We start from the raw sequence: 131,400 nt of genomic DNA, 5'->3' as shown, positions 1-131,400 counted from the left end.
CTCAAACATCACGGGGAAGTAACAATAGGTACACACAGTTTTGAGTTAAAGTAAGTAATTAAGTCATGTTAATTAAACATGTTGATATTAGTATATTTAAAATGATGTGCATTAAAGTGAAAAGCTTCAAACCATTTTTATCTATTTGTATTTTATTGGATCAGTGTCCTTGTCGGCACCATCAGAGAATCAAAAACTCAGTAAGCTATGTGGTCAGATAAAACTCTTGAGGACCCCTTCCCCGCATGTCCTGTCTGGTTCTGGTGAATTTTCTAATTGTCTTTATATTTCACATGTATGATATGGATGCTATGAGGGCTTTGACAAACTGTACCACTTTTATAATACTTTTGTTTTAGTCATCACTGTAAATGTACATGTGGAAATCATGGCTGTCTGTTATCCTTCACACTCCATGTCTGCAATGTCCCACATAGATACTGTTTGAGTGATGTAGCAGTAACAAAGACGATTACGGGCCATTACATCCCTTTAAAACAAATGTCTGAAATGAATCGATGCGCATTCTTTTAGAGATGAAACAATTACTTGATTAATCAATCGACTGAAAAATAAACTATTTTGATCATCGCTAAATAGTTTCAATCATTTTTCAAGCAAAAATAGTGAACAAATGCCAGACCTTCTCTAGTTCTGCCTTCACAAATGAGAGGATTCCCTGTTTTCTTTGTCTAAGGTCATTGTACACTGAATATCTTTGGGTTTTGGACGGTTGGTCGAATAAATAAGACATTTGAAGATGCCGCCTTGGCCTCTGGGAAGATGTGATGGGGATTTTTTGACATTTTGTAAACTAACGATAATTGATTTTATTGAAAATAAATTAATTGATTTATCTGAAAATCCTTTATCATAAAATGTCATAATTGGGACATTTTTCCTAAGTGTGGTTTGATAGCAAAAGTTTGGGAATTGAACTAGGTATCAAATTGAAAACCTGTTTTGTCCCACTCCTCAAGACTCAATGACTGCCACTCAGCCATGGTTAACATCATTTAAAATGAAATGAAAGTCTTATTTTTTTGGGACAAAACAAATATTCTTAGCATAAACATGTGTGCTGTTGTGAAAAGCAGCCAATTATTGAGGAGGAAACAGTGTTGACAAAGTATGAACCGTGGCGGGTGACGTGTGACAACAAAATGACAGCACTGTTACTGGGGGCTAAGTGCTAATCTTGGGTGGGGAAAAAACTGAATTCTCAGAGGATATTTAAGTAAAAAAGAGGCTTACTGGTGTGGTTCTGCCCTAGTTCTCACCAATACTTTGTCAGTGTGTGAATGTGAGATACGTGTATATGTAATTGTGTGTGTGTGTGTGTGTGTGTGTGCACACGTCTAAGCCGCAGACCGCGCATGCGCACTCACAAGCTGCTGCTGTGTGTGCGTGTACATTTGACTGTAATCCTGCCTGTGTGTGCGTGGATCAAAACCACATGTGTCATTTCTGCACAAAGAGTATGATCAATGCAACATTCTTCAGCAGCCAATGAGGAGCGAGCCCTTGTTACTGGGCAGTTATGTGTTTATTTTTCCCCCCCTGTTCTTTCGTGAGGTCGATGTCACGCGTCAAGCCTCATAGACTCTCAGATCAGCATGAGTCTTTACGACACACCAGGGTCCTGCGGTTGTGATGAACATCAGCACTCTCACTGGTTTTGTAGGTCAACCAGTATTGAGCTACGGGTGCAGCCCAGCTCACAACACACGTACTTGTGTGCACAGGTTTTATACACAGAGCAAAGGTCATATAGGAAATTCTGTTCTCAAAAGTCCCGGATATTGGCTTGGAGTTGGCGAAGGGAAATCTCCATTGATTTTTATAAGGACAACCTGCAAGTCAAATTTCTCTAATTTCATTGAAAGCAACGAAAAATAGCACCTTTACTTTGATGTTGCAGGCTGACACATATATCATAATCAAGTAAAAACTGACTCAGGTATTTAGTTTTTCACAGTTGACCCACATTTGTATTTTACATATATGCATTTACTACTGTAAATTCTGACATGATATTGGCTTCGATACACATTACCAGTAGTGGATGAGGTATTGAAATCTTTAAAAATAAGTATTAGCACAAACATGTACTATTGCTTAATGTGTAAGCAGATTTGAATGTAGCTTATTTGAACTACTTTATATACTGCTGGGGGGTTTAATCTATAACAGTGCATCATATTAAGCTGATCATATATTTTGTTGGGCTGGAACGATAAGTTAATTAATCCATTAGTCGATTCATAGAAAATTATGATCAAACTATTTTGATAATTGATTCATTATTTACATCAGTTATCGATCACAAAAGCCAAACATTAGCTAGCCCCAGCCTCTCTAATGTAAGAATGAACTGCCTTTCTCTATTTAGTCATTGTAAACTGAATGTATCTGTGTTTTGGCCTGTGGTCAGTTAAGCGGAAATACCCAAAATGTCCTATTTTATTTATTGATTTATAGGATTATGCAATCCTGATGGAGGATACTAAACAAAATGAGTCAGCCTTTAATGACCCGTCATGTGTAAAATGTATGCAATTGTAGAATGTAATGTCTTCTTATCTTTATAAACCCCCTACATTTAAAAACATATTACTGAGGACATGACCTCAGTGTCACCAGTGGAACTGTGTACTATTAATCAAACAAATCAGAGAGTGTTAGTTGCTATTAATGTTTTGTATGAAAAATATTGATGTTCAATGTAACTAGTTACTCCAACAAGGGTTAGGGTTAATTAATGACAAAATGTAGTTGAGTAAAATAAACAAATAAAACTATTTAAAAAAAGCACAAGATGGTATAATGACAGTGAGGTACAGTCCTTGAGCAGATGTTTCTTTTCACCACTGCACATTGCAGTCTGTGGGCAACACATAAATCAACAACATGCAGTTCAGTTAGTCATTTTAATTGTCAGTTCAGTTAGACAAAATGACAAAACTAAAGTAGCTAACAAATGACACTACTGCCTGCTTGCATCAGTAGCCCTGCATTTTGATAAAAGAAATTGTTGGGAAGAATCTAAAATATATGTTTTAATACCAAACATATTTTAAGTAGTGATTAAGTGTCTTTCATGGGGAAAAAAAAACAAAAAACAAAATATTTTTAAGAATACATTAATAGTTTTGTCTATTCCTGCAGAGGGTGTTGAACAGAAACTCCTAACAATATTGAAGTCAAATATAATAATACTACGAACTAGGGCTAACAACAACAACAACAACAACAAGCGTACAGCTTGATTACCACAATTGAATTTATATTGTGTTCCACCAGCAACACCAGCCCCTGACCACATGGTGGCATCAGTCCTCGCTGACTCAGGCCATGACTTCAGCACCACTGATGGGCTGAATGGAGAGAAATCCCCTTTACTGGAAGGGTTCAACTTTAATCTGAACAATCTCTTTTCACCCTTCACGTAAAAAGCATAGGTCAATAACAATAAGGCAAAAACATCTGTCTGAGCCCCTCAGGCCAGTAAACAGGAGGAACAACAACAAAGGGATTTACAAATAAGACAGCTAGTTATTGAAAACCTGATGTCCTTGTAACAGCATGTTCATCTTATTTACTGCAGAGGGATATGGATGTATTTTGTGTACACAGAGCATTAGCCTCATTTTGTGTACTGTTGTCGTTCTGTTCCACGGGGGTGAATTTGTCCTGGGAAACATTAAAATGGCCTTTGGAGATATGGATCCCCAGTTGAGGTATTTTAACTGATGCCGTCTTTGCAGAGTTAAATGTTTGTGTCCCCAGCGTTCTCCTTTGGTTGGTCAGTGTAGGATTTCTGTTGACAATTTTGTATTTAGGTCAGTGTGGCCCCCTCAGGGTCTGACAAACCACTTTCTCCCCGAGTCCCCGTGATTGACACATTTTCTTATAGCAAATGAAGTCCTGCTCCTCTGGTTTTAAATTCTTGATGAGTAACATGTTATAAAATACAACACTAAACGCTGCTGTTGGTGCATTCTCATTTAGATATCCCTGAATACCATTTAGTTATCCCCTCGATACCACGGACGATATTGCTGATAGTGACAATAACATTATAATTATTTAACAATCTGTTTATTCCCTAAATGTTAATCCCTTCACTCTGTCATATACTACAAACAGACATATGTCCCCTCTGGGTCTTGAAGATCTTGTTTTGCATAGACTGCAGAGTCACGTGACCCAGCCAGCGGAGATGGCTACCTGTTGTCCTCTGTGCTGCCTCTCATCCTCACCACTTCTAGACAGCGTGGTCATAATCAGCAGCCTGGCAAAAACCAGAATTACCAGGACATCCTCTAAGAACATAATGCCTGTCTTAGACACTGGGCATCTGTTGGCATTTCCTCGCGATATGCTGGATACAGGGGAGGGGGATGAGGTGAGGAGGCGGAGGGAGGAAGGGAGAGGGGAGGGGAGGGAGCTCTGGGCTGGGATTAAGGGGGAGCTATAAAGGGGGAGAAGAGAAGGAGAGGAGACGACCTGACCACATGCTCCATCCGTAAAGCGCTTTTCTTCTGTGCTGGCCCCGTGCCCTGGACAGCCAGTCCAGGTCAAACCCAGAGCCCCCGCTGAGCGATGCCCCATGATGTCAACAGCCATTGGGATCTGCAGGTCCGCCCAGTCGGCCACTCCAGTCTGATGATTCGGTTTGGGGGAGGGTCTTGGGAGGTCTGCAGCTTAATTCTTTACTCAGCGCTAAAATAATTGTCTTGAATCGGAAGGCAGACGCAAAAATACAGACATTGCATTAGATGCTACTATGACTACTACTACTAATAACACTAATAATAACCTTAAAGGATGTGAAATTAAGTTTGAACATCAACCTGCAACAATTTCAGGGTTCAACACTTTTCTCTCTTATTGGAACATGTTCAGATGGGTTGCTCATAACATTGACTTCCTATTGAGGTAGTACGGTATATTAGGGTACAATAAGTCCTTAATCCAATAAGTTTTTTCTGATTTCTTGCCATGGGATATTTTAAATCTTCTTTCACCGCATTTCAGTTGAACTCTAATGTTATATTTGGGGCTCCCGGGCCTTCTTTAATCGTTCAAAAACATCCTTTACGTGGTTTATCAGCTTAATATTTCAGGACTGTGACATGAGAGTGTGACAGGCTTTTAATGCAAGCAAAAGTGTCTTATATGAAATACAAACCAAATGAATATAAACTGTATTTATTCATGCAAAGCCCACAAGTTATTTGGTGTAAAAACTATGCTTTATGCTTTATGCTAATTTCTATATTTTGTCACCTGCATCAAATGTACAAACTCAGCTTGTGACAAAGGGAAGAGTTACCACTTCAATGCTTTTCTACATATTGGATTTTAAGATGGTCATGGTTACTTTAAAAAGGCGATAAATGCAGATTCAGTTTCTGTTGACGGACTAATCGTTTCAGTTCTACATACAGCATTGGGATCTGTGGGACCCCCACAAATGAGTAACTAAAGCCAATTTTAACAAAACAGAGTTAATTGGAGGGTGGATGTTTTAGTGCAACCACATAGGCAAGCGTGGAAAATGTCATGTCACAATGGAAATCAAGCCCCAGAGACATTTGACAGGAAAGCTGGTCAGTGTCCAATAACTCGAAGCAGATCATCTATATTAAAACGTCATTTTAATGCATTTCTTAAATACAGTTTAGGCACTGTGCTCTCTATATATCGTTTTCTAATACAGATTACTACATTTATTATATTTAGTGCTAAATATTTTCTTTGTCCTTTTTACCTGCTAATAATGGGAGACGACACCTTGCAGGAGTAACTTACTGCAGTAATCCATCTGGGGATGCCTTCATGTCAGTCAAGGAAAAGTACTTTTTTTTTGCAATAGACAATTGGACCATTTTCTGGAAGGCCGAGCACCATTTCATTAAGCACCGAGTATTTTCGGTACTCTGGCAGTTTCGAGATTTGGTGATATTTGGATGTTCACATATTTGTCACTGACTTGGCCCTTAGAATAATGATTTGGGAAAATCCTAAAAATTGTTATTTCAGTACAGTTAACACCTCTGTCACCTCTGTCACGCATGCCACAAAACTATGTTTGTTTCCTCTCTGTTTGTTGGGCAGAACAGATGGATTTTTATTCCCACTTTGTGTCCCAAGGAACCTCACAACAATTTACAGTAAAAAAGAGAATATACAGGAAAAGCAGGGGATCAAGAACAATAGTCCTTCTTTTGCACATACTGAACTGCATTCTCTTTATGTATTTATATCGAGAATAAAAGACACTTTCAACGACTAGATGTAATTATAGTTGCTCCTTAAATGTTAGCAATGTCAGCTTCACCTCACATGACACACCGCAACTTCTCTGGCTTCTGCTTGAGTAGAATATGACAAAACACAGCTAATTAGACGATGACTGTTGTGAGACTGCAACATATAACCTGACCAGAATCAGGCTAAAACTTGAGCAAGCTTTTCCATCGACTGTCTGGTCAAATTAGCAGATTACCCCCACCCCCCTCTCGCCACCAACCGCCCAGAGAGTACAACGTTTTGTGCAAGGTGACTTCCAACTCCTGACAGACTTTCTGTCGAGTAAACGTTGAAGACGCCCCGGGGCAGAGTGCCAGCACTGAGGCCAGATGGGAGCCCCACTCTATACCTGCCACCCCCCTCCACCCACTGCCAGTCCCCTGACACCCCCCCTCCTGCCATCTGTGCCGACCTGCCCCTAGCTGTCAACAGTTCAAGAGCGGGCTGCGGCGTTCACCGCCTGTGCGCGGCAGCAGACAACACAGCTGTGCAGATGTTGTCAGGGCATAAAGATGGCGACGGCGGCGACAGCAAGGCTAACATCTGTGCTCCCCGTGGGAACGGCAAAGCAGCACTTTGCGAGAAAGCCAGTCGCTGTGATACTGTGTCAATGAGCTGACAGACGTGGTGCTTAACGTCCTGTGTGGAATCATCAGCGCTGCTCCTGGAAAACCCCGCGCAGTCACACACACACACACACACACACACACACACACACACACACACACACACACACACACACACACACACAGTGCCACCGCTGCATAATACTTTGTCAGTCACATAAATATGTTCTGGGGCTTAAACGCAGATTAAGACACTGTAAACTAGACAGATTTATGTCAACTAAGTAGATCACAGTGATGTGATAACAGGAAACACCCCAGATCATAGGTTACACAACACGCAATCCAAGTGTGATTATGTTTCTTAAATCTGCGTGTTTTTGTCTTTAGCGGCCCGATGGAAATGTCTCAGCGAAGCTCCCCTCACACTTGTATCCTCTGCTGTTCTCCTGTGCGGCTGCGGAACTGTTGACAGCTAGGGGCAGGTCCTGTCGCTGGGTGCTCTTCCCCACCTCACTCCCTTCATGCTGCTTGATGCAGTCTGTGGCATGTGTCAGGTATAGCCCTTCATTACCACCCTGCTGCTCTCGCTCTCCCTCTCTCTCTTTCACACTCACGCGCGCACACACACACACACACACACACACACACACACACACACACACACACACACACACACACACACACACAAGAACAATGCATTAGGATGTGTTCATCTAAATTGTGGGTGTAGCTGTGTATATGTGTGTGTGTGTGTGTGTGTGTGTGACAGAGGGGGGGGGGGCACAGAAGGCAAAATGAATAAAAGGACTTCATACATTTTTATGACCGCACCGATAAGGTCAGTCATGTGCTGTGGTTACTAAGCAACACTGCCACCCCATGTTGGACAGTTACGGACCAGAAGAGTCAAACTCAAATATGTTTACTGTGGCTCTGTGAATGACGGTAGACCAGCCTCTTGCTTCCCAGATGTCTCTGGTCAGTGTAGTATCACAGCGACAAGATGAGCAGAAGCAGCACGGATGTACGTGAACTCACCTCAAAGCTGTATTGCACCAAATTATGGAAAACCTTGGCAGCTATATGTCTCCAGACAATTCACTGAGTTCATAGAGGAACGAAAAAGCCACAGCATACATGAGGCCTCAAAGCTGTTCTGAAATCTCTCTAAGTCGTCATTTAATGTGACAAATATAACACGAGGTTAGACCACCACATAGTTCTTCCAATTAAAATAAAATTACTTTGCGCTATCTTTGATGGAAACGATGAAATGTACACATTTGTGTGATAATAATAAGAAGTTGGTGACCAGTGTTCATTGTTGTTCATTGAGGCTTTCTGCGAAAGACATGATACTTTTTGATGTTGACCTTCTGATTATTCTGTTGTTGCTGGTGAAAAAATACAATTCCAATTAATAATTCATACAATCCACAATTGGATGTTCCAAGAGAAAATGTCCAGCATTATCAAAGCCCTAAAGGTATCATATAATAACATGCTAGCTCTGGGCCATAGAGTGGCCCTCTGTTATCTCATCTTTTTATTGTAATAGTCAGCTTTTCAATGTCTTCATTCTCAAAAAAAAAAGGGAGTCAGATAGATTTGGATCAAACTGCAAAATGCAATGTGTAGACTGAACGCACATTTCCCCGTAAACTGCCTGATTCCCAGATTCACAATCCAGAGATAGAAACTTGATAGAAATGTCCTTCACATACTAAATGGAATAACATTTCATGAACCTCGGTAATCAACTCAGAGCGCGCCAAAGTTATGAATTCTGCTACATCAATTCAAAAGCCCTACAATCCCAGAATTACCTCTGGATGACCCTGCTGTCCGCTCAATCACGACCGGAGAGCCTTGTAGCCGAGAGATGCAACGTAGTCAATGAAGGGAATCAATGTATAGATCCACTAAGGTGGGCCATCAAGCAGCTCTGCTCTGTCCACTCAGATGGTCGCTACCTGATGAGGCAAGGTGATTATGGAAACCAATAAGGGAAAATGAGTGTTTTTTCAGCCTTGTTAACTAGGGCTCTACCAGGCATTTAGTTAGTTCTCCGTTCCTGAAAGAACTATCATGCATATTAGAACGACTGCACTTAACATATTAGGAAAAATAAGTTCAAGTCCTTGCATGTGAGGGAGAGTAGAGTAATTTGTGAATGTCTCTCTGGATAGTTGCTCTAGTAGGCACTCTTGTAATCAATCAACATGCAAAAGAAGAAACAAATAGTAGCATAATTCAGGGTTTATTTTGTTTTGTTTAATGACATGATAACTGGCCAAACATAGAAAGCATGATGTCACATTACATGCCCAGCACATAGGGTTTTCTCATGGATTTTAAACTAAATGTACTGAACGCTCAGTCGGTTGCTCAGTCGGTTGCTCAGTCCTCCACTTCCAGGCTGAAATATCTCTACAACCACTGGATGGATTGCCATGGAATTTTGATGATGAAAACATTTTTATGTGACGTTTTGCATCAATTTTGCTGTAACATTTCCATCAAAGCAACCATGGAAGAGGCAGAAATACCTTTTCTCCCTCAGCAGTAACCTCAGTGGAATATAAGGCAGAAGAAGCGTCAGCTGTGACTTTTTCTTCATTGGAGGGTCATCAACAAATTGGTGATATCAGCCGTTTAAGATATCCAAGGCTGAATTTGTTTTTGAAAATCTTTCTTGCCTCGGCTTCGAGAGCAGACTATCAGTTGTGTGGAAAGCTTATGGCACATAGCTTATTTTCAAGCAGACACAGCACTTTCCACCCGCTAATGGCGAGGAATTACTCTCAGAGGAAACACGATTCCTCCATTTCTTCATTCTGGAGACATGTCGACTCATTAAACTTGAATTGCGACTTTGACTCACGTTCCTTTTGGAATGTATGGGTGCAGAGAAGGATTCAAAGATGATCTAATAAAGTCAGGGTCTCGGGACGTACGTTAGACTACTGTTCCTTCATTTCTACCTCATAACGCGGTGTGAATTATTCAGCAGTCTGACCCGGGCAGCAAAGGCTCCCTCAGTCGCAGATGGAGATGACCCCGCCACCATTGGTCATCTTGAAGACATTATCAGATATTTATTGTATTGCGTTGTTTGAATGTAACCAAAGTACTTGAGAGTAGTTTTGTTAATAAGAGGCATAAAAGTTTCCCTTGGGGAATCCGGCTCTTTGTAGTGAAGATTAATGGATACTGTTGTTCCCCCACTGTACACTGGCTTCTTGTTTAACTCAAATACAGACATTACATTGCAATTGATGCAAACCTGAACCACACAAAGGGATTGAGAGTAAACAGTAACATTGAACATACTTTTGAAAATCTAGAATAAAAAGCTTTACGTAAAGAATATAATCCCTCAGGACAAGCGGCTTCACAACGCCTCTATCTCTGCTCTCTTCTCATTGCAACCGCTCCGTAGTTACCGGTGGAAATGAGCTGTTGTGTTTTTGGTCGAGCCTGGATACCTACGACCTGCGTTTGTCACAATATGTGCTGTGTGGGATATTTATAGGCCTTGCTCTGGTCTCTGTGTTTAATAATGAGTACAGACTTGCTGTTGTACTCACATTTCACTCAAGAGTATTGCCGACCTCCAGTGAATTCTCTCCCTTTGCTTTTCACATCCACTGTTCTACATGTCTTTGGATAATTCAGCATAGACAGAGCTATGATTCATTTTGTACATACTGCTGATGAGCAGTGCAAGGCAAGATCTGTGCAACCCACTGATCGCATGGAGATGGCATGTTTTCACCACGCTAGCAGCTCTTTGGATGGCAATGTCGGCCGTTCGGTCCATCGCTTTGGTCCGGACAGAAATATCTCAACAATGATTGGATGGATTGGTGTGAAATTATGTCAAATTCATCGCTCCCTGATGATGAACCCGACCGACTTTGGTGATCCCGTGACATTTCTCGATAGCACCATTATGATGTTGACATTTGGGCTTTTGAGGGAAATGTCTCTGTGACTGTCTATGATGGCTTCCTATGAAACGTGGTGTCGACATTCATGCCGCCCTCAGGATGCATTGTAATCATTTCGGTACCCTCTGACTTTTCATCTGTCACCATCATCATGTCAAAATTTTGAATTGTCCAATAATTTGGTATGTGACCGAGTACCTGCAAATCATTCCCATCAGCCTCACCTCTGCTTTGTGTTTAGTGCTAATTAGCACATTACATTCACCATCGCCAGTTGTCATTTTTCTACTTTACCCCCCCCCCCCCCCCCCTTAAATACATTAAACTTTCTGTCTCTGATTTACAGCACAGTACAACCCTTTATCAGTGCGAAAAAGAAGTCGAAGAAATGTCTGTGAAGGTTTAACATTTAAATAACAGAAGGGTTTAAAGGGGATAATACCTTTTGATTTGATCATAACCTCACAACATATCATGGAGTTAAAGCGGGGATTAGAGAAATAGGGATTGAGCTCTTTATGACCATGCAGCCAGTGATTTTAATCCAATCTCTGTACCCAAACAGTCCACGGGATGAACAGTGAAGAGAATCATTTACCATATGGCTGAATGGTTGGACATAGAAAGACAAAAGCAAGACCAAAAAAAAAAAAGGCGACGAAGCAACGAGACTGGTGAGGAAATGGGTCAGTGCCAAGTTAACGGATACTCTGGGCTTTGTGTTTGTATTCTGTCGACAGCACAAACTATGTGTCTGTTGTAAATAGGTTACATGTACTTGTTTTGGATTTTTGCTCATCCAGTAGCTTTTAAATATGTCTGTCTGGGTGTTGCTGTTGTTTTGCATGAAATCCCAATTTCCTTGACATGCCTTTTTGCCAAAAAAATAGGCCAAGATGAGATAAAGAAAAAATGTGGTAAATCAATAGCAGCAGCAGCTAAATAGCAGTGGATGTCGATGAGTTCCCTCGTGTTTGCAGGCCGTCTCAGTAGGTACTGTAGTTGCCTGCAACTGGAGCAAAACACGTACAGTATGCTTTCTAATAATAATCCATTTAAAAAGGGGTAGTGTGGTGTTGAAAGTGCCAGGCTGCAGACCAGTGCTGTACAGCGGCACATAGAGGAAGAGGAGGCGTGCACATTAGGATGAACACAACACCAAAACTGGAGGCACAACAAACCCCTCACTGCTGGGAGCCAATGAGACTGACAGGGAGGGGGATTAGGCAAATTCAACACAAACAAAAAAAACCCAAAAAACTTTGTATTCGATGTGTGAGGAAAAGCGCACGTTTTCCTTCCTGCCATCTTGGTTCGGATGGTTGGAGTCGGTGATAATGATGTGTTTTATTTTGGGGATGCCTGGCTGGGAGCACATGCAGGGGCCAGACAGGCGGTGACAGGTCCTGTATTCCTGGTGCAGAGCATGTTCATGTGCAGGTCTGATGTGGATGCTGAGTCTAAGAGACAGACACTGTATCTGGGTGGAGGGCTGAAGCCTGGCTCGCCTGCTACAGTATTTGAGCATAAATGGGCCACGCTAAATTCAAACAGTCACATGGCAGCAGATGTCACTGCAGTTACCATTGTGTCAGCGCCTTCGAAATCCTTTCAAATTCAACGTATAATGCAAATGTGACTTTCTTATCACAACACCATGCCTGAGAAACATAACATGGATGTTTGCTTGCTGACGATTCAAAAGGAAACACTTATCTTCTGTCTGTTCCCCTCATGTCCCTTTAGATGGTCAACATAACCATTCAAAAAAATGGATGAATGAGGTCTACAGCTGACATTTTCAGGTCCATTATTATATATTGATATGGGGGTCACATCTTATCATTTCAAATCAAATGTATTTACACCGCAGACTCATAATCATAGAGCACTTTTGTTTTCACATATTAATCCACAGCCTCCTCCTCCTCCTCCTCCTCCTCCTCCTCCTGTGTGGCTTGAATGGAGGTGAACTCATGCAGGGGGGCTGTGGATGCCTGACATGGCCGCCGTTTGATGCCCCCTGGTGCATTGGGGGGGTCGCTGCTTATATTTGTCAAGGTCAATTAATGAATGCAGGGGTAAGGCTGGCAGGGTCCCCGAAATGCCCCCCGGGGCTCATAAATTATCCAGAACACACATTAAAAGACAGGATCTGATCTCCTCCAATTAAGATAATTTAGCATTCCCCCCCCCCCCCCCCTCACCAAATGCCTACATAGTATCCAGTCAGGTGTAGCCTACATCACTCCCTCCCTCCCTCAGCATCCATCCTCCAGCCTGCTACACCACAGCAGTGCCGGCAAACCATAGAAGGATGTCCTCCTGCATGGGCTAATTCTCTCCTGCTTATGTTAATGTGCAGCCCCCCCCCCCTCTCTCTGAGTGGGACACCGTGATCCGTCTTCTCTGTGATAAAACAAAAGAGTTTTTTTTGTTGTTGTTGTAATTCTTATTTCTTTTTATAACGCTGCTTCGGAGGAGGTTCAGCTGTGCGCCCCCTCACCCACCCCACCCCACCCCACTCACCCACCCCACCCCTGCACCTTTAAGGCGATGGAGAGGGAGAAAAGCGGCGGACTAGGAGGCGAGGGTTTATTGCACAGTGTTCTGAGGCAGGGCAGCTTGTAAGCGCAGGGACCAGTGTGCGCAGTTTGTGTGTGCGGCTGCGGGGGGAAGATGCGTGTGCTTGTTGCTCGCCGGACGGAGAGAGGCGGCGAAGAGAGAATGAGTTCTCAGCGCAGCTAACAATCAACTCCATGCGCTCTTTAATCCCCGACAAAAAGCCAACTTTTACGCATTTTTTTTTCTTCCATGTACCTGAGATGACATGTTTGGCTGTTTTCAGTGCATAGCCTTCTAATTTATTTATTTATTATTTATTGATTCTTTTCGTTGTTCGGATTTTTGGAGCCTTTTGCGGGTTTTTTTATTTTTTTTTTTTATTTTTTTGTTTGTTTTTGTTTTGCTGTTTTAATTGTTTAACCGTGGAGTTCGGTGTGCGCAGAGACAGCGTGTCCTATGCGTCTCCAGCCTCTGACTCAGCAGCAGCAGCAGCAGCAGCGGCGGCGGCGGCAGCAGCAGCGGCAGCGGCACAGCTCACCTGGACCGGAGCGCACCGAGCTGAGCTCCCTCATGTTCCACGCAGAGCAGCGCTCCGACACGGGGGGACGGCTGCACTGAGGCCCGGCGCGGTGCGGTGCGGTCAGTCCAAAACAACAACAACAACAACAAAAAAAAAAAGGGGGAGACGCACAGTTGTGGATCATACACCATCTCCCGCCGTACCAGCAGACAATCAGCAGCAAGAAGAAGCCCAAACCTCCTCCTCTTCATCTTCCTCCCGACGTGAAGGATTGAGAGAAAGAGAGGGAGACACAGAGAGAGAGAGAGAGAGAGAGGGAGAGGAAGAGAGAGAGAGAGAGAGGGAGGGAGAGAGAGATTTGCAAGCTCCCCTTTCTTTCGTTGCAATTGACTTGTTGAAGAAATAAAAGGAAGAAATAACAAGAAGAACGAGTGCGGGGAGAGAAGAAGAAAAAGCATAAGCTTGGATATTGAACGGAGCGGGGCATGTGGATATTGGCTCTCATCTTTTCCCAGTGCATCTTGAATGGTAGGTGATGCATTCGTGCACGTTAAACTTCAAGTTGATGTTAATTATTCCGCCGGACTGAGTGTACAAATAATAGCCTGAATAGTCTGCAAGCATTTCCACATTGAAGATATTGATTTTTTTTTTTTTTTTTTTTGTGTGTGTGTGCTGGTAAATTGAACGGAAGAACAGGCTGTTGCTATGTCCTGACACAGACAGAGGGGCTTTGATAGTTCAATCCGCATGAAGCTTTATAGAGATGGAGTGTAAGAACGTTTAACCAGTGCATTTTCAATATTTAACATTACCCTTTTATCAAATAGAGAGAGGGGGAGAGAGATACAGAGAGAGAGAGAGAGAGGTGGGGGGGGGGGGGGGGTGTAGGTTGAGTGATAGGTGCAGCCTGTACTGCATGAGAAACATTTATTTTAGTTTTTGTACAATTCATTTTGAGGAAATTCCAGGCCTAAAATCAACCCTCGTAATTATTTAGTTTCATTCTCAATTTGTCCCATATATGATCATTTATTGTCTGGAATCAAACTGCATTGGGCCTCGGTCTGGGTGTATTTTCCTACATCATTTTTAGATGCTTAATGTGCATACTGACAGTTTTCAATCACTTTTGCACATGTATTGCTCATGAAAAATTATCTCCCAGTAAATAATTTAGTTGTAACTCATCTGCACGTTTACGTGGTGCATTCACCATTTGTTTGTTTAAATCTCAAGCCTGCCTGTGAATTGCATTCAAACAGAACAATTATTCATTTAATGGAACTGAAATAATTTCTTTCATTTCCTCCCGATTAATTTTGAATGCAGAAATCCACTCCTAAACCAAGACGTTTGTTGATGAAAAATGCAGTATATTTACTTGCATACTATAATATAAGTAAATACATTTTATTATTTTAAGTGTTGAATTAAACAACATATGATTGCACGTTTGAACGCTTTCTGTACGATCTATCGAGTATCTTCTAGAAAAAGGATTAAATAGGTTGGCTGTGCTTTTTTCTGGCATTGCACCCGCCATATTAGAAGCACAGACATGGAGTCATTTTGGATTGGGAAAAAAAAAAGAGACAAGCCCTTATCACCCTTGCCCAAGTGCACGTCTTGCAGAATGCATCCAGATCCTATTTTGTCCACAGTGAATCCCTCAAAAGAAAGCTTTGACGAGTGCCAATTGTGTTTGCCTTTGGAGTAAAGGTGACTGATTTTTACAGCGAATACAAGAAGGGTGTGTGAGGAAGGGGGGGCGAATGAGGAGGACAAGGGGCTGTGGGGTAGAGGGTGGGATGTGCGTGTGTTGGGGGGCAGAAATCAGCTCGAAAGAAAATTGGGGTATTTAGAAGATGTTGTGAAAGGCAGATGGAGGGAGAGGGGTTAAAAAATCAAAAGTGGACACAATGTAAAGTGAGAGTAGAGGGCGATGCGTCAAGCAAAGATGACAGGAAAACCATTTTGTGGCCATGCTGAAGGGTTCAATGAAGGCAGTGGTTATTTATAGGAGGGAATGGAGTATAAGCAGTGACGGTGGTGTAGCAAAGACTCCTTTCTGTAACTGAGGCGAGACCCTTTCAGGAATCAGAGGACACTGATGTCCATTTCAAATCTCGGTCAGTGCTGTGCTGAAATCTCTGTTTGCTGGGCACAATCTATTGCTTTGCTTTTGAATGGCTTTTTCAGTCTCTTTGGTCCAGGCAACAGCGCTGCAAAATGGCTGCTGCTAGAGACATCTACATGGAAACTTTGAATGGCAGCAACAGCACTTGTGATTGTGATGAATGCTGCATTTGTGGTCGCTGCTGATGCAGTGCCATTCATATCGACAGACTCGGTTCATTTGACACTGACCTTTTCTATTGATTCAAAGATTCAAATGTTGTTTTTGTGGCAGAAATTAGAATGACCCAGGGTGCATTATGACAGTCCTCTCTTTGTATGTTGCTTCTTTCCGTACCATGCTAAATTGATAGCAGGCAGAATAGAAAGGGCTGTTAGTGTTGATCTTAGACGCTATTCTTTCTGCTGCACATTTGTTGTCCCTGAGCAGACCTGCAAAGATTAGATTTAATGAGCAGCTTCCATCAGAATCGTACATTTTGCACCTCTTCAGGACGGAGAGATGTAGCTTCCTGAAATAAAGGCTTTTAGGGCTCTGGTCCAGTACAGGCTGCTGAGGTTGTCTCTATGGAGACCTGGGTAATGAGTGTTGCTGCAGTGTGGGCTTTGGGCTCGAGCAACACTGCACTCTGTTCAGGTGACCCTGGCAATGCTTCCTGATAGGTTTCAGCGTGTCACTCTTTCCTGTTAATAGTTATGAGAGTTGCATTTCATTTCAACACATGAGCTAATTTAAATGTCTTGTCTGTTGAGCGCCTAAATAGATTTTTGTCTGTTTAGGTTATCCTTTTATGGCTGTGTGTATTGATATTTGCATTGCCGGTCAGTAGAATGTGTCTTTAAAAGATTACAGCCACAGCTCCAGCTTTTGCAGTGGTCATTTATGAATAGTATCGACTGCATAAACTCCATTTTGCTCTGAATTGCCGTTGAGGACACATTTGCAAGCTCATCCACAGAGGATATAAACAATTCAGCTCTGTAGAGAGTAAAATCTGCTGCAGAGTTCACTTCGGTGGTGCTTGAGCTTTTAAAGTGCTCTTGCAGAAGTGTCTATTAAAACCTAAATGGAATGGGAACAACATATTCCAGTTATGAAGAGATGAAATTGGGGAAATGGCATAATGTTGTTTTTGCTCGGCTACGCCAGGGGGGAAATCTGACACATGCTCAATTGGATACTAATAAGCTGTGTAAATATACAGCGAAGCTCCTCAATTGGCTCTTAGTATCACTCTGTGCAAGTGTATTTTTAGCTTTCAGTTTAGGATGGTGAGGGGGCTGCTGGAGGAAAGGCACCTCCTCTTATTAAAACATAAGCACTTTCAGTATGACTTACGCATGATTAATGTAGGAGAAGAATTCCGTTTCTTCCTACATTTTTCTTTCCGGGTTCGGATCATAATAGCAACAGACTGAACACAGAAAACTTTCTCCCAGCTGGATTTTAAAGGATTAAAGATACCAAACGCTCTGACATCAGCGGTTAGACTGCTCGTTTTGATCAGGAGTAACCAAGGCACAGTGGTAACCCTGATGACGACAGGGATTACAATCAATCAAGCACAGAGAGGGGAGGTGGGTTAACAATACAGACGTGACACATATGGACATGATCCAGTCTTGTGTATACATATAATTTTACCAATAAGATTAACGGACTGATTTTGATATCTGTGTGTAGTTTACCGAGTGATCTATTGCATTATCTGTTGTGATAGCTTCAGGACGTGTGTTACACAACCCTGTCCCATGGGCATTACGTTTACATACTACTAAATCTTTTTTAAAGAAAGTGTCTGTCAAGTTGCAGAATGTTCATACTGAATGTATCTGCAAAACCTTCCCTGACGAGGCATTTCATACGCTTTCCTACAATATTCACTCTTGCAAGACAATAAAAGCTTGTAGCGACAGAAGCATGATTAACATTTGTTTCCAGTTCGATTTAGGGACTTGGTGGAGGTTTGGAAAAGATGGTGGACTTTTAATGTTTAAATGTTAAAGCAAAAGTCAACTTAAAGCATGATGCAGGACAAGTTTGCTTTCTTAAAATTCAACCAAAAGCACAATCTTCCCTAACTACAACCAAAGTGTTTTTGTTGCCTAAATCTAACAATTCAGGATGCAAACCCTGGCCTCCAGTGTCTAAGTCCGCTTTGCACAGAAACATGAGCCTTTGCCAGTGAACATAAACCAGGCAACAATTGTATTATCAAAACGTATTTCGCTAAACAAATTAGTCGTTTACAGTATAATCATAATTTCTAAGAGACAGGGTTGGGGTTTCCAACAGCCTATTTTGTCTCAAACTTTCCCAGTAATTTCATGAAGACACAGCGTTGCATTTCTGTCCACACACCAGAGTCTTTGTTTTTATTCATCTTTCTTGGTGCTAAAAGGGAAGCATTTGTCCAGTCTTTAAGTTTGGTACTATTTTATTGTTTCGGCCAATAATCACCAGTCAACCAACAGCGTTTGCTTGGAGGTCACGTTAAGGCCAGTGGGAAACTAGGTCCATGCAGACTGGTGTCTTTTGGTATACATCTGTCACTTCACATCGAGCCAGGACGGGCTGACGGAGTCACAGCAACACACATCAGCAAACAACAACCGAGCTCAGCTCCTCAGTCGCACATTAATATCAGCACACCAGTCAACACGATGTAGGTCAGTGGAAATGCTGTGATTACTCTTTTTAAGGAAGTAGTATTTATGTCGTGGTGCGTTTCAGTTCTGACCGGAGCTGCTTTGTTTACTGATGCTGCAGTGTCTTCATCGCATGATGATTTCAGACTGTGGTGGAATATTCATGCATTTATTTAATTCACATTTTTAGAATTACATGTTATGATCATTTTTCGTTACCACAGGCTGTTATTATTATTATTATTATTATATTTCTTTTACAATTTTCAACCCTGAAATGATATTTCTGGTTGCATGTAGACTAAACTGGAAACACTAAATTCAACTTATTTTATACTAATAAAAAATGTGTAACACAGACATTCAGTAACGTGCACTCCGACTGTTTGAATTTAAGTCAGAGCTTTGAGTCTTTATTGACTTTGTATTTTCAGGCAGATTTAGTCAGGTTTTTTTTTTATTTCCTTGTTTTAATTTTGCACAAGGCGTAATATTACAGTGGAATGTGGGTGACGTGCTGTTTTCATGGACCCAGCAGTCACACCAGGATTTGTCTGAGCCACCGGGTCAAGATTTTTGTGTCGCCCCACTGTGTGTGCTCACGCCTTAGCTTGGCTGTTCAGACCAGAGTAGACTCAAGCATATGTTAATGGATGCACATTGAACTGTTAAAGGTTTCATTTAACCCAGGCCGGAATGCTTAAGGAGATGATAGTGTGTAGTGAGGCAGAAAAAGAGGAGGAAGAGAGGGGGAAGAGGGACACAGAGTCAGCTTGTGTTATGTGGTATCTAAAGCTCAAAGAATCATATCAAATCAGCCTGGTTTGATCATGCGGATCATGCTATTTTAAGCCCTTTCCAATAAATCAGACAGTTGCGTCGTTGGACGCTGATTAAGACTCCACAATCTTTTATCGTATATCCAACAGGAAAAAGACGAGGCTCGCACTTCATTATTCTGTCCAGTTCTAATTATACGCTGTGTTTAAATAATGTTAAAACAACACTTTCAACTGCTTTTGCTGGTGACACTCTGTGATGCAAGTGACTTGAGAACAGTGTGATGATTTATTAAATGTCAGGAAAATATGAAGTTGAATTTAATAAGGTCAAGGCAAATGGGGTAGAAAAACGCTCTGCAGTCGTTTGAAAGCCAGATGCTACAACAGCTATTAAGAGACGTCCAAGCTTGTGAAATTTTTTTATAGATAAAATGAACATTGTTATAGATGCTTACCAAAACCTGGCATTCATGTACATCTGCCACTTCACATGGATGTCACAGGCACTGGTCTTTAATTTGCTATCAACTCATCTCAACTGTGACTGAGTTTGCATCCAAAGCCGGAAAAGCACACTTTTCACACTTTCTGTTCCCAGTGTTCCATGAATGCATATTAACACAAGAAGACAGTGATGCAATATTGGTGAGTAAACTATGTAAAAACAAATGGACCCTAGTTCTTTGCATCTGTTAACCGGACGGGTGACTTAACAAGATGACAATTAGTTGCGTTGTTTGTGTCTGTAGGCTTTCGTTATAAAATAGGGCAGTAGGTTAATGCGGTGGCCACGCAGGTACGAGACTGCACTAAGTTGAGCTCAGGCGATTCTATAAAGGTCTCGGCCATCGCTCTTTGCTCGCTGTGTAGTTTATACTTGATGTGTAACATGGCAGGTAAAGATGTACCAGCAGGCTAATTATATTTTTTTGCATTTGGAAAAGAAACTGAAAAAACAGATGGTGACATTCTCTACTCAATGACATGTTTTTCGGGCTGGTTGGCAGCTGCAGCTCAGCCGAGATGACCCACCGCGGCTATCCAATAGCAGAGGAACCTGTGAGGTGCAGAGGTCATTGTGACTGACCTCGGTCCATAATGCACACATGTAATATCTGCTTCAATCAATATTATTTACATATTTCCCTCTTGTGGTCATGAGCCCTCGTGAGCTCTTGATAAATAATAAAAGTCATAATAAAGACAGACATGGACTGAAGTTTAGAACAGAGACGTGCTTAGCTGCTGTCGTCAGGTCTGAAACAAATCAGGTGGCTTTCTCTAAAGTTGTCTGCACATTATGCATTTTGTTCATACACAACCAATTTGCAATAATAATTATATTTACTGGCAGCGTTTAGTCAGAAGCAGGGTGACATTCATAAAGTGCTGCGCCTGGCCTTACTCCAGAGATCAGGGTTTGTGTTCATTCTTGCTTTGACATTTAAGTATTTAACCAGAGCGTATTTTTTTCCCCCTTAATCTCACCAAATGATTTTAGTCGCCCAAACCTTCACCATGCTTTAGTTGCCTCGAGCAGATTTCCTCGGAATCAAAAATTGAGTGGTTCATCGGCAAACGTTGATATTTGAACCTTTTGTGTTTCTTGATTGCTTTTACTTTGAACATACCTGCAAAATATGTCACCAGCGGACATTATGTTCAATGGGAATATTTTCATTTGTTGATGAATTGGCATTGCATTATGTTTTCTGTCGCAAAATACTGTAGTTGCATCATGAATGTTGTTCTTAATAGAAAAGGTTGGCCACTGGGGTGATGGAATTGTTGCCAAGCGACCCTGACAGAGACTCTGCCTTTTGGGGTTTCTTCATGTCCTTCTTGGATATAGACATACACAGAGAGAGTTTATTAGTATTTATGATATATATATATATATATATATATATATATATGAGACAAAGAGGGGGAAGTGAGTAAAGTACTGATACAGAGAAGCACATCCCTTTTCTTTATGTTCAAGTACACCCAAAACAGCTACACTCTACTGTAGAGTGAGCATGTGCTACTTCTCTATATAAAAACCTGTGTCAATTCCCACATTGCTGTGTTTCTCATCATCTTCTCTTCTCACTGTCTATGCTTTGTATCACTTAGGAGACACTGGTTCTCGTCTAACTAAAATAAGACGCAAATTCTTACTGGAGTCTAAAAGTTGTAGCCTTTAACAGAGGGTGTGGTATCCTTAAACAGCATTTCCTACACTTTTACATCAGTCTGACATTCCTCTGAGATGCAAAATAAAAGGCTGCCTTGCACTGCAATGTTTTATGATTTATTCATTATGATTTATTTATTTAGTTCTTTAGAGATTGGACATGCAAAAAGTATAAAAAATACAGTAGTCTTCAAGGAGCTCAAACAACACATGATTCATGTCAGTGACATTTTAAATTGTGTAATTTTAATACATAATACAGAATTGATATTGTTTATGAATTGATATTTGTTCCTCAACCACAAACGTGCAAGTCAACAAGGCCAATGATGACAAACACTACTATAAGAGCCCACCTGTTTCTTCGTATTCCCTGTTCATGAGACATTGGCCTCGACGACATAGAATGTGATTTGTTGAATGCTAAATGTGGATATCCATTTTGTACAAGCCCTCAAACTTAAGATATGAGGATGCAGACTATTTACGAAAATTTACGTAACATGGTGCCCTACAAGAGCAGGGTGTGGCTTCATCAGAGGGAGTGAAAAAATAAATAATAATCAAACATAAACATAGTAATAATGCATGTCATTTTCTTTTTTGTGAAGACAGACTGAATATTAAACTATAAAAGGCCTTACCAACGAGAAATTATGAAATCAGGACCTCACTGGCAACGTCTTCCCCTGTGGCTGACTGTTTGACGTATTCATTAGGCATAACCAAACCGCGCTGATTAGCATTCAAAAGCCAGCTCTGTTCCTGTAGCCCGAAATGTGTAACATTTTCAAACATTCTGGCAAATGTTTCATTAAAGTGTTGCTAGCCCCCAGCTCCATTCCGCTCCAGTCTCCACTCTATCAGGCCTTCCCCAGAAGTGATTATGCTAATTGCTGTTTGATCAGATGATTAAATTATAATTTGATTAATCCCAGGCACTAAACGCTCTGAATACGTTGATATGTATTTTGCTGCCTGGCAGTGTTTGCTGAGCCCCTTGTCTCCAGGCAGTCAGATACACACAATCCAGGTTTAGGACGGGGGGAGAGACGTATGTAAGGCTGCATTGGAAGGTAGTTATGAACATGAATGAAACACTGTTTCTTTTTGATGTACTGTGGTCTAGTAATCACTGAAAACATGAAGATTAATAAAGGATCGCTCATCTGTGTGCAGATTGAATGCGGCTCTAATACAGATCGCTGCCATTTTCTCAGCCATTGCCTGTCTCTGTTACTCTCAATTGACTGTGTATCCATCAGGGTGATTTATAATAGTGCTCTATAGACAGGCTCCTGTAGGACTAAATAATGACGGCCCTATATTTAGGATGACTATTCTGCCATTTCAGTCTTGTTACGCTCGATTGGAGGTAAATTGAAGAGTTAAAGTGATGTTAAAGAAGAAAACTTAGACACTATGTGTTTGCATCGCAGCAATAAGGGAGGACTCTCTCCTGCAGTGGGGTTGCTGAAGATGAAATGCTCTCGCCTTTGAGGCAAATGGAGGACTGTTGAGGGGAAGGGAGGCAGAGAGTGTTGGTGGGTGGGGGGTTGATATTTTTCTGAGGCACAAGAGGATGGCTGTGAGCGGAGAGGCAACCATGTCTAGTCATCTGACCCACAATCCCATTTAACCCCAGGACTTTGATTTGCCCTCCACTGTCAACTGCCAGCTTATTTAGCCTCTTTGTTTCTCTCCTGCAAAGGGCTTTTTGTTTTTACCACCCCGGGATGATGCAGAACAACATGGCAATGAAGCACAACGCCTGCCTGTTGTAGCTTATTACAGAGATACAGAAAGTAAAAGCATTCAAACGTCTCTCAGCTTTTTAATGTGATAAGTGATTCAGGCAAAACTATACTCTGTTCATCCACTGTGATGCAATTAAACCACGAGATGTTTTGTTGTAATTGTTTGCTAATACATTGCATATTAAACACCACCGTTATTAAGTTGTTAGCAAATGTATTCTCCGTTCACCTCCGTAAGGCCTGTAAATCACTTTAAGCGACGCACGCAAACAACTAAGGGCACTCGCGCGCTTTCATACAGAAATGTGTAACTCAGCGCTAATGTTTGGATGGACATCGCATGCTTCAGATGAAAGTCTTTTTCTTTTTGAGAATCATGTCTTGCATTTTTGCACTACTGAAAGGTTTTAGCCACCTGCCACCTTCTTATCTTTAGCCTGTTTTGAGAATGTATTGTAGAAAAGCACATTTTCCTCCAAATGGGCCATTTATACACCAATACAGCATCTCACTGCTTCCCCAGTGTGGATGACTGGTTCATAACCTCAAACAAGGCCCAAGGAAGCTGAGGAATGTGTGTTTGTTATATAAACAGGTTTCATATCCCACACACTTGTGTTAGTGGAGAGGTGCCTTGCATGGAGTATTTGGCAGGCCTAACGGTGCAGCTGCACTGATGGGACAGAAATATGAGTGAGAGTGTTGCTTTTCTCTTGGTTTGTTTTGGAGTTTGTCAGATGCACTGTGTGGCTAACTAGGTTTCCCAGTTCCATCCTCTCCAAAAGTTTCTATCTGTCTAAATGGACGCAGATCACCTGTTTGTTCATTGAAAAACAAGTCAAACCAGACGACGGCAGGCAGCCGCTGAACACATCAGGGCCGTCTGGACTTGGGTAAACATTTCCCTGTCAGAGTTTTGGCTGTCGCTTGCTCACCGCCCATGTTGCATTTCAGCTCTCAGTCATTCATGTCAACATGTTTAGTCACCACTTGCCTTCAGTCATACGTCAAATCAAGTCAAATTTATTTATAAAGGAACTATTTAAGGAAAAACAGGTTAGTCATTAAGAGTTTTTCCCATACGCACACATTAGAAGGAAGCTTTGGTGACACACCAAGCGTTTGTAAAGGCTAAGGCCATCCCTTAATGCTGAATTCAATAGGTTTCACTTCAGTTAGTGCCCTGCTACACAGACATAACGTGAAACTCTGCTCAGACTTCAGCACTGTAATTATTCTACTCAGATGCATATGGTATGTATATGTTGGCTGTAGGCTCATGTGCTGAGCTGTAGTATAATATGTGTATGATATTCAAGCTGCCAGCCTTCCTCCTTCAGCTAATCTCCTCGTTATCCCTCCCTGCTGGGTTTAATGTCCTCCCTCTCAGCTCACCTGAGATCCACCTCCCCTCTCCCGCTCTCTGTCTATCAGCTCAGTCAGAGTTGCACTTGACAGTATAGCAAGCAGAGGTGGGAGGAATTTCACTGAAATAGAAATAATGCCTCTCTTCCGCTCTCTAAAAGCCCGCACAGCGTATGCCGTGTGGCGATATATAACATACAAATTTGAGTCAAGTACAGTGGAACTGTTCAGACAAGAAAGTCAATAACTAACAGCTCTAACTAAAAGTCATCTCACTAAAAATATACTCTAGCTCTGTGTTGAATGACAAGAAGGCAAGAGCTAAAGTTACATCACCAAATTTCGACAGCACCTAATAAATCTACATTTTCCTCGTGTTCACATTCTTACCGTGTGCGAGACAGTTAATCCATCCATGACTGTGAGCGACTGATGCCATTGTCCTTTCATAAGTATAATCTTTAGTTACGTAAAAGCAGAAGGGAACATTGAAAATTGAAAATGCTCAAGCTAAAGGAACAGTTTAACATGTACTGGAAATACACTCATTCAATTTCTTGCCCAGAGTTATTGTAGATGAGAGGGTCGCTACGTCATCCTGCCTGAAGGGTAAATACGAAGTCAGCCTATCAGCACCTCTAAGGCTCACTAATTATCAGGTTATATCTCGCTTGTTTAAAACCAAAAAACTAAAAACAATACCATTAGCATTGTAACTCCCAGCAAGAAAGCAAAAGAAAAAAAAAAAAAAGCAATAAGACAAGAAAAAGGGTCTACAGTGGCTCTGTGAGTCTGTACTTAGGCACAGTAGTGCATTCTCACATTTGCAGTTAGCACTAACCACAAAGTACAGCTGAGGCTGATGGGAATGTCATTCAGTTTGCAGGTATTTGGTCATAAAAGCATTCAAATTCTAATTATGAGTCAGAGGATCAGCAAAGTGATTGCAGTTCACATGCATATCCATACCCTGTGTCATGATAGATGTTGAGATGTTTTCCTGGGTAAGTGAAACCCTGCTGGTGGTGCCCGATAAAGAGTCAGGGGATCACCACAAAATTTCATGGCAATCCGTCCGATAGTTGTTGAGGTGTTTCAGTCACGGCCATCCACAGAGCCATGCTGCTTGCATGCCTTTCAACCTGCTTGAGGAGAGCACAGGGATTATTTATCATTATTTTGTTGCCTCGGCCTATAGTAATTTAAGAAGATTTAAATCCCATTGTAACGTGTCACAGGACAGGCATATACAGTATGTCATGGCTTTTAATTGGTTGTGTAATGCAGTATGTGAGCTAACTGCCTCTTCCTTCAGAGCTCTGGAATGTAATCAGCGTTTACACCCAGCTCTGATTCACACTTTGATATTCATGTGGAATAATGTTAGAAGTTGCTACATCGGGTCCATCCTGTCATTTCAATGCTGTGTCACTTAGGAAGGGTAATGGAGCATTATGAATGTCTCATATGGATGTTTTTACCTCTTTCTTTCCTTTCTCTTAAAGTGCCTCTGCACATTAGCCTCAGTGGCGGCAGCTCGAGTTTGTTTGCTCACTCGCAGGAGTTCCTCCTCCTCGCTTCGCAGCCGTTGCTCTCTTTTATTTCTCTTGTCTCCCCCTGTCTCAGTCGATTTGCAGTATTTGTCCATTTCCACCTTGGTGATGTAACTGATTAAGGTCTTCAAAGTACCCAGTACGTGGGAACTCCCTCCTCTCCTGTTGGCGCTCATGTAAATCAGCGTTCATATGCATCAGCTAACCCACTCCATGGTGGCTCTCATCTCGCCCTCCAGAGAGTTGACATCAGAGGAGGGTATCATTGGTTTTACATAGCGGCTGCATGGCACTGAGCGCGCCCCTCAACATTATTCATGAAGGCAAAATGGGAGCCGGTGATTTGAGAGAGTGAGGGGACCCTGTTCTCCGATCTGTGCGTCTCGGATCAGCGCAGCACTTCTCTTTACCGCTTATTGTGTAAGCCCCTAGGGCAGGAGATGAGGGGGTGGAGGTTGTGGGGGTGGAGGGGGGCTTGGATGCTTACTCACTGTCATCATGAGGCCGTCCTGTCCTCCACCCCATCTCCACCCCTCCCTATCCCTCCCCCTTTTGCACTCTCCCAGCCCCCACTCTCCCCTCCCTAGGCGGTCTCTGCAGAGCTCTGCCTTAATTACCTGCATTGCCTGCCATGAGCTGTCAGTGCGGCTCAGTGCTCGTTTGCCCCAGTGGAGTTGCCCTAATGTCTTGATGCCCTGGTGCCCACTATAGCACCACAGAGATCTCTGACCTGGTGAGGGCCACACTGTGGCTGAGAGCCAATTGGACTGTAATGTTTAAATACATTAGCAGCCTTGGGCATCGCAGACATGTTGTGGCTAATAGCAAATTCAATGTGATAAAATCACAGGAGAAAGGGTGAATATCGGGCTGTTGTTGCAGTCAACCAGAACATTATGAAATAATGTGAAGCGTCAATGGGTTTTTTGTCATTCCAACAAGAAATCTAGAGGCTCCCGACCATAATAGTGTTTGGTTGAGGTAAACACAGGCCAAGCAAAAAGCCCCTGACACATCAGTGCGCTAATGCACAGACTAATGCATAGGCCTATTTATGTTGTGTGTTAGTGGGACCTGTATTGATCAGACATTTACTTAAATAAATTGCCTGGGTGATTTGGAAGCGACCACTGATGGACATCGTCAGAGCGGAGGTTCACGGGTCTTACTGAGCACACATTACAGGGAAAATAAAAGGCTTGTTTGTTCATTCTTTTTTTTTAAGTAGGAATATCGGCGAGGAGCTCTGCAACTGGTGCTTTTTCAAACTGGGAGATACTTCTGTCCTAACCAGTGTCCTGATGTTTAATTTGAACACATTTGAGACAGAAAGCTGTGTACATATAATGCTAGCAGGCTAAACCGGCAATGTTACTGGCTGCACTGACTCCCCCACCTGTCAACCAAGCCCATGTCCGCCTCTACGTTCGCGGGCTACTAGACATTAACTCTCATCCCCCCACATCCCTCTGACACGCCCGCGTGCACTCTCCTTGACCGAACCGTGTCTGGTGCCCTTGAGCTCCGAACGCAGTAGCAGAGGCTCCACTGTGAGAGGATTGCATTAGGAGTCAACTGCAATCCACGATTAGAGGGTTTCAGCAGGGCCTGCCACCAATAGGTGCTGACATCTGGGACTGTGCCAAGCATTATTTCACACAGCAAGAAGAAGAGACCCACCCCACTAACCAAACAAGACCCCCCACCCCCCCTTACTGCCCCTCCCCTGAGCTTTGCTAAGACAGAAAAAAAGAGAGAGTCCTCCATCTATTATACATGTGTGAGATTCATAATTGAACAATATCACTTTTTCCTCTTTGTGGTTTTGGCTCATGGATGTCGATTAAGACTCACACAGGCGGGCATGTGGTGATTGTTAGCGAGGGCATGTCTGTGTGTGTGTGTGTGTGTGGGGGGGGGGGGGGGGGGGGCATGATGGGCATGGGAGGGAACTGGTGTTCTGCATGATATTGCAATGGCGTGTGTAATATCAAAGAGTTTGACTTTAATGATTTTGTTCAGAAACGAAATACAGAAATGATACGAATGCAACAACTTGTTTTATCAACAAAATCTGTTCAGTGTGGACGCAAGAAGGAACTTTAAATAAAAGGGAGGAAAGACACGGCCGATCATAGTTTTTAGGTAGTAGTCGCAACATCCAAAGAAGATAATTCATTTTAAAGTAAGATTCAGACAACCAGCACTATCAACAGAGACAGAAATCCTTTGAGTTGTGCACCAAAGCGTTGCACAGACTGCAGCCTTAATCTGCCAGCCAGGCTGATGGCTGACCGACTATCGATAAGGTCCACATAAATCTTTCATCTCCCGTTTCAAGATGCGGCCCGCTCTTGTTTTGATCTTACTCCCGCGTTCCCCCATATTATCAATAGATCCTCAAAAGTGTGCCCCCTTCCCCCTGCGGAAACAATGCGTTATGTATCTCTGAGATGCGCATTTGTGTGTGTTACATCTTAGTATTTTATGACAGCCGTTAATGAGATTATTATTTAACGGTGCTGCACACAAACACACTTGATGACAGCCAACAGCCACCCACATACTGTCTCCTTTGCGTGCAAGCAGGCATTGTGATAAATGGGGCTGGTTTGTCTTGGGCTATTAATTTACAACTGAATATTCAAATAATATCCCCCAAAAATACAAATTATGTTTATGTAATGTCTGCTCTGTGAGGTGGTTCTCAGTGAAGAGTCAAAGGACATATACAGCAAGGAGTGTCTAAACTGATTTGAACGCATTATTGGAGGTCTAAGTAGGGTCATGTGTGATAAAAGGAGGATTTGAATGTATTTTCATGAAATCCTGTGACCCAGCAGTCCCGCTCACTCTTTAACCAGGACGCGCCAGAGTGTGTGTGTTGTTTTCCCAAACACTTCCTGCAGCACTTTGATTTTCGGCTGCACTGCTTTTCAGTCGCAGGGACTCGTGAAGGTCCAGTGGATGATAAATACAGATCAGCAGTGGGCAGCAGGCTTCCTCTCCCCTCTCGTGCATTCTTTTTTTTTTTTTTTTTGCACCTGCATCTTTGAGTAAAGGTGGAGCAAGTCGGAATGTGAGAGGCAGGGTCAGGGGAGCGTGAAGGAGAGATGGAGGTTAGAAAGGAATACAAACAGACAAAGCAGAGCTTGGAAAAGGAGGTATGCAGAGAGAGAATGAAGAGAAAATGGAATAGGGGAAAAAAGAAAGTGTTTATTTGAAGGAGGTTGCGGGATACAAATGAGATGGAGCATGCCTTTGACCTCTGTCATGGCATCTCCTCTATCCTTCTCCCTTTTCTTTACGTCCTCTTTCAGTCTCTCTCTGTTAATAGCAGCCTGCGTGTCACTGTCGGAGTGCTTTCCAGCTTTCCCGCCTCCCCACTCAACCCCCGCCCTCACTGTTTTCCTTGGCGCTGCACTGAAAAATAAATGCACTCCCACTGTATCTATCTGAACTATTGGGATCTGGCAGGGTTTCGCGTCCATCAGGCTTTCTCATCTTAAGGAATCAGCCACCCAGAAATGGGTGGTGGAGGTGGAGGTGGTGCTGGTGGTGGTGGTGGTGGTGGTGGTGTGGGGGGGGTCTCAATTTTTTATGAGTTGGTGCAAAGCGGATTGAGACAAAAGCAGTTATGAGGCAGCCTCCCTTCTTCGCTCAGTCACCTTTCAAACACACTCAGACCAGAGGCTGCATGATGGCTGTTTGTCCTCATTTAGAGAGTGTCGGCGACTGCAGCATGATGGATGATTACAGTAAAATACTGTATTAGGGGTGTCAGCGAACGTGAGTACAGTACTCTGATGTGAACATATAATGCATTGTGAACAAATACGAACAGCATCCAGATTTTTCCAGTAATATTTGTTGTCGTCCCCCCCCCCCCCCCCCACTGACCTGACTGAGTTTTCACAAGATGTATTGGTCAATGCAGGATAAAGCCTGGCTGATGTTGCATAGCTGTTATTTTTATATGATGATGATATTGAAGCGTGCCACCCGGGTGACTTGTCAAAACAACACTGACGAGCTGACGTTAGGGACCGTCTCAAAAGTGCATGCCAGAGGGCCAAGAGAGCCTTTTTATATCTTTGTCAAAAGTTTTCTCATTGTTTTTCATACAAACTTTATTTTAAGTTGGACCTCCTCCCACTGCATGCACAACCTTCTTTTTATTATGTAAAAATCACAAATGAGCTATAATGGCCCAGTTTCTGTCAATAGCTTCTCAGGTTTTATCATAGAAACTTCAGACTAACGTTACATTCATCTGAGCTTCCTCACGTTATACATACAACCTGCAGTCCTTAAAGAAACATCATGCAATGTGACCTATTGCAGTTCTGAGTGGTACTTTTCCACTGTTAAAGCCTTCTTATTATATTATTTTGGTACGTACATATTATTCCAACAGGTGTTTTTACTGTGACTTTAAACTTAAAGAAAAGACCTGTTTGTGGAACAAAACTGATTATGATGTTATAAGATGAACACCAATTATATTAATATGAAATGCTGCAACACTTGCTTAATTGTTTTTTTTTAGCATCCATCGATTTTAGCACTAACTATTCCATAAATTTGCATTATATTGGTATGAACTAAGAGCCTTTAGATTATACAGTTTGTGAAGTGGAGGTTTAAATTGTGCACCACTGTCCCTTTCTCCAAATAAATGGAAATCGTCTGCTGCATGTTACATATAACAGTATGGGTGATGCAGTGTGTTGGGAACTACCTGTCTGTGTGTGTGTGTGTGTGTGTGTGTGTGTGTGTGTGTGTGTTTTCAATAAGGACATCATCATTAGAAACTGATGCAGATGACGGGAGCCAACATGTCTGTTCCGGAGCCAAACGGGCTAAATAGTGGTGAAATCTACTGATCAGCCAGACAGTCGCAGTAGCTCCCTGCTATTCATAACAGATGCTGGGATTTTATGATCATCTTGACGGCAGATTTTCCTACTTGAATGTAACTACTGACAAGCTGTTACTCTGTGTGATTACATGGCCATAAATTAACAAAACGTTCTTCATGAAATATTATGGATGATGAGCCATTTAAAATTTAATTTTTAGCTTTTTATATATTGTATTGTATTAATGCAGCGATATAAAACCCCCCTTTTGAAGACAAACATGTTTGTCTTCAAATGTATCTCGTTTTATGAAGGTTAATGCTCAGTACGGACCCAGGCTTCGTCTTTGCAACACGTTTTTATCAACCTTCCAGACTGATTGATTGGTGAAAGAGTAGCCAAGTTAGTAGCCAAGTATTTTTACAAATTCAAGAGAAATTTGAGCACTACAAAACAGGATAGACTGTCGCGCAGTGCACTCGGAGATGAACACAAGCATGTGTGTGTTGTTTTTGAGGTCCACACTGTTGCCATGTTACTCATTTATTAGTGAAATGACACCCAAGCGAGGTAATTAATGTTCAGCTTTCAGCATGGTCAAACTGGCAATCAATAAAAAAAAAATCCCCCCAGAACTGACATGTGTCATGGCACCTCCGCCTTTTCTCCCCACCTCTTGGATAAGAAACTACAGTCTTGTAGCCGTCGACAACTGCGAGCTTTCACCTTTCAACACCTCCAGGCCGGGCCCTCAGAGTGCTGCATGTGTGAAGTGAGTGCAGCTAGAAATGTGCGGAAACATGTGTACGCCGCGGTGTTTGTTTGTCTTAACAGGTTGAACGACCGGTGGGTGGAAGTGGCCGGTGATTTGAGCGCGCTCATTAGGAATTTATGAAGCGCTAAAATGTTTGGTCTCCGGGGAGGGGGGATTGGCAGCTGTCGCACAGGCAGGCAGGCAGGCAGGCTGGCTGGCTGGCGACAGGAGGGGAGAGCCCACATTAGAGAGAGCAGAGACTGGAGAGATACAGTACAGATGCCTGAAATATTTACAGTAGGTGACTGACTGTGGAGATTTGCATCAGAGCTTCTTTTCCACTCATATCGTTGTTTGTTCACTGCAGAATTATCACCAACAGATTAGCATTTTGTATTTGTTTTGCCCTGCAGATGTAACTGATTTCAATATAGCAAACACACACTACTTTACTTTGTTTATCCATGACACATACAGTTTGAGCAAGAACTGAAGCTCATGAAGGGAGGATTCATCGCAGGACTGTCTGTTGTGTTAGACTGCATTAGTTTTAGCCTGATGTACCTAATAAACTGGCATCAGTGTATATTTATAGTGTATGCAGTGTGCCGGCTACCATGGGTCATGGAGTAAGTAATGCCATGAGCCACGAACCGTGATAACAACTTGCATGCTTGAGCGTGTTCAGCAGTTTCTCACTCTGTGCTACTTGCAGCGTTTATGCATCTGCTGGTGTTTTCTCTATTTGCAGCTCATTTTGTTATGCTGCATTGTCAAATAGGTGAAGATGTTTCTTCATTGGACAATCTTTTTGTTTATTTCGGGGGGGGGGGGGGGGGGGTTAAAGTTCTTCTTCTTCTTCTCTCACACAAACGGGCATAAATAGTGTCACTCCCACACCGCCGCACAACCCTGCGTTAATCGCAGCAACCGCAACTGAATGCAGCCCAAGGGTCACCATACAGCAGAGTGGTCTGTTCGCAAGTGGTCTGTTCGCCGTTGCATTCACTATCAAATCATTTGGTAGTAAATGCTGGGTTAAACTGGGCTTTTGTTTATAACATGTCTCTGTCCGAACGCTTGTGTTGCTCACCCTGCTGGTCTCTGGTCTGGTAATGTTGCTGCTGATCTCAGTAATTCAATTTACTGTTGTTGGATGTACCGGCACCTATCAGGATCGTGATTAATAAAAAGTGATTGATTCAGTTACTTACCTGTCAGAAAGAAACAACAATGGCATCGCTCATTTGTGCCGTGAGGAGGAATGCAGCTTGAAGGTTCTTTACTGTCTCAAGATTGCGCAGAAGGCCGATGCAGATATTAAGTGACAACAATGCTACAGAAAACTCTTTGGACGTGCAGATTTGTAGGCAGGTGCTGCAAACGGGGCTCCGCAGTTATCTCACATTATGACTCTTTATTTTCTCCACAGCTTAAACAACAGGAGAAAATATTAAAAAGGCAGGTGATGCATTAAACAAGGCCTCCACCCTCCTTGGGCTTCAGCCAGTATACATATCCTGGCTTCATGCCAACAGTGTGGGTTGTCCATTACAGCAAAGAGTTGCATTGTCAGTTTTTATCCAGCACAGTAACTTACTACAGGGGAAGTGCATCACATTACATTGACTTGCTTCATTAGTTAAGATGACTGGGAAGCATCCTCTGCTGCACACTGTGTGGATGAACATGACAAATTGACTGCGTACCAGCTTTTAGGGCTATTTTGTTGCCAATATCCAAATTATAATTATTGAAACGGATTCTCCGTGAGTGTTTGACACCGCAGCAACAATATAATTGTTACAATGATAGATCACTTGTTTAGATCTCAGATGGAACTTTTTGGAGGCAACAGAAGTTATGACAGCTTTTAAATTCTGATGAAAGCATAGATGGAAATGAGTTTGTGATCTGTGTTCAGGACGATTACTTAAGCTGGCATAGTAAATAAAACATTTGAATTCAATTAATAAAAGAAAAATTAAAGAAAGTATGTTTACCAAAAACTGCCTCTATCGTAGGAAAATTACCCCCGAGTTTTCGTTGGGTTGCGTTTGCCTTTAGAGCTTTTTGGTTGGTGCAGAAAAGGATTGAGGATTTTTTTTTTATATTTGTGTGTGTGTGTGTGAGTGTGTGTACGTACGTACTGTAGGATAGCTGATTATTTTTTACATTAATCGTTTAGCCTATGAACAGTTAAAAAATGCCCATCACAACTTCCCAGAGTTTTGTTCGACCAACAGTCCAGAACCCAAAAATATTCTGTTTATAACGATACAAAGCTGAGAAAAGTAGTAAATCCTAGAACCCCCGTTCTCTAGTTGGAACTAGAGAAGCATTTTTTCCCCCCAACTTTTGCTTGAAAAAGAAACCATTAATTGATTGTCAAACAGTTGAGTCAATCGATGAATCGTTTCAGCCTTCGTGCGCTGTGTCATATACACAGATGTGTGTGTGTGCTTTAGAGGACGGGTGTGGCTACAGACATGCATGTTGTGTCTGCAGGTCTGGTGCTCTGCTGGCTCCACTGCTGCTCTCCCAGAGCTTTGCTGCAATGTGTCTTCACAGACAACAAGAGACACACTCCTGCAAGCTGCCTCCACTGCAGTGAGCACAAACACAATGGTCAACCAGGGGAAAACACGCTCGGCCTAAATAAAAAACTAAAAAAATGCAGGATAGCACAATTCTGTCACATACAATAGTTATTCTGTTATGTGGACTTCTGCCATGCAACGACGATCCTAACTACTTTTTTACTAACATTTCTGTTTGTAATCTCATTTCTCTGCCCGCAGTTTTCTGTGAAGATCTACGTTCCAGCTTATATTTTGTCAATGCATCTGTGCAAGAGGTAGTGTTTGCCAGCACCACAGGGACATCGGTGCCCTGTCCCGCCGCAGGCGTGCCCCCTGTCTCACTGCGCTGGTACCTGGCCACCGGCGAGGAGATCTATGATGTGCCAGGGATCCGCCATGTGCACCCCAATGGCACCCTTCAGATCTTCCACATCCCCCCTTCCAGCTTCAGCAAACTCATCCACGACAACACCTACTATTGCACAGCGGAGAACCCCTCAGGGAGAATCAGGAGCCAAGATGTCCACATTAAGGCTGGTCAGTTTCTCTGCTCGTGAATGTCTTTGTACACTTGTGCTTTGTTGGTCCATTGTGAGGAGAAGCTTGTCTTAGCTCAGTATTAACAGTTTTCCGTCATATACACAACGCACCTCTCTGTCCCTCCTCCCAGTGCTACGAGAGCCCTACACTGTCCGGGTGGAGGACCAGAAAGCCATGAGAGGCAATGTGGCGGTCTTCAAGTGCATTATCCCTGCCTCAGTGGAGGCCTACATCACTGTTGTGTCCTGGGAGAAAGACACAATGTCAATCAACGCTGAAAGTAAGTCATGGCATCTTTCTTTACTACAGTAACTACTGAACTACTGCATAATGTCTGAAGGTTAGAGGTCCAAGTGAACATACACATGTTGGCATCAGTATTGAGCTGCTGATGAGGATCTCGTTTGCCTCTTTGTTGATTTGTTCCTGTAAGATTCTCATGGATGTCTCATCGATTGTTATGAGAGATTAGGCTAATAAACACTGGAACACCTACAGTTAGATACTGGCATACTTAACACATGAGAACGAATCATTGTGAGCCATCAGGTCCGACGTTTTTTGGAAATCTATTCAATGGTTTTACAGCACAAACAGAGATTTCTTTATGGCAGTTAGTGGGCTGCTAGGTTAAGCTTTCTTGCCATGATTACAATGGAATAGATACAGATTTATTGACATGGCAGACTATGATGTCGCAGCAGAGCATGTGACGAGACACAGCTACATCTTCTTCAGTTTATGGGAAACATGGGCTTATTTTTGAGAAATGCTTTAACATTTGCAGTACCGCTGGCGTGAGATAGAGGTTCCCAGTTTTGTTGATTATGATGATACTGTGGCATGAATCAAGTTAATGTTGTTCCCTAAAAATGCTATTAGTAACACCTTAAATGAAGTTCAGTTAAATGTCCGACTCTTCTGACATGAACCTACCCAAAGACCTAGCTTGTACCGGCTAGCCAGGCCCATTCTGTGTGTCTGTGTGCGTGTGTGTGTGTGTGTGTGTCTGTGTATCCACGTCTGTCTGACCCAATGACAGTGAGGTCCTGCTCCTCTTCCTCCGCCTGGTCTTCCACGAGAGCGCAGGCTGCCAGCCATGTCACTTAGTCTCAGTGTATTGACCCATTTCTGTGGCTGATAGGAAGCACTGCAGCGCTCCGATCATTCAAATCACTTAAATGGAACGCTCGCCTGCGTGATTGTTTCCCAGCCCTGGGGGGCAAATTCACTTTATGTGGGGCATTTAGCAAACTCAATAGACAAGAGCTAATGCCATTTTGCTTTTGGATGGAGGGCAAATGCTGGCTAGCGACTGCTTTTTTTTGTTGACGTTTCACATTTGTCCGCTGAGGCGAAATCGGCCATGTTGAAATCTATAGCAATCTCTTAATTGTCCATAAATGGATTTGCCGCAAGCATGTTTTCAGATATGGGTACATACAAGGATCGTGTCGCTGATGGAATATATACTCTAGGCTTTCTCATTTCGAATACGCTTGGACTTTTTGAACTTATCGCCGAATAGTTACATTGTTTTACAGTAATGGCTGCACATTTTAACTGAATGTTTTGAAAGGAGAAAGAAAGTTTCTGCACTGTCAAAACAAAGTGTTTCTCTTGAGCTGTAAAAATCATCACATCTGTAGCCGTCAGCCATGTAAACGCTGTCAGAAAAATCACCCAGCCACCAATCCACTGCTCTTCTCCATGCTAAATAATGGATGACGGAAGCCTATGAACCCATGAGCAAATGCTCTTTATTCACGTTTCAGTGCACGCAGCCGACTGACGCACCGTCCATTCCCCTCATCCTCCGCTACGCACATTTTAAGTGCACTTTGTGTGTGTGTGTGTGTGTGTGTGTGTGTGTATCCATGTCTGTGAGTCTATATGCACACTAACTGACAGCTCAATGCAAGATGGCTTAACCCCTCATCTCGATGACCAAGCTCCAACATCTCAATTTTTAATGAATAAAAATAATATCAACACTTGGACTTGAAACAAAAAACTTTGTGAAATACAGCTTTTCTGTCTCTGACATGAATAATTGAATTGGCTTTTTCGGTTTGGAAGGTGTAGCATGATGTGCAGCGCCCGTCGGACAGGCCGTCCATGTCTCACTGGACGTAGACCCTTACTGAGTTGTTGCAGGGAAGAGTAACAAAGCACCACTTACAGAACCCTGGTGTCCATTAGAAAAGAATAGACAATTATGATGAAAAATGCATTCAGTGCAGTATAGCTGTCTGATATAGTGGTTTTATAGTGGTCTGGGGTTTTAACAGAACCGCTGTAGAAAAGATCTAGTCCTCGCTCCAGTATTGACTCCTAAACTTGTTTTACCACGACGAAAAAACGATAACATCGGCTAATGAGGCGGGACGTTTTCTTTTCACTTGCATTTGTATCAAGAAATGTTTTGACAAGTTGATTTGCTTTGGGTACAAGTTTAATTATTTCACCGAAGCGGACACATTTTTCTCATTTCCATCCGCTTAGAAAACACAGTACTAAACCAAATCACTTGTTAATCAAGATGGGTATTGTTTTGTATTCTGTGTAGCAACTTAACCAAATGTGTGGAAGCAGGGATTAGGCTAAACTCTCGTTAGCCATGATTGTACAGCTAAACTGAAGCTGGGACTAATGAATCACTTTGTCCCATGGAATGACTTTAGAATTGTAATTGTAATGCAACAAGCGGGTTTAAACAGTGACTTGTTTAACTGCAGTAACTATAAAAGCAGTTGTGTGTCATTTGCTACTTGTGTTTGTATTCCACAATAGAAAAATGCTTGCAAACATTCATTTATCTATGTGAGTATCAAGGCAAGTTGGGGGAAGGCATCAATTCAAAGGCTGCAAACTGTCCCGACTTAAGAGGATTTCAGTTATTGTTTAGAGAGGGGAGCCAATCAGGACCAGGTCTGACTGTGATGGGTTTACTGGTTTACTGCGATTTATGGACACAATAGAGGGAAATCTGTCACTGCATAATAAGGCTCTTAAAGAATACTGTATACACCTTGTTACTGATATGCTTCACTGACAATACAATATCCACTGTATACTGGCATTGTATAAAGTAGTTGTCGGCGCCAGTAACACGTTCATTTCATGACATTAACTCAACTCTGCGTCCGACTGCTGCCTCCTGCTCGACCAGCAGAGTTAATCCTTGTCAGGATGCCAAACAGTAATCAGAAGTCAGGGCCCGAAAGAAGATCATTTAAGAGGTCAGGCAGGAACTAAATTAATTAAATGAGAGGAGCAGAGATGGGTTGTCTTCCATTCATTTCAACAGTATGAAAATAGACGTAGTATTTTGAAACAGCTATCTTTAGCTCATATCCGTGGACGCCTTGTTTTGATTTATTTTTGTTTATTTTCATCTTCTGTGGTGATGCAGTTAAAAGCTCTGATTGGTTTACCATCCTGGTGTTGTGGCAATCCAAGACTGATGAACAAGGGATTTCTTATTGGAAAATCAAAGCTGTCAGACAAACAATGGGTTGGAAACTTGGATGCCAGGAAACACATGATGTAGAACAGCACTGTTCCTGTTTTAGGTCATAAAGAAGAAGAAGAAGGACTTTGAGATGAGGGTTGATGTGTTTTGTGTTTTGTGGTAATTTACTTGTACTACACTTTGTGCATCTTGATCACACAGGGTAGAAGGTGTGTGAGAATTGGGCTGATTCATAACACTGGATTTATGTTGAGGTGGTGCTGAGAATCTGTGCACTATATAGTATGTGTGTAATACGGCAGAGCTGTTTTGAAATGGCTGGTGTTGGTAATGGTGGAATGGGGTGGAGGAAGAGTGTGTGTTTGTGTAGGTGAAGGGTCCTGTTGTCTGCCGGATGTCCTAAATTACTAATGGCTGGCTTGCCTTTAAAATACAGTAGCTTGTAGCGCTGTGTGCTATTGAAAAAGATGAGAAGGCCCAGATGATCACTGTGATTGGATTTTGAGTGAGAAGCATAAAGAATAAAGCTCACTAGGAAAAAAAAACAGTGTGAAACCTTATACTAGTTGTGGACCGTGCCTGGTGGAAATGCGTGTACTTCCTGTAGGGTTTATGGGATGCGTTGTGCTGGACTGTGGCTGGCTGCGGCTGTGCTGCCGTGTTGCTGTGTTGCTGTGCAGGGCCATTCCCCAGGTGCAGCCTGTGCTGCAGTCACTGAGGAGGCCTTGTAGTCATTTGCCTTGGCCTGATGCTGCCTGCTCTGCATTCAGCACCAGTAGGGCAGAGAGGGGGCAGACCCCCCAGCACTACTGCAGAGACTCACACACACACACACATACAAAAACACACACCCACACGGGGGCTCCTTTTCATTCAGCACACGAGCTAAGCACAAGGGCCGTCGGCCATCACACAGATTCTCTTTGCTCTGCTCAGCCCTCCCTCGTCTCTCCTCCATTTCAATCTTTGCCTTTTCTGCTCGTGCTCCTTCTCTTATACACACCCTGTATATGAACTAATATGCCTTTATTGTCTACTTCCGTCCTCCACAACAACACTGAATGAACCCCAATGATTATAGGTTACCCAGTTAATATCTTTTATTAATCATCACTCAGTGCTGCTGGGTCTGGTGGCATGTTGAGACAGTCATTTAAGGATATTGCAGATTGCTCTAACACTTTCAGTCCGGCCATTTGCTGAGCCATCTTGTGCATTTCACAGTTTCTTTCATGTTTGTTGACATTTGGGATGCGTGTTGGAGTTATTTCTGCAGCCAGATCCCCGCAGCCATTGCAGAGAGGGAGACGAGCCACACTATGTCGGTTTAATTGGCTGTGTATAATGGGCCTTTGAAGTAAATATCAAGAGTTACTATCAAAAGGCTGCTGGACGTTATCATGTGTTTCCACAGCGCCCGCTGTTTCTCCTCCATTCCTCCCCCTCCATTTCAGGGCAGCCACAAAGCCGGGCTGGTGTGAAGCCACGCAAATGTCTGTGGGTTTAGGGTCGCAGAGTTGATGGCAGTTGATGTAAGCAAAACTAAGCTGACCTGTGTGTTTTCAACTCATCCTTGTCACTAGGGATACACTCAGTCACCCCAGAGATGTCCTGAGTCAGGTGTGTTTGCCCACACTGTGTTAACAGTTAAAAATGTTTAAATACATGTTTTCATTAACATGCATCTTCCTGGATCAGAGTGTATTTTTTGGAGGGATAGTGACTTCCCTGTATCACTGCTGCCCTACTTTAAACGTTTGTCTACATGGCAGAATGGGAGGTAATCATTTTCTGTATACTGTGTGCTGTGGACTACAGGTAGCGTGGTATAATAAATGTCTTTTGTTGGTAACAGCCTTGCAGAACGCTCGCTGTCGGTTTTGCCCTTTTCTTAGAATGTAGGAAGCGCAGCCATTGGCGCAGCACAACCTTGAGCTGGGGGCTGGGGTGGGTGGGTAATGGTTTTACTGGTCCCTGTGTGGTGGAGATGTGATGTAGAGGGCGAAGGAGGGGGAGAGAAGAGATGGGATAACTAACTCTCTCTCTCTCTCTCTCTCTCCATCCTTGCCTCGCTCTGTCGACAGGCAGGGTTGGGACTCTGACGTGTGACAGGCTGGATGTGGAGTCTTTTTCCAGCATTCGCCATTCTGTCTGCCTATGATTGGCTGGAGGATTGTTCTTCACACAGAAAAATGGGTCAGGTGGCCTGTGGAGAATGCAATGTTTGTATGGACGGATGGACGGACGGACAGCACACACACACACACACACACATACGCATACCTACACATGCATCCCACACAGAGCAGGATTATACTCTGCAGCAGAGCGCTGGTGGCAGATAAATAACAGATAAATGAAAATAAATCCAGGTTATGTGGTAAGCGTCTCTCATGTTGAATTCGCTGTGTTCTCTCAAAAGCTGCTAGCTGGTTCTCTCCTCACACCCAGTGGCAGGGGCTTAGCGAGATAAATAAAGGGTTGCACTGAAGGAAAAAAAAAAAAAAAACTGGGAAGAAAATCAATACCTGTGTGCATGAATCTGGCTGCAGCTGCCACAAAGCATTATGGGAACATGAGGGGTAGATACACTTGGGCTGGGCAGCATGCAGGCAGCATGCAGAAACACACAAACCCACTGAGTCCCTTTAAAATATAATGATGTTACTTAAAAATGTGATATGCAACAACTGATTAATATTAACCTTGTCTCGAGTGTGTGTACTGAGGGTGCTCTTACAAGTATTTATTAGTTCTAATTATTTATTTGTAAACCGTTATGTAAGAATGATCACTGACTGTCACAAATGTTTACTATTTTTTTTTTTTATTATTTTCAATATAACCTGGGCAGCTGCAATAAGCATTTATGGATTTGAATTTGTCTCGTGAGTCTTCATAAGGACCGACTGTCCTGCATAAATGTATCATGAAAATGTAATGATAATTTGATCTACAAATACTTTTCAAAAAATAAGATACAAAGTGCTTCACAAAAGGACAAAAAATAAAAAAAGAATATTAAAAAAAAAAGCTCGAAAAAAATCTAGAATAAGATGCCTTAAATTAGTTTAAGTGTGTGAATTTGAGTGAGGAAATGATGTAATAATTGTAACTGAAATGTCCAGTAAGTCCTGTTTGGTATGCTATCAATAATCGATTGTTGGACCTTACAGTGCAGTGAAGCATCGCTATGAATGCTTCATTACGGGCAGAAAACATCAGTGTATATATATGTGTTTGCAGTTATAATAACATGCTTATCAATATGTTACAAATATGTCTCATGTGTCCAGTAGCACTGTAACACCTCAACATTAGATTATGCTCTGTGTGCTCACTACAGCTCTCTCCACACAGCCTGCTGCTCCAGTCTTAGCCCGAGACTGACAGAGATATTAATTAAATTGGCTGATGCCCTTTCTCTCTCTTCACTGCACTGGCGCTGCAATGATCACACTCCCACCTCCGTACTGTGCTGTTTGCTCACCAATAACCGCAATTTGTTCTTTATTAAACTCTCGGGGCTGGGAACAATTAGGGTGTGAGCTGGAGGTGGTGTGTGTGTGTGTGTGTGTGTGTGTGTGTGTGTGTGTGCGCACACGCATGCGTATATTTGAGTGCAGGCAGGAGGAGGAGGAGGAGGAGGGTCGGTAGGGGGGGAGATACTAAACACTGCTTAATCTTTGATAAACAGTGAGGTCTCCTTTGTGCCGCTGCAGTTTGGCACATCTTCTCCGGGCTGCTCAGCGCTGTGCTGGGCTAGCTCATGGCTGCTGCCTCCGCGGCTCCCAGACCTGGATGGAAGCCAGGTCATGCGTGGCTCCCTGCCAAGATACAGATTAGCTATAAGCGCAACATGAGCTAATCATGGAAGGAGCCACCAATTAATTGGCACTTAGACATTCTGTGGACTGTATGGATTTTGGGTCTGGATGTTATCAGTGAATCAAAGTGATTGGCATGGATGTCATTGGAGGTTAGATATATTCACATGTCACATATTGGAGGAAAAAAAAAAAAAGATTTGTTTTGGAGGGGGTCGCGAGCTGAGGTTCCAGTTGTGAGCGCAAGCCTGAAAGCTGAGGGGGCTGGGCTGGGCCAGGTTGTGTGTATTTATATGGAGGGATATTAGCCCACAAAGATCACTTCCTGTCTGGGTGGGAGGAGACAACGTGACGCTGATGATGCATTCAGGCCTGAATATCTCTGGAATGCGAGGTGACATAACGCAAGTTGTGGTTTTGGTGCAGAGACGATGATCCTCGCCACTTCAAATTATGACACACATGGCACGAGGATGACTGGACCTCAGACACAGTACAGAGATAGTCATTTAAACACCCTGCTGTCATTATTGGACGGTGATTTTCAGGCATTTAACCAATTCTCTTTTGTATGTAAGATCATCAGAGGATGTCAGGATTTAGAAATCAGACTCGGCGGTGGATGTGGCGGACAGCTCTGAGCGTCAGTCGCGGCGCCTGTGGAAACGCCTGCTGAGTGCTGCGTGATTGCTCTCCGTCAGTGATAAAAAAAGAAAGGTGATTCCCCCCACACCTCTCCATCTCATCTCATGTTTAACCCTGCTGTACTTTGACGTCAGAGGAAATTTTGGAGAAAAAAAAAACCCCAAAATGATTTGCAGGGAAGACTTTTGACTGGCAACAAAGGCTGCTTGAAATCACAGCATCTGTGTAGGAACCTGCAGAGAGGCTGATGTGCATATAAACGTCTGCGTGTGTGTGTGTGTGTGTGTGTGTGTGTGTGTGTGGTAGAGGGATGGGGAGGGAGAGGAGAAAAGTGTATTGGTGTGTGTGTTGGTGTGTAGGAGGAGGAAAAGGGGGAGTTGACTGTGAATGGTTGCTCTTATCGCGTGCATGCAGCTGCTGCAGTGTCTTTGAGAGACAGAGGGGCTGTCCATGCATGCCACTCACTCTGCCTATTCACAGCCTCCCTCCCGCTCCACAACCCCCCCCCACCCTCTCTCTCTTTCTATCCCTGTCTGTGCTGCATTTTACGGCAAGGAAGTGAGCGAAAGAAAGAGGGGGGAGAAAATCATGACTTGAGCTTTAATGCAGACTCATGGCGTGCAGGCCCTCAGTTTCACATCCTCATCATGATTCTTATAACAAGGGACAGGCAAGAAATGAAATGTCACTGGACATCACCACATCGGCCCCCGACTGACGTGTGATTGTTTGTGCGAGTGCACACCGGTGTCCCCCTTTGTTGAGACGGACATTTGAACATTTCAACAAATCGTGGTTGTTTTTGTGCAGAAACTCAGCAGGCCTCATATGTGGCTTGTGCTATTTTCACATTTATTTACTTTCTTTTCTGTAAAGAAGTAAACGTACAGTTAAATCAGATTTTCTCTCTCCACTAAATCACCTGAAAGCAGGATGGGGAACATGTACTGCAGAAGGATTTAGAACGAAGTAACTAAAAGCAAAATTTGAACGAGGTAGCAACCTTAGATGTCCCACAAGTCAGTCAGAAGATAGCTGCCCCCCCCCCCCCCCCCCGCTCCACGATGCTAATCAAAACTACGAATAATGAAGTGAATTCATTCAGTGGGGAGCCAGTGCCAGTATAAAGGTGACCTGTGGAAGGTATTTCCAAGACGAGCCACCATGGGAAATCACCTTGATAGATGGACGTCTCAGGCAGCTAGGGAAGTGATATCCCCGAGCACTGCATGTTGCATGCAGAGTAACTCCCCCCCCCTCCCTCCCTCACCCATCTTCGCTCAGGTGCCCTGTCATGTATCGCTGCACTCCTGCAGCAGTATTTTTTCAAGCTGTGATATGTAACCTTGACTCTGAAAGCAGAGTGGAGGAGCAGATGGTGAGAAAGGATGATTAAGAATCAGGAGAAGGAGAGAGATTTTTTTTTTGTTATCTAACATTTTTCCTCCATTACTGTATTAATTTATCAACGCGACTGATTGAGCTTACAAACCAAAAATGCACGTTTTATGTTCATAACATTGATCATTTAGTTATGGTCCATTGAAAGATTGATTATAATTAATAATATAATTTTAAATTAACTATTTAACTAAAAGTGTTAATATTTTTGACAATAGTATGTAAATGTTTTACCAAAAATATGAAAAGCAAATTTATTCCATATTTAAGGCCAAAAAGAAATTCCAAAGCTGCTTATTTTCTCTTGTTTTTTTTAAATATAGGATTCATTTGCTATATTTACATTTAGAGAATTTAAAAAATGAGGCTAATATTTTAGGAATCATTAAATCTTAATTTTTATTTTTATTTGTTCAATAAAACCTAAAACAGTTGGATTTATATTTGTTGTAGGACTAATTATTATTGTGATAATAACCAAGGCTTTCCTGTTATTAAAATGCAAGATTTAAAATAATGATGCGGTATTTCGTTCAAGATGTATTTATATGTTTGAACTGAATGGCTTGAAAGAATTTCATTCTACATGCAAACTGCCGGCATTGAAAACATTAAAGGAACATTTTGTATTGGTCTTGCCAAACAACTCTTTACATTATTTTGTCTAAAGTGAGGAATCCAAATTTTTTGGAAATGCTTGCATAATCCTTTAGTTCCACTCGGCAACTATAGAGAGAGATACAATACAGAGGGAGTGTGTGTAAAAATAATTCAGAGGACAAAGAAATTAAACTGATAAGTGAACGCATGAAGGGTCCTTTGCATAATCCGAGTTAATCCATAATGCAGAATACAGAGTGAACGGTCTAAAAATATCTGTGACTGCCTTCAGAAAGCTAAGGAAACATGTTTAATTAGCATGTTCGGTGCTACTGCTCTTTCTGCAGCCGTCGAAAAATAACATGACCATCACAGGTTTCGTTTGACATTACTGACAACAAGAGCAGAAAAAATATGAAATGCAGCTAAAATAAAATAAAGCTATTACATTCGTGTGTAGAGACAATTGAAAGTGGTGTTTGTGGTTTGTCGGACAAGCAGTGATGAACCCCAAATAGATTTTCCTCTTGCATACAGTAAATAGTCATGTTGTTGCTGAGGGCCTGAGTTGACGCTGTCAGCGCAGCCTGATTGGCTGGAGCTTGCTATGACTCGTCGTGCGTTTGGCCAATACGGTTTGCTCGGGTTCCACTCCTTTTTTTTTTTTTTTTTTTCCCCCCCACCCTAAATAAATTGCCTGGAGAAATTGAACAAAAAATTAGAGAAAGGCAGAGAGCCTTTCATCTAATTGAGAAGCTCATATTAGCTGTGGTGGGAAGATAAGCTCCTCTCTCTCAGCAGCTATTAAGCTCACTGTATGTTAGCCAGTTCCTTCTTTTTTTTTCACTCTAGCTTGATTTTTTTAAGCTGTCACCTCTGTGCACTCAGTGTTAGTGAGGTGCTGGCTTAAAGTTAAATGTGTAGTTTACAACTGTGTGTGTGTGTGTGTGTGTGTGTGTGTGTGTGTGTTTATCTCTGTGTGTCCCAGGTGTGTTTGCCAAGCTGCTGTACCTGCATATGCACGGGCACTCCAAAATGGAGACCAGATCATGTGACCTTGTGCAGCCATTTAGACACACAGGCAAAGGCACACACACACACACACACACACACACACACACACACACACACACATTTTCCTCAGTTCATCAGCTTTGTTTTGGCACCCTCCTACACTTATTTATTGTAAGCACATTGTCTTAGCATCAAAAACACTGTGAGATCCATACGCATCCATGTGTTCACACAACCATGAAATACATAAAAGAAATCCATTCTGACGTATTAATAATTGGATGGGACTGTGAATAATACGTGTTTAAATCTATAGCTATACGTTTGTGTGTTACAAACATATGTGTGCTGTCTTGTGTGTGTGTGAGCAGCCGACATTCAGTAAGTGTGTCATGCTTCAATTAATGTGGCGCAACATATGTTCTAATTGACGTTGTGGATAAACCTCTGCTTGGATTTATCTTGTGGTCTGATTCTTGGGGTGTAGACGTTCCTCCTGATTACATTGTGTCTTCTAGTGCCTTGATCCCTTTAGCCCCCGTACCAGGATTACATTCCCACAATATAATCCTGGTTGGGCGGCCCCCGGGGGTCACACCGCAACCCCCCCAAATGTCTTGGTGTGACAGTGATACCGTGGGGCTCTTGGAGGGCGGGAGGAAAAAAAGCAATCAAGTTGTGGTTTACTGCAGATTTGTTAATCTTCTCTCAATAAGAGTGAGGAGAGAGGGAGACCGGTAAAAGGTTTGCTCTGTCGCGGCTGCTGCTGCTGCTGCTGCTGCTGCTGCTGCTGCTGCTGCTCTGGCTTACTGCCTCTTTCAGTCCAAGGCAGCCATTTTGTGTCAGCCAGTCTGTGTTGCAAGAACAGTGCTGGTTCTCAGTTCACATTGCAAAGACTAGCAACATAGCACGATTCTGTTTTGATTCCAGGGCATTTTTTTTTTCAGCTTGGAGAGAGAACATTTAGTGAAATGATGCATTATTAACGTGGTGGAGGCCCTTTAGATATTGTATGGTAAAAGGACAAAGTGGATGCTGATGCTTGGCTTGTGTCAGTCTAGCTTCAGTGGCTGTTTGTTTTGGGAAAACATTAGATACATTTAATCAGTTATGATCCAATTCACTACGCCAAAGCTGCCGAAGAACAAGCACAGAAAGAAACAATAGCACCCAGTGTTTCTATTCCATCAAGGTTTAGCTGCGATTTATTTCACGTTACAGTATTAAGCCTGTATTTTCAGCTGGAGGTGAGAGGCTCCATGTCAGTAAGCCCTCCCCTCTGCACACACACACACACACCTATCCTCTCCAGAGGCAGGTGCACTGCTCATCAGCTACAATCATTCTCCTGGAGCTCAAATAGTTCCTTATCTGTGTGAAAATAGCGGCGCTGTAGTGTGCCTGTGTAGGGCCTGAGCAAACACACCATCCATGTAAGTGATCAGTCGGCCCATTCAAAGAGGCCCCATAATGGCCCGTTTCTTCCAGCCTTGTTTGCTCTGTGTTTTGTGGCTTTGGCGTCTGGCAGATGGGCCATCAGGGATTATACCTGCTAATGAAGAGAGGTGAGAGAGGGTGTGTGTGTGTGTGGGGGGGGGGGGGTGACGGCTGTGTGGGGAGAAGTGTTTATTACAAGTTATGATGTGACCAAGCGGAGGACAAAACCACTGGGCCTTCACTGAACTCATTGGGCTGAATTCTGGTTTATATCTTCACAGAGTTTGCTTGTGATTTACAGGCTGTTGGCTACATATTTTAAAGTTTTTGTGATTCAGGTTGATATGTTCTTAAACTCTGTTGTGGAGAAATTATTACTTGTCTCTTTAACATGACCATGGCAGCTTGAGCAAAAAAAAGCCAAAACCGATATAGCACATTTTCTGTAAATTAAATGAATAAGTAGTTTATATAAAATGACCGCATGGAAAGGCCTTTCTTATTACATTTTGAATTCTATAATCAACAAATTATTTAGAACCTTTTTGCAAATTCGTACTGTTTGACATGATTTTTGTGTAAAAGAGGTTAGTGGTGTTTGTCGTGGGGACCGGTGTGCAGCATCATTTGCAAAGTAAGCTATTCTGGCCCGTGTCAGACCTTTCATAGCAAAGCCAAGCCCATGCGACAGAAGCAGCCCCTGTTTTTAGGTACAAGCACCTCGTTTTGTCTTGGCGAAATAAACGCAAGATGTTTTTCTGTCGTCACAAGATATATATTGTCACAATGACAATACTGACACATTTCCTCAATTTTACATTTTCTCGGTCTACTTTGTCTTTTAATGTTCTTACGTACGCTTTTTAGACAGTTCTCTATTTTCTACAACATAATTCACCCTGTGTTAACGGGTTGGTGCTCGCAGCAGCAGCTGCAGTCAAATTCAGTGTGTGGGGGGCAGAGTGTTTCTATTTTTAAGGGGGTTGGTCATTGAGGTTATGACGGGGTATCCTGGGGCCCACAGGCCCATACTGGACAGAGATCCACAATGACCAGCCCTTGTGATTACACAAGGCATATGTCCAGACAGGATGGCTTAATCCCTGACAACCCCCCCCCCCCCCCCCCTCACACACGCCCATACACACACTCGCACACACGCACTCCCCCACCCCCCTCCACCCCTTAACATATGGAGATGGAAGGAATTAGCACAGTGGAAGAAAATAAATGAGTTAAAGCAGCCAGCAGCTTAGATCCAACAACATTTGTTCTTGGGTGAGCCGTCTGTGACTTTCTTAGAAGTGATGCACTCGTGGAGGAAGTCCTTTTCTCCTTTGACTTGACAACAAACACACATTTTGCATATAATGCTCACCTCAGTCTGATTCATTCGTTCATATCAGTGATGAAGTATGAGCACAGGCAGAGTAGCGTGGTGTACATTGTTTTTAAGATGCCCAGTGTTCGGGTCCGTACCTTCCACAACCCACAGCCTGACCCCGACGGACTCCTCGTGTGACCCCACCAACACGCCCCACCCCAGATTCAGCCCAGATCTTGTTAAATAGGATTAAGCTGGCTACCTGCCATTCAGTGGCTTGGACAGGACCTCTTATCTCCTGTCTTCAGATGGCTGCCAAGAACAACATAATGCACAGCGACCTACATTAAACAATGCCACATGCAGGTTTTGTACCGGGCCCGTGTCTTATGGTGAGTGCAGGTATTGTCTTCCCAATGCTGATTTCCATGGCTAAGTGTGGGTCACTAGGCCACTTACAAGCCTAATTGGGATCTAATGGCTGGCCTCATGCTAACAGGCATCCAGGCTCAAGCCAATAAAATGTTTGGATACCGGCCATGGCCAGTCATGTGTATGTCTGTGTGTGTAAGTTTATAGGTTCTTGACAGGGCAAGCAGAGCTGTATGCATGTATGCTTTGTAAAGCATGTTTTAATTTCCTGCCCTTGCACCGCCCCCTCCTTACTCTAATACACAAGTTTTGTCCATGTATTTAGCAGGACCTGATAGATACTAGAGAGCGAGAGGTGGAGTCCATGTCCTCCAAAGCACATGTGACATGTCTCGAGCACCCTCCCATACTCTCCCTCGAAGCAGGGTCACCAATTCAGCAGCGTAAGAGGCTTTGTGGCCAAATCCCCACTTGATCTTCATAAAGTTTGTGTCTTACAATTAAGTACAGATGGTTTGCAGCTGGTTGTAAGGCTAGTAAATAACTTGGGCCTCTATTTTCGCCAGGGATTTGGTGGAGTAATCCCTCTCTCTGACAGTTTACCAGATTCAAATCAGTCCGGGCTTTGCTTTCCTTCCTCCACTTCTTCAACCATTTTTTTTTCTCTCTCCTCCTATCCCCCTCATTCCATCAAAAGCTCCTTATCCTCATTTGAATATGCGATCACTTAGTGGGAGCACATACATGACAGGACTGTGTCTAAGAAGGGACGTGGGTGGTGCAAGAATCTCACTTACCCCGTTAAAACCCCTTTGAATCTGAAAAGTCTGTTCAAAGTATGTTGACACAAATAAATTACATTTGCTCTCTTTCACTTGTCTAATGAACAGAGGGCCTATAAAGCAAAGTCCATTTTCTAAACTGGTAATCCTCACCCTTTTTTTTTTTCCTTTCCTGCAAATGCTCTGTTAGTTAGATTTAGTCTTTGTCTCTGTTCAGGCCGACCATCTAATCCTGTTCAGAAGCCACTGTTAAAAGATACCTAAAATGCAACACTTTCTGTACACCAAAGATGTTTGTTTCCCTGAGAAAGACCTACCAGGTGCCCAGTGTTAAGATTTATAAATATAAATGTCTCATTAACTGGTTACAGGTTTATTATAGTAGACTAAGACACCCTTGGGTTTCACTGTATCACTGGTAAGAAACAAAACAGGTGCCATATACTGCATATGAACATCTTTGAAACTGCCTGTCTTGAGGTACCGTATATACAAAAGTACACAATGACATTATCAGTATTACTTAGCATTCCACCATATCATCATAGTTCACATAATGCGTGTCAGTGTGCATAGAGGACCCCTGTTAAGCAGATCTCTCTCCTGGGACGGTGCAGGGGCCCAGAGGAAGGCAAACCGTAATGAGGACATAGTTACGGCACTCACACATCCTGAGAGAGCTGTGATCATCGGACGGTAAAAAGAAAACGCTCCTTAGGAAACAGCTTGACCCTGCTGCTCCTTGTTTCCCCATCCTGCCATTCCTATTATTCAAATATATTTATTTATTTATATCATTATTTATCCGCTGCGAGTGGAAGGAGCCGGCACAGCAACGCCTCATCTGCATAAGACAGTAGCTAACTGCCCTAGTAGCGCCTCGGGATACGAACAGATGGGAGTGTTTAGCAACCTTACCCACCTACCCCTCCCACCCAAAACACACACACACACACACATGTGCCAGAACCCACACACATCTCCTCGACCTCTTCTTCCCCACCTCTCCGCCACCCCTTTTCTCCCTGTGCACCCCTACCACTCACCACCCCCGCCAAATGTTCAGTTAACCTGTCAGTTCTCATTGCCCAAAATTCACCATGCCATATGCCTCGCTCTGACTTCTAACCCTCCACCGCCGCTTTCCCTGTCTCCTTCATGGTGACATGAAAGTCCCCCTTGAAACACGAGGATGTCTCTCCTCTGCTGTTTGATTCCAAACGCCTGGCTGAGATCACAGCGATTGCAGGCGTAGCTTGTCTTGTCTAATAAAAGCAGTCACTTAGCGCTACACGCCGCGGTAGGAGCGCATTTACCACGGCAGCGTCGGCGAGACTTTTTTGATGATCTACCTGGGTAAATACAACAAATAATTTACGATGTGCCGTCCTCGGTTTGTAATGCGCTCTGTCGTCAAAAGGGGAAATGACTGATGTGTGCAACGTCTAACGTGGAGCTCATTTGGTCTCATCAGCTGGTTGAGGGATGCATTTGAATGTTTCATTTCTCACTGAGCTGGTCTGATTGTTAAAACGAGTACACAATAAACCCTCGGCAGCCCAAGAGCTTGTCCTGTGTCATAACACCTAATAACAGTCTCCACTGCCAGCTTTGGCAGTCCTGTCCAGTGAATTCCAGGCCATTTGCCCTTGCACAGAGGGCAGCTCCCAGCAGGCCTGGCCACAGTGACAGTTTGTTTTTGTTTATAAGGTCATCCCCACCATAGGGGGCAGCATATTCATTACACCCACCCCATGGCTCTGTTTGTCTCTGGCAGTCTGTTTCTCTGTGGGCTCCTGTCATAAGGTCAAAGGGTGCTTACTATCATCCTCCTCTTGTCTTCACAACAGGCCAGAAAAGTCATCACTCCTCCGGAAAGAGATAAGAGGTTAATTGTCCTCATCGAAAACAAAAATGCCCAGTTTACATTGAGAAATGGGGCAAAAGCTGTAATAACCACGTTGTCCCGCATGCGCTTATAGCAAGACTCAGGTAGATGATTGAAATTAGAGCTGCAACGATTAGTTGACAAATTATTAAATAATAAGCAACTATTTTGACACTCAATTGATAATTTAAATTGATGCTATGTAACTTTTGAGAGAAGAAATAACACATTTATTATTAACAGCCTTACTCGCTCTGGTATGACCAGTAGCTTATTGCGGCTAATATTAGCTCATGTTAGTAAAGATATTTCTGTGTAAATGACATTACTGAGCCAGTTTGGTGGCATTATGATTCTTCTTCTCTACTTGTGCTTGTACTATGTTTCAATATTTACCATTATCCCACTATTGTCAATTGTGGCCACAGTGGCTGCACAGTCTTGCTTTAAAGGGAGACTATGTCATTTTAGTTGAGCAGCAGCCACTGTGGCCACACAGTGACATTCATGGAACAAAAGTTATTGCCAGCATAGTTAAACAGTAGCACAAGTAGACTGCCATCATCAAGTCATTGAACTGACTCACTAATGTCAGTTATACAGCAATGTCTCTCAAAAGTTAGCTAACATTAGCCACCATAAGCTGCTAGTCCTTCCTTGCTTATAAGTTCAACTTTTCATTTGTAAGAGGAAGAATTCGTTGTGTGTAAATGCTAAACATTTGATGGTTCTGGCCTCTCAGATGTAAGCATTTGCTTTTGCTTTGCTTTTGTAGAATAAACAATCAGTTAATGGAGAAAATATTCATCAGATTAATCGATAAATAAATAAATGTTAGTTTCAGCCCTAATTGGAAGGATTTACAATCAAGTCCTGCATACATACATAAGTACGTTGTATATTTTATTAATTTCAATGCTCAAATCCAGCTGTTGAACCCCAACAATGAACATTTATCAGTGTTAAATTGCAATCTGACGATCACCTGCAGTAGACTCAAGTGTGTGGTGTTCTGAAAGAGCAGCACACAGAGAGAGACACAGAGTAAGGAAGTGTCTGAGAGTGGGAGCAGCAAGCTAAGTGAGGTTGTTAGGAGGAAGCACTGACAGTCCAATCCAGCACAGCGACCATTCAAAAGACAGCTCCTTTTGTTTCTGCCTCCCTTTCTTCTGCCAGGGTAGAAAAAGAGGGTGAATCTCTGTGTGCGCAGTAACCCACTGACACCTCCCTCTGATCTGCCTCCTGCACTCTACCTCCTCCACCCCACCCCCTGCCGCCGCCGCCACCACCACCACCCTCCCCTCCCTCTACTACATCCCTTCACCAGCACTCTCCTCTCCCTCCACCGCTCTCCCTCCCTCCCTCCCTCCCTCCCTATGCATATGCCATTGTCTAAGAGTCACTCTCCTGGTTGCCACAGTAACCAGCTCACCTCTCTCTCCCCTGTCTTTCTCCCTCTCACAATGCACCTAAACAGGAGAATCTGTCTCAGTCTGACAGAGACAGAGAGAAGGGAAATTGGGGGGAGGCATATTTCAGAAAGATTGCTGTTGCACAATTGTCTTCCTTTCTACAATTCTTATCTGTGCACGCACCACATAGCAGACAAGGCAAGGCGAGAGACGAGGAACGCAGGGGGGGAAAAAAACAAACGGGAGAATAAAGACATGAAATAAAAGAGAGTTCTGTATCAGAATATCGGGAGACCACATTGTGTGCAAACCAAGCGGTCCCAGAATGACAGCCTCTTTTCCTCTTGCATTTACAGCGCCAGTAGCACCACTGCTAACCAGCAGTCTCCACCTGCTCCAGCCATACTTCCCCATCCCCCTCCTCCCTATCAGTCCTCCCACCTCCTTCATCCCCCTCTCCTCTGCCTTGTCGTCTGTGAGTGGCAGTCAGGTGGTGGTGGTGGTGGTGGTGGTGGTGGTGGTGCTGTTGGAGAGTCTGGCCATACAGCATGGTCCCTTAGACAAGTCGTTTTTCACCTGAGCACTCTCCCTCTCTGTCTGCCTGTCTGTCTGTCTGTCTGTCTGTCTGTCTATTACTGTCTCTCTGCCTCTAAATATGCCCAGTGCCCAATTACACTCTCATTACCTCCTAATTACCCTGGACACAACAGCAACTGGTAGCACAATCACAAAGAGAGCAGAATGTAAATCAGTTACATTCGTTCTGACATTATTTGTGGGACTTTTTTTCTCTCCACTGGGTGGTGGCATGTTAAATGTTCCCCCGGTGATTGTGGTAATTTAGAGCAATATGGTAATAGGGGTGCTGATGGCTATTTCTCCTCTCACCAGACGCTGTTTTTGTCCTTTCATGAGCTGTTGTCGGCTAAATTACATTGAAGGCTTAATTGGGTATTTAAGATCACGGGCATCACAGTTGATGAATGATAAAAATCAGCTCAGTGATCATTGATTATCACTTTTCAGAGCATGCATCATAAATTAGACCATCATTGGCTCATGCTGTTTTATTCATATAAGCTAAATAAGAATAGCAGGGCACACCCGCTCTTAAAGGCACAATCTGTGATATGTGTGCTATTATTTTCAGGCTAAGAAATCTTTTCTTTTTTTTCCAGATTTTCTTGATGGTTTGTTTACATCTGTAATAGTTGTACACATGCATAAGATTGCCTTATATTTTTGATTAAGAATTTCTGAATTATTAACTTTCATTCATTCATTCATTTGTAAATCAAACACTTTAACTATAGTGTGGATACGCTGCTTATATGGTCAAAAATGTACTTATTGAGGGGCCTGATGATTTATATATCATTCTGATATACAGCTATGCACTCCAAATATCATATGCATTGCTGTACATAAATATGAAATGCTTTAACAAATTCAATTTACATGCTACAGGCTAAGTTAGGCCAGAATAGATCACCAAAATAAACCGCACAGAGCTCAGAGGAAACACATATCCTAACGATTTGCCTTTTTGTTCTTTCAAATAAGATTCTGTTGCTTTTTTTAAGGATCTAAAACAACGTCGCACTGTTTCTGTCTTTGCTCCCGGCGGATGATGGTCATGTGGTCCTACGGCCCCTGGAGGTCCAAGTCACTTGAATGTAAACATATGTCACTTTGGGGCATTCCCTGAAACGTTTTTCTTGGGAGGTCACTTTTCAACATTGTATTTTTTTTTGTTTGTTAGAAAATGGGGAAAGTAGTACATGACGATGACAATGGCGATTTATTTAGTGTGTCAGCTGCACTTGCCTCTGCTTGTCTTTGGCTTCATCAGTGCGTGTTCTCTGTTCTCTCAGAAGACCTTCCTGAATTGCTCAGGTTTCTGAGTACGCTGATTTGAAAGGTTTTACTAAACAAAGTGCAGCCACTCTGCCCACACATCAATGCTTTAATTGCACAGTTGATCTTTTGCCAGACACTACTCTCCTCTTCGATGAAGGCTGCACACCTTTATGGGTCTGAAAAAAAGTATCCATGGGAAAATACATGGAAGAATAATCTGCCGAAGTTATCCTTCGTCTTCTCCTGTTTGGTTCCGGCTCTCTCAAGCCCTGAACTGCTCACAGAAACAAAATACAGGCTCCAATACAGACACCAACTGTTCGATCATGTGAAAGTTTCTGTTGTGTTCCATAAACAACCAGTGATATGGTTTTCATGAACCTCAATGACATCCTCATCTGTTGCTTCAGAATCAGCTCCCCAAGGTGGAACGATGACAGAAACACTTCAACTGGTGCCTCTGAGCTACAGTACGTTGGATGTTGGATTTGCCACAACCTACTGTAACTCAAAAGCGACACTTGAAGTGTTTCTAGGGATTTGGATTTCTAATAAAGGCCACTTATTTGCAACTGCAGTACTTCAGACCCGTTATATTAGATTTGCATTTCCCAGCTTTGAAATGACGTCTCAGACAGTGACTAGATTAGCCATGCTGGTAGTGGGACTGAAGATGGCAATGCAGGTCTGATGGTCTGCCAGTCTACCATTTTGGTGAAGACAGAAATATCTGTATAACAACTGTTGGATGGATTGCCATGACATTTGCAGAGGATGAGTCCAGTGACCTTAGTGATGTCCTGACTTTTAAACTGGCACCACCAGCAGGTTTGTTTTTTGATTGATTTTACTATTATCTAGAGTATAAATTGTCGTGATCCCCTGACTGCCACCAGCAGGTCAACCTGACTTTGCTTATTTCTTGGTTTCTTACCAAATCCCCACAAAACGAATGCCATTCTCATCAGACTCAACTGTACATAATGCTACTTGTTAAATGTTAGCATGCTAGAATGCTGAACTAAGATGGCGAACGTGGTACATTATAGCAATGTAGCATCAGAGGGAGCAATGTACTGTGCTCACACTGGTTTATGCTAAAAAAACACTGGTCCAAAAAGTCAATTCATTCTTGAAAACACTGATCCTTCTCTTGAGTGTCCATCCATCCATCTATCCGTCCCTCCTCCCTCCACCCATGCAGGCTGGTGTCTGGTGTTTATGGGCTTCCTCAGCAGGCGGAGTTGTTTAACGAGGGCAGGGGGACAGTGTGGCGCTAATTGCTGTGTGTGATTTATACCAGGCTGGGACCAGGCAGGAACACAGGCAGACGATGGCACTCTGAGAGCAGCTGCTTCGCCCAATATTTACTTAACCCTCCGCTGGCGGGCCTGGCACTAGTGCCACTGACGATGGGTCTGTGGGGAGTCATTTCACTGCTTAGTATTATGTATAGCAGCAGGGTTGAGGCCATGTTTGGGGACAGGCTCAAAGTGGGAGTGTGTGCCGTATGGGAAGGTAGATTGAAGCAATTACAGGGAAGAATGTGATTGGTCCCCTGACAGTTGGGCTAACCAGCAGGAATTGTTGCTAGGTGACATAATCACAACCTACTTTCAAAATAGTAGGATTTATTTTTTTCAGACACCCCAGCGTCATGGCTTCAAAAATGTCACGTCGTTTTTCCGGTAGCATGGTTCCCAGCCAAATGCTGAATATGCAACAGAAATATGCAACAAAAGTGTTCCAGCACAAAGTTTTCTTCTGCATGAATGAACAGAGGAGTCCTTAATGCTGATTAGCAGCGCGTTGAGTGTGGTCCTGTATTGAGCAGCCTGATTTGTACAGTGCTCACTCTCTTGTCATGTGTTAGCAGTGATAGACACTTCCATCCCACGCCTGTCTGCCTGGCTCATCTGGAGTGATAGTCTGAGACATCGCGGGGTTTGCATCTGCAACTCAATTAGTCACACCTCAAATAAATTAGCAGCATAATGTGCCAAAGTGTGCTCCTGTAATAGATCAGTTCAAGAACTTAAATCACATCTACGTAGTCACACCTTGTGTGAGCTTAATGATCCATTTACTCTTTAGAGGAACACAAACACAAATACTGGATCCTGTTCAGTCCATGAACAGCCACATGCAAGACCAAGACGGTGGAGGGGAAAGAAGGGTGGAAAATAAAGCAGGGGAGCCTGATTCTGTCTCCACAGCAACATTGATTGATATTCTTCAGGTGGAGCAGCTGTCAAGCGGCCTGACCACTGCAAGCTAATGCTCTGCGGGGGGAGAGAGGGAGGAGGAGGACGGGGGGAGGAGGGAAGGGAAACACCAAGGAAAAGGCAAGAGATGAAAAGCAAGGAGACAGAGGGGACAGCGACAAAGAAGGAGATGCGGGGGGGGGGGTATAGGGTGAAATTGAAAAGCGACGATATAAAGGAAAGGAGAGATCTTTTTTTATTGTGATTTTGAGCCATTGTAGGAAAGGTGGAGGCTGCTGTGAGAATTTGATTACATGGTAGTCGAGTCGTCCTGTAAACGAGGGGTGTGTCTCCGTTCTCTCCTCGGGAGATGTAAAGGGGATAAGCGGTGCGTGCAGCCAGTTTGTTAAAGACTTCTCATATCGTTGATGTTAGTCAGCTGACATGCGTTCAGTCATGGTCTCTTATTAAAGATTTGATATTCATATACCTGTTTATGTCATCCACTTTGAATGTAGTTAACGGGATGTAGTTTATTTGATTTTAATGTTCTTGTCCTAAAACAAAAAACATTATCTGTCCACAGCTTTTTGTCTAATATCTGTTGTTGTCTGAATCACCCTCAAAGATCCTTCTCATGTGCACCACATCTTAGTGTTTGTGTGCAAACGTGTGAGTATGCACGTTCCTCTAAATCAGCATAGCTTGGCCATAAATATCCAGCTGGACTAATAAATGAATGTAGGTCTCAGTGAAACGACCTTGTAGTCTAATTGTTGCTACGGCACATTCTGAAACCTTTCAGAGGAAATTGGTGAAAAGCCAGTCCTGCTGAGAGAGAGTATCCACCCGCAGGCCTGCAGAGAACCCTCCTCAGTCTGTTGTGCTCGCGGAGGACACATTGGATTGGTGAAGTTCTTCATAATTGTTTATCAATCTGCAGCCGTAATTACTCCAACATGTATACACAATTATAATGCTCCAACAGATTCTCATAAATATTGTGTGTGTTATCTTCATTAATCAGAAACATGTTAAAGCAGGTAAACCAGGCAGCAGTTGGATAATTAGTTGTTATAAGACTCTCTCTCTCGCTCTGGAATCTGTTTCTGAGTGATGTACACACACACTCTGTGTGTACATGACCATTCAATGCTGTGAAATAAACGTACACAGACAATTACAGGAGAAGAGCACAGAGTGCACATTCACACTGTGAAGCTTTGGTACTTGGTACTTCACATTTTCTGCTACTTTATACTTTTACTCCAATACATTGAAGAGGGTATTTTCACTCCACTACATTTATCTGCCAGCTATAGCTGCTCTGCAGAAAAACAATAGAATAAAATACATTATAAATATAACGAGCGTATAAAATACATTTCATTGTTCGGCAGTAAATTTAACCACCCAACAGTATATGAAATAGTTAGAATCAGCTCCACCGCAGCCAGCTACAGCATCCAAATGCTGCTTTCTTATTAATGTATCAGTAATAAATAATAATCCAGCGGTATAGTATATAGTGATATAACCCTGACAGAGACAATTATGGAATAGGGATCACTTTTACTCCTGTAAACATTTGAATGCAAGACTTTTACTTGTAATGGAGTATGTTTTACACTGTGGTATTACTACTTTTACTTAAGTAAAGCATCTGAATACATCTTTCAGTGTGTATTTGTCATATCAAAAGACTTTTTGTCAGTTTTTGAGATAAAATGCAAATTTGAAGTGTTCAAGCTAGTGTTGATAAAAATTGAAATCTCTTTTCCCAGTTCAATTAATGTAAACTTTACAAGCAAGACTGTTCGATAACTTTCCCTAATCGGCTATAGTACAAATTAACTGTGGCAGAGAGTAACTAGGTGTATTTACTTGTATGATGGACTTATACTTTACTGTATTTTCATTTTATGTTGCTCAATACTTCTACTCCACTATATCACGGAGGGAATTGTACTTTTTACTCCACGATTTTACATTCAACATTTATGATCAACTTGTTAAAAATGGTGCATTATTACAGGTTAAAGCCCTGCACACCCACACAGGTGTTACAGTTAATGTGGCTGATGAGTCCTGAATGTTGGAGCACGTGTGAACTCCATGTACCCATCACCATCTGATAAAGTAGTAACTTCTCCTGCAAAAAGAACTTAACAGGAGAGTGAGAGAGAGGTCAGCCAAGCCCACACAGTCCTGAGAAAAGGTCTAATCGGGCAAAATAAGTGCAAATACCTGTGGGGGTGGGCCGTGGCAGGGCCTATGAAACGACCCAACTCATTATGAAGTAGTTAGTAAAATTAGCTCCACCTCAGCAGGCTACATTATAATGCTGCTTACAGTTTAATGCGTTAATAATAATAATAATCCACTGTATTTTTCTATGTACAAGTCTACTGTCTAATACATTAGACAGTAGTTTGTAATAATGCATCAGGATATTAGGATCCGATGTCACTTGATTGAAGAAACCCCTTAAAACCGGCTGGTTTGCGCTGGAGATTAGTAAAATGATGCGGCTCTGTCATTTTATGAGAACTGTGGTTTTTACGGACTGAACACTAGAGTAAATGTCTTGTCAAGATGGAGTTTCTGTAATGTTGTGCATGGAGGCTGTAGCTGCGGGCCATCATCAGACAGGGTGACTCATTAGAGAGCAGCACTCTGTCTCTTCACCTCCCTCTACATAATCACTATAATGTGTTTTGCAGTCTTTTCATTTGTAGACGTTCATACTCACAGCGTGTCAGAGTGGTTGTAACCTGTCAGGATTTCTTTTTTCAATTTTAGACGAGTTCCATTAGTAAGTAAAATAACGATTTGATCCATTAATATATCAGCTCTGTCAGTCTAATACAGAGCAGAGGGAGATGTTTTTTTTTTTTTCTTCTTCTTAATTTGTGAATGAAATTGTCTTTAAATGACTTTTAATGTTTCATTTTAACAGCCTCAGTCTTTATATCCCCCTTCATGCACAGTTCAGATTCTCATTGATGAATTCGTTTTTTTAAGGTGCAACTTTAATTAAACCAGTTGTGTATGTTGGGGAGTTCCAGCTTCCTGTTTTTTGTTTTCTGCGCGTTGCTCAGCAGCGTAGTTAGTTCAGCACCACGGAGAGCTCCAGTGGAGTCTAGTTCATCTGGAATCTGGGGATTCGAAACGAAAACATTTTGCTTTTAGAAACACTAGCTTCTTTTTTCTTTTTACTTTGCCAAAAGAGTTTTTATAACGCTTTTTGGTGCTTTTTAGGTTTTGTTTTGTCGTTTATTGATCTTAGGATCAATGACTTTTTATCACTTGAAAGTGACAAAAAGTCAGAAATAAAAGATTGCACACACACACACACACACAAACACATATAACTCTCCCAAAACAGGACTTTAATGAATATAGAACATTTACTCGCCTTCAGGCTACCCTGTTTCACCCAGCTGTAAATACAGTGAGTCATTTTAAAACCTCAGCTGAGATCCTGTAACTCTGTCCAGTCTATTGACACGGCTGCTGCACAACTCCAGAGTTTCCTGAAGCTAATGACATAGTGCATCATGACAGGGCCACAGCAGTCCCCAAACATTAACCTGTGTTTAAACCATCTCACAAACTTCCACTTGTATGTCGCTCACTTGCAGCCAGACATTTCACAGTGATATCAGTGAGCTGCACCCACCTAGCTCGCCTGTGTGTGTGTGTGTGTGTGTGTGTGTGTGTGTGTGTGTGTGTGTGTGCTGGTCCAGGATTTAACTGATAAAATGAGGCCTTACATTCACAAACACGTTTTACGCATAGAAATAATCTCCATGTCATAATGAGCCATACTGGATTAATCCTGATCCACACTTGAACAGGGGGGGGAGAGCACGATGGTTAACATTATGGCTGCACCTGTTACTGATGTCAAAGATGATCATTGTTTGCTCAGCTTATATATATTAACCCTTGCTGTTTCTTCCACTTTGGTCCTTATTAAAAGCAGAACCGGATGTCCTCCATATTTATTGCGTTTTTTAAAGGCATTTTTCCTGCAGTTACAATCAATAAAGTTGTTTGATGTTAAAATGAATACAGATTCGCAAACACGTGACTCCTGAAATATAGAACAACAAAGATAGTATTTTCTAATTTTGGGACATTTGAAATACTTCAACTGGAAATACCAACCACTTCAAATGTACCATTGTTCATTCGTCTCTCAGACATCCTCCCTGTGCTGCAGCTAGCCACACAGAAACACAGAAACCTGGCAGCTCTGCGTAGACCTTACTTATAGAGTTAAAATGACACATGACATGTCCCGTCCATACCCAAACCTGCACTAATGATGTGAGGACATCCAACCATTACCTGCAAAAATGTTCCCTGCACAGACTGTCTTGATAAATAAGAACGAGGTTTCTGTTCATGCTGCGGATCAAAGTACATCTCCGTCTGAATCTTTGTCAAGCGGTGCACATATGCCTCGTCTTACCGCGACTTCCTCCCACTCTCTTTCACTAACTCCCCTCTACCTTCATCTTTCTCCCGCCGCTTCCTCCTCCCTCCCCTCCTCAGTGTGGCTCCTGAATATTTAATAAGCCTGAATTACTGAGGCCCTCAACCGTAATGACGGGGAAATCAGACAATTAAATCAGAAGGGCTCCGGCTTTAAGTCTCACCTCCCCCAGAGGAGCCAGAGATTATTTAAAGTGGCACACTGTTTGATTATCTAATCCTCCTCTTGCCCCCTCTGCTTTACTCACAGAGCGGCATCGCCTGCTCCACTTGCCACCGCAAATTACCATGAAACACCAATGAACACTGTATTTAAGTCCTTTTCCATAAGCGGGAATGTGGTGCCATGAAGTCTCAAGGGAATGGCACTATGGGAGTAACTCCTTTGCACTCAGGTTATCACAGTTTAGCGAGGGCTTGAAGGGTTGTACTGTTCTCACTTAGAAAATGTAATTAACAACCACGTTGAGACGCGCACATTTGCATGAAAAGCACATTACTTTGTGTTGAAAATGGCCCTTGTGTGTGCATGAACTTCATTTCGGAGTGTGTGCCAGGGATATTCAGTTGATACTGCTCTTCCCCAGGTGGCACACAGGGTATTCAAGCTTTTCCTTTTTTCTTCAATCCTGAGCTTTCATCAAGCATGAAGTGTGTGTGTGTGTGTGTGTGTGTGTGTGTGTGTGTGTGTGTGTGTGTGTGTGTGTGTGTGTGTGTGTGTTGTGTGTAAACAAATAAAATAGTGAGAAAAGATTGTATGGGATCCACTAAGATAACCCTGGCAGGCCACATTGCTCTTTGAAGTGAAAAGCCGCAGGACTGGAGACAGGCTCGACTCTTCTTTTGCCCCCAAAACAAAGCCTGTGTTGTTTGGGTCTGGCGATAAGTAGAATTGTTGTGATTGTGTAGATAGTAATAGCTTCCTTAATGCCTGCCAGTGCAGCACACACACAGAGGTTCTCACAGACGGAGAGATGAATATTCATGATTATACAGCTGAGGCTCAACACTGGCTCATTTAGTGTTGGCCAGAGAGAGGCCAATGATAGCATTGTAAACACACAACCATCAGGGGTTTAATAGCTCGACTCCAGTACTGGCTAATTACGCTGCACATGCAGCCACACACACACACACACACACACACGGCAGATAGAAACACACAGGCACAGATTTGAAAGCTATTGTGGCGGAGGTTTCCCTCCTCAGTTTTGACTTCGGCAGACAAACATTTGTCTGGTAGAAAAAAAGTGCTCACACAGCTGCCTCCAAACAGTCTGGTGGAGAATAGAGACATCCTGTCATAGTATGTCACTGTCTGCCAAAGAAGTCCTGCACAAATAAACTCCATTCTTACACTGTGCTTTGTTTGATTCTGTTTATGTGTGATGAGATAGGGTTTCATTGGTCTGTGCCCACAGTTTGCTGAATATAGGAGCTTCGTAATGGACAAAGCTGCTGACGGCGGCTTTATAGGGGAACTCCGCGGACTTCACACATCGAAGTCTGTTTACAGGTCTTGGGCGGTGGGAGCGGTGTGAAATCTGCTTGTGATGTCACTTGAGTCAGTTTGAAAGAAGTGTAGAGTCAGAAAGAAGTGAGCTGACCAGACCTCTGCAGCCCGCTCCTCACTGAGGCTTGAGGCTGGCGGCCTCGAGGCTTCATTAGCCGCCACTAGCACAACAACACACCCGAATCTCTGACAGAGCCGTCAGCGAGCCGAGTTGTATTGTGGGTAATGTAGGCAGCGGGTTTTGACAAGGAATAAGAAAAGATGATATCTCCGGTTCTGCTGCTTTGATTTTGACCCTTTTTTTCCCCCCATCATCTGTCCATCGTGAGGTTGACAGTGTTTTAGGAGTGGAATGCTAAATTAGGTAATAGCTCTGAGTCACAGCTGCCACTGTAGTTTTAAGCAAAATAATTTACCGAATAAGCACTAGATCTAATACTGGCTGACACTGTAATGTTAAACCTTACCTTATATAGGTGAAAGGCTGCCATCTGAACTATCTATTATGTGTCATCACTGATTTTTTACTCATCTCCTTGTATTGTATCACAGCGATCTCCGATGTCTCGTAGAACATCACTCTGAGGACAGACAGTATCTAAAATCTCTCTCCCTTTTAACACGACAGAGGAATGTGGGGCAGCGTTGAGGCCAAGCGCCTCAGGGTTTAAGCTTCCCTGTTGCCCCCTGATTTGAATATCGTTCAACGTCCATTTGCATCTAGTTTTAATAGCGGTTTATTCAGTCAAGCAGAAGATGACATCTTTATCTGTGGTTGACATATGAGGCCGTTAGCCTCAGGCTAGCGTGTGTCTAGTTAATGAGCAGAGGGATGCTGCCGCTGATTAGGAGCGGCAATAAAAAAAAAAAGCTCAGCCTTCCACTCTGACTCAACTCTGTAGCCGGCGCATAGGGTCTAGACACAGGTAGGCTGCTTCAAGTCTGTAGTCCAGGTGTGATGAGAAATTAGGGCAGGTGCCTGGTTTGTGTGTATGTTTCTGTGTTCCTGTATTTGTGTACTACCCAATGTACCTCAAACTCGAGAGACAGAGAGAGAGTTTTATTCCTTTCCCTAACCTTCATGCATGCCTCATTATGTCTCTGTGTGCAGTTTTAAGGTACTGTATGTTTAGCTCATCTCTTGGATATCTATGGGATCAGGCGCAGCTTGTCTCAAAACACCTTATAATATATAGTTAAACCTAATATAGTTTTTTCAAGCTGAATTTATGGGTTGCATTTTGTCTTTTTTTATTGTCACTTATTTAAAAAATCTTAAAATATATCAGACTTCAATAGGGCTGCAAGTAACAATTATTTTCATCAATGATTAAAGTGCCAATTATTTTCTCGATTAATGGATTTGATAGCTTGTTTGTTTTATAAAACACAATTTCCTAAAGCCCGTGTCTTGTTTGCTACGACTAAAAGATGAGTCAACAAATCCTTTCAGCTCTAAACTTCTTGTCCACTTCCTGTTTATGTGCACACTCACAGATGTTTTTAAGCACGTGTGTTATAATGAAGTTGTGATATTTTATATGTATTTTGTATAAAAACATTTGTTGTTCACGCTAGGCTAACACAGTGTAAGAGAAGCCAGTTGAAGGTGTGCAGTATTTCCTTTGATGGGAGCAACAAACAAAAAAAAAAAGGGTCTGAACCAAGATAATATCACACATGAACTCTGCAGGCATAGACAAATAGGATATTCACAAGTTTAACTATTTCATTTATTAGCCAAATTATTCGACAAATTTGCCCCAAAGGGCTTCACAATCTGCGCGGCATACGACCCCCTCCAGCCTCAGACCGTTGATTTGGATAAGGAAAAACTCAGGTATCCAAAGTAAAATTATATCCAAGAAAATCAGAAGGACAATGATTATGAAGGTAGATTGTAAATTTATATAACGAATAAGTAGGACAATCAGTAGAATTCCTACAATACGCATTTTGGCACATTTTATTATGTGTATTGATAACTAAAATCAAATTGTAATTTTTTAGGTGAGACATCAAGGACATGAGGATCAAGATTTGGCTCAAATATCTTTTTATATATATTTCTGTTGTGTGTGTCAAGGCACTGAAACGTTTTGACTAGACAGTGTTCGTGTGTGTGTGTGTGTGTGTGTGTGTGTGTGTGTCCGCCTCTCCACCATTTACAGTACTGGGAATATTGCTTGCTAAGCGAATGGTGGCCAGTGTGTTGCTATGGCAACCCCAGCAGCTGTCAGTGTGCCTCCTGTAAGAATGACAAATGATTTTTATTAGAGAGGCTCTAAATTGGTGGGATCCCCCTCTCCATAGAGATGCTTATCCCAGCCTGATCAAACTGGAGTCACTCTGCCAATAACTCTGACCAGGCCTAATTACAACACGGGCCCTCCTGGGCTCATCATGCACTCATTATTACCCACAGACACCGGCAGTCCTGGCGCCAGGCTCTGTGTGACATTTTCATAGTGGGAAACAATGTGGTGTTGCATATGGCAGTATTAAGGCTGCAGTTACGGATTATTAAAAAGACGCGAAGTGTAAATTAAATTTGACAGTGCCTTTCATAGATGGAAAGATGCAAGAATTCATTTGGTGCATTCATTATTTTTGTTGCAACAAATGCGAGAAAAAACACTCTGGTTTTTGTCCAATTGCTTTATTATAATCCTCCAGCACACATTTGGCTTACATGTCCAGTTGTTGGGTTCAAGTTAAAAGACACCCAATCCCCCCGCACACGCTCTGTGTTGCTACATATTTACCACCTCCAGAAGATTTACAAGCAGCATGGATTATCTTCTTCTTTTTTTTTTTTTTTTGTCAAGCTCTATGACTTTGAGTGGCCAAGGTTACGGTGACACCGTAGGCCCCGGCTGTCTCCCGGGACCACACTCCTCTCACTAATACACTCCAAGACAGTTGCACAGTGGGGACGCTGCCGGCAGAGTGATGAGGAAGCAATTTCTATCTGCATTGTTTAGCTGACTCCACGGGTTTCCCGTAAGTGGCGTCCAGACTGTTGGTGTTGATAGGTCAGACCATTCAAAGTTCTCCAGAGTCAAGAGGGTTGCAGGTTGGAGCGTTCAAGGTCACAAGAGACAATAATCAGTCTCTCAGTTAACAAATGGAGTTGGGGGTGTGGAAATGGGGCCTGTACTGTACATCTGAGCACTGTATGCCCTAATTTTATACCGTTCAAATAATATACTTAGAGGATGCAAGGACAGGCGTACTAAGTCAGTGTTTTATTCATGTATGTTGTCGTTTTTTCATGTTCACAATATCTTTACATGTATATACAGAACTTTTGCAACAGCACACTTGATTCGAGGAAGATAGACAGACGGTGTAAGAAACACAGACAGAGGTGCTGGGTTCCTGTTTAGATCTGTCAGACAGACAGAGCTGACAGTTTTTCTTTTTGATAATTGCTCTGCCTCGCCATGATCTGAATTAGCATATGAAAGTTTTTTTTTCCCTTCACTGGGAGCACATAGCTGTAAGCTAATTTGTAAGTCATTTTAGATGACAGAGAGTGGTTGTATCCCAGAGGTGCTCTTTCCCTCTTGATCCTTTATTTCTCTCTCTCTCTCTCTCTCTCTCTCTCTCTCTCTCTCCCATCTCATCTTTCCTCCACTCATGTCTCAATTATAGAATATTGAATTGACTCAGGCTGCCGAGGCAACTCTTTCAGCTGAAGCCCATGTTTTGGGGCAGATGTTCGCCCAGCAAGCGCAGGTCAAAGTGCTCGGCTATGTCACCATTGTGTTCAACCTTATCGGAAATCCTTCTCTCTTAGTCCTTGTCACACATTAACCCGTGTGTGTGTCCAGTGACGACACATCCACGCAAACTTGTCTTTGGTGAAAAGTGCAACAATAGCATTGTAATACGGCCATTCACCCTTTTCTCACTGTTTCTATTATGTCTCGCAAGCAATTTAGGTTTCAGTGACAAACTGAAAAGCCTCCTAATTTGAATGAACAAAGAGTCCACTTGCAGGCTCAGTGTGGCTTATATGGGGATTAATTGAAGCTATTGAGTGTGGATCCACAGAAAGGGACTTGTGTTTGTGGCACCGTCGATGCCAAAGCAGCTGGGCAGGCCAAGGAGGGGAAGAGGAGACGACTGATAGTCCAGCAAGGCCACCTGGTGTGAAGTGAAGCCATAGTTTCAGAAATATACACTAATACACCCAGGTGTGGACACAAATGCATGCTCATATGTCTAGCATGCTAACACACACGCTGCAGGAACAGTGGAGGCTGTCTCTCAGGCGGTGTTAGTATGCAGTAGGTGGAGCAGAGAGGAGCAGGGAAAAGCGGAGCGGAGCGCCTTCGATCGTTATTATTGACCATTCCTCCATGCAGCTGCATGCTGCATAAACACATTCACACTCACTTGCGTGCGCACATGTGTAGAAACACATATGTTCACACACACACACACACACACACACACACACACACACACACACACAAAGACTTTAATATGCAGACGCACAAGCCAGTGGGAACTGAGATAACTGCAGTGGTACGAGCGCACACAGGAATGCCCTCCGTTTACAAGGACATGCATGTACAGTACAGTACTGCAGGCCCGCAGCTCTGTGTGAGACTATCAATTTGTGTTTGCTGGTAGTGAGCACGAGCTGGTTCTGGGAAGGAAGAAGTGGAATCTAACCAATTATTACTTTTCTAAACGGTGAAAACACTTTTAGTATTCTAAACATAATTCAGTAAAGGTCTATTATGTGTCACAGGCTACTACAGCGGACAGCAGTTTCCCGTGAAGCTGGACACAGTTGACACACCACATCACATCAGTGTATATTGTCAAAGGGAGGCTTCAGACCCTAGTTTTAGTTGTTTTGGGAAACATGCATATTCACTTTCATGGCAAGAGCGCAAAAAAAGCCTATTTCTCAACTCAAACTATTCCTTAGCATATTACTCAGTTATAATAGTGAAAATTGCAATGTTTCCTACATGTGATCCTCTAAAAAAAAACAACCTTTCTAGTGAGAAATTCACTAATAATCCAGAGCCAGTTTGATTTGCTGGTAGACAAGAGACAAGCGCACACACACACACACACACACACACACACTTGCGCATGTAAACACACATGTGAGTGTGTGTGTATGCGTCTGTTTTAACGCGCATTTAAAGCACAAGTGTACTCCCCTCTCCCAGCCCTGGCCTTTTGTCACACTGACAGGCAGTCTGTTCTAATGAAAGCTCCTCTCATTCATAAGCCTGGCTTGTCAACTTTTGATGCCAGACACTTTTCAGAGGGAAAGAAGGGGGGAAGAAGATGGGAAAAGGAGAGACAGGAGAGACAGCTGCTCTCCATTTTCCCTTTGATATCTGCTTTCCCTGAATTCTTTCCTTCCTTGAAAACCTACTGCATTTGCAACCAGCAAAATTCAAATTTGATAATATTCCAGCGGCCTGTCTCTTTGGTTATATGATTAAGGACTACAGACACACACATATGGGTGTGCACTACCTCTCCCGTCACCCTCATTTTACCTCTGGTTGTCTGTCACACACTAGAGCATCTCGACCACAAGCTGGGGAAAAAAAGCCCTTCAGGATATCAAATCCATGGTCTCCCATTTCTAACTAGGTCATTACTTGCTCACAATAGCATCCTCACTGCCCTCCTCCCTGTGCTCCTCCCTCTCCTTCTCTGTTTTCTCCCCCCATTTCTCTCTCTCCTCTCATTCATCCCTTTCTCATTGCACCATTACTGTAACCTGTAACCTTTTTTGTCTGTCTGTCATTCACTCCATCCACATCCAATTTATTTCCAAATCTCACCAAACATTTAGCTCATTTGGTGCTGAAATAGGTTTGTTTCCCCTAAAGTGGCAGATCCGAGTGCTTGTGATATTCAAAACATAAATGTAGAGGCCTGTAATGACCAAATGTACTTTTCCTGATTTTTGCTGTAATTAATTATTTGTTGTTGGGATGTTACATGTAACACTTTTGACACAATGATCAGATCTTGCACTTAACACCTCTCTCCGTTGTTTTAGCATGCACTGTGCCAGGGCCTGTACCAGCAGGCTTAATCTCTGTTAAACTGTCATGACAGGACTAAATGAGGATAATTCAACACCCCATAAAGTCTGCATTATGATCTCTACCAATATTGCCAGAATCCCCCACCGCACAGCGGCCCCATTTGATCCCCATCCCAGATAGGCTTCTCCATCAGCGGTGACACGAAATACCCCGGCAGCCACCGGCTACAGCACACATCACTCCTCATAAACACTGACTACCTCTCTCTCTCCTTCCATGTGTTCACGCAAATTAGCATAACATTAGCATGATATTAGCACATCCGACCTGCGCAGCCATGCCTTATCAAAGCGCTCTGTGATCCCCGGCTCCCTGCGCTTTAGTCTGGAGCGGAGAACGAAAGAGAAGCTGAGGGAGAGAGAGACAGAGAGTTTTCCCCCAAGAAGGAGAGGGAGAAGAGAGCGATGAGCTACATGATAACGAGCTGTGTTACACTGCTACACAACACACATCCTTGTCACAGCGCCTCAGAGCTGCGCTGAGCCGAACGGGCTGCAGCAGATGTTTGGTGACTACAGTCGCACGGAGCCGCGTACCTCACTTGACTTGCAAATATTTGCTAAGAGACTTCAAAATTGGATTTTCCGTATTTTCTTCTTTTAGGATGTGTACGCTAGTGATTCCAGTGCATAAGAGTGAACACACACACAGTATGCTTTCTTCTCACACTATATGACTGTAGAATATTATTCATCATAAAATGATAGTTGTAGTAGGCAGTTGGTCCTTTGTTTGGTCCTGTCATGTGTCAGACACCACTCGTTGATTGACTGACACAACAATGCTGGTCAAAACAAGGTGATATTTGTGTTACTGTTCGGTCCAGAGTGGTCTTCCTTCATCAGTGGGAGGCAATACGTTCACTCATTTTGTCATTCAGGATGTGTATAGTGGTAATTCTGTTGTAAGTGATTATTCACACTACACTTTATTTATTTTTATGGAACTCTTGTTGCACACAGACAATTAAGCTGAGTAGGGAGTCAGTGGGGGCTAATGAAATGAGAAGAACTGATGGGTCCTGCACTCTGTTGAGAAGGTTCATAGACTCTCTCAATGACTGAATGTGTTTGAATGCCACAGATAGCTTTTCCACAACGTTAAGCGTTATACTGATTGACCAAGGCGACATGCAGCACTCACAGGTCACATAAAGGTGACATATTGGGTGCTGACAGGCAGTTACGATGTAAAAGCTGTCATTTTAAAATGCTTTGGTTTAATTGTTTCATTAAGATCTGTGCTGTAACACTTTCAAATTGCACCATATCTCAATGATGTGCACAGACTTGTGTATTATAATATGTTTAATTATTATTTTTTTTTTTTATTTCCAGTGTCACGGTTTCTCATCACATCCACGGGAGCCCTGTATATCCTGGATGTGCAAATGGAAGATGGGCTGTACAACTACAGGTGTATGACACGCCATCGGTACACAGGAGAGACCCGACAGAGCAATAGCGCCCGCCTCATTGTCTCAGGTAAACAAATAAACAAACTGATGTGAACCATAAAAAAAGAACAGCATACTGGTCTACAATATCATCAATGTCATCAAAACCAACCTAAATACAATACAATGCATGAAAACTTGTGTGTTTCATTCATTTAATTATGTTTATTTTATTTTGGTTGGTTTCAACGGGTACCATATGGAAATAAATGTGTACTTGTAAAAAAAAAGATCTAGATCATTTGAATAGAACAGAGAGTGACAGGAAGAAACTCATGAATTAAAGAGGGGGTGACATGTGGTAAAGGTCATCAGATCAGTGCTACACGGTTTGGGGGGAGTGCTTCAGGACAGAAAAGCACTCCACCGATTTTACACATGAATATCAGTTTGCTCGTCCTGTGGACACAGTTGTACAATATCGTCTTATCTCGGATGGAGCTTGATACTCTGGCTAGTTTTTAATAGAAAGCCTGTGTTATGAACTTGGGGCATGGGGTGTAAAGGACATGGGCATTTCAAATGCAGGGAGGGTCTTAACAACAGACGCTATCAACTTTTAGCACTCCATGGGTTCTGGGGATAGCATACCTGCGTTTACCCTTTTTACCCACTCAACCACCACAATAAAGGTGAAATATTAGACACACATATTAGCCTTTAGCCAGAAACCACTATTATGGGGGTAAATAAAAACATTCAGTTCCACGCAACCTTCCCACTTGAAACTTTAAAGTATATATCAGATTTTGGAGATTATTCAGAAGTGTTGAAACAACAAAAACAACTCAAGCCTCTTACCATATCCTATTTCCCCCCCCACAGATCCCACCAACTCAGCGCCCCACATCCTGGACAGCTTCGAGCGTCGTGAGGTGATGGCGTCTCATCGAGTGGAGTTGCCCTGCAAGGCCTCCGGTCACCCCGCACCCAAATACCGCTGGCTGAAGGACAACCGGCCGCTGGAGCCCGACACGCGCTTCAGACAGAGTGTGACAGGCCTGCTGATAGAAAGAGCCCAGTCCAGCGACACAGGGACATATGTGTGTGAGGTGTGGAATGGCTACGGCAATGCTGAAGTGGTTGGCAGACTGCAGGTGAAAGGTCAGTGTCCATGGGCTGGTGGTAATTCACTGGGGTTGATTTTTATCAGTGGTAAAATGCCTCGAAACAGGGACAAGCTTGGAGTCTAAAGTGCTGCTTCAGATTTTTAAGGTGCTACATGCAGCATTTTAATCTTTCACCAGCAATATTTCAATCTCTTGTTAAAAGCAGCTCCTGAACTCTTTCCTATCCAACCTCCAGAGCCCCTGAAGGTCGTGGTGAGCCCGCGGAAGGTGAAGGGCAGCGTGGGAAGCCAGGTTTCGCTGTCCTGCAGCGTAACTGGCTCCGAGGAGTACCAGTTGTCCTGGTACCGCAACGGAGAGCTCATCTACCCCAGTAACAGCGTTCGCATGACAGGCCAGAACAGGGAGAACCTGGTCATGGCCGGTATGGCCAAGAGCGATGGAGGAGCCTATCAGTGCTTCGCCAGACACGGCAAGATGTCTGCCCAGGACTTTGTTCAAGTCATACTGGAAGGTGAGAATTCACCGTGATCTTACAGGGGGTGTGTGGGTGGGAGCAGTTATCATGCAGCACTTTATATGGATAGGTAACTGTATAGGCTTGTGTAATCTCTTTGTATGCACATGTGATCTAGACAGTGTGTATGTGAAAGTGGTAGACTGCTGCAGTACAGCTCAGCTTTATTAGATTCCCTGAAAGACGCCTGCATACTGTTACACGAGCTGGGTTTCTGCAATGTCTGCCTCCCATGACCACGCCAATGTAAGGAGAATATTGATAATCAATGATGTTGTGGAGCCAGAGACAGGAGCTGTACTAATCTGCTTTCCACTCTGATTCTGTTTGTTTTTTTTATGCAGCAGACATGAATGTGTTGCAATGAAAAAGCAAATCAGTCTTGATTCTGAATAGACGCTCATTTAAAAAGGTTTTTCTAATGATCTATTGTGACAATAATTAGTGTAGAATGGTAAAATGTGCATTGCCATGTGTATCTCCCTCCGCTACCCAGACGGCACCCCCAAGATTCTGGCTTCATTCAGCGAGAAGGTCTACAACATCAATGAGTTCGTGTCGTTGTCGTGCACGGTGAAGGGCACGCCGGAGCCCCGGGTGACGTGGACCCTGGATGACGAGCCCGTGGTGCGGGACAGCCGCCACCGCATCTCCCACTACGCCAACGCTGAGGGCCACGTGGTCAGCCACCTCAACATCAGCCAGACCCAGGTGCCCGACGGAGGGGTGTATCGCTGCATCTGCAACAACTCGGCCGGGACAGTTTCCTACCAGGCGCGAATAAACGTAAGAGGTGCTTGTCAGATCAACTCTTCCAACACACCATCACATATACACATCAACATGTCTTGATTTGTTCTGTTTTCATACGTTTTTTAATTGGCTACGTTTAAAGTCCCTGGGTGTGCAGATGCTGAAAGAATGCCTGACTAAGTTTGTCAAGAGGTTTTCATTTTTAGTCATCATGTGCTGCTAGTTTCTGTCACATTTAGAGACTGTGATGTTGTAGCTTCAGTGTGCTGCTTCTACTCTCTCAGAATGGGACCTACAACCTCCTATAGTAGTTCCTCCTATCATCAGTCACTGGTGTCAGCATTAACTTTTCTAATGCCCCGCTTCCTGCCCAACACCTGCTGAATAGCTTTATATTGGGACGCCATTAGAGTGATTTAGTGTTAGCTCCAGTGTATGACTGCAGTGTTATCTGTTCTCTACAGGGACATGGTTGGCTGGATTGCTGTTGTCATGTAGCAGTAACACTGGGGCGCTCAAGCTTTCTGTGCTTGGTGCACGGCTATTAGTATTTCTGTATTGCAGAGAGGGAAGGGTACTTTCTGTGCACTGATTGGTTTAATTTGATTGTGTTCATTCTTGCATGTTGTGAGGCTAAATAGGGCGATCCTCGAGCCCTTAAGCGAGGGTCCTTGAATGCCGAATGCAGCCAAGCAATGAAGATAAATCTCCACAGGTGCCATTGCGGAGAAAGTGTAATGACTGTTTCTCACATCGTTGGCTCCTTAATCGTGCTAAAGAGAGTAGCAACCCAGGATATGCTTGTGCTCAAAGTACACTACGGAGCCTAGTTAAACTGTCTTCTACAGTGCTTTAAAGGGAAGCCTAATAGTCCATTTCCCTGATAGACACTGAGCTATGGAAGCCTATTGGTTATTCTGTTGGTTTTTCACAAGTGTGTGCGAAAGCTGGCAACATGAGTAATGGTTTTGATAATAGCTTCATGAGTGGAGAAAGGGAACATTCCACTCTGATGCTTGTCAGAGGCAATCACAGTCGGCACCGAAGAGGTGCAAGGTTGTGTTCACCACAGGCTCAAATAGAAGGATACACGAGTCCCTGGTTCTGACAAGGCAAAAAGCACATTTGACATGAAGGTAACGGAGCAGAATGGATCCGCTGGTAATGATTTCCTTTTTTGAGTTGCTTAGGCGCTTATCTTTGAGTGACTACATGGATGTCTTAGTCAGGCAGTCTGAAACATCCCAAAATATATCTTACTATCAGAATGAATCAAGGCATGCAAACTTTGTGGTGTCTTGAAAACACACACAAACACAGCACCACTATCTTTTATACCACCCCCCCTGCCTCAAAATCATTTTAAGAGAGTTGTCTCTCCAATGTGTCCTTTAAGGGCCTGCCAGCATCAGACCAATGAAAAACCTCACTGCCATCGCTGGTCGGGACATGTACATCCACTGCCGTGTCATTGGTTACCCGTACTACTCCATCAAGTGGTACAAGGACTCCAATTTGTTGCCATACAACCACCGCCAGCGGGCCTTCGAGAACAACGGCACCCTGAAGCTGTTTGATGTGCAGAAGGATGTGGATGAAGGAGAATACACATGTAATGTGCTGGTGCAGCCTCAGCTCTCCACACACCAGAGCGTCTATGTTACTGTGAAAGGTACGTGCTTCAGTCGAATCTGTCTTCAGTTACAGTTCATGACTCAACAGTGGATAGTAAGCCTGGACATTATATTTAGAAAAATAGCATAAGATTTCGTTGCTGTGTGTAATCATACTCCATCAGGATTATTTTCAATCTGAAGTGTCAAGTAAGCAGCTTAGGACATTCATTTCATGTACACACACGGTACCGTACCCCAGAATATGTTGAGGACATTCATGGGTACTCCATCATTAATCTCTCTGTCTGTGGATGCTAAGACGGAATCACTTTTTATCAGTCTGCACACTGACCCTGCGTCTTTCCATCTGGCGTACACATCACATTTAAAACGATACACTAAAGCGTCACCGTAGTATCTCCCTTTCCTTGTCACAGGAAACACAGATACGCAGAGGGACATTTGTGTATCTCAACCTGTAAAAGAACGCGCTCGCATCACTGATAGGAAAGTAGCATCTCCATCATCCCGGCCAGTTTATCTGAGGCTCATCTGAATATGCAGCGGCGCTGAGCCAGATGATGGTAACCTCAGATGGCTCTCTTTCTTCAATGACGCTGCATAATTTGAAATGTTGGATGGGCAACCCCCACCCTCTCTCTCTCTCTCTCTCTCTCTGGCGGGTCTTGACGTGCTAACGAGTGTGCGAGGGGGAAATCACACAGCGTAGACAAAGCTATGCCGCCATTCCGCCTCGGCTAATTTGCCTCTCGGCTGCTTAGCATTCCACCGCTGCCGAGAGGGAATCCCCAGGAGCCTATTATGCCTATTTTGTTGTGAATTAAATAAGCGCAGAAGTGCCGCTTATTCCAATGTTATTTTAAATCATTAATTTTCCAAAGCATCTGGTTCTCACGATGGCTACAGTGTCCCCAGAGAGCAAAAGAGAGTGAGAGAGAATGTTATGTGCATGTTGTTTGAGAGAGAATTCAGCCGCTCTACGTGGGGAGAGGTAATAAAATATTTCTCTCATTCCAGCAAAATCACAGCATAATGTTTTGATATTGGGAACACGGTGATAAAGAGAGAATTGTGACTAATGAGTTGCCATGGGAGTGCTTTATAAAGTAGCTCAGCCATGACATATATAAACCTGTTGTCTTTTTATATGCACATGAATGCTGACTCATTCTGAGCAACAGTTGCTGCAAATCATATGCGCGTAGCCCGCCGGCTGAAACTCCTGAGGTGAAAATAAATTTGCATGTCTCTTCCCCAGTCCCACCCACCATCCACCCATTTGAGTTCCCCCGGTTTTCCATCGGCCAGCGAGTCTTCATCCCTTGCGTGGTCATGTCCGGCGACCAACCCGTCTTCATCACCTGGCAGAAGGATGGTCGGCCAATCCCGGCCAGCCTGGGTGTCACCATAGACAACATAGACTTCACCAGCTCCCTGCGGATCTCCAACCTCACGCTGATGCACAACGGCAACTACACCTGCATCGCACGCAACCAGGCTGCCGCCGTAGAGCACCAGAGCCAGCTCATCGTCCGAGGTGGGAAGCGGGGCAGAGTTGTGAGAGAAGCGGGGTGGGGGTGATGAGGAGAAAAGGAAAAAACGCAGGGACATGATTTCTCTGAAGCATGCCGTAAGATATAAGCAGAGATCCTTGAGCCTGAAGTCATTTGCTATCAAAAGTTTTAGGGACAATGATAGATCAGATATTTGTCTTTAATGACTAGAAGTTATTCACCCAACTATCATCTTTAAGGTAATATTGGTTCTGGATTGTGAACCAAAATGTAAATTTTTTTAATTTTGAGATGACTAGGTGTAATCTAATGGCTTCTTGACTTGCAGTTCCTCCCAAATTTGTGGTGCAACCTAAGGACCAGGATGGCATCTATGGAAAGGCAGTGATACTGAACTGCTCAGCTGAAGGCTATCCTGTTCCTACCATCCAATGGGAGTACTCTAAAGGTAAACGCACAGCATGACACACGCGTTAACATACATGTGCATGTACGCCACATACCACACACACGTTACAAGCTGTAGTAAGACACAACTGTTCCTTCCACTTTTGGTGAAAGTGTTGGATGTTTCACAGGTTTTCAAAGACTTTTAACTGGATTACTTGCTTGTCTTTTCTTTTGACAATCATGCTGAAATGTATGCTAAGATTTTTCTGTCCTACGGCAAGCTTATTCTCTGCGGTGGATGATCTTTTTTTTTTTGCGAATGCCAACACAACAAACATCATGTCCACAGCCTTGAGGTTGAATGCATAATAACACCCACTTGAAGTCCAAACAAGCACTGTGAGATTAGAAACCGCAGAGGTTCAAGGAAGAGCTTTTCATTTCTCTGGAAGTAGGAAATAGGAAGAAGATTATGTAACTAAACTTGCATTATCCCATCCTGGCTGGACACAATAACAGTGTTTCTCGAAAACAAAAAGGATCGGCATTGACACGAATATCTATTGTTCGTTCTTGTCAGTTATGACATTGCTTACTTGAATATACAATATACTGAATGTTGAATATACACGGCTGAGGCTCATGTGCTGCTACTGTTAACACAAAGGCTAGATTATTGCAACGGAATGCTGACATTGTTGATGTGTTTTTAATGATAAAATGTTTTATTTTAGATTGTATTATTATTATTGGGCAAAACTTTTAACCCTGGCAAATATATATAGTTGAACTGGCAGCTACTTAGGGCAAGGTGACTCATTACATTCAGTATTATGAGAAGATCTGGGATGCATGCATCCTTTGAAGAATTTGGTTACAAAGACAATACATTTTTTTTCAATTTGCAATTACGACAGAAATTACATTTCTGAAAAAACTTCAAATTTCTTTGAACATCTTTAGCCATGCTAGCTTCATGGCTCTCAGGATAAACTACTGGACGATTGCCATGAAATGTTGTACAGACATTCATGGTCCCCAGAGGATGAATCCTCATGACTTTGATCCCCTGACTTTTTCTTTATCACCACCAGCAGGTTGACATTTTTGTCTTTTAGTGAAATATCTTCACAACTATTGGATGGGTTGCCATTACATTTGGTGCACGTATTCATGGTGCCAACGGGATGAATCTTGACGTGATTTTGTTGACCCCCTGGCTTTTCATTAGCGCCACCACCAGGTCATAGTTTTTACTTATCCTGTGAAATACTTCACATCTTCGTGGCAGATTGTCACAAAATTTGGTACACGCTGTCATTGTTTCCAGGCAACGTATCCCGATGACTTTGGAGACCTTTGACATTTCCTCCAGTGCCACCATGAGGATCTAAATATATATATATATATATTATATTTGTCCAATACTTTAAATGGTTAATAACCAATTACCTGCGAAACTAATGACATTCCCATCAGCCTCAGCTGTACTTTGTGTTTAGTGCTAATTAGCAAATGAAATGCTAAACTAAGATGGTGAACAATATTATACCTTCTAAAATATCAGCAAGGAAGCATTGTGATTGTGACCATGTTAGCATGCTGACGTTGGCAATTAGTTCAACCACCACTATACCTACTTAACTACAGCCTCACTAGCTGCAAACATGGCTGTAGACTCTTAGTATTGTTAACTTTCCATTAAACATTCAGACATTGCTGTGATAAGGGAGTAAAATGTGAACTAGCGTGTGTTTTCCTGTGTTTTGGTCTAACCCCAATCAACGGTCTCACGGTCTTCTCTGACAGGCGCCGGGGTCCCTCAGTTCAAACCCATCGCCCTCAACTCAGGCTTTCGGATCGAGGTGCTGGTCAATGGCTCTCTGTTCATCAAGCATGTGCTGGAAGAAGACAGCGGTTTCTACCTGTGCAGAGTCAGCAACGACGTTGGAGCCGATGTCAGCAAGTCCATGTATCTCAATGTCAAAAGTAAGTAAACACCACCTAAAACCAAAGAATGTAGATTTAAAACTGGCATCTAAGGTGCTGCTGACCGTGATGTCTGCATTCGATTGTCTCTGTATTTAGGGTCATCTACGCAGTGTATTCTTCCCAAATAATTATCAGTCACACTTGATTTTATCCAGTCGACTCTCCTTTTCATGGCCTGGCTGTGCATGCTCGGTGCTGCTGGTAACATTCAAGTAAAAAAAAGTTAACATTAAAGCACAAAGGTTAAGTGAGTTGAACTGGAGTCGGCTTTGTCTGTGACAGTCAGGCCACCAGCAAGATGCCGTCATGGCGCTTGCTCTGTGCTTTCTGCCTGAATGAATCCCACGAAAGCAACGCACACATCCACCGCCACCGCATCTCTTGGAGAAAGGACAGCATTTATCCGCTGTGTGGCCAAGGACTTAGCTCCCCTCCATTAAGCCCTGAATTCTGCATGCTGAAGGAGCTGCCATGTGGAAAAGAGGGCTGAGGGATGGAGGAAAAGGGGGTTAAAGGAGGAATGGGTTATCCATGTCCGTTTCCCCCTTATGTCTGTCGTCTTCTTTCTTTAGTCCTCCCCTTCATACAGGGAGGCTTTCTCTTCTCCAGCCCAGACAGTTTATCCTACCTTTATGGTTGCAAGAAATACATCAATTATTTTGGTGTGATAAAGCCCTTGCCTTGCTGTATATCTATGTCTTTCCCTTCATGCATGATCAATATTATATTTGTTGAGCCGCCATGTTCTGATTACCGCTGACATTATCAGAGGACTGAAGCTAACACCCATCATGCTCACACATACATACAACACAGCTATGAATTTACTTTTTTCATGTTTTTTCATTAGAGATCATGACCATAACCAACAAATGACTTTTAATGTAATGTTATTGAGACGGGTCCTGTACAAACACAATCAGTACATGCGTGATATGGAAACCAAGTAATCCTTCTTTTGCAGAATTGCTTTTAAATTCATGCAATTCTCAGACATTTCAAACTACTAAATGTTTTTGTAGTATTTTTACACGTTTTCAATAGGAATACTGCCCTCTTCGGGTTGAAGGAGCACTTAATACACCATGAGAGTTTAATACATGATTTAATTCACCATAGCTTCCCAAAGAGAGAGATGCTAAAAGCAGGGTTTTAACTGCATACCTCTTCTGTAGCACAAAAAAAACCACATCACAAATAATGTATATCTGAATTCCACAAAAATACACAGTTCTGTGAGTTTGAGTTCGTGCTCGGGATTGTGGATTTGTGTGTGTGTGTGATCTCCAGCCAGTCCTCTGTGGCTGGGTGCTCATTTTGATCAGTCACTGCTAGATGAGGCTTATGCGCCCGTGGCTCTTATCAAGCCAGAGCAGAGTACTCCCCGCTGAGTGTCTCACTGTCTGCCAGCCACAGCCAAATAGGCTACCACTCCTTCATGACCCCTCCTGTCTGACTCCAGCCTATCATGCCCCCTCACAGACAAACATACATGCACAGACACTCTCAGTACAGCCCTTCCGTCGTTCGAGTGTGACTTACAATTAAATATCTTCTAAGATATCCCTAGATAAGTCTTTTTGTAATACTCTGGTTTCTTAATTGCATTTCTTCCATTTATTTACATAAAAACATAATCTAGCGAGTGTGGATTGAGTCCTATATACTCACACACCTCACGGAAAGTAGAAGTTCTGAAGTGAACGCAGAAGTCACTGCCGGAGGGTCCACCGTGAACATGTTAGCATTTAGCATGTTAGCCAGACCCAGCGTGCACCTGTAGGTCATGCAAAACATTGTGGGAGTGTTTGATTTGGGCCACTTAGCATGCTCGCCGGATGGTGCACTGATTTAATCAAGTAGATGCAATCTTTTTATCCACTATGCTGAAGTACAATAATGCTAACCATAACCATAACCCATAATGGTGCTGTCCCACGCGCCTCTCGCCCCCTGACACTCGGCCAGTGAACGTACACACTCAACATGTATCTCTTCCAGAGTGTCACCTCTCTCGATGGAGGCAGCAGAATTTAGGAACTGGTTTCACTGGTATGACAGACTTCTATATTAACCAGGTCCTTGATGACATATGATCCTAGAAAAACAAACACATGGCAAGATTAGTTTTTTTTATACAACAGATTATTGTCTCATAGGCTTTGTGTGTGTGTGTGTGTGTGTGTGTGTGTGTGTGTGTGTGTGTGTGTGTGTGTGTGTGTGTGTGTGTGTGTCAGCAGTCCCTCAGGTGCATGCTCTGCTCCTGAAGTGTCAGGCTGTTGTTGTGATTGTCGTGCTGTCCTGATTTGTGTGTCTTCGCTCTCTGTAGTAACCCAAATCTCCCTGGGCGCTAGTGGAGCCACACCTCATCCTATCTCCCGTGTGTGTGTGTGTGTGTGTGTGTGTGTGTGTGTGTGTGTGTGAGTGCAGACAACAAGCTCATTAACCCTTAAAGCCTCTCCGTGTGCTTAATAAGGAGTGTTGAGCCTGTGCAGTTCACTATAGCATCTGAGGCTATAATGCTCGGTGATGTTGGACACTGTGATGTTCCGTACACTCTGTGCTGTTTTTATGTTGATCCAGGCCGGCCTACACCACTTGAGCAGTGGCAGCTACTTAAGAGGCTTAGGAGCCAATTAGGGAGGCACACAAGCTGACGCATGCTGAAGTACTCACGTGATGGATAGTATGATCTTCGCTGTGTATTATTGGCTATCCAAGTGTGACTTGATGTATCAGTAAACAAACAGTAGAAAATCAATAGATTCAATCAGAAACTCTGGGATGTATAGCAGAGGCACGTGCGCGGTGCAGATGCTATCAGGTCACATATGTGACCCAGGTGAGCAAACAAGCTCATAAGCGCACACAAAGACAGACATTTGCACACAAAGAACTGACCATGTTAATGCAAAGGCATAATGTAAAGGCACAGATACAGTGCAGCGCAGTGCAGCCATTACAAAAGAATAATGGGCCGGGCGGCTAATGCAGTGGTTCAGATAGATCCCACTCTGCCAAGCTATTGTGGTGGACTCCCTGGGAAATGAATTGCAGCTATTGTGATGTCCTAGCTTGGCACTTTCATTGTTATGAGTGTCTGTGCATAGGCTAATGTCTCGTCATAATACGCCATGCATCATCCTGTATGAACACCGCCACTGCGCTAACAGCCAGTGGAAATTGCTTGCACTCACTGCGCCAGGATTAAGTTGTGCATGTCTGCATGCCTAAGTGTGCGTCGATGCACTTGTGTTTATGTTTATTTTTCCTTCATAAGCTTCTTTATAGGAGGAGTAATCAGTTTTTATTCCGTCATGAGGCTGGCTGCACGTGGAGGCTTAAACAAATCATTTTTATGCAATTTCACGTCAAGCATCCCTACCTCCAAACAGATGCAATTCAGTCAATTCATTACCAATCCACAGCGGATGCTATCAGAGTCAGTCAACAGCCACTCAATGTTTATCAGGGCCAATTAAGACCAATCAAGCCTATTAGACATCATAATGTCGGCAGACACAGTGATGAGGGCAGAGCACTTAATGAGGCTTCACTGAAGAGAAGTGGTAAATGGTCTTGTGGTCACTGAGCAGTCTCCCGAGCACAACATCCTTCAGACGACCATAAGGAAGTCCCCTCTTCCTGTGATCTCTATTTCTTTCATCTTATTTACTCATCTGCATCCTAGCTCCCTCCCTCCCACCTTTGCACAGCAAGCCCGCCCAGTCTGCAGGCATACATTTGGTATCATGCACCATGTCCAAGCCAATTGTGCAGCTAAGGGAATTATTTCAGTACATTGCAGGCGGCCAGTGAACCAGTCATCTCTGTGCTATCGCCACAGAGTTCTCCCCCCTCCCGCCCCGCACCCAACCACAGCGTCTTCTCCCCAGCACCCACTTACAGTGTGCCTCCAGGGCAGGGAGCTATACGCATCCCAGCTCGCCTTCTCTTCTCTGGCCCTCGTGGCCCCATTGAGCCGGGGCGCCCTGTGGCCCAGTTCAGATGCAGACTCCAAGAGAAATCCGCTGGTGCACTGCAGGTGAGAGGTTTGACATTGTTTGCAGCAGCAGCAGTTTCATTTGTAATAAATAGATGAAAAGCCTGTGCAGTCAGACAGCTGATTGTTACAATGGATGATTAAGAAAATAGTGCCCCCTAGAGAAATTTGTTCTTCATCAACAAAAAACACAAGGAAAAGGACACATGCTCTCATACAGTTAAAATAGTGATATCTGACAAGTGCATTGCAAACATCAGAGACCTCATCGCCTCATCATCAATCATTCTTTTCTTTTTCTAAACTTTCTTGTGCGAATTCCAATATGAAGCTAGTTAACAACAATGAGTGTGGCTCAAATGATGCCTCTGAGAAAAACCTCTGAGATGGTCTCACTGCCTTCTGTCTTTGATCACAGATGAGTAGCCATTCTGCTATAAATATGTGTTGTTATCATTCTCCTGACTCCTCTAATTCTGTTTTCCTCATCACTAACACCACCAGTTAGAGACACTAGAAACACTGTCTATTTGTATCGCTTTTTTTTGGCCCTGCATTGCGACATTCAGGGCGTGATTGTGTAATCATCATCATGCTCCTGTGAAAATCAATGGCAGGTCCATGTTCTATTCCTGGCTACTAGAAATGGCCCTTTTTCTAAGAGTAGAGACTGGGGAGAGAGAGGAAGGGGGAGGAGGAGAGGAAAGGAGAGGAGAGACTGTCCGATGCTGGTTGGCATGGTAACCTGGCCAGGTGAAAGGGAGCCTGGGAGAAGGGAGGGAGGGAGGGCTTTTGTCTCACGGGAGTAGCCTATCAGCAGCCAGCCTATCCCCAACAATCCCCTGCAGGCTTAAGCGTATCATCACTGCCCTCTGGGTTGCTGTGGAGGAACAGGGCTCTCCTCACCTCCACATAAAAGGCACATTGTGCTGCAGTAAACATACACTACACACTCTACTATCCTTTGGTTCTCCAAAAGACGTAATGCTGATGTTTTCTTTTCTTGGAATAATCTCAGCCACACATTGTTCTCTGTCATCCTCCATTCTTTCTTTATTTGAATTTCTTTATTTAATAAACCCCTTGAGATGCACAATCTCGTTTCTAAGGGGGTCCTCAGGCACGAAAACATGAAAATGAAATACATTTAAACAACAAAATGATAATGTGCGACATAAACACATGACATCTTATTGTTTTTGTAAAGAGGAGCCGTGTGTGTATGGGTGTGAAGGACAGTGAGCACTATTTAGTCATCTATTTATGCTTCATTTGAGCTTATAAACCCAGATGTAGTCTTTTCCACGTATGTGCATACAGCAAGTTATTAATAAAACAGTGAAACAGAAACAAAGATGATTCAAAGTGACAAAGCGACTCACAGTGATTGATATAAGATAAGATTTACAGTGATGTCACCTTTTCTTCTGTCAGGCAGCTCAGCCCTGTGTGTTTGCTGTGTGTTGCGTTCAAGGCCGAATTAGATACCAAGGGAGTTGATGCCTAATGAGACAGGGGACTCCCCCCTTTTCCTCCTTCACCTCCTCTCTCTTTCTTTCTTTCTTTCTTTCTTTCCCCCCCCCCCCCCTCCTCCCCGCAGTCCCGTTCCCATAATTCCACTGGATATTAAAGAAATACATCAACACAACAATTACAGGGCCACAAAGTGCGCCTGAGGGCTGGCTCAGCTGGGCTGCTTGTATACACAAACACACACACACACACACATTTGTACACACATGCATATACGCAGACACGAGCTGATAGAGGTACAAACACACTTAGATGCGCAAATTGCATGTGCCTCGTCTCTGAGCCCTCTTCATGTTGCACACACACTCCCATTGTTGAGTATTTGTCTGCCTTCTTAGACATTCATCTCAAATCAAGATGCGAGAAACAAATTCACTTTGATGTTTGTAACATATCAACTGCAGAGCTGCTGTGGGGCTCACACCTTAAAATATAAATCACTTGAGTAGTTTGATCAGAGCACCACACGGAATAGCACCCCAATATGCAAAATGATTTTGTCTGTGCTGATGTCAGTGACTGATTCAAGAAAACAAATGAACAGTGATGATGATTAATGACGCAGCGTTAAGTTAATATTCCCTTCATTGGTAGATTAAAGGATAGACGGCTCTGCGGAAGGTCTGCTTTGTCTGAATAGCAATTTCAAACAGTTTCTGGAAATGTTTTCAGTCTGGAGAAGAGCTGTATTGCTGCCTTGTATTCATCTATTGTCATCAAAGCCTTCTCTACTGTGAATATATGTATGTTTTTGTGTCCTTCAAAGCTCTCAAATGCAGATTTTTCACTTTTTCTACAGTTCCTCATGGCTGCCTTGAGCCTAGAAACAGCACATGCTTGTGTTGCGTTGACGTTGTTATATTATTTATATATATATACATATAAATAATATAACAACATTTTTGAATAAATATCATACTAGCTATTTCTGAATATTTCCCTTTAAAAGCATAATCATATTACCAGTAATATTTTTGCATCATTGCAGTATTAAAACTGTACATCTAAGCCACGTCAACTCGTTGTATCAGCATATCACTGACAGTATGTGTTGGGCTGTGAGAAAGAATTGTTTTATCTCACAGCTATTAAACACAAATATACTGTAGCTTGTGTGTGTGTGTGTGTGTAATGTGTTTCCTGGATGCTGAAATGCCTTTGATGCTTACAGTACAGACATGGTCTACACAGAGCTGTCCCGGTCCTTTCACCGCCCTTGCTTTTTGTCACCTAGCTCGGTGTCCCACTCTGCTAGGAGTGTCAACAACATCGCCCTGCGCCACCTCTGAGCCACTTACACGGCAAAATGAAAGTATCTGTGCACTGAAACGATAACGTTTAAATAAAGCTGGGGCGGTTACCCCCCCCCCCCCCCACTTCTAAATGTGTCTCACAAAAAATTCATACTTGTCATGCAAAATAAATCAGCGTTCTTTTCCATTGCGGAGCCCCAAATGGCTGCAGAGTGAATAAGAGATGAGGCTTAAATGTTTGCAACCTCTTGCCTGACACTTCCCATCACATCACCGAAGTCACGCTTTGTGTGTTTGTGTGCGAGAGCGAGCGCAAACATTTGTGTGCATGCACGAGCTTGTGTGTGTGTGTGTCTGTGTGTGTGTGTACGGGGGTGAGTGTGTGTGAGCATCTGGGAGCAGAGGGTTGTTATACACTCTGCTGTGGGTGTAATGAGGCATGTATGTCGTTAGTGTGTGTTTAGCGTGGCGTCTTCAGAGTGTTGTTAGAGCATCACTGTGCCATTTAGGACCCTCAGATACAAGATACACGCCAAGGCTGCTTGTCAACACAGGGAAGCTGTAACGTTCACTTACAGTGCATTAACAGTGCTGGGAATACTTTGGGGTCCTTATCTGAGCTAGTTTTTTTCCACTCTTTTTTTTGTTTTTTGTTTTTTTAGAAATGAAAGTTAATGAGCTTTTCTGCATTACAGCTAGATACATAGCTGAACTGAGCACGAAACTAACACATCATGTGAAAACAGGCCGCAAACCAGCATTGCTTTTGGATTGAATATACCTGGGCATAGTTAAACAGTAGTACAATAATGTTTGGTCGTTAAGGAGCCCTTAAGTGTCCATATCATATGAATAAATTATGTAAAATATGTCAAATGTATTTCATAATTCTAATTCTGAGTAATTGGAATTTAATTGCCGTTCATCTTTGTTTCATTACAGAAACGGTTGTCAGAATGCCCTGAAAGCCTGTTTGTATTTGATTTTTTTTTTTTCAATTGTTCCCAGTGACAGTTTTAATTCATGATGTCACTTTTCACCCTCTCACCTATTAGCCAATCACACGCTCTCTGCCTTTCTCAGCAACTTCAGCAGCTGCCAGCTAACTAGCTTGCTTCTGTTGACTTCAGCAACCTAATGTGTTTACGAAATAAAGTTGTTTGTCTTTCTCTGAGGAACATCTTTAAATTTAAATGCGACAGAAGTAACTAGTTAGCTGGCTAGGTAGGTAGCTTTGTGAAGCTAAATATAACAAGAGGTTAGTTGCTGTGTTTGAACTGTGTTTATGTGCAGCCTCTAGTTGACTGATACAGACTTAGTTCGGCAGAGATACTGGCTTCATCAAAACTTACATACATCATACATCTCTCAGTTATAACTCAAATCAAGTACCAACGTGGTTCAAAAATAAATCTAACGAGACATCTTCTTCTCTTTTTCTCCACCTCATTTCCGCTCCAGTCCCTGCCATGATCACATCCTACCCCAACACCACGCTGGCCACGCAGGGTGAGGAGAAGAAGATGAGCTGCACGGCCCACGGTGAGAAACCCATCATGGTACGCTGGGAGAAGGAGGAACGCATCATCAACCCTGAGACTAGCCGCTACGTGGTTTCTGTCAAGGAGGTGGGCGATGAAGTCATCTCCACCCTGCAGGTAGGAGGCTGTGCTTTTTATGGGTCACAAGTCAAAACGTTGTTGAAACCATAACTGGAGGGGAAACCTCTCCCTAAAAGTAAAGATATCAGATATTGGCTTTTTTTTTTTTTTATCTATCACTAATGGACCACTGGAAATCCACCATTGTGTTTTGCATCAGTTCATTTTTATACTCATCTCACTCCTGTGCATCCATCAGATCATGCCCACAGTGAGGGAGGACTCCGGCTTCTTTTCCTGCCATGCCATCAACTCCTTCGGTGAAGACAGAGGAATCATACAGCTCACAGTGCAAGGTACAGCTGCACCGACCTCGACCACTCAGAGAAGAAACAAATTAATGCCGTAGTGGAACCTTTCAATCCTCACACCAGTTGCAGTTCGGTAAGTGTTTGTCAACTTTGTGCCTTGTAGAGCCCCCAGACCCCCCAGAGGTGGAGATCAGAGAAGTGAAGGACAGGACCATTGCACTGCGCTGGACTATGGGTTTTGATGGCAACAGCCCAATCACAGGCTTCGATATTGAGAGCAAGAACAAATCAGGTATAAGAAAATACATTTTGTATCTCCTGTAAAGTTAGACGGTATGAGCAAAAAATAATTTCACATAGAATAGGTCAAAATGTGTAAGCTTGTAGAGAATCATGTTTTGGTTGATGAATTATCCCTGCGTTCACTTTGTCTCAGCGCTATGATTTAATATAGCCGGTCCTAATGCACTTAGATTTGACCTCTCCCCTGACTTCAGTAACCCCAATAAACCTCACCCTCTCCCCTCCACAGCCTCCTGGGATACCGCTCAGAAGACCAAAGATGTCTCACCTCAGCTCAACCAGGCCACCATCATCGACCTGCACCCCTCCTCCACCTACAACATCCGCATGTTCGCCAAGAACCTGATCGGCAAGAGCGAGGCCAGCAACGAGCTCACCATCACCACTGACGAAGCTGGTGAGAGGGAACTGCACCAGTGACACTTGCTTTTTCCCCTCGTACTTTCAAATACACAAGCAGTTAACAGTTACTATGAGCAACAGAAACAGCGAGGAAGACACCAGTCAAAAGACAAGAGGCAAAAGGAGGTAACAGGCCGACTGAGTCAATTCATTAACCGCCCGGTGACATCAGCCCCATTGACTCTGTTGCATTATTGAACACACGCTGACCCCGCACTAAAAGCAGAACTTTTCAATTAGCGGCCTCAGTAGTAAATGTCACACTATGGTCAATAGACTGAGGCTGGACCCCTTCTGCAAATTAGCCCCCCATCCCTTCATCTCCTGTCTCTGTCACCCCCCCCCCGACAGAGCACTTCTCCTCACCCTCAGCTGCCACCTATAAATACAACCATCACAGCTGTTAAAACAGCCAGACATTTGTTCGGTGGGGTTCTGTGTTGAGTTGTTGGATGCATACAGTTTTCTAATATGCACGATGATGATCTGATCTCAGCTCCTGATGGACCACCTCAGGACGTGCAGCTGGAAGCCCTCTCCTCTCAGAGCATCCGAGTCACTTGGCGGGTAAGTGGATCCGACCCCGTGGGTTAAAAATGTGTGTGTGTGTGGGTGTGTGTCCGTGACGGGAGTGTGTGGCTGTGTCCAGATGGGTACAATCAGGGATGACAGCGCTGAGTCATGGCTTGTGGCTGAAAGAGTGCTGTTTCAAATCCCCACAGAAATTTAGTATTGTCCTCTCCTCTAAGTCAATGAGTCTTTGAGCTAAACATTTAACCTGCAACTGCTGCAGTTGAGCTGCTCAGCGGCAAGCAGTGGGAGATTGAAGCTGTACTGGTCAGCTCCCAGGTGTGACTTTGTTTTGCTTTATGAATGTAAATCAGGATATTGGAGGCAAACAGCATGCGTTCTCAGCTGGCTATTCCTGAATAAATACAGGCGTTAAGAGAACTGTGTGTGTGTGTGTGTGTGTGTGTAGCTCTTTATTTTCATGTCTGGTGGTTTAGGTGAGGTTATTCTTCCCATCATGTGCTTGTATCAATGGAGCTGTATCTAAACATACACCTCACATGACGACTTGTAATCACGTTTTACTTCCTCTCTCATTTTTAAATTGGTGAACTGTGACTGCTGCACATTTCCTCTCAGCCATGCAGCTAAAGAAGAGGCTTGCGTTGGCTGCTGTATGTGGTGCCTCATTTTGGCCGCCAACTTTAGTACTTTCACTGAGTTATTGGCAAAGACAAACTGTCCGGGAGGATTATAGTGCTATTCAGATATTGTACTACAAAAGTTGAAGGAATGCATCGGCATATGTGGGCACCATGCATCCCTCCCCACTTCGGTGTATTACGAGCTATGTACGAGCTCTCCACATATGATTACATTACCCAAGATGTATTTTATTGCCAGATGCTACCAGGGGCATGGGTGAAAAACAGAAGAGGTTACCTAACCTGGACCTTTGAAGGTCTTGGGTCTTTAAAAGTGTCATTCCTTTGCCAGGCGCCCAAGAAGCACCTCCAGAATGGAGCCATCAGAGGCTACCAGGTGGGCTACAGGGAGTACAGCTCAGGTGGAAACTACCAGTTCAGTGTGATCAGCGTGGAGACCACAGGGGACAATGCAGAAAGCCTGGTGCTGGACAACCTGAAGAAGTTCACCCAGTATGGAGTCGTGGTGCAAGCCAGCAACAGCGCCGGGACAGGGCCCTCTTCCACAGAGGTGGCTGCTACCACGCTGGAGGACGGTAAGACAGGAGGGAGATGAAGTACTGAATACTAGAATATTCTGAATAAAACCATAACAAGAGAACATTAGTAAAGGAAGTCTGATACAACATAATGAAAAAGACTTGCTAAAAGTCAATACTACTAACTAACTACTTCAAAAACCAGGAAGAGATTCTGGGTATTAGATATGATATGTTTAATATATGTGAGTCCATCTAACCCCTGTGTCCTAACAGTGGTGTTGTCAACACAACACAGCTGTGAATGTGCTGTTCTCAAAGAGGCAGACAGCACTGTTTCATTTGGGAGAGATTTGTGAGGATATATCACAACCTAGTGGAGATGAGAGGGCGCTGCCACATCTTGTCTTTTTCATACTTCTTCTTCATATGGCTCTTCCCCTTCAGTGCCCAGTCGTCCTCCAGAGAACGTCCAGGCCACCGCCACGTCTCCAGAGGTCATCTCTCTGTCCTGGCTGACCCCTCCCAAAGACGCTTTGAATGGCAACCTGCTGGGCTTTAGGGTCATCTACTGGGCCAACCTGCCTGATGGAGGTACACATTCATATCTGTACACTACTTCAAGGCATTCGCTGTTACATACATAGCGATATAGAAAAATACAGTCAGTATGCAGGAGAGTTCACATCGGCATTATCATTAGCCTTTTACAGATGTGGATAAGAATGCCACAGTCCCCACATATCTACACTTTGTCATCAAACTATTTAGGAACATTTAAAAGCTTGATTGCTCTTTTAACAGGAATTAACTTTAACAACCATGACTCTGTTATTGCAGGTTTTCTACAAAGTTCAGACAAAAGAGCCACACTAATAACTCCCGGTGAATTTAATTTGAAAACAGAACAGAGGCTTTCATCAGGCATTGTCAAATAACAAAACAGTATATATTGACACAAAAACATGCATCACTCAGGTGATTAAAGGTTCGCTACCTGTGGTAGTGCTCTGGAGTTATCTAAGAGTAGGTCAGTGTTTTGTTTATCTTGTGAACGTGCACGAGGACGCGCGTGTATGCGCTGAACAGGTCATGGCAACACGCCAAGATATGCTGCAGTGCATGAGAAATGGCAGGGAAGAAGAGGACTGCAAGCTAGTAAAGAGTGCTTTAAAAATCGGCTTTGCAAACAGGACGAAAATGAACTCGACACCTTTTGTTAGACCTGAAGGATATGTGTATCAATGTGTTTTGGTGAGTAATACTGAATGTAAACATAGGGCACCTTTAAGAGTCTACTCTCAGACTGGACCAATCAGAGCAGAGCTGGACTTAAACTCCTGTGTCAGGGGCATACCGTGCATATGGAACCGACCAAAATAGAAAAGAAAGAAATAACTAACTAAAGAATAAAAATATATATTATTGAACATAGTGAATTAATACATCACAAAGATTCAGTAAAATGTAATAGATGAGTCAAAAAGGAAACAATTAGGCCAATCATTGAAAAATAAATTGTAGATAGAAAAAAATGGAGAAATAGAAAATATTAATGATAATATTTTACTTTACCCAAAATGGTTTAAATGGCAATTCCGTCATTATTTTATTACTAGTAAATGTAGAAAAAAAACCCACACAGAGAGGAGACCACAGAGAGCGACTTACCTTGTATCAGTTGGGTCAAAGTGAAAAGTGAATATTTTTATTGCCTTTCATCAAATGGCTGAGGTTCAGTCTTGATGTGAGCCAGTATTTATTTATCCAGTATGCAAAAGGTTATGATATCATGGTTTACATGATGAAGGAAGTAATGAGGGTTGTTACTGATGCTAATGAGCACGTTAAAAGCTCATACCCAGGTGTGTTTTGGGTATCTGAGTAACCAAAAGTCTGCATGCCCCTGTGGAAGTCAGACAGCGTGCCATGCCACTGTCACATGCCTGGTTTTTGTCAGTGGGATTGGTTGTGACAACACGATTACCTTTGACCCCTGCGCTGTCACATCATGTTGGCCTGCCTATAGAACACGAACGCGCGCGACTTGACAGCCAGGACTAGTTTGCATGGTAACAGTCTGTAGCTCCATGGGCGAATGCTCAAAGTTACATTTAAATGTTATGTTTCTAAATGGCTTGGCTTATAATAGTATGTAAATATATATACATACATGATAGTCAACACTCCACACTTAACATGCATCACTTGCAATTAAACTTAGTTATATATTCATCTTAATCCCAGTCAAGAGCCGTTGATCAGTGCAAGAGAATGTAACGTCACTGACCAGCAGAGGGAGACAGAAGCCCTCTCTAAAAAACAGAGGCGCAGGTTGAATCAGCACACCGGTGTTATTGGAATCAGCTTTGTTTCGCAATGGTTGATTTTTTTTGAGACAGTAACAGTTATTAACGTTATATTAAGGTTACACTGAATCATTTCAGAGCCTGCTGCTTGCATTCATGTAAGTTAAGTTATATAGTTGATATTATATATTACATTATATATTCTACTTCATTCCAGACATATAGGATTATATATTCAAATGTTTAGGGCCACAGCTAATCGTTATTTGTAATAGTCCTGCGGTGTCCAATACTTCACGTGAAGAAGTCACCTCCACCCTGTCAACCCTGATTAGACTAAAGACTGTCAGTCACACATCAAAGGAGCAGTATCCCCCATTGAACTGTTGACCAAACAGAGCCAAACAGACTTAGAACCAGGAAGTAAAGATCATAACATTTAGGTGAGAGAAACAACATAGAAACACTTCGCAGCGATTGGTGACATTTGTAAGAGTTGATGGCGAGACAGCATACATCATTATTTCTGTTACCGTCTACAAATTGATGATTTAGAGCCTCTTGAGCTGTTATCTACTAATGGTTTCAGATTTGTTTTCATTTCTGTACCTGGACAGTATAACAAGACACGAGGCGAACACAATCGCGCACAACATGCATTTACTGGTAAGGTAAGACGTCTGCAGGCCTGCAAGTGCTATGGGTATTTAAATTGCTCATTAAAAGCCAGAGAAGAAGAGATGCGGCTGGTCTCTTGGACCTCTGGAGAGAAGTGGAAGGAGGGAAAGGAGGGAGAAGAAAACATTGTTAAGAAGGGATATGGACAGAGAGCAGTGACAAAGAGACATCAATAATTCAGACCCTAACAGCTGAAGGTAGCAGGTTGCCAGTGAAGACCTGCCACCGCAGCAGTCCTCGGACGCGGGGTTGTTTAAACTTGATTGAATATGACATTATATCCAAGGCTGTGCCATGACACCCCTGGGCCTGACACCTGCTTTTAAGTATGTGATCTGCTGTATAATGTATTAGTCACATGTTGGGACCAGTGGCAGCTTGTCATAGCACTGGATTGTTTACAATAAGAGACTTGCATTGGATAAGGCCTTTGACCTGAGGTGTTCTCACTGAACCCCTCACCCCCTCCCAACTTCCTCCTCTCCTGTCCCGGTTTCTGTCCATTAGAGCTCGGAGAGATCAGGAATGTGACGACCTCGAAGCCCTCTCTGGAGCTGGATGGACTTGAGAAGTACACCAACTACAGCATCCAGGTGTTGGCCTTCACCAGAGCTGGAGACGGCGTTCGCAGTGAACAGATTTACACCCGCACCAAGGAGGACGGTAGGAAGATAAAAGGCAATAAGGGCAGCTGTCACACTGCACTTGTCAAGGCGAGCTTGTGTCTCACTCAAGCTGCTTTGCAGACATGCTCAGACTTGTGTGAGTTTGACTCGCTGCTGTAGGGCATCAAGGAATAAAAGAACTTCTGATCTTAACATTAAATGGAGAAATGTCAGTTTTGAATTAAATTAAATTAATTAAATTGAGAGTATTTTGCAGCAGTGAATGAACCCCTGTGGTAAAAATGAGGCAAGGAGGCGGCAGGGTCTTAAATATGCTTATTAAGTGGAGGGCTGTAACTCCTGCATGTAGCAGGAAGTGCTGCAGAATATGACATTTGGCCATCTGTTATCTTGCTTTATAATCAGTATTAAAAAGAACTATAAAAATCTCCAGAGTAATAATATTAGCTTAATGTGGGAAATATATCAACTAGATCATCTCTTCCTTTTAGTTCCTGGTCCCCCCGCGGGCGTGAAGGCAGCAGCTGCATCGAACTCTGTGGTGTTTGTGTCCTGGCTGCCCCCTCTCAAAGTGAACGGCATCATCAGGAAATACACCGTTTTCTGCTCCAACCCACACCCCACGGTAAAATGAGCTTAAAAACAGCATAATTCACAATTTAGCATTTTGGATCGGGTTAATTTAAAACCGGGACTTAACTAAAACAACTTAAAGGATAAGGCTGCCGTTATTCTATATTTTTCTTATTGTCAACAAATCCCATGAAAAGACCAAAACCAACAATGTGTTAGTCCGTCTCTCAATGCTTTCTGACTTCCCTACCCTGTCTGTGGCGCTCAGCTCAGAGGTTATTCATTCCTAAAGTAAAGTGTTTCCATTAAACAGCTGGGCGTTGTAGTTTTTTTTTTTGACCTGCAGTGGTTTGACGTCCATTTGCTGCTGTGACGTGAAAGTGGACTCACCACACTCATCGGTGATGCTGGTCAGAGTTGCAGCACACCTGAGACTTTCAGCTTTCAAAAGCCTGGTCCTGGTGCTGTTTACTCACGTGTGCCTGTGTGTGGGATGACGTATCAATTCATTGTTGGTTTTGGTGTCTTTATGGCATTTGTCGACAATATTAAAAATGCAGAATATCACCAGACTTGTCCTTTAACATGAAGTCACTGTTTAACGTGGATGGAAAATATGATGACTTATGACGGCCCTGAATGTCCTCCCTCACTCAGGTGAGCAGTGAGTTTGAGGCGGCCCCAGATGTGTTCTTCTACCGCATCCCCAACCTGAGCAGGAACCGTCAGTACAGTATCTGGGTGGTGGCCGTCACCGCCGCAGGCCGGGGCAACGCCAGCGAAATCATCACTGTCAAACCCATGGCAGAGGGTAGGTGCAACTGATCTTTGTGGGTGCTTGAAAAAGTAGCTCAGTCCTAGCATCTCCTTATGAGAAGACAGGTAGGGGAGCATCAGTTGAATGTAAAGCACCCTGTGTTTGGCCCTGTCAACACTTTACATGCTTGGTGAGAGCTGATAAGCTGATTGCATATGCTGATACGGCTCCTGTGAGGACGTTCACATCCTGTCTGAGGTCTAGGTTATGGATGCCACCCCCCACCCTGCTCCGCTGCTCAGATGCAGACAGAAACACCGTCAGGCTGTGACCCCTGAGCCTGTAGTCCTGACTCAGTGAGCTCAAGGGTTAGAGGGCTGATGAAGCATGTGTGTGTTTTTGCAGCTCCGGCTCGGATCCTGACCTTCAACAGGACAGTAACGACCCCCTGGATGAGGGATATTGTGCTGCCCTGTAAAGCAGTGGGTGATCCATCCCCAACCATCAAGTGGCTGAAGGAGATGTGAGTACAGCACAAACACACACACACAGATAAAGTCTCCATCAGTAGTTTAATTTGTCTCTTCAAAGTTAGCAATGCTAATTCTAAACACATCTCTGTTTCAGCAATGGAACCCCAGCACCTGTTGTGATTGACAGCCGGCGCAGCGTCCACGGTAACGGCAGCCTTGTTATTCGCACAGTGAAAGCAGAGGATTCTGGGAACTACACTTGCGTGGCCAGTAACAGCTTTGGGTCGGACAAGATCGTCCTCAACCTGCAGGTTCAAGGTAAGAACTAGTGGCCATCACAATTTCTAACACTTACACACACACGATGCTTTGAATATGCTGCACCTGTGGATCGGTGTTAATGCATTTGCACACCTTGTTAGCAAACGCTCTGTGTGGGATGCAAATTCACTTTTTCAGTGGCACACGCTTGTTTCTGCTTCTGCTTCCTTCAGTTCCACCTGACCAGCCTCGCCTCACAGTGACCAAGACAACCACCACCTCAATCACCCTGTCCTGGATCCCTGGAGACAACGGCGGCAGCTCCATAAGAGGTCAGACAGACGTAACCCTGTTTTTCTTCTTGTTGTTCGTGTTTTTGTTCCTGTTGGGGTTTTTATTCAGTTTACCAGAAGGGCTGTTCATTCACACACCCCCCCCCACACACACGTGTTCTTTTCCAGGCTACATTCTGCAGTACTCTGAGGACAACAGCGAGCAGTGGGGTAACTTTGCCATCAGTCCCAGTGAGCGCTCCTACCGGCTGGAGAACCTCAAGTGTGGCACCTGGTACAAGTTCACACTCACAGCCCAGAATGCAGTGGGGCCAGGACGCATCAGTGAGATCATTGAAGCAAAGACCCATGGGAAAGGTATAAAGAAATATGTTTTCTTTTGATAATAGTTGATTTAAATATTGATAGATTTTATGTAATTTTATTAATAAGTATTTTATTGTCTTTAGAAAAACCTGCTATGGTAATTAATTATGATATAATAAAGTAGTTTCTTTAGAGATATATTGCTTTTTCTTTCCTGATAATGTAATTGATTAGTAAATGAACGAGTATTCTGCAAAATGTAATGCATTTTCTACCAATTTGGTGGGATATTTTATTAGAGCTGAATTGATTCGTCGATTCATGGAATAAATCAGCAGAAAATGATTAAGCAACTCTTTTGAATGCTAAAAATGAGCTGGCTATGGCTTCAGTTTTGGTTCCAAATGTTGAGGTTTGCTGGTTTTCTTAAACTGAGGCTCTCCTTCTCCTCCCTCTGCAGAACCTCAGTACTCTAAAGAACAGGAGCTCTTCACCAGCATCAACGCCACTCGGGTCAAGCTCAACCTGAACGGCTGGAATAACGGTGGGTGCCCCATCACCTCCTTCACCTTGGAGTATCGGCCTGTAGACTTGCCCACGTGGACCACGGCACAGCGCACCTCCCTCACCAAGAGCTACATCCTGTACGACCTGCAGGAGGCCACCTGGTACGAGCTGCAGATGAAGGTCTACAACAGCGCCGGCTACGCTGAGAAGAGGGTCAAGTTTGCAACGCTCAGCTATGATGGAAGTGAGTAAAGGGAACAGTCGCTGGGAGTATCTGTCATGGTCTGCTGAACGTGTCAGGGAGCTGCTCCAGAGACACTCTGACTGTTGAATACGCTTCCAGTAGCTGTACCACACTGAGTCTGGATAACAGTAGCAATCTGAGGCAAAAGAGGAATAAATCACTTTCTGTTAATGGCAGAACCTCGAGGCTGGAGGTGATTGAGGTTCCCTTGATGAATTGGGCAATAAAAAACACATTTCATGCTGCCTCCCTGGCTTTGGCTGTGGCTGGTTGCTGCTTACGACACCTCCATCACAAGCCTACTGAGTTAAATAATTCCATGATCTCCTCTGATATAACGGATGCTGCCAGCTCATATCGCACCCCCAGGAGCTCAGTGGTATTCTTCCATAATCAGCTCGGAAGACCAAACCCACTTCACTTCCTCCTTCACTGACATCCTGGAGCTGTTGGAGAGAGAAATCCGGCTGAGCGTTTAGCTATGACGGATGAGTTCATTCGCATTTAAATAGAGTTTGGCAGGATGGGAACCAGGTTTTACTGCCAATTCGGCAAAAAGGTCAAGTGCTGATATTAACAGAGTCCAGCAGCTTGTGGTGGAACTCTGTACGTGATCGCTCAGAAGAAAATGTTCAAGGACACAAATGAAGCTGACAGTTGTTCCCTTCCATGCGAATGGTGTCTTACAGCCCATGTGGGATGCATCTGTCATAACACGTCATGTTTCTTCCGCACAGGTACCATCGCACCTTTGGTGAAGGCACCCAATGTGAGTGAGGACAACTCCGGGGGCGGCGAAGGTCTGAAGATGATGGTGACCATTTCCTGCGTGCTGGTGGGCATTGTTGTGATCTTCATCGGGCTGCTGGTGCTGAGGAGGAGGAGGAGGGAGCAGAGGCTCAAGAGGCTCCGAGGTGAGACGAGAGAGGCCGTCTAACATGATGTTTAGCTTCTATTCTCTCGCGTTCAACAAGCAAAGTGATGTTCTCTCTGTTTGTTTCCCAGATGCGAAAAGTTTGGCTGAGATGCTCATGAGGTGAGAACAACTTCACTGCTCGACTGTTATCAAGTGTCTCAGTATGTCATCTGGGGAGAATTTACGACAAGGGTTTCCAATAATCCAGTTCTCCTTTTGTTTGTGCTCCTCAGTAAAAACACACGTCCAGCAGAGCCAATTAACAAACAGCAGCAGACACTCCGCATGCACATCGACATCCCCCGAGCCCAGCTCCTGATCGAGGAGAGAGACACCATGGAGACTGTTGGTAAGCTCTCTGCTAGTGTGTACTGCTGCCATACAGGAAGCTGCATACAGCAAGTGAACCTGGTTCTTGCAGAGCTGAGCTCGTGTCTCTTGCTGTCCCACAGACGACCGGTCCACCGTGTTACTGACAGATAACGACTTCGGGGAGACCCAGAAACAGAAGTCGTCCACAGTCACCCACACAGTCCACTACCAGTCCCTGTCCCAAGCCACCGGTCCACTGGTGGATGTGTCTGATGCCAGACCAGGAACCAGTAAGTCCAGTACGGACGCTTTTTTTTTTTAACTTCATAACACATCAAATGTAAAAACAAACACTTTTTCCTTTAGTTATTTTGTATTTTTCCTCCATTGATGTGCCTTTTGTTTACCTCTGGTGTATGCTGAGGGCTTTATACAAAATGAAGCTCAGCCTGCTCAAGTCACCACCACCACCCTCACATGGCGTACTGCTCACACTGCAACATACAATATATCCAGCACACGATCATGTGCTGAAAGGTGCCCTGTGGAGTTTTCTTGCAAACAAAAGTCATGTTACTCACCAAAACTCATTGTAGTATCATTGAGCTCTGACAAACATGAATGCATGTCCCTCCTCATAAAACATTTTCAACACTTTTAAATTGTTTACTAGCCTGCAGTCTTCTTCTTCTTCTTCACTGCCTTTGTTGGCGCATTGCAACATATCTTGGCACATTACCGTCACCCGTATACCAGGGGGAATAGTGTGAAACCATTGGCGGGACCGTGCATCGCGTCACCCGCGTCCTCGTGTGCACTCATGAGACAAACAAAAGCAGGGACTCATTTGTTTGTCTATAGCGCTACTAGAGGTCCAGAAACTCCACCGGGAACCTTCAAGCAGGCAGTGCCCTGTTCTGCTTTGCTCCGCACGGCTGCTGCTGTTGTTCATGTAGCATTCCATTAGCCACACCTCCACCTGTAGGCCTACGAGTGCTTCCCACCACCCGCAGTGCTGAGCTTGATGTTTCCTTGTTTTTGGAAATGAGATGCAGGGGATTCGTTACTGTTAGCATACCAGTCATGACCATTTCCTATCATCTGCATAAACACTCATTCTCCTCCTCCTTTTTTAGACCCTACAGCCCGCCGCACGGCCAAAGCCGGCCCAGCGGCTCGCAACCGCTACGCCAGCCAGTGGACCCTGAACCGCCCACACCCCCCTGTCTCCTCCCACACTCTCAGCACTGACTGGAGGCTGCCCACACCCAGAGTTGCAGGCTCTGTTGACAAGGAAAGTGACAGCTACAGCGTCAGCCCATCTCAGGACACAGGTAAGCCACACATCTGGATACAGCTGCTTCAAAACGTAGCTATAACACTACTCTCTCATCTCTAACAGCAAATCAGTTGTCTGACAACTTTAACAGCGTTACGTCCCAACTATTCTGCCACTAACTCTTGACACTAATCCCTCCAATAACCCCGGCCCGTGTCCAGACCGAGCGCGGAGCAGTATGGTGTCAACAGAGAGCGCGTCCTCCACCTACGAGGAGCTCGCCAGAGCCTACGAGCACGCCAAGATGGAGGAGCAGCTGCGCCACGCCAAATTCACCATCACCGAATGCTTCATCTCTGACACTTCCTCAGAGCAGATGACGGCGGGCACCAACGACTACACCGACAGCCTGACCTCCAGCACACCGTCCGAATCAGGCATCTGCCGCTTCACTGCTTCCCCGCCCAAGCCTCAGGACGTCAGCAGGGTCATGAACATGGCCGTGCCCAAGGCCCACAGACCGGGTGAGGCCACAGATCTGTCTCGGCCTGAACCCCCGACGGCATGCTAACCTTTTTTAACAACTGTCTTCATTGCGATGCTAATGCCTAAACTTCAACGTCCTGTCTAACATTGATAGCTAACCATTAACTGTGACTCTAATGCAGACAGTGAAGCCAAATGTTGATGATTGTCTCAGTTGAGTTAGGCTGAAAGTCTCTGAATTTTCGATTTAATGGTTCCCCAATTTTCCCTCTCAGAGTTAAATACAATGGGACATTCCGAGATATTAGACAATTAATATTTCACATCACTAAAAATTCATGAGAACAAATCTTGAAAATCTAAGGCAGGAAATATGGAGGACATTACACATTGACATATTAGCCATCTTTTTCTTTCCATAGACAGTTACAACTGCTGAAGAGATTCATGTTAAGTCTTAACGTGTAAATATAAGATGCTCAAGTGTATGTGCTAAGACATATTGAAAAATCCGGCTTGATAGGATAAACGTACTGTACATGAAATCCCTGCTGTGCAGAGATACTACTTACTCATTTTAAGAAAACAGTCTAATGGTCATAGAATATATTGTAAGTCTAGCGAAGGTTGAGGGTAAGATCTTACCATTGAAGTAGATGACGTCAGTGTCAGAGCAAGGACCCCGAGGGACAGTTCGTATGTCTGTGATCATGACGAGTGAACTCTTTTGATTTATTGCTTTGATACGTTGACAAAGATGTATGAAGGTGAGTAAAAAGATGGACTCCTTTGAGGACCAAAAATGAACAAAGTCTTCTGAACACAACACATGGAGTCAGGTCCAAAGCAGCGTCTTGATATGTTTAACACTAGTAAAATAAGGTGGCGTTCAGGTGGCGGGAACGTCTGCATGCGTTGTCTCTGAGACCTAACTCTGATCTGTCCTGCAGGGGGCGAGTTGGTTCACCTTCCTCCATACCTGCGCATGGACTTCCTGTTAAACCGAGGCATGTCCTGCTCGGGGTCATCCAGGGGGACAGCTAGTGGGGAGAGAGCGGCCATGGGTCAGGCCTGTCTGGAGCCCCAGAAGAGTCGCTCACTGAAGCGGCCCTCTCGCATGGCGCCCCCAACGCCCACAGAGGCCCCTCAGGCCAGCAGGGACCCAGTGGCCCAGTGGCAGCCCGGCTCTGCGGCCACACTCCCCCACAGAGAGGGCTCCGAGCTGGCCCAAGCCGCCAAGCTCAGCACCTCCCAGGAGTCCCTGCTGGACTCGCGAGGACATCTCAAACAGAGCAGCAACCCCTACGCAAAGTCCTACACGCTGGTATAACAGCAGGGGCACCTAGGGCCGGACTAGAACTCACTCTAACACTGGACTTAACACTCAAGTGCAGTAAACTGACTTTCACCACGCAGTTCTGTATATACGCCCCCCCCCCCACCCCCTGCAAGGGCGGGGTCACTTTTACTAATCTCCTTTAATTTATTTTAGAGCTTTCTTTTCTCTCTTGTTTGTATTTTCTTTTTGTTTTTCGTTTGTTTCACTTGAGAAAAGATTCACTCATCGGAAACGACTCCAGCCGGAGCTTTGCCAAACTAATTGAGTAACGAGGGAGCATTATTTATTCTTGATTATTGTTCATTCTTTATGATTAATCAGTGATTATTAATTGTTAGTTGTCAGCTATTAATGATCATTAATTATTGATTACCAAATGATCTATTATCACCATTACTACAATGTTTTCATAAGAACCCGGACTTTTTCTTTTTTTCTGGAGTGGAAGATGACCATTTGGAGTCATTTTTTTCCTATGGAATATCCCTCTGAAACACTGAATGAAACTTGGGAGAAATCTTGGAATGAAAGCAATTGACACCAGTCCAAACTTTTCAGCTGCTCTCAAATTGTTACTTTTTTTGAAGAAAAAAAAATCTATTTCCTATGGATGCATGGGGACTGACCAATTAAAAGACAATGAGGATAACGATCGTGGCTGGACGGCCCAGTCGAGCATTTTGTCACACTATGAAATGATCCAATGTGAAGATTTATTATTCTTATTACTATAAATATATATATAAAAAGAGAAATCACTTTTATTTGTGGATATTACAGGGAAGAATTGATTTGGTTAATAAAGTCCTTAGTCATGTTTGCACATATCTCGTTTTAATTAGGAAATGGAGTCTCTGTTGATCTCTCTCTGTGTCCCATTCTCTGATGGTGCAATATGAAAAAAGATATGAAAAGTATATGAAAACTATTGCTCTATACTGTACTGTAATGATGAAAAATAACTATGTTGTGAGTATACTTACAGGGCCGGACGCTCTCCAGCTATGTATTCAGGTGTAGTTTGCCACTGCTTGTTTTCCAGGGTGGTAAATGATGTTAGCTAGAATAGGGAGGGTTTAGAGAACTAATGGTTTGCACTTCACAACACCCCGACTCAAGTGTGTCCAGATAGATCCCCCTACTCTCAGTGCACTAGGTAGAGTCTTCAGGGCTCTCACTCTCCTCAGTAGATTTACTGTTGCTGCATTGCAGTGATGCTCCTCTACAGGGAAAAAAAAAACGTGAGACAATCCAGCAGAATCCCCCCTTCAAACCAAACCTATAATGTCTATGGGAAATATCTAAAAAAAAAAAAAGAAAATGTGGATATACGTAAGAAGCTGTTTTTCGTTCCTGTCTACCCTGGCCCATTTCTGTTCTTTCTGTTTCTTTGAGTTAGCCTGAAAGGGAGAAGAGTTTGATCCAAAATGCTGTGAGGTCATTATGTCAGTTTCTATGATTAGTTTCTATGATTAACTGTCTTCATTATGATTATACATTTTAACAACAAAAAAAAAAAATATGTCACTTTTTATTTTTAACATGAGTGTTCACCATGGTGGCACTGGAATAAAGAGAAACTAACACAAAGTTCAAATTTGATTAATAAAATGGCTGTTCCCCAAAGTGTCCTCCGCGGGTTTGACATGAGTGACTGGTGGTGGTGTGGAGATGAAGCGGACGCTGCAGTCTGGGTCCTGAATCTCAGCAGGGAGCCACGAATTTGGTTCCATCCTGACGGTGAGACATCCTGAAGGTGAAGGTGTGTTTTTTTTTTAATGTTGTTCGGTCAAAATCGTCGTCAGTGGCGCTGCAGCGTCCTGCAGGTGGCAGTGTTGTAATGGGCCCTCTTGCTCACTAATCCATCGCCTTCCCATGACTTTTATCCCAAACCTGTGCAGCCAACATCAGCGTGCTGTGCGAAGAGCGCAGTTTGGAGCACGCAGGCATTCTACAAGTCGACAAATTCAAAGACAGAATCACACTTGAACATTTTAGGAACACTGATGCAGTTTGCATTTCTGGACCATTTTGCTGTTTGGTGGTGGGTGGTTCTTTTTCTTCCCACCAATGATTTCCTCCCAGTGCATGCTGGGATAAGCTCCAGCCCTCTTAACTCGGAAGAAGCAGGTGAGGAAAATGAATGAATGAAGTTCAGACAACTTTTCACCTCTAACACTGCTTGCTGCACTGCTGCGAGGGGCAAAGGTCTAAAAACTACGTGGATCACAGCAAGACATATTGGAGAGATCAGTAAACAGACGTGTTGTATTATATGGATTGTAGCTGTAAACTGAAGCTGCGTCCCAAATCCATCCGTTTGACTGCTCTTGACACATATTGCATAATTTCCTATTGGTATAAAATGGCTAAGTGAGTTGATTTCTTGCACACTAAATAGTATATGCTATGTAGTGTATGCAGTTTAGTAGTATATTAAGATAATGTCTTGAAGACAGGGTTGAATTACTGCAGTATGTATTATGGAACTGAGACACGGCTATAGACCCAGATCCACCTGTAAGATAGCTATACTGACCAGCAGTTGGTCACTGCCATTCATGGTTTAGCTGTCAAAAGGCATCCTGGGAAATGTATGCAATCACAGGACGGGATTAAGCTACAACCATGAATTACAGAACGTGCTGAACATTGTTGATTAAATTCACGTGAATCTCTCCTTGTAATGTGAAATAGAAGAAGATGTGAAGAAGTCCAGCAGCTGATGAAGACTCTAAAGCTCACAATAGGTGTAAAGTGTGTAGTCACGTCGTTTTGAACTTTACAAAGAGGTTCCTTTCCAAACTGATTGACTTCCCAACATGCCACTCTGAAGCTTCTGCCTGAGCCTCACACGTCTCACCTGCTAAATTGCTTCCATGGTCTTATATCACAAGGCTGGGGGTTTGGCAGGAGGGCGTATTACTCAGCATGACGACTGTATCTGCCATCCACCTCTGAAGTCCACAACAAATTAAGCGTGGTAACAGAGATTTACTTGACGCCACACTTGGCAGTTATTAACTGCCGTCATAAATAAGGTTCAGGCAAACTGAATTATTCCCTCTGATCAGCCAGAGAAAAATGAAGCTGTCGCTGGCTGCGCTGGGGAAATGATTCTGAAAATGCAAAGTAATAAAAAAAAAAAACAGGACTGGAGCACTGAGCGCTGTACCTTCCTGAACAGTTTGTTTATGTTCCATTTGTTGGATTCAAAGATATTTCTTTTTATTTATCGATTTATTGGGTTATTGACAGAAGGTCTTCTGGGATTTGATCTAGATTTGATCTGGTGTGGCACTGAGAAAGCTCTACAACGAAGCACAGCGTGATCTGTTCATCCTCACAGAAGACCACAAAGTCAGTCTGGTTGTAGGTCCACACTCATTCACACACATCATCAGTGTCTAGACTGGTAGAAGGTTTGTTCTTCTGCATTTCCTCTTGCGACCATGACAGTCAGAAATATCACAATGTAACACACCTGTATTTGTAAACGTCGTCACTTCCTGATGAGGTCATTGGTTAAAGATGCCTTCTTACACATTTCACACACGCGTAGAAAAATGCATCGCTAACTAACGCATTTCATTGACCTTTTATTTCTTTATATTTGGTGGCTCATGTTTGAAACTTCTCATCCACTTTCAACCTGACATGACCCCCCCCCCCCCCCCCCCCCCCCCCAGCTGTTTCCTCTGTATGTATGTTCGGGGTATTTTGGCCTGGTGAAGCCTACAAGGTTTCCATGGAAATAGTCAGTGACACCTGCTGACCAGTGGCACCAAGTGACAAAAAGAGGAAAAACATGGCTCGCAATTTGTGGTTTTTCTACCAGTGTTGTGGCGCGACTAATGAGAGTGGAAAGGGTTTTTAGAGAGCGCTGTTGGAAAGACGCAGCAGTGAGGACGTTGTCAGTGGCTTTCTTTTGTGCAAAGAAAGTGTGAAGAGGCAGTGAGCCCTGCCACGTTAAGAAGGTCTGCACTGTGCTGAGGTTTTCTGCTCCTGAAAGTGTTTTTTTATATATATCGTATTGTTACACTCTTCTCTGGATTTGTGTAGTTTCCTTGTGACTGTTGAGTTCTTCCAGAGGGCAAACCTTTCCTGCTGGAGTGAGTGGAGCTGAACAGTCTGACGTGGTTTCTCGGTCGGCCTTGTTCTTTAGTTTGAAAACGGTCGTAACTTACCCAGAATTCATAGCAAAGAAGTCGTACTTAAGATAGTCAAGAACAACGCAGCTTTGTGCAGCGGATGAATTTGGATCCTCGTGGGATGCTCTGACACCATGACCACAGTCTTTGCCTAACCTTAACCAAATGTTGCAGAAACTAAACAGAGGACACGCTCATATGTATCAGCTACAACACATATGAGGTATATGGATATTAAGACTTGTTACTGCACTCCCCCCCCAATCAGTTAATGTGCTACATGCGGTTTGCTGTAAAAGAGCATGAAAAACCATTCACATCAGTTATTCCAGAGTGCTTATTCAGCCTTTTGTTTCACCTTTAAATTAAGAAAAATATATCCTAATAGATCTAATATGTAATAAATCAATCTGAATATGATCTATCGCACATGCTGCACTTACTGTGTATAGTACAGTGGACAACAGGACTCATTGAAATGATAGAAAGTGAATCATCAGCTCCTTTCCAATGTCTTTATTCGTTTCTCTGGATGTGTGCATATGCGTGTGTGTGTGTGTGTGTGTGTGTGTGTGTGCATCTGTGCTAGCTTGCATGCATACTTTGTGTGTGCTTGTACATTATATTAGTGTGTGTGTGTGTGTGTGTGTGTGTGTGTGTGTGTGAGACAACTGAACAATGACATAGTTTAAATCCCGTTGTAGCAAGAACATCGAAGAAACACGACTGGAATGAAATCACAAGCACAACATCTACAGTCTCCACAAAGACACACGGCTCAGAGAGGTTCAAGTCATCAGATGAGAAGACACGACGAGGGACGGTGAGGCCTCCGACGTCCAAAAAAAAACAAAAAAAACAAAAACAAATCAGACATTGATTTGATTTTAAAAGCATCAGCCGTACAGCGTGAAAGCACTGGCAACTGCACGGGACCATTTTACCCAGCCAGAGGGAGATGCCATTAACAGACCGCCAGTGGAGCCGAAGCGTCGTTTGATTATGGCGCCTTTCGATGGAATCACGGCCCGAATGTCAATCACAGCTGTGCATGTGGCTTTATATTCCCCCTGATTTAAAGATAATCACTGTTTAACAATTTATGAGTGGACCGATTTGGGTTTGTTGTTAACATGGGTATAGTACACTGAATGGGACGTGAGAAAAACTGCAAGTAAAAAACAGAAATAGCAAAAATGATAAGAAAGATTTCAACACATACACACCCAGAATCTGATCATGTATAGTTTTTGTATATAATAGTCATTATAAGTTAGCAATTACACACAGACTTTCACAAAGATACTATTTAGCCCCAAACCACCCCACCCCTGACCTCCACCTCCACCCCACCCCTCCTTTTCAGTTCATGACGGTGCAGTTTGATTGACATGCAAGACCAGGCCCACATCAGGTGACGACGCCGCTGGCAGCGCCGGCTCTAAGACTTCACATCCTGCTTCTTTTTCTGGAATTTCCTGAACTGCGACTGGATGGCCACGGCGGCCTTCTCCGTCTCCGGATCCTTCATGTCGATGTCGAAGTCCTCGGGGAGGTTGTTCTTCTTCTCATCTGGAGGGGGGGGGGGGGATTGATTGTGTGTGTCAGTAGCTTTATGAATCTGCACTTCCTGTTCAAACTCATTTATGATGACAACATTCTGCAGATGTCCCTGTTGTTGCCTAGCAGCCACTTCAAGCTTCCTATCTATGGTTGATGGTCTAATATGTTCCTCCCAGTACTGTACTTTGGTGTTAAATATTAGCATGCTAACACACTAACAGACTAGGAATGTGAACATGGTTAACATTACCTGCATGTAAGTATTGCTATTGTGAGCATGTTAGCATGTTGACATTAGCAACACTCAAAGTGTGTTAAGGCTATTGATAACTTGAGCCCTGTTTGGGACTGTCTCATCCAGCGGGGGACGGCCCTGGATGGTTCCCATATGCTGCTCTTCATCGGAAATGGGGAAGTTAACCAGACATATATTTGCCAAACCAACTCGTTAGTCTGTAAAACTGAAAATACTGTTCGAAAATGCTTCGGATTGAGCACAAGTCTCGCCTTCGTGACGCGTATAAGAGCACGTTTCTTAGTACCGCATACGCCCAAACAGTGGAGGGCAGAAAACACCCACTACAACTGCGGTTCTCACCAACCGCCGAGCACAACAACGAACGCACTCGCCGCTCAAAGACTTTTTGGACAGTCAAAGCGACACAAAGGTGAGACTTCATCTGAAGAGATTTCAAATTATGGAAGTTTGTTGACGATGAAATATTTCAGAGACAAATTTGAGCGCTACTCAGTTGTGGATTTTGTCGTCAATAAACTTCCATATTCAATCAGTAATTTTTTTGTTTTTACAGGAGAAAAGACTCGTGTAAATGGATGAATACTAAGTGGTTGCTTTGGCAAATGCATATCCCCACTGCTGCTAAAGAGCTTCCCTGAGCTTGTCTATGGGAACCATCCGGAGGCAAACAGGGCTACTGATAACTATTATATTACGGCTATATTGTGCTGATCTTCCGTTTCCATGGCAAATAGTTAGACTGTACTATAATTCTCCTTTAATTCCATCCTTGTGAGGGTGGAAAAGACAATTATTTAAAACTCAGGATGCCCCCCTGCCTCAGCTATTCAAGGAAGCCTATAAAAGCACAATAATTTGACATCAACTTCCCTGAACAACTAAATGGAATCATAAAACATGCAAAGAAAATGAAATTTCATGTCGCAGTGTTAAAGGAGTGACCTCATTTGTGTCAGACGTAAGTCACTCCTTTAATCATCAATTTGTAAATAAGCGGCCATCTTCAATATCACGGAGACGTTATCATATACAACAAAAACCACATTCTCTGTGCTAAAGTGCCCTAAAATAGCGAGTGTGCAGTGAAGAAGGAAGTCAGTGCTGATTGCTCAAACGCACATAAAGCAGATGTGGGCTGTGATCAAAACAAGTGGAAAGCTTCAGTTTGACGGGACACAGTCAGGCGTTTATTCAAGCAAGCGCAGCTGCCATGCAGTACAGTGCTCCGTGCATGACTGTGCTGACCTGCTTGCGCGAGGACCGCGCCCTAGCATTAACAAGACGTTTCTCCAAATGGCCTACTTACGTTTAGCCGGGACCTTTTGTTGACCTTGAGGCCCTTGGATGACACGTGCGACAATGAAAAACGGAATTTCACATTTCATGATTGCAGAAGCCACACAAGCCTCTCTGCCTCCCTCACGCACAGCTTCCTTGGCTAATATTACACCTGCTCCACGGGGTCCATGCCCTTTACACCACAGAGGGCGTAAGACTTTACATCGCAGTTCCAGTAATGTGTTGTGCTGCTGCGTGAATGACTCAAATTGCCACAGTGGATGATGGGGTTGTTTCCAGTAAGAGGTTTGTGAAAGGTCATGTTCAAATTGGTTCCTGTGAGATTTAAGACAACCTAAGAGTATATGGACAATGATTGATGGCGGCCCGGTCCAAAGAACACTGACCACAAAACCACGGAAAGGTGACTTGTGAAGCCGAGCAATGAAAACTGAACCACAAGTTTGACTCTTATACACTAACAGACAATGGAAAAGGGACACATTTAGTGCCTCAAACTATGAGGTGCGGCATCTGGAGGAAAAGGGTAAGTTATTGATTTTCATACAGACATGATGCCCTTTCACTCAGTCCCAACAGGTCAGCCTCATTCAGCATCGCAAGTCATTGTTAGCTCGTGAGCCAGTTGGCAGGTGGATGGGATTAGATAGTATAGATGGCAGTTGAAAGACTTGTGACACAATGTGAAGAGGCTCTCCATAACGTTTGAAAACATAATCAGTCCTTCTTTTTTCTTTTTCTTTATAATAAATTATTCATCTATTGTATTAAGTGTAAACTGACAGCTGTAACTTTGCAATTACATTAGTTATGGTATCTTTTATTGTATTTTTAAATGAATGATATACTTACAAAATAAAGCAGTTAAAGAAGGACTTGTTATCAGATAGTGTACAGTATTATTGCTGCTAGGGAACAAAACATTAGGCCTGTTCCAGGTCATTGAAGTAGATTTAAGCTAGACAGCCATCTTTTCTTAGCAAGAAACTGCACACTGCACACCTCCTACTGCAACACTCTTAGAAAGATAGTGGCCAAAATAAAATCAGCCAAAATAAAATCAGCTTTTAACTGTACAAGGCATCACCCTCCTCTTTTTTTCCCCCTTTCTTTTCTCCTCTCTCTTGTGTTTCAGGCCTGTGATGTTTGACATTGCGATAATGTGTTGAGCATTGTATAAATAAATATAATATAAACATAACATATTAATATTTCCTAAACTGTACATTCATTAGAGTTCAGTTCAACTCTCACAAACCAAAAGCAATAATAAGATGTTAAAAAAAAAAAAAGGTGTGAAAACGGGAAAATGTCAAACGAATGCAGTTCACGCCTCGATCAAATTCAATCAGGGGACGTTTCCCTCTGGACTGAGCCTGAGCTGCAAAACACTTCATCACCCGAGAAGTTGGGACAGAAATCCATTTCAACGCGGGGTGTTATCAGCAGCCCCAGAGAGGGAGGAGAGGTGACACATGGTCTCCAGGTACATGGGGCTGCTTCATGTGCTGAATGGGGCCGTGGAGCCATTAAGCAGCGATTGGGCTGCTATTAACCTGCTGCATCCATTGTGTTGGGAGAGGGTGGACTTCCAGGAGTGGAGGAGATTACATTCAGTGCTTCCTCTGTGTATTGTATCGTGTGCTGCCATGCAACCCAATTTTGTAAATGCTGCTAAAAGCACTTCAAAGATATACGTTTATCTGCTTGCAGGGTTGAAACTAGGACACCTGCTAAACGTATATTCACGATAGCATATCGGCTCTTTTTTTTTTCCAAAGCTTAGTTAGCGTCTGTTAATTCTGCAAGCCAGAGAGGACGCGTCAGACTGATTCACATCCGTCTCACCTGAGGCGAGCTCAGGAAAAAAGGCGATTCTCTGGTCTGAGGTTCTTTAGAAACAGGCCTTTGTTCTTGCATCCTCCACCTTTGCCAGGATGACAGTTCTGCACTTAACACCATTTCTGAATTTCAAAAGGATCCTGCCAAGTACTGCGAGCCCAATCTTACCATTTATAACTCAAGGGATTAGAATTACATTGTTAGGCCAACAATGCCATGACCCAGTATGCAAAGCGGGTCTACCATGGTAGAGGAAACCTTTCTATCGCCATAACCACTGCGGTAAGTTGTTTCTTATGTGAAAACAGAAAACACATTCAAGCCAACTATTCTGTCAAAGTAAGTGTGATGGGAATGCTTCTTGAACAATCTGAACAAATGTGTTGTTCCCGGGATAAGACCCTTGAGATGCATCATCTCGTTTTCAAGAGGGTCCTGACAAGTCATTGTATTTAACTAACTATTAGGTGGGCCATGTTCTTTCTTCAACTCTCCAGACCACCCTTCACTACTAATACCGGTTCACTTCCTCTGTTCTTGTTCAGTTCGTTGTATGTTATGGTGCTGTGTGTGTTTTACGTCTTGGCTCCCTGGTTCCTTGTTTCTCCCCCCCTGTGTTTCCAGTGTCTTGGTTCTTACGTTTTGGCCAGTTTATTGGACTTCTTTGATTCTTGCCTGCTCCTTGTCAGATTTGTTTGCCTGTTCTCGCTATCCTCTAAACCTTTGTGTCTTTTGTCAATGAATTCACCGAACTGCACCAGTGCGCCTCCTGTGTCTGCGGTTGAGTCCTATTTCTCTTGTGCCTTTTGCTACTCTGCTATCACAGCCGTGACAAAATGCTAGCTTTGAGGTGTACGGCTGTAAACTGTTTCAAATAAACTGGGTGATTAAAATAACTATTTAAAAAAATGAATAAATTAATGAATGAATGAATGAATTCATGTGAACCAGTGCCGACATTTAGAGACGTCAAATTAAGAGCCTCATACATGTGACAGTGATGAGTATGAAACAGACATTTCAAAATAAATCTACATGAAGCATTGTAAATAACTTTTAAAGGTAAAATATGAGCATTAGTTGTACTATGATATCAGCATAATCCAAAATAGGTAGCAAAAGAACCACATTTGGACCTCTGAAGAATTCTCTGACCTTGTTTTTTGTTTACTTTTTATATATACATATATAAACAGCATCTATATGGAATTTGAAAGGAAACTTCAATAATAATACAAAGGCATTTTATAGAATCAACTTGTGATCTTTCGATTGCTGTTTAGTACAAAGACTCATACTATGAGTTCTTTTCATAAAGAGGCAGCTTGTCGACATGAAACCAGGTCTAAAGTGAATACTGACTGAATGAATGAGATTTTGATGGATACTAAATGGTGTCATCTGCAAACAACTGGGTGCTACAGCCATAGCTGACTGATGGAAGATCATCTACGACTATGGAAAATAAAAAATAATACAAGTATTGACCCCTGGCAGACACCTTTTTGTCCGTGTTAACTAAAGCATGCATTGTAACTTCACATATTTCTCACTGTGATTGCGATTGTTAGATATTAGATTTTATTTTACTGTGTGTAATTGCACCAATAAGACATATAAGTCAGGTCAGATGGACACTCTGATCTGTTGTTAAGCTATCAGCGCAGTATTTGGTTGTTATTCCCAGGGTTTTCTATTTCCTCAATAAATGATGTGTTATTAAAATCTAACTGTAGGATTGGAGTTTTCATTTGACCTATACTAATATCACAGTGAAACTGTTCATGCTATACTTTGCTGCATTCACTCTTAGGGTTTCAGAGGTTTTGTGTTTTCATTTTACTGAATGTGTGTCACCTAAACTTTGAACACTATTATCTAAAATGGCCGTGAAATCAACTGACCTGTGGAGCAATTTTGATTATAATACATGTGAAGCAATCATCAAGATAATCGAAAATCATACTTTCCATTCCACAACTAGCTATATTACTTTTAATTCTTTCAATAAAATGCTGTATGCACCATACAGGCTTTGGTGAAAACAGCACATCAGTAATGTTCTGCATCATATTTCTGCATGGTTGTACGGTTCAGACTGAGCGTGATGGTCGGAAAGTACCTTGGCCAGCAGATGGTTTGCTGTTTCCAGTCATTGCTCCAGATGCTTGTCTCTGCAAAGAAAACAGAAAAATATCAAGATGAATAAAGAAGTGAATATGGGAATACAAAAAAAAACACTTTCCTCCTATCAGAATTTGTTATTTTATATTTACGCCACAAAATTTGCTCATTTGCAGCAAGTTAAATACTTGAAGTCCAAGATCTTTGTTGATAACAAAACAAGGTTTGAGAAAGCATGAGTAGGAAGTCTTCCTCACGCAAAACCCAGACATACTGCACACGTTAGAGGACAGTCTCTGCTCTGTGTGAGGGGAGCTGGGAGGAGACATGTTGATCTATAATCCATGTTTCTGCAGCAGAGGCACGCTCACTCTGCCTGCTCTAACAGCTCCCGACTGTTCTCCCGACAGGCAACGTTACAAGATGCACTCCGCTCCGAAAATAAGACAGCCTCCCGATGCGGAGACGCTACAGTGCAGTGTGAGAAGGCTTGCTTGCAGTTGAATTTGTTTTGCTTGCAGAAAGATCATTTCGCATCACACTTCAGAGCTTTAGTCTGTGGATAACGTTTTTCCAATTATTCACTTAACATCCAAGATCAACGTGTTGTCAGTACAAGAGCATATTTCATACAGTTGAGTGCTGTCGGTGTAATTTGATTTAGAGCATATTGTATTTGCCAGATCATCTCTCCATCTCACTAAGCTCAACCTGAATCATTAATCCTGTGCTTTCAATTATTCTGTTTTTTGATGTGTGTGTGTGTGTGTGTGTGTTAAGAGGGAACAAAGCAAAATAAAACTGGCAAAAGCACCCCGACATGTTCCTCCCCGTGTCCCCATGAGCTGTTACGAGAGCCAGAGGAAGAGAAACTTGTTTTGGCAGCGTTGGCCATCTGTTTTTCTGTTTACACGCCAAACTCAAAGTGAGTCTTGCCGCTGGGATTCCCAGCACCACGCTGACTCTCATCTGCCCGATTGCGCGGTGGTGTTCAAGCTGGGCAGGAGCGGCGCCACGCAGCGATGGCGGGCCATACATCACACCTCCACCCACCAGGACACGGGCGAGCACTCGGTGGCAGCCAGAGCGGACGTCCTGAAGCAGAGCAACAATAATGTTTGAGTGATGGTGTCGGTGCAGTTGGGAAGAGGCAGCGCGATATCGAGAAAATCAAGACAAATGCGCTACAAGCTGAAATCAATAACCAACAGCAGGTCACAACTTTCTGTCATTTGACTCCATTTTCCTTTTTCACATCTACTCTTCTCCTATTCCACCCTTTTTTTTGTCACTCCTTCTTTAGCCTTTAGCTTCAACTAGCCCCCTCATACTCTAAGCACATGGAACACAGCTGTAGACCCATCAACAGATACGAGAGGAGCTCATCCAATTTCAGAGTCAGACTTCTTCCATATTAGGTCACATTTCAGCTAGAAAGTATTCATAGACTTCACGAGGAACTAAAAGATCATCCCTGATCACACTACGAGGAGGTGTGGGTGCTATTTGTGTCTGTGGTGGGCGGCTGTGTGCTGATAAAAGTATCCTGACTGAGATTATTTTTGTCTCTAGCTGGAGCACGTGGTCTGTATTCATCCAGCATTAATGCAATAAAGACAATACGACAGTTCAAAGGAAATATATATATATATATATATATATATATATATATATATATTTGTGATTGAAATTCGTCTTCAGCACGTGACATTAAGGTGCTGTAAAAAAAAAAAAAAAAAAAGGCTTGACAGCGCAAATCCTATCTCTTTGAGTTTCAGATTAGAGGCAGGTCAGAGATCAGAAGTCACCGACTGGTCAGCAGCTGGCAGGGATTCCGTGTGCTGCTCCTGGACGCTGTTTAATATTGTTTTATAGCAAATCTTTCAGCCGACAGACATAATGGTGGGGAAGTAGGTTGTGACTGGAAAGCAACAGTAATGTGACCATATTCTCACATAAACACTGAGGAGGTGAGTCCTCTGCTCTTCTTTCTTCCCTATACAGTACTTCAATCATCATCATCATCATCACCACCATCTCCCCCCTCCCTCGCAGACTCCTTTTTTCTCTTTCTGCCTGGATACAGTGAGAGCTTACATAACAACTCCAGTCCTAATGTGCAGGGGGATAACTCTCCATGCATTAGCACATTCTCCCCCACTATATTCCCCCTTTCTGCTCAATTCTTCCTCTCCAGTGGAGCTTCTATCTCACTCATTTCAGCACATTCTTTGCTTTGCTGTGCCTGATAAACGTGGAGGGAACGGCGAGAAGAAAGGAGCATTTGCATAAAAATTCATGAGGATTTTCAGAAGCAATGAGTGAATTTCAAATGAGATGTTTGTCATGGCCCGTCTCGGCCTGTGCTCAAGCTCGGCGCTGCTGGATTCCCATCACTCGCTCGCTTCTCGCAGTTGAGGAGGTATTGTCGCTCTGTTTGCCGGCAGCATTTCTGACAAAGGACTCCAAACCTCTATAGAAATCTCTGAACGGTAAAAGAGAAAACAGAAGTTGAGCGGGTGCAGCAGTGCTGATGTTTGCCTTTTTTCTTTAGCGTGACTTAAAATCAAATCCACTGTAGGGTATCACAGCTGAATGATGTTTTCCTCATATCATGCGCTGCACAGCCTCTTGAACGACAAACTGTCAGAAGCAAAAGCTGCACCATGTTCGAGGGGATTCCTCCCTGGCATGAAGGATTTTATACAGCTATGGGAAACATTACAGCTTTTGTCCCTCACTGTTCAGTCAGCCATATTTTTCTGTATGTTATGCAATGCTACAGTTTACATGGCTATTTCTTCATATGTCTGGCCCATGGTTATAAAACTAAACACGCACTGACTCTTTTAAAGTGAGATCATGTGACTTTTCTGAGACCACAGGCTTCCTCTTGCAAATAAAAAGTTGAATCAATTAGCAATGAAATGCACCCTTGCTAGCATTAGCATGTTAGCCAATGCTGCTGACGGAATTGCGACCGTGGGCGATTTTTGCGATTCCATTGACGCTGCAGAAATCATAAAAGTGGAGTTCATTAGTGAAGCTTATCTTGCTGAACAAAACGTGTATCATAAATTTTCTGTTTGCCGCAGAGCTTATTTTCTGCAGTAATCCATAATCCCATGGAAAAATCCCATTGGCCTTTTGTCGAGGGAACCAGGGCGACGCTAACTTCCTTATTGGCCTACAAAAATACATCATCCCTGCAACAGTCTATAAACCACACTTGACCGTTTGCTTTTGGGTTGTAACAGCTAACAGAGCAACTCGCACTCACTTTTAAACGATGCAATCGCCCAAATATTCCCTCTGAGATACGTCACACTGTGGACGCCAAAGACACTCTAGCTGCCAGAAAGCACAATACAAGACAAAAAAAATCTAACTTGAGAAGTGCCACCGATTTAAAGTAGCAGATTATAGTAGAACACCTTCTCTCGTTTGCTGCCTGCAAAGATCCAGTACAAATGATGACGCAGGAGACTTTGCATGAGTAAGAACAGGTCAAAGGACTGAGAGAATGATTCAGAGTGATGCACGCAAGCATCAGCTGTCGCTGTAGCACATCTGAAGTCCTCTCTCTGTGTGTGGCCGTCCACTTTTCATTAACCCTCACACCTGTCAGCTGTGACCTTGACTTCAACACATCTCCGTCTCATTTAAAGGATCACGCGTGACACAGAAGCTGGCAAGAGACGCCAAGCTGAGAAGCCTGCCATCATGATGATTAACACTGGCAAAGGAGCAGGTGCGCAGGAGCTTTTGTGGTATATAATTATAACAACGGACGAGAAGGAAAGAAGGAGAAGAAGGGGAAGAAAGTTTATAGCAATTTCAGAAATACCACAATTAGAAATGCTTTGTAAAATGCTTTACAAAGGAAAAGATGGAAGGAACAGGATGAACATTCTTTTGACGAGGTTTGAGGACATCAATGCCTCATCGTGCGTCGAGGTCGGTAAATGAAATGTATTATTCTGATAAAATCAACAGCAAACTAAACAAAAGCTAAACAAAGAGCTGCGAGGGGTGATTTGAAAGATGAGATTTGGCCAGGCTAAGCCTCTCAGGCAGGTCGCAGTGAACTCTCAGAGCACTGATGGCAGAGGACTCTCTTTAATCTACATTTGGGAGCGGCCAATTGGGACCTAAATATTTCTAATCTAGGCTTTGGAGCAGCCAGTGGGAACCTGCTGGGTTCACACAGTGTTAAAAGACGTGTGATGCAATGTCATGTCAGAACTATCCATCCGACAAAGCTGCACTAAGCAGCGTTTTATGTAAAAATACCACCATTGTATCAGCCTAAATCACCCCGTATGACAACAACAGAGGAGAGCCTCCCATCACTGTGCAGAGTTTCCCTGCAAAATCATTTTCAGGGTGTGGTCACTGGCAGTAAATCCTCTCAGTGGCTTCACGTGATGAATTACAATCCAAACGTCCTGAACAGAGTGGGGTCACTGCTCCGGTAAACACCAGTCGTATCTCACAACAGGCCACGTCCACTGGGAAGCCACCACATAGTGCAGTGTTCAGCTGTGGTTAGCCAGCGCTTCAGTAATACATAGCCTATATTGTTAGATTTATGGCCCATATATACGCATTCACGTCCTTAAATAGAGCAGTGGGTGAGTGCTGCATCCAGAGACACGTCAACGCACCAACAATCTAAAAATGGCTGAACCTTCGCCAACTCCACCTTCATCTGCCACTAAGAATAATACATTTCATTTACTGACTTCGACACATGATGAGGCATTGATGTCCTCAAGCCTCAAGTCTTGAAAATGTTCCATCCGATTCCTTCCAGCTTTTCCTTTCTACGCAAGCGTCGCTGTGCAATATTGCGGTGAAATCCAGGTAACCCACACAAAGACACTATGAATTCAGAGCAGTATCGTGTTATCGAGTTGAGAGACTAGAACCATGAACTCACTATGTTGTAGTAGTTAACACAGGGTGGTAAACAAAAACTTTTTAAACTTCTTTAAACTTTTTTCCCACTTGGGGACAGAGAGAACAAAGTGTAAACACAACACTGACATATCAGCACCTTACAAAGTTGATATGGTGAACCATATTGACACATCCAGCAGTTAGGCAGTCACATGGTCATTCGTTTGGAATTGTTTGTGGCACCACATGATTAATGTAAGCCCAGTATTCACTCACACCCACACCCTTTTAGCTGTGTTTAGGTTTCCTGAGGGGCTTTTTGGCTGCTAAATGCTCCACTCTGTTCTCCAGCTTATCTGATAACTTTGCCTGTCGGTGCTGAGCGGGTAGCGTACGGTGGGTTTTCAGTGCTTTTTAACGGACACTAACTCATTCGGGTGATGATTCTCTGTGCTTTCATAACCACAAGTGACATCTTTCGCACACAAGTAGTTGTGTGATCATATAAATACATTGATTATAGCTGCTTTTACCGTATGTTAATTACTATGTGCAGATATTGTAGAAAGAAATGTGTCCAACACTGATGTTCTTGTCTAGTGATTTGGTATATATATATATAATCAAGCTGTGAAGTTGATCCAGTCTACAGTTTACCATCAGCATTTAATGTAATAGCGATGATACTATTATACTCATTTCATACTCCAGACTGCTGCACAGACATCACCCCAAATCCAAAGCGACAGACACTCTCATTAGGAAGCTGGACGAAAGGAGACCAGGAGTGTCGCATGCCTTCAGTGCCAATCGCGGCGAGCCGAGCTGAGCCTAAACGCAGCGTTGCCGGCTGGTGTTTGAGCGGTCACAGTCCCACAGGAGAGACGGCAGTGTTTGCCCGCTCCCGGCCCCATATGCTGGAGACAGAGGGAGCTTGACAAATGGATGTGCAGTGATGATAATTACATCGCTAATGATGATGTCCTTCTGTACCGTGTGTGTGCCGCATATGGCTCTGTCTGCCATGGTTGACTGACAAAGCTTGATAAACACTATATTACACTAAATTATTATTTTGTTCAGCCTCGAGCTGCTGGATTAGGACTGTCTTTGTAATCACTTCCGCATTGGCTTGTTGCTTGTCACTTTTCAGACCCGGAGGTTGGTGCTGAAACAGGTCCCAGAGTGCAGTATCTTCAGTGTCCGTCCTTTTAAAATGATCTTCAGTGATGTTTTGGATTGAAATAAACTGAAATAGAGGACATGCTTTTGGGGTAGACTATTGCATTTAATGGTTGAGTTCATTTCATTACTTTTTTATTTTCTCCTGTTTACTGATTTAGAACAGGAACAGTTACACTTGGACTGCTATTGGTGCAGAGTGCCTCCATTAAAATGAACTATACCCAGCTGTCAGTCTGCAGCAGATTGTATTTCGGTATCAGGATGAGTTGTATTGCTGATTTACTGTTATCTTATGTGATGTTCATATGTGGGATTCCTCATCTCACTTCTCATATTCATACAACACTACACTGGCATGAAGGCTTGGCGTGGACATGGAGGGAATTGGTAAAATAAATAAATCACCTTCCCAGTGTGTGGGGGGCTATTTTTGGTTCTTATGGCAGCTCAGGCTCCCCAGAGAGACTCCATGCTGCACTCAGGATCTATTAACAATTTAACGAGGAGACAGCAAAACTAGGTCACAGACAGCTCATCCCGGCACCATCACAACTCCTCGGCAGATTCCCCACCACCGGACTGGGAACAGGGACGACAGCATGGAGGAGTGACACCGCTGAGGAACGATTGACTGAACAAAGCAACACGATGCCACCACGATGGACTATACACTGTGTTTGAAATGACTTTTCTGTCGAACAGCAGCTTTTCGAGATGAACAGCTTGCCTTTCTTTGATGATGTAACTTACTGTAGAAGACATGACGTCACAGAGAGATATTTCACAGCGCAGGTACAACCAAGTTTAAAATAGAGCTTCAGCCAAACTAAATGATCTAAAAAGCGTTCGTTAAAACAAAGCCCTTGTTCAAACAAGACTAAGGCCACGTTCAGACTGACACGGCCAAACACAAGTTGAACCTGAACTAGACGAAAAGTCAGATCACTCACATTATTACAATTCATCCTGAGGGGGGTCATGAATGAAATTTCATGGCAATCCATCCAATGGTTATCGAAGTATATTGCAGTCTGGAACCAAAGTGGCGGACCGACTGACTCACTGAGATTGTCATCCATAGAGCTACGCTTTAACATTCGAAAGACATTGTGAAATAGGTGGAGATTAGAATTTCAGTTGCCTCAGTTAACCAGAATGCAATGCAGTGTCACCGTCATTCTCTCCATCCATCAATGAGATCCACGTCAAATACGAATGCTAATAGTTCAAAGCCCCCTCTCTGGCTAGAGGGGATAGAAGTCGAGACCTCTTTGGGGAAATGAAAGTAAAAGACAAGACTCATCATGAATACATACTATATCCATCTATAGTAAAGTCTATCCACCTTCGAGTATCAACTATATAATATACTATAATATACTTTTATTTACTTTTATTTTTCACTTAAATATTGTGCTATTATGCTACTTTCTACCTTTGAATGGCAGCACCGGTACTGTATAATTTCCCCCCCGGGGATCAATAAAGTGTGTATGATTCTGATTCTGATGACCACGAGCGTCCCCTAACCTTAACCAAGGGGGTTTTTATCATAACCATGACAACGAAGCTCCCCTAACATTAGCATGGTAGTAACATTAACCCAATTCAGGATATTTTCCTAGCCTTTACTAAAAACTTGCTTTAACCTCAAACATGATCTAGCCAGATACCACTAGGGGTGAGTGAGATTTGTTGTTGTTGTTGTTGTTTTTGCAATTTGGGTGGGATACCCCTTTAAATCTCCACAGATCTGCTATACTCAGCAGCAGAACAGCATCATTAGAGTATAAGAAAGGTACAGTTTGCCTTCCAGCTGGAGTTATTCAAGTAAAACTAATGGCATCGCAGCATGTTTTTCCCAAAGAACATTAGCATGCATTAGGCAGACAAAGGCCCACCCAGCAGCACACATCAAACTGTACAGAATATTCCCTCTTTCAAAACGACAGTGTAAACACACCCAAGGCATAATTAAAAGGGGGGGGGATAAGCACCATTTTTACTGCTCTGCTGCACAAAAAGACTATAATCTATCTGCAGATCCAGCTCACATTCCACCCTGTACCCCCCCCGCCCCTGCACAGCTACTGTTTATACCTGCTCACAGTGACTGAGTGGTGTGGTCAAGCATTTCAGAGACAAAAAACGTAAAATGAAGGGATCTCAAGCCAAAAAATGAATGATGAGGAAGCCTTTGTATTCAGGTTCTCTGCATCGGCCGCTGTTTGTGTTGGATCACTGCTCTAATTAGCCGGCTCACTTGAGTGTGACGTTATTGTTTGTGTCGTTTGCAGGCCTAAGCATGAGGACACAGGTGGGGAGGTGAGGCCTGGGCCAGTGGAGTTTGTTTTTTTTTTGTTTTTTTTCACATCTTTTTAAGTTTGCTTTTACTTAATACAGCTTTGAAAAGGATTTTAAAATTCTTGTTTTTATTTCCATTTATTGTTTTAACCCTCACTCTGCGTATGCTAAAGTGCAGTAAGACCCCTGCTGATCCCGTTTTGGCAGTCTGAGCGTAATCTGCTTTATTTTCTCTTTTGTTGACCATTCACGTTCCTACTCCGCACTCACTGATGTTTGTCATTTTCTCCCTGCAAAGCCCGGGCAGAAGCCAGGATTACTCCAGAGGCCGGGTTACTCGCGAGGGAGGGCACCACCAAAGCCTGCAGACAGTTTAGATGGATTACAGATTATTTCAATGTAATCTCTGTTCATTGTTTAAAGCGGGATTAGGGTCAGTCTACATGCCTCACAACAAATCGCAGAGAATCACAGATTAAAATGTGTTTATAGTTCAGGTCAATAAGTGAGAGAAAAAAACATCACGCTTCAAATGATAATTGAACATTTCCTCCAGAGCTGCAGAGGACGCTTCTTTCTCGTCACCACTTTGGTCCGGATCACAATCACTTTATCGGTCTTAAGTCAGCAAAAGGGAGTTTTAAGGAAAATCCATCCCCATCCACTCCTCCCCATCTCAGCGTGCCGTCCTTTTTATATTGATCAGCAACTTTTAACACTCTTTATCTCATTCATTTAATAAAAAGGGCTCTGGTCCACTTTGGATGATGAAACCAATGGCTTTGCCAAGTGGTCACCATAGCCACCACTCTCACTGTAATTAAAGTATGGGCTAGGTGAACACAGCAAGACACCACTTCAATGTTGATACACTGATTGAGGGGCAGGTCGTCAGTAAAACCGGATGCCTATGGCAGTCTGTCAATAATGACATTATCAGACAGATTTTATACAGATGACTAAGGAATAGCTGTTTAATTAGTAATGTGCCCCCCCCCCCCCACCCCCCTCCACCAACACACAGAAACCACCCTAAAAATGACTTTACATCCATCTAATGTCAAGCAGCACTTAAGCACAGTGTGCTGCAATTAACCTGCAGCAGAATTACAGAGATATTACAAGAAGATCGTGTTTCCACTTCTGCCCAGAGTGTTTGCATCAGCTTCTAGCAGCTGGAGTTGTCCACTAAAAGCTTTCATGTGTTGTTTCAGAATGTGACTGATTACTCAACTTATACTAATGGAATGCAATTGTAACTCGAAGCAAACATTATGCAAGAATTGGCATTTTAACGCGACTTGGCGCCCCGACAGTTTTCAGGTGCAGTTCACCCCCCGTGGACAGCTGTATATGTGCATTTGTTGTCGAGCTGGAGGATTTGGATTTGGTGGGCTGACTTGGCTTATGATCAAAAGCTAGCGAGTCTACAACTTGGCAAACATCAAGCAAGTGCAACAACGCAAGACATAATGTCAGCAAGCCAGCTAATATTACTTACTAGTCCAACAGCAGGAAGGCCAGCTCGCTGTCTTACAGCCTTTTATTTTGGAAAGCTCTCACCAACGACTAAAGCCAGTTACTCTCTCTTTTTCTCTTCTTACCTTAGTGGGATTGGAGTCAGTGCAACATCTAAAAGATTTTGAAGCTGTTCTTTGAGGTGAAATAGTTGCATGATGTTGCTTTAAGAGATAAACCCACTTCACGACGACTTGAGTCTCATTTTTGTCGGTTTGGCCATTTTCCTATCAGCTATGATTGTACATGACAACATTGCCCATCACCAAGGTACTTGATATGTGGAAATGTGGTCCGACAGGGCAAGAAACATGAGCTGTCAGACGCTGTCAGCTGTTACCGCTTTTATCGAGCAGATGGCCAAATGTATTTGTTGTAATCTATGAGTATTATGAGAAGTCCCATCCATTTCAAGAAAAACAAAGCGGACGTGAGAAAGCAAACGACCTGCACTCTCACATTTTAAATCTACATTAGTATGGAAACACTTTGGGTCTCACACATCACCAGGAATGCAAACTCTGTCATGGACAGGTATCGTATTATTATTCTGAGCTTGATGAGCAGGATCAGCTAAATGTAGCAGTTAGCTTATATGCAGTGCAGCAATGATGCTGCTGAAACAAAACTCAGAAAGGCTGACATGTGATGTGCAGTGTTTTTCCGGAAACATGACTCACGATAAAAAACGGTCTCTAGAAGTGTATGATTCAACTTCTTCCCACCGTCTAGAGTTAAAAAAGCAAACTAAATCGCAATAAATCGCAATATAGAGTCGTAACACACACATGGAATCAGCGCTCAGGCATCGTGACATCTGCTTGTGTTTCAGTGGCCCCCACAGGCTGCTCGCACTCCATGTGACTGTGACGTCCTCGCAGCCCAGTGCTCGCACTTAAAAGGACAGAACGAAAGTAGATTGTAAAAGTCTGACTGAATTCAGAAACCATACACGTTGTTGCTGAGGAATATTAGTAAATGTGTTCTGTCTGCCTCTATATGACATCTATATATCAGCCACGCAAAGTTTGACACCCACTTACTTTCTTTTGGGGTTTTTTTTGGGGGGGCATTTGAACTTGAACTAAACAGAGTACAAAGACAGACAGGAATGAGACGAGAGACCACAATATAAACTCTCGACATGTTCGCATGGTGAGCAGCTTTGCCCCCAGAGCCGCCAGGGTGACGTGCGTGTGCATCTCCGGGTGTGAAACTAACTGGCAACGGGCTGCAGAAGAAATCATTATCTTTTGCTAAAAATCCGAAAAGTGAAACTGACATCTTGGCAACTGCACGCAGTTGGCTGGAGCCTCTCCTCTCAGTGCCATCTAATTAAAGTTTTGTTGAACAACCTGAGGCTTAAACAGTCTCCAGATCATCATGTGAGCCAAGGCAGCACAACAGCAGCCAGCGAGTTACACTTGAATATTCACATCAGATTAAAAAGACGCTTCTCTGCTATATAAAAGTCAAAACAACACAGCGTCGCACAGTGAGGCTTCCCCTAATGGATTACCCAGTCAAAAGAGTGCATTACCTGATTATGAACGGCGATCATAGCATCAACATGAGATGGGAAACGGCTGATTTTCAGAAATGTCCACGCAAAGATGACTGAAGTGAAGCCTGTTTGTGCTGAAGCTGAGTGCACAACTCCACCGCGCTCATTTCAGTCTCCGTGTTGCAAATGATTGGCGAGATAGAGCAGTGCTGGAAACGCTGAATTGTTCATCACTATGGCGACAGACCGCACATTTAAGCTACTTTCACCACAGGAGCCTCAAAAGGCCTGATGTTTATGGACCCAGCTGAAGATGAATCAGCTGAAGCCGAGCCAGCGGAGACTCGCTTACTCCCAGCACAGTATACCAATGCATTTGACAATGCTATTGATTATTTTGAACACTGCCAATCCGAGCGGCCGTAATGTTGGCTAATGTGTGTGATATTTAATATTTTATCAATCACGCCAGCACTCGGCGGCTGTGAAGCGGTGTGGGTTTGGTGGGTTTGTTGCAATGCAGTTACAGTGAAACATGGTTTTAGGGCTTTTAAAGAAGTGATTATAAATAAGATACTGCCTGTACTCTGCCTGAGGTGATATTATCAACGTTCAAGTGCCCCTAGAGAAACAAGCTGCTACACTTTTATATGATGAAGGGACTAAGTAGTTCCTCTGGCTTTGAGGGCAGGCAGTGAGCGGTAATTAAGCAAGCTTTCTCTCTTTTTGTCTAGAAAATGGTCCAGACTGGACAGGTCACGACAGAAATGTAAATCTCCTCTGCATCTGGTGACAGTGCCAATTATCCTGATGATACTGATTAGGATAAAGGTAAGGCGGAGATGGGGAGTGTGGAGGTGGACGGAGCCTGCCATTGATTTTTATTGCATTATTCATTCCCGAGCAACGTGCTCCTGTCTTGGCTGCGGCTCTGTAGAGGCATGTGAATCCATCACTGACATGAGGTGGAACTGAATTTCCTGACTTTTCCTGTGTGCAATGTCTTATTTATAAGAGTCTAACTTTGAGTCTCTGAGCAGCGCACACGAGGGGAGGGAGAGAAGTCAGCAACATGACTGTATCGCGTGTAAGACGGTGTCTTAGATACATCGCATGTCTGCGATAAAAGATTCATACGGACTGAAGTGGCAGCTGGTGTTTCGTAGCAGTTTACGTGTTGTGGGAGCGCTGATCGAGAGGCAATATTCCAGCCAGAACATCTCCTACAAATGCATAATGAAGCTCCAACAGTGGACTCCATGCTGCAGCTGTGGTGCTGGGACTGGACACCATGTACAGCAGGACTCAGATTAAAAGCAGACTTGTATGTACGTGTTATCTGCATTTAGTCAGTCCAGTTTCTTGGGGTGGACAAACTGGTGATACGGCCTTATTGGAGCCAGGCCCCCCCCCCCCCCCCTCCCCCGGTTCACACTGTGGCAATGTTTTATTTCTCTGGGCTGGCAGCAAGCCTTGAATAATTCAGCGACTATGTGCTCAGTTGCCAGTGAGCCGCCTTTTCGGAGGAGAGGTTCTTGCTGGGGGTCCCTTCTTATCTCCACTCTGACATTATCAGAGGCTCGTCAACCCTCTGAAGCCCGCATGCAAGCTCGGCCCCACAAGAAATGATGCAGGGACTGACCCGTGTAGGTCAGCGCCGCATCCGGCACGCGTTCATGCTGCATTGAGCTTTAGTTTGAAATGTCAAAGTGGAGCCACGTTAAACCATATTCACCGCCGGGGGGGGGGGGGGGGGCATATTTCATAGTCTTGTGGACTGCCACACATCCTGACTGTCATTTCAAGTTCAACACTTCCTCACTGAGATCTGCTGCCCACCACCCTCCTTCAAAAGCATCACAGTCCTTAATGTATGTTGGCCATCAGCACAGTCATGAAAAACTCTATATAAAAAACATATAATTAAAAAAAACGTTATTATTATTATTATTGTTGTTGTTGTTGTTGTTGTCATCACTAGTCAGTTCATTGTAGGCGCTTTAATTTAATAATAATAAATAATTTAAAAATACATTTTGGAGAATTTAAAAGCAAACTTCCTCTTCCTAAACACATAACCACGACTCATTCTTTGCTCCAGTCGTTTGGTATCAACACGTCTCACGCATGCACAGTCCGAGGTCACGCTGTCAGAAGCTGAGGTCTCCGGACGCAGCGCCGCGTTTGGAAGCGAACTCATCCGACGCTGGACTGGAAGTGTCTTCCCCCTGCGTCCCCGCACACAGGTCTGTTAACTTCACAGCAAGTGCTGGAACACCCGAGTGGTGGCTTAAAGCCTTGATGCTGGGGGTCGGGGGGGGGATGAAGCACCTACCTCGCTCATGGCTGTGCTGTGCTGTGCTGTGGATCCCAGTAATCTGCGATGCGCGCCGGCCTGCCGTCTGAAGGTACGGTCCTCTCCGAGATGCTCCGCTCACACACACTCTCCCGCACTCACACACACACGCTGCTTTTTATAGCGCGGGCAGCCCCGCTCTCCTCACCACATTTCCACGAGACCAATAGGCGCGGGTCTCCTCGCCTCCAGCTCTGCGCCGTGGACCAGCCCCCACCTCTCCGGTCATCCGCCACGTGTTTGGCTTGTTTTCAGCCTCTGCTGTCAGTGGGAAATGATGTAATGTGAAATCATGAAATGCGCCCCGCTTTGAATGATGAAGACGTCCATCTGAGTTTCCTCTGTCTCATATATGCAGGCCTACAGGACACATAGAGGGTCTTATTGCTGTCTCTCCACATCTCCCACACTAACTGACCACGTGTCTATAAAAAGTTTTCACCCTCACTTGGACTTGTGTGGATGTTTTAGACCTGTGAATCACACTGGATATATTTAGGGCTTTGGGATGCTTAGCAACAGAAAAGTGATGTAAATCAAGAATACGCATGAAACACGAAGTCGGTCTTTACCGTGACACACCAGGAATAGGGGAACAGAATGTCCGCACGTTGAATGGGGGTCATCTGAGTGTAAGTGTGGGAGGTCCAGCAGCTGGTTGGTGGAATAAAGACAAAGGAACCTTCGAAACAAATCCTTGAGTTTATTGTTAAGTACCAATGTGTGGAAGGATGTAAGTACAGTAAGGTCCATTTAAAAAAAAAGAATAGGATCTTCCCAGTGCTGGCCGTCCACCATGTGGGGCGCTAGTGAAGGTGGCCACCAAGAGGCTGTGATCACTATGAAGAAGCTACGAGATAAAAGAGATACTCTGCATGACAACTGTCGCCTGGGTGCTTCACCAGCTGCAGCTTTGCAGCTGTCGCGAGGAACTCTCGTGACATCTGGCCAGATGTTTGTCAGAAGGCATGTGGGAGATTCTGACACAAGGAGGAAGACGGTTCCAGGGTCTGATGGGACCGAAGCTGAGCTTGTGTTCAGCGGGGGCCAGACACATTGATGGTGACGGTAGCAGCGTGGTGATGGCCCTGGAAGGCTTGGGGAGATAGAGGGGAAACGAGTACAGCAAATCACAAATGAATCCTGGAGGAAAAACCTGCTGCAGTCTGCAAGAGAACTGCCACTTTGGAGTGGATTGATTTTCCATCAATGACCCCCCCCTCACCCCCAAACATAAAGCCAGAGAAACGTTTTAAGTCCTGAAGAGGCCAGAGTATGTGACAGGACTTGAACACTGAGCAGTTCTGCAGAGAAAAACTGGGGAAGATTACAGTGTCCTCTACTAACTACTGGCTAGAGACTTACTTATGCATCAATTATTTAATGTTTTAAATGTGTACTTAATTTGGACACTTTTGAAGAGCCTGGTCTTCATTTTGACATGTTGTGTTTTTTTAAAAGCCTCTCCCCCGCTGAGCTGTTTGGGAATAAACGACACCGGCCATATTTATCATAATGACAGAATATGTCACCCAGTGCAACAGTATGCTCTTTTATATGCGTTTATTTTTAGACCACACAGGAGTTCTACAGCACAAAGGGATCAGCAACATCAGGCTGAAGCTACACAAACAAAATGCACTGTCGTATCAGGGGATTTATGGACAGTTATGCCCTATTATACCCATAACATACATGTAAGGGATGTAAAAAAAACAAAAAAAACACAGCTAACACCTGACGCATATCCTTCTATCCAAATACAATCCAAATAAAACTATAACCAAATGGACTATTTTAGATCATCCAGGACCTGACAACGTTTGATTTTTGCATTGCATTAAAGAGCAGCCAAAGCTGGCAAACACAGAGTACACGATGAGCGCTGAAACAATATCTGTCATAACTGTATGAGAGAGGAAGTGTCGAGGGACATTCATTTGAGAGAAGAAGTCATTTGTAATTTTAAAAACAAAGCTTGTCGTCTGTTGCTGGAACTCCGGGGGCTGCCCCCTGACTGACCGGACCAGGCACGACAACCTGCAACGACGATTACTGCTGCTGCAATTACTTAATGCGGAGGGCACGAATGATTCATTTGAGGGAAGGAGTGAAATCATTTATTCGGTCAGTATCCTAGAGCGGCAACAGAGGAGGAACCACAGTACGCTCAGCCTGTCTTTACCAAAACCAGAGCAGTGCTCTTTAAATGCACCTATTGATTTAGCGGAGGACGCCCACATCTTTCCACGCGGGTGTGTGTGTGTGTGTGTGTGTTTGTGAGCGGTCATTAATCAGGCTGAGTTTGGCGTACTCTAAATCTCTCACATTTTAATCAGAGAGAGAGAGATCCAACAGGAGCCAGCGTCCCTCAGGATCCACGTTTGGGGACTAATTGATCACCCGACACTCTGAGCATTGATTTACTTGGATTGAACCGCAGACGCAGAATCTCATCAGCTGCTTGAATTAAAGCTTGTGTCTTGAGCAGCTTCACGTCATTATAGTAGAACTGAATAATAAAGTACGCAACGCCCATTTGTCAGTTCTTCGTGACACATGTCGTAAAGACCACCCCTCCTATTATTCTCTAATTAATATTTCAGTCACACTTTTGACAAGAGCATTCTTTTCTTTAATAGCTCTTCACTCCTTAGCCGATGTAAACTTTGGAGTTTGATTAATGTCACAGTTTGCTGTATGAGTTTGCAGTGGAGGCTGCGGGGCTGCAGCACGGCAGTGTGGAAAAAGAAATGCATTCAAAGCATACTACAAGGGGGCATTTCAAGGACCCACAGATACATATAAACTCTTCTAATCTGCACCAAGAAGCAGTAGGTTTTATGGGAAATGTGCTCCTCATCGATGTAGGACGTCCATCAACATGGGTGTATATATTCATCCAGGGGGAGCATAGTGAATTGGAATGTTGCCAGTAATTGATGAACACATCGGCTTTTACAGGGATCAAATCTGCAAACTCCTTCTAAACTCTAAACCTACTCTGCGTCCACGTCCTGAAGACATATTGACAATCCGCCTGATCCCCCCCCCCCCCCCCCCCCCTCTGTCTGACAGTCATCCACCTTCATTCTGGCTCTTATAACGTCTCTGAGGCATTTATAGATATTAGCTGCTACCTTAAGACCTGCTATTTTTGGTATTGTTTCTCTGGAAAAAAGGGTTAGGGAACTTTTTTAAAGACAGGTTTGATTAGTGCCTCCATACTGTGTGAGGTGAGGTCTAAATCAGTCCCATTTGTATTGCTATTATGATAAATCAGCATAAACTCACAGAAGGATGCAGCAAATTTCACCTGGAAACAAATGCAACGGAAAATAAAGCACAGCTGTTGGTTTATGACTGACACACACACACACACACACATACACACAAAACAATGTACCTGGTTTCTATTGTTCTCTTTGATCAGTGCTGACCTCAGTCAATCCTGATTATATAACAAATACATTTTCCACGCTTCATTTCTGCTGAAACTGTGCACATGCGGTGATGTATGACTGTTGTTAACGTGTTGTCACAGAGACACAAAGAAAGTCGAAACATCTCCATGGCAACTTTAATCAACCAGCCTTGATTTGTGTTGCACATTTCCTATAAATCATTGCAGCACAGTGTGACTGACTTTAGAACATAATGATGAAATATCTTAAACGTGTGTTAAACCTGAATAAAGATAATAACCCAACGTGCCTGAAGGAAGAAAAGGAGAAGTCTTGCCCAAAGAAACGGTGAAAAGCTGGGACGCTGATTTTAAAGGTGTTATTGCTGCCTTCATCAGTAGCAGACGATATTTCACAATTGAAGCCTGTCTGGTCAACATTGCTTTCCCTCATGTTCCGCCAGCCGGTGGCTTATGCCAGCAGGAGGCATGCATGCCATCCCCGCTCCCTGCACAGAGCCAATTTGATGATTGAGGTCTGCTTTGGGGGATTAATGTGCTAGACGTTCCTTATGTAATGGTAAAACTGCTTAGGGAAGGCCCCTGAAAACCAGCATGAACTTGACAAGCCACACTATATATGGCTTATCGATAGTCATTACCACAGCTCTCTTCATTCCTTTTATTAGTTCTTTTCATTAACTGTTTCAGCCACTGCCAGCCTGCTGCTTAAGTAAGTAGCTGTGTTTAGGAGAGGCAAGAGAGCACTGTTTTCACTCAAAACATGATCAAGTTATAATGCTGTAAATTACGGAAATAATAATGATCGAGCCAAAATAAGCGACTACCGCGTTCACCTCGCAGACAGCCCACTAAAGTAATATCAAACGTGAATGTTAGTGTCTTAGTAGAGAAAATAAAACGTGAGACAGAAGAGGATCGTCTTTCATATTTATGCCATTGATCCCACGTAAAAGAAGCTGAATGGAAGTGAACATTGCTGGCACTAATGTGATCACCAATATGGGATTCAGCGTTGTGTTCCCCAGACTTGAAGAGTTCTTGCTGCAGTCTGTCAGAGTAGAGCCTCACTCCCCCTCAAGACCCTCTGACGAACACCCTCAGCATGTGGTTCTGCTGCCTGTGAATCGAAAAAACATTTCAACAGACGTTTTCCTCTGGTGGGCCTTGGTCAAATGGACAGTCAGAGTGATGGAACTTTTCCAGGAAACCAGGGAACTCTGAAACCTGCTGACTGGTCAAACGTGAGCCTCGAGGCTTCTGCGACTTGTGTAGGCAGAAGCATTCATTCACAGACTTATAACCAAGAGGCAGACCCTCCAAATGTCCCCTCAGACTTGCAGTGGCTGTTTGGAAAAAAAAAAAAAAAAGAAGGTCACATTAAATCCAATCAAGATCAATCACTTGAATGAAACTCCTAATTAGTTTGGTGTGATAACGTGGACATGTCATGTTATCACCTAATTGATCAACAGTAAGAAATGCCGTCTCTAGCTTGTATCTGATCCTAAAGCTCACCCAGGATGAGTTTGCTCCCTGCTGGTGCATCTTGGCCAACAAGTCCAGCTGCATTTGATTCCTGGCCGAGTAAAGGTCATCTGAGTTCAGCTGGCTCAGTAGCGCAAAAACCATGCTGACTGGTCAGACTGAACCTGAGCTACTGGGGTACATTAGAGAAAAGAGAATGGAATGCATTTCCATAGCAGGAGGAATTAATGGCTTCTGCTATTGCAAATGAAGGGT

General features: G+C 43.4%; 1 protein-coding gene across 1 annotated transcript; it reads left to right on the top strand.

Moving 5' to 3' along the window:
* Window positions 1–34,774: 34,774 nt before the first annotated feature.
* dscama (Down syndrome cell adhesion molecule a) lies at window positions 34,775–101,217 on the top strand. The gene is made up of 32 exons (XM_070916975.1): window positions 34,775–35,084; window positions 35,218–35,367; window positions 70,780–70,926; window positions 71,724–72,002; window positions 72,204–72,479; window positions 72,979–73,275; window positions 74,632–74,907; window positions 76,131–76,409; window positions 76,715–76,834; window positions 78,586–78,765; window positions 87,019–87,215; window positions 87,418–87,514; window positions 87,633–87,761; window positions 88,002–88,169; window positions 88,671–88,741; window positions 89,681–89,924; window positions 90,315–90,461; window positions 93,362–93,517; window positions 93,972–94,105; window positions 94,711–94,864; window positions 95,216–95,333; window positions 95,438–95,601; window positions 95,778–95,876; window positions 96,006–96,194; window positions 96,604–96,894; window positions 97,632–97,808; window positions 97,900–97,930; window positions 98,044–98,159; window positions 98,263–98,421; window positions 99,259–99,456; window positions 99,623–99,925; window positions 100,838–101,217. Exons 2-32 carry the CDS (start codon window positions 35,262–35,264, stop codon window positions 101,215–101,217), a joined length of 5,682 nt encoding a protein of 1,893 aa, XP_070773076.1. The 5' UTR covers window positions 34,775–35,084; window positions 35,218–35,261.
* Window positions 101,218–131,400: the final 30,183 nt, after the last annotated feature.

This window comes from Enoplosus armatus, chromosome 13 (genome assembly GCF_043641665.1).
Source record: "Enoplosus armatus isolate fEnoArm2 chromosome 13, fEnoArm2.hap1, whole genome shotgun sequence".
Classification (NCBI taxonomy): domain Eukaryota; kingdom Metazoa; phylum Chordata; class Actinopteri; order Centrarchiformes; family Enoplosidae; genus Enoplosus; species Enoplosus armatus.
Note: the sequence above shows the minus strand (reverse complement) of the source record. Positions and strands in the feature narration are given on the sequence as shown.

Coding starts and splice junctions, on each gene's coding strand:
- dscama (XM_070916975.1), top strand. CDS start 35,262: ATGAGAGGCAATGTGGCGGTCTTCAAGTGCATTATCCCTGCCTCAGTG. Junction 93,518..93,971: donor CACCCGCACCAAGGAGGACG/GTAGGAAGATAA, acceptor TCTTCCTTTTAG/TTCCTGGTCCCCCCGCGGGC. Junction 98,160..98,262: donor AGACACCATGGAGACTGTTG/GTAAGCTCTCTG, acceptor GCTGTCCCACAG/ACGACCGGTCCACCGTGTTA.